General features: G+C 30.6%; 11 protein-coding genes and 2 long non-coding RNA genes across 15 annotated transcripts in view; 7 read left to right on the forward strand and 6 right to left on the reverse strand.

Annotated features, from left to right (window-relative positions):
• Nucleotides 1-36,243, reverse strand: part of LOC123016182 (tight junction protein ZO-1-like) — a 54,861-nt gene extending 18,618 nt beyond the window's left edge. For both annotated transcript variants that reach the window (XM_044416417.1, XM_044416416.1), the window contains exons 1-5: nt 35,936-36,243; nt 8,584-8,747; nt 8,295-8,533; nt 2,012-2,587; nt 1,900-1,963 (exon numbers count right to left, since the gene is read on the reverse strand). In XM_044416417.1, the coding sequence (XP_044272352.1) occupies nt 1,900-1,963; nt 2,012-2,587; nt 8,295-8,533; nt 8,584-8,747; nt 35,936-35,980 (1,088 nt within the window). In that variant the 5' untranslated portion in view covers nt 35,981-36,243. The remainder of the gene's footprint in view (nt 1-1,899; nt 1,964-2,011; nt 2,588-8,294; nt 8,534-8,583; nt 8,748-35,935) is intronic.
• LOC123016183 lies at nt 14,325-16,471 on the forward strand. Its single transcript, XR_006413428.1, has 3 exons — nt 14,325-14,459; nt 14,508-14,623; nt 16,195-16,471. It is a non-coding gene; the product is annotated as an uncharacterized LOC123016183 (long non-coding RNA).
• Nucleotides 36,244-45,735: 9,492 nt separating the features above from the next.
• LOC123004201 (heat shock protein 68-like) lies at nt 45,736-50,612 on the reverse strand. Its single transcript, XM_044397337.1, has 3 exons — nt 49,893-50,612; nt 46,411-47,286; nt 45,736-46,356 (listed from the first exon to the last, which is right to left on the reverse strand). Exons 1-3 carry the CDS (start codon nt 50,386-50,388, stop codon nt 45,836-45,838), a joined length of 1,893 nt encoding a protein of 630 aa, XP_044253272.1. The 5' UTR covers nt 50,389-50,612; the 3' UTR covers nt 45,736-45,835.
• A 6,020-nt stretch (nt 50,613-56,632) lies between these two features.
• Nucleotides 56,633-58,043, reverse strand: LOC123004051. Its single transcript, XM_044397168.1, has 6 exons — nt 58,013-58,043; nt 57,775-57,962; nt 57,118-57,726; nt 56,958-57,065; nt 56,751-56,906; nt 56,633-56,707 (listed from the first exon to the last, which is right to left on the reverse strand). The coding sequence occupies exons 1-6, from the start codon at nt 58,041-58,043 to the stop codon at nt 56,633-56,635; spliced, it is 1,167 nt and encodes a 388-aa protein (XP_044253103.1).
• A 1,705-nt stretch (nt 58,044-59,748) lies between these two features.
• On the reverse strand, nt 59,749-61,183 carry LOC123004052. The gene is made up of 6 exons (XM_044397169.1): nt 61,153-61,183; nt 60,918-61,105; nt 60,261-60,869; nt 60,105-60,212; nt 59,899-60,054; nt 59,749-59,852 (listed from the first exon to the last, which is right to left on the reverse strand). The coding sequence occupies exons 1-6, from the start codon at nt 61,181-61,183 to the stop codon at nt 59,778-59,780; spliced, it is 1,167 nt and encodes a 388-aa protein (XP_044253104.1). The 3' UTR covers nt 59,749-59,777.
• A 4,552-nt stretch (nt 61,184-65,735) lies between these two features.
• Nucleotides 65,736-66,128, reverse strand: LOC123003862 (keratin-associated protein 19-9b-like). Its single transcript, XM_044396892.1, has 2 exons — nt 66,001-66,128; nt 65,736-65,945 (listed from the first exon to the last, which is right to left on the reverse strand). Exons 1-2 carry the CDS (start codon nt 66,010-66,012, stop codon nt 65,790-65,792), a joined length of 168 nt encoding a protein of 55 aa, XP_044252827.1. The 5' UTR covers nt 66,013-66,128; the 3' UTR covers nt 65,736-65,789.
• Nucleotides 66,129-66,244: 116 nt separating this feature from the next.
• LOC123003861 (prismalin-14-like) lies at nt 66,245-66,789 on the forward strand. Its single transcript, XM_044396891.1, has 2 exons — nt 66,245-66,399; nt 66,585-66,789. Exons 1-2 carry the CDS (start codon nt 66,388-66,390, stop codon nt 66,741-66,743), a joined length of 171 nt encoding a protein of 56 aa, XP_044252826.1. The 5' UTR covers nt 66,245-66,387; the 3' UTR covers nt 66,744-66,789.
• Nucleotides 66,790-69,855: 3,066 nt separating this feature from the next.
• On the forward strand, nt 69,856-70,264 carry LOC123003912. The gene is made up of 2 exons (XR_006412656.1): nt 69,856-70,002; nt 70,061-70,264. It is a non-coding gene; the product is annotated as an uncharacterized LOC123003912 (long non-coding RNA).
• A 3,812-nt stretch (nt 70,265-74,076) lies between these two features.
• Nucleotides 74,077-84,403, forward strand: LOC123016242 (inosine-5'-monophosphate dehydrogenase). The gene is made up of 10 exons (XM_044416510.1): nt 74,077-74,631; nt 75,165-75,360; nt 78,319-78,413; nt 78,467-78,515; nt 78,568-78,669; nt 78,722-78,850; nt 78,904-79,059; nt 81,330-81,948; nt 83,601-83,901; nt 83,953-84,403. The coding sequence occupies exons 3-10, from the start codon at nt 78,334-78,336 to the stop codon at nt 84,056-84,058; spliced, it is 1,542 nt and encodes a 513-aa protein (XP_044272445.1). The 5' UTR covers nt 74,077-74,631; nt 75,165-75,360; nt 78,319-78,333; the 3' UTR covers nt 84,059-84,403.
• Nucleotides 84,404-94,173: 9,770 nt separating this feature from the next.
• LOC123004031 lies at nt 94,174-98,113 on the forward strand. Of its 2 annotated transcripts, none has more exons than XM_044397136.1 (4): nt 94,174-94,288; nt 94,353-94,427; nt 97,048-97,096; nt 97,156-98,113. In XM_044397136.1, exons 3-4 carry the CDS (start codon nt 97,055-97,057, stop codon nt 97,966-97,968), a joined length of 855 nt encoding a protein of 284 aa, XP_044253071.1. In that variant the 5' UTR covers nt 94,174-94,288; nt 94,353-94,427; nt 97,048-97,054; the 3' UTR covers nt 97,969-98,113. The 2 variants fall into 2 exon arrangements, with proteins under 2 accessions (XP_044253071.1, XP_044253072.1); XM_044397137.1 differs by having other exon boundaries at nt 94,251-94,299.
• On the forward strand, nt 97,975-102,425 carry LOC123004053 (the record flags this gene model as incomplete). Its single annotated transcript, XM_044397170.1, has 1 exon — nt 97,975-102,425. A coding segment is annotated over one exon (4,260 nt), but the record flags the coding sequence as incomplete, so codon positions are not given.
• Nucleotides 102,426-105,489: 3,064 nt separating this feature from the next.
• On the forward strand, nt 105,490-106,081 carry LOC123003794 (coleoptericin-like). Its single transcript, XM_044396787.1, has one exon. It carries the CDS (start codon nt 105,569-105,571, stop codon nt 106,001-106,003), a length of 435 nt encoding a protein of 144 aa, XP_044252722.1. The 5' UTR covers nt 105,490-105,568; the 3' UTR covers nt 106,004-106,081.
• Nucleotides 106,082-107,645: 1,564 nt separating this feature from the next.
• On the reverse strand, nt 107,646-109,232 carry LOC123004054 (the record flags this gene model as incomplete). Its single annotated transcript, XM_044397171.1, has 3 exons — nt 107,646-108,082; nt 108,134-108,818; nt 108,868-109,232. Coding segments are annotated over 3 exons (1,224 nt in total), but the record flags the coding sequence as incomplete, so codon positions are not given.
• Nucleotides 109,233-129,775: the final 20,543 nt, after the last annotated feature.

The raw sequence follows: 129,775 nt of genomic DNA on the forward strand, positions 1-129,775 counted from the left end.
ATATTTTTTTACTACCGCAAAGAAGAAGGTACAAGCTATAAAGTTGTAACATTTTTTTACTGTGTTGCATTTGCAAAGATAAAAAAATGAAAACATTTGTTAAAAGTTCAATAACTTAAAAAATTTAAATGGAACACAGTAGTTATTGTTTTTGCACTTAAGAGATTATTAAATTGTATATCATTTACTTTTGGGTGTTTATAATCCATAACTAAAAAGATATTTAACTTTAAACATTAAAAAATAATTATTATCTCAATAGCCAAAAAGTGCACAGTTGCACAAAAAATGGAAGAAAAGTCACTTAATAATCACATTTAGGCATTGTTGCTACAATTAATATTAAATGTTAAATATTTTTTTATTTATCAATTCTAGACACTTAAAAGTTTATGTTTTCTGATAGAAAATTTAACGGTCTATTAGATGCAAAAACAATAAGTAAATTATTTAAATTATCTAAGTTATTTAACTTTTAACAAACCTCTTCATTTTTTTAATCTTCACAAATGCAAAACACTAAAAAATTGCTACAGCTTTAAATTCTGTACTTTCTTCTTTGTAGAAGTAAGAAAAAAATTGTTCCAGCTGTCTTAGTTTTTGGTTTTTGTGTAAGAAGTTTTTAAAAAGCGCATGTTTTCGTCAAAAAAACCGTCTTATTTTTAAAACTAGGCAAAATCGACCAATAAAAGTTTAGTTTGAAAGCATTGTCATAAAAATCTACATCCAAAAATGCTGAGAACCATATGATGTTTCATTAAAAAAACACAAGTTTGTATTGTAACTTATTTTTGGGACAAGCTGTATAGTTGAAAATAATTTTAGGCGATGAACTACATTAGTATCTATCAATTTCTTATATACACGTGATAAAATTTTATCGTTTAAAGGTCAATATTGGACTTTACCGACTCGCTGGGACACCCGGTATACGGTTAAAAAGATCGGGTTAATTTCATAGTGTAGGTGACCAACATTTCAAGCTTTTATAGGGTACTAGATATTAAAATATTTAAAACTAAAATTTTGTGTCAATGCTGACTATTCTTAGCCCTCACCCTCCTTAAACTATTTCCCCCTTGATACCACACAAACATTTCAATTTTTTCTTCTTTGATGTACATCGTGTCACAAATGGTATACTCTTTTTCATATTATTGTGCATCAAGTAGGTTGTAGAAGTCTAAATGAATCTTTAATTTAAAGTCCAATTTACACAAAAAGTGTCAAAACAATTCAAAACAAATTTAATCACATCAATAATGACAAAAATCTTTATATTTCCTATCCTATGTTGATTACGTTGTTAATTTTAACAATTTTTTGCTACATGGAGTACACATTTATTTGAAAAAATAATTTTTAGGGAAGATTGAGTTTACGATTGTTTGAATTTTCGCATGGTTGCCACCTTAAAATGATCCCTTTCAACGACTACTTCGATGCACATTAATATGAAAACGAGTATATTAACTTTTTAAAGCTGCGATTTAAGTTTCAAGACTGACAGTTGATAAACTTGACACAAAATTTTAGTTTTATATTTTAATATCTAGAACCCTCTAAAAGCTTGAAATGTTGGTTGCCTATCTTATGAAATTGACCCGGTTTTTTTAACTGTATACATAGGGCTATGTATACTAATTAAAAATGTCCCTGTATACATCTTTTAAAATTTTAAAAGGTCAATATTGGACTTTACTTATTTGCTGGGACACTCTGTAATTTACTATACAAACCTTGATGATCATTGATTCATCGTACCTAGGCTTATTGCCTTGGTAAAGGAAACACCTCCCACCTCGGTATGTAATCTACTATTTATCAAAATTATATTGAATGATAAGAACTAGTGGAATAGTGAAATTACTGTGATTTCCTAAATTAAAATATACTTACATCGGTTGCTTTTTCTGGATAATCGGGTCATCGTCATAGATTTGTCGCCGAGAACTGTAATAATCTAAAAAAACGTGCTGAAAAATAACAATTTTTGCAAATCCCTAGTTACCTTCTGCTCGTGGAGGTGGAGGTCTAGGCGGTTCGTCTCTCCCCTTCGATCTGCCATACCCCCCTAAACTATTCCTATTATCCAACTGGTTCAAATTAGCCTCAGATAAGGGCCCCCTTGACCTTCCTCTGGGTGCCAAATTGCTCTTATCATCAACCAACGAATTTGGCCCACTATTAGGGTCAAGTTTCTCATCAAATCCTCCACTTGTATTGAGATTGGGATTTCTAGTCGGTGGTTGTACGTACAAATTCTGATTCGAGTAACTCTGAGATGTTAAAAAGTCATCACCTTTGTAAAAATTGTTAACAGCGCCTGTCGTGCTTATAGAACTTTGTGTTTGATGAGAAATATTCGATGTGTAGTCACGTGCTATTGTAATTGTTAGTTTATCTTTTGTACCGTCGATGATTTTCTTAGCCTCTTTAAGTGACATTAAGTCGTTACAGTTTGTGTTGTTGATTTTCGTGATAAAGTCGCCTTCGACGAGGACTTGATTAGTGTTGAGTAATTGATCACGGGCTTTTGAAGAGATCTCTTTGACAAAGAGCTTGCAGCCGAGGACTATGCCGAAATCTATACGAAGAATAGTTGAGCGAGATTAAAATCTACATACAGGGAAAACGAATTATGGAAGTAGGGCAAAATACATATCGTATTTTCTTATCATTGCTTTCTTGTTTTTAATCCATTATTTGAACTCATATTTATCAATAATATGATATTCGCGTGCTAATTATCTATAAATCTCGAGAAAGGTAAACGATCGATGGTAGGCTCCTATTATACTTCATTTACCCACATATTAACATAAAGAATCATATTATAACAATGAAGTAAAAATATAAATATTCTTTTGTTTTAAGAGAAAGGTAGCATAGAACAGCTACTAGAAAAGTAAAAAATATTGTAAATACTTGGTAAAACAATTTAGATGCTAGGTAGTAGTGCTACATATTAAGCAAAGATTTGCTAAATGTAAAAAAGTGGAACCAATTTTTATTCTTTAAGGCATTTTCTGGTCAACTCAGCAAAAAAACACATAACCGATTTTTTACTTAAAATTAGCACTAAACCATCCATATGCATACAGGGTGCGCCAGAACTCGCGCCCCAGAGAAAAATTTCAAGTAAGATTAAGATACCAGGAACATGAAAAAAATGTTTAAAAACTTCTCTGTCAAAAAAATTTGACATTTGACATTTTTATGTCTATTTAATGTTACTGATGATCTTGTATATGTTTTTTTTTTTATAATTATTTAGTAAAAGTTGAAAAAATTTCCAATAAAAGCCACAAATACCTAACATTAAACAGAGTTACAATTTAGGAGACAGCTTCCTTGTATCCTTTTCTAATAGCCTGTAGCAAAAAAACTTGGAAAATTATTTTTCCAACAAAAATAAATAAAGTCAAAGTGCAAAATTTAAACTCCCATAACTTTGAAATTTTTATAGATAGAATTTTTTTCACATTTTTTCCATGTTCCTGGTATCTTTCCTTACATGGCATTTTTCTCTGAGGCGCGAGTTCTGGCGCGCACCCTGTATATGACCCCTGCGAAAAAATATTAGGTATTTATTATTGTATTACTGAATATTTATTATTTTACTGAACAATTGCAATTATTTTATGGATGTGCTTTTTATTTTATTAGTAATGAGCATCTATTATTTAACTGTACTTTTACAAAATATTCACAGTTTTTACTGAACAAAAATATTTGACCGTTTAAGTACAATATTGTGCATTTAATGTGTATTTCTTTTTCGTTCTGTTTTGTAACCGTTTTCAATAAAAAAGCTTTATTATTTTCATCTAGTGTTTACTATTTTCAGATAGGGTTTAGTAATTTTAACTTAGCAAATGTACTTAGCATTTAATTTAATAACATAATGTTTAATTTGTTCTCATAACTGAACTGCTGAAAACATTTGATTTCTGTGTAAAGAAAGAATATGTCACAAATCAGCCCTACTGACCAAATTAGAGCCAAGATTATCCATCATTATTGACAACTGAAACTATTACTTAAAGTAAAATATGGAAGAGGAAGAAAATAATGTGAACTGAAGAACTTGACAAAATAAGTTTGAAGCTGCAGATTTTGCTAAATGTGTTATCAAAATTTTTTAAAGATTGTCTTTCTAATCTGCATATGCTTCTTAATAACATAACACATACTAATATGTATGTGTACAGCAAGCACAAAGTAATACATTGTAGCTAAAATTAATTAACGCGGGAGCGGTACACAACAATTTAACAAAATTATTAGTAATAAAACCGTAATTACGGTCGGCTTCTAGTGTAATAAGTATTTTAGCAGTAAAGGTTGTAACCTCTGAGTTGGTTAATAACTTATTTTCTCTTCTTTTCTAATGCTACACTAGTTTATCCTCAAACATACGCTGATAATCTTTTGGAAATGTGAAAATATTTATATCAAAATGCAAAAGGTAGGTATCTGATTCTTTAAACAAAAACTGCATTCTTTTAAACCCTTGACGAAGGTAGTCATTAATTCCATATACTTCGACATTAAAAGAAAAAAAAACTGAAAACTTATTCTTGGTTCATGCTGAATGTAAAGCACAATTGTATACAGTATGGATACAGCTGAAAATTAATTGCCCAAATTTCTCCTAATATTTTCATTGTTTATAAAATTTGGTTTGACGTATTTCTTATCGCCACGCAGTAAATATGAAGAATTTTAAACATAATATTTCAGATATAATTAAAATACTTTTAACCTATCGCCAAATTTCAATATGATTTGATAAACCTTTTTTAAAATACAGAGTGCGCTAGAACTCGCGCCCCAGAGAAAAATTTCAAGTAAAATATGATACCAGGAACATGAAAAAAATGTTAAAAAAAAATCTCTTTCATTTCACATTTTTTTGTGTCAATTGAATGATACTGATGATCTTGTACCTATATGTTTTTCTATAATTATTTAGTAAAGGTACAAAAAATTTGCTAATAAAAACCACAAATAACATTAAACAAAGATACAATTTAGGATACAGCTTCCTTGTTTCCTCTTCTAATAGTTTGTAGCAAAAAAATTTGGAAAAGTATTTTTCCAACAGAAATAAGTAGAGTCAAAGTGCAAAATTTAAACTCTCATAACTTCAACATTTTTATAGATAAAATTTTTTTAACATTTTTTCCATGTTCCTAGTATCTTACCTTACATGGCATTTTTCTCTGGGGCGCGAGTTCTGACGCACCCTGTATTTAAGTACCATAACTTTTGCCAACCCTGTAGAAATTAGTTTCGTTTTGTATTCTCTGGGTTTGTTGAAATGAACCTTTCAGACATTGTATCTCCTTTATTTGGCATTTCTCTAAAGTTTGAAACATTAACTCTTTTAGCAAATTACATACATATATTCAGTTTGTCTAATAGTTGTTTATCTTCTTTGAAATTAGTGTAATAATAGCTATTACACAAAAGACACTAATATCAAATCAATTATCATTAAAATTTAATCAGTAATAGGTCTTAGGAACTCTAGAATAACGTTTGATGTAATTACATGCAACCACTTATTTCTGTTGTTACATACATATGTTGTCTATTTATTATCTCAACTCATAATATACTAGTAGGAATTAAAAAAAAATTGTTATGAATAAAATTTTGTTCAGTTTGTCCAATTGAAAAAAAAACACATTTTTTTAACTCTGATCATTGCTTTTTCAATCCATTGCTGTCATTCAATTATAGTCTCAGTAGTGTCTGCAATTTAAGAGGAACGAAATAAAAAACAATGCTTTATTTTGTACTCAACGTTAAAGAGTACTTTTAACAATTAATTTCCGTAGATAAAGCAGTCTTTTATCGTCTAGTGATATAAAGTAATTTTTATCTCCTGTATATTTTGTTAACGAATTTCAGTAGATAAAGTAATCTTTTATCGTCTAGTAAAATAATAGTTATTTATTATACAAGACGATAAAATTGAATTTTATCTTTGAGAGCAATTTAGAGTCGAGGCGTTAGCCGAGTCGCTAATATGCTTGAAAAGATAATGAAAATTTTATCGTCGTGTACAATATAAAATTTTATTCAATCCTCACTAATTATGTAGTCAATTTGGTCGATATTTATAAATGTCAAAGTAAAATTCAACAATGAAATCTAATGTCAAAGATCGTTAGCAACTAACAACCGCAGATATACAACAATAGATGTATTTTTTACTATCTAGACGATAAAATTTCATTTTAACATGAAGAAAAGAGTAGATAAAATGCAATTTTAAGATAGAGGATTGAATAAAGTGATTTTTGTCTACTGTTTGTATTCAAGAAATTCTGGTAGGTGAGCACAAAGTAAAACGAAATATTTCACTCGACGATAAAGATTGATTATCCACTCGTGAAAAAGTCCACTAGTTATTTCGTCACTCGTAAACTTAACCTTTTCACTCGTAGATGAACAATTTCTTTATCGTCTTGTATAATAAATAAGTATTACTTAAATGATGACAATAAGACAAACAGAAAAATTACAAGCAGCAACCTTAATTTAAAATAATGAACAGAACAGAAATTTTGCTTTTTCATGTTTTTAATTTTCTTGAAAACACTGCACATACGATTGAAGATAGAAACAATGTGTAAAGGACAAAGTTGTAGAGAATTCAATTTGCTTTAAAAAACTCCGCAACACTATAACGATTTCAGCTCTACAACTTTATCTATCACTGAATAGCAGCAATGCATTGATTTTTGTGTTTTTTTTTTTAACAGAATATAGGGGCAATATTCAGAGTTATAAAATATCCCTGAATCTACTAAGTGAACAAGTGCTTAAAAAAAATTCTTTTTTGAAAAAACTAATTGATTCATCAATTCATGATAAAGTGTCACGTTTCTCGAGAATAAAATGTTTCTAAACTTTATTGTTTTTGAGTTCTACAAAATTTTCAGTTTGTTCAAATGTCAACTCACTATAAAAGACTATGATCTAAGGATTACAACTATCTGCATTTTAGTCAATTTTTATTGATGTTGCCATTTTGAAAAAAAAAACAAAATTCAAAAACAAAACAAAATTTCATTTATTAACACGATCACATTTTTATAGCACTTTAATTTTTATTAATTATTATTTTTTAAATGCTGAAAACTCTTGTTTTCATACTATTTATTTACCCTGTATGAAATAAAAGTTGTTGGTTTTAACGTATTCTACTAGAGATAAAGCAGAATTAGGGGAAGGAGAGGTAAGACGGGGTAGCAAGGTATACTACCACTATACCTCAAAAACAAAAACAGTTTTGATAATACTGTTAAGGTTATTTCGTAGAAGTATCTCAAAACTTTTCACTGCGGCAAAAGCGAGAACCTGAGCATAACACATGAGTAAAAAATGATTTTTTAATTATTTGATGTTATTTTTCTATTGTGTTTCGAACGTGACTGTCAGAAATACATAGGTTGTGTTGTAAACAACATCGTTTCATTGCAATCCCTCTACTTTCTTGATTTTAGACTAAATATTTACACGATAACTTGTTCGTTTATAAAATTATTTTTTTTTTACCTACAAGTTTCCGTTGGGGCAAAATGGGGTACGGGGCATATTAATTGGCAGTTGTCAATAATAAGAAACATAAGTTCAGTGAAGTCAAGGCAAAAGCTGGTAAAGATTAGGATAAGAGATTTCTTAAGCGTCATCCAGAAATAAGTCTTCGGAAACCAGAAAATACTTCTGCTGTTGGACTTGCGGGATTTAATAAAGTGTCGGTGGGAAAGTTTTTTCAACTGTTAGGAAAAGCTCTGGATGAATATAAATTTACTCCAGATAAAATTTATAATTGTGATGAAACTGGATTATTTATTGTGCCCAAATCGAGATCCAAGATAATTGCTACAGCAAAGAAGGATGTGTGATGCATCAGCTATGTGGGAAATAGGCACATTACGGCTGCGCTGGCGTCGATGACGACGATGAAGACGCAGTCTTTAAAACTGTAGTACTCCATCTTGCCCAATGGGGGACCCCATGTTACCCCAAGGGTGGAGCAAGATGGGGTAAAAGTATTTTTGTTTCTTTTTATCGTTATTTTAAAAAAATAATTATTTTTGTTATATTTTTTTTATTATAGTCTAATAGAGAGAAGACTGATTAAGTTGATAAATAGAGTTTCGAACTTCTCTGATGTATATTTAGTTTTTTATTCGACTTCAAACGCTAAGGTCCCCGTCTTGCCCCTCCTTTCCCTACTACTTAAAACAGAAAACGCAAAAAACCTTATTCACCTTCTTTCTTTGAATTTTTGGTAAGAGTGACCTTTGTTGCCAAGGGGTTAACTCCTAAGGCTGCAAGCGGTGCTCCAGTGTAGGACGCACTGAGACTATGACTATGTTGATGGTGAGTCGTCCTCCTCTTAATCACTAAGGTCACTGTATCTCCAGAATCCCTCAGCACTTGAACAGCCGTGGCGTAATCAACATTCTGAAGGGAGATTCCATTCACGGAAATAATCCTGTCGTTGACCCTAGCGCAACGACAATAAAACCACAGACCCAACCACAATCCTCAACTTACTGCAAAATTCTTTCAGCTGGACCAGACGCCAGGACATCACTGACGGCGATGCTGGGGTCACCGGAGGCGAAATGCGGATTGTCTCTGCCGCCGGAAACGGCAATGCCAAATCCATAGCCCGGAACCCGGGTTACGCATATTTGTTTGTACTCCCAGCCGCGTTCCTGCAACAAATTTTTGAAGATAAAGACGAAAGCTCTTAGATATGCACGAGGAATTTCTACGCTTGAATTAATGCATAAAATTGTAATTTATGATTCTTTCGAATTGCTTTGAACTACCGGCGGTATTATTTGCCATTCTTGTTCAACTTATTGTTTACAGAGGATGACATTCGCCAAGATTAGAGGTGATGAATAAATGAATAGAAAATTTCAATGTCACTGCTTGTGAGGAAAATGCAGTGGTTTAGATTGAATAAGGAAAGAGCAACGCAATTAATTATAATTTATTTCAAAGCTTAACATTTAAATGAAACATTCAAATTTCTGATATTAACGACGAAAGGTATAACTAAACAATTCAAGATTCTTAAAATCAACCAAAAATATACTCGTAGAATGCATACAACAATTTAAATTATACCTATAATGAACAAAAAAATTAGCTTCCCATCCAGAACATTTAATTTAAATATAATTTTAATTAATATAAAAACCTGAACCACTACCTAATCAACTAGAATCTGAAAACAGCAACTAGTCACAACTTTTAACTATTAAAAATAAAAAAGTCGTGGTCAATTCATAGTATCATAGTGGCCACTTCCCTGTGTAAATTTGTAAAAATTGGGTTGCGTAAATCCGACTTTAAACATCCAATTGTTTTTTTAGGGACATATCTATCAAAAATGACAATTTGGAAAAGTTGGGTTAGAATACTTCACATATAACATGTATTGCGCCTGTCACAATTGTTAACACAATTTAGTTACTTCTGCTGGCAACATTGACACAACCCACACCCTAGAGGTGGCGGGCTAGGGGAGGCCACTATGAATTGACCGCGACTTTACAATATTAATAAATTTTCAACTCTCAAGTAGAAAAGACAATTTCTTTTTGATCTCTTCAGCGACTGATTCAAAAGAACCATAAGGTGCTTTTTAGATCCACATAGTTATTTTCAAAAATACAACATTTTTCAAAGATTAGCTTACCAATCTCTGAGAAGCCGAGAAAATCAATCGGCAATAGCACGTCAAAAATTGATTGTCACTAGGAATATGTGGCAATAAATAAAAAAAGTATCTTTGATTTTAAATTGAGTCTAGGCATACCGGGGACCTAGCTAATCCAGACTTACGGTTAATTCGAACGAAACGAATTGAGCTTTTTCTTTCTTTATTTCTTTCTTCTTTCTTTCTTAATAAAATGTTAAAATTTACAGTTTCTAAATAAAAAAAATCTAAGAAACAATCATCTTTGGAAATGGAAAAGCGATGCGATAGTACTATAAGCGTCAAAAAAATGGAAACACCAAGATTTTAACTTCTGTAATTAAGTCATTCCTGTCAGGTTGACGTAGAGAAACGTCACCAAGTTAGTAGCGTTTCATAGGTTCTGAAACATGCATATTTGAAGACTAGATTGGTAAAATTTAAATTGAAATATGTGAAGTAGGTTCAGAAAATCTTGCAGATTTCTTTAATTACTGAGGAAGAACAGTTGGTCTCTTCTTATTAATTGGGTAATATAGTACTGCACGCCTGTGATACAATGACATAAAAGACCTGTTTACAAAATATAAAAATTAGTATTTCCATTTTTTTGACGTCAATAGTACGATTAAATTTAAGTCACGCTCATTATTTCTAATGACCCAGTGAACAAACCAGGTTCATAATAAGCGTATTTTCTCTCTTCATTATAATAGAATATCATATTATTACATGCAACTTATATAGCGCTGTGAATATCGCCGTTATACCTTATTATGATGAATTTTACAACTAATTCACAACTAGTGAAGTAGAAATCAACCGTTCGCTTAAATTCTAACTAGAATTTTATTTACTGGTTCACTAATAACCAATTTTCTTTTAATATCTAAGTGTGATTTACGTAATGTTTTATTCCTATCACGTTACTATGGGTAATTTCAAATACTTGAGATATTGTGAATGCACGAAGTATTAGTGTTCCTTCAATACCGTTTAAAATGCAGGAAGGAATTTCGAAGTGCACACTCTATTTCTATCCGTTGCTTTCGCCGTATAACATACAATTTTACCGGTTTTTACAGATTGTTATCCGCCTTTCATTTGTAAGCATTTATTAATTGCTGTCTAAAAATTACAGATTCATTTAGTTTTCTGCTTTCTGCTAATTTCACAATTTCATCTTTTTTTATATGTGTGAGTGATTCAGCTTATTAAACCCCTCTTGGCAGACAACCTATAATACACCAAAGCAATTATTCCTTGATTCATATTCGAATTTTGAAAGTTTCATGAGTCGAAAAATATCATTCTCTGATTCTCGGCATTTTGAAAATTTAATTTTGAATAAAGGAATAAGTGCTTAATGTATTATGTGTTGTCTGCCAAGAGGGGTCAGGTAGTCATTTAAGATGAATCACCCTGTATACAATGCGATAAAAAAATCCTTCATCAAGTAGGCGTACCTACTAGTTGAAGACGTATGATGTCTCATGACAGTTCGTATGTTAACTAGATAACAAAAAAATAATTTATAAATCGAAATATTGATCTTACAAGCAAGTTTAATTATTCTATGAAACCCCTTAAAACCTGCTAAAATTCTCTCATGGTATTTATTCATATGTACCACGGTTTCCTGTCATAATTTACATGAAAAATATTAAGACATTTCTTATTTGCTAAAAGACAAGCAAACCATTGCTTGTACAATGTTTTTGAGACTAAATTTTATTTAGTCTGAAAAACATCGGCAGGGTGTGAATCATTTGTACTTTCGTTTTTGACACCTTCTATGTATAAACATTTTATGACAAATACCTATCAAGTAAAGGTATAAATGTAAATACATACATAAATAAAAATTTTATACTAAAAAAGAAAAAATTGAACCTGTGGAATCATGATATAAGTATTGTGAAATAAAAATTGAAACTCAAAAATTATTTTTTTCTACTTTGCGTTCGTACTAAAGCCAGTACGAAACAGTTTTGAGTATCGTACTGAACAAAAACAGTACTATAACAATTATACTTAAAAAAGGGAAATTTAGTCTTATAATGTTGGCGACCTAACCGTTTCTCTCAGTTGTCAATCGGCCTAACGCAAATACGAAATTTTTGCTCTTTTTGGTTTAATTAATCATCGCAAAAATATTCAGAACCAACATTATAACTATATTGGTGCTTACGCATACCTTTAAGTCTTAGGACAAAGTAACTTTTGAGACTTTTGAGGTTAGGTAGGTTTTGCCGTCAACTTACTGAACAATTTTGGCGTGATCTCACAGAGAGTAAATTATTCATTGTATTTGCCCCCAAGGTCCGTATTTCCAGAGGCGTATATTGCAAAACGTCTTCGACACCTTTGGAATTTTACGAATAATGACGTTTCAAATTAATTTATTTCATGGCCACCTAGCCACTGCCGCAAAATCCCTACATTCCGATTTTTAAATTTTTTAATAACATTTTTGTTTAAAAAAGTCCAAAGTAGAAAAAATACTGTATAATATTTTGTTTATAAGGCATTTTTTCGCACTTACTTCTTTATGACACTCCTCGCTACGTCGTCGTGTTCTAAACCCGTGCGTGCGACAAAATGCTTTTTATAAAACTCGTATCATAATATCCTGTTTTCTAAATTGCATCCATTTAGATTCTCTAATAGATATACAGGCTGCGCCAGAAATAACGTCTCAGAGAAAATTTGCAAGTAAGGTAAGATACCAGGAACATGAAAAAAATGTTTAAAAAATTCTATTTGTCAAAAAATTTTGACATTTATTTTTTGACATTTGACATTTTTTTATATCTATTACATCGTGCGTTATAATAATGTATCATAAAGGTGTTTTGCTAATTTTTGAGGCACTTCTAAATACAGCGTGTCCGGATAGTTGCAAGGGAGTAAACTGGGTAGTCCCCCAAAGTACTGAAAAAATGTTTAAAAAATTTTGACATTTATTTTTTGACATTTGAGATTTTTTTTATGTCTATTTAATAATACTGATGATCTTGTATAGGTATGTTTTTTTTATAATTATTTAGTAAAGTTAAAAAAATTGCCAATAAAAGCCACAAATAACATTGAACAGAGTTACAATTTAGGATACAGCTTCCTTGTTTCCTCTTTTAATAGCCTATAGCAAAAAAACTTGGAAAATTATTTTTCCAACAGAAATAAATAGAGTCAAAGTGCAAACTTTAAACCTTCATAACTTCGAAATTTTTATAGATAATTTTTTGTAACATTTTTTCCATGTTCCTGGTATCTTACCTTATATGGCATTTTTCTCTAGGACGCGAGTTCTGGCGCACCCTGTATTAACGAACGCGACGTCTTAATAGTCAAAAGGTGACTAATTAGATTGAACAGTTGCTTTCAATACTGCCAAATATCAACATAAACTTTGAACACATGGCTTTGAAGGCAATATGTTTATTACATAGGTACTAATATATTAAACCATTTAAAAATACAATGACACTATTTGTAATAAAATATTCGTTTTTCTAACAGGGTTGATCCGTTGACATAGTAGTAGGCTACGCAAATAAATTGCGTTTTGAAATTTGATAAGTAAAATAAAACAAAATGTTGTTCGATACAATAACTGATCATTGTTTATCGTGATGTTTGAAAACTAACAGTGCCAATGTAGCATTATACTTCGCCTGAACTTAAAAAAGCGGCCATTGAAGAAGCAGTCTAAAATCACAGATTATGATTTAGCAATTACCGTAACTATACAATTTGAAAGAAATATGTCCGCAATCCTACATAAATCACTTCCCACCCAAGAGATGAAATGACGTACTTCCTAACCTCTAAAATATTATAAATCAGCATATTACTATAGTGATTGTGAATAAATGTTAATTGTAAGTTGTGCAATTTTTATTTACGCCTTGTTTTTCAGCTGTTGTTTATTTAAAGATTAAGAATTTACAATATGTCGTACTATTGACATAAACCGTATCTACACCCACACATATGCATATTTATTGGTCGTTAAAACACTTAGTTTCTAAAACAAATTGAATGAAATTGTTCGCACTACTTTAGCAAAACGATGATTGTAACTTGACAATTTCACACGTTAAATTTATTTCTTTTACTTTGTAATGATGACATAATGATAAACTTTTTTGATTTATATAAACTAGAAACTATCAAAGAATGTTGAAAGTACATAACTCTTTCTTCACCTGATAAGACATAAATATTTTCACGTCTGTGAAAAGCAATTATAGCGAACGCATTTCCTTATTCTGGTAAAGAATTTATCAATATGTTGAAACATAACTCACAGTAACAATTTCATATATCATATTGCCTTAGAGTCAGGCCTAATTATGTTCATTTAGTTGCTGTCAAATGTTCTTCTGGTGCACTGGGAGTTATTCCAACAATGCTTCCATTCCAGGCAATTCCAAAGCAATTACCCGGGACTGCGGTCACGCTTATGTGTTTGTATTCCCAACTCCTCAAGAATGTTCCAAGATAAAACCTCTTACTCATACAAGAACAATGCAATATTGCGTAAATTTACATTACTCATTACACTGGCCACTGTTGGCTTTGTTATTAAACTGTTTTGTGTGAGCAACCGTTCAATTGCTAGTAATTCTCTAAGTGGTTTATTTAAGTTGCAACCGCATCTTACTTCTAAACGGGTTAAAAATAGGATGCTACGTGTACCTACAAAAAACAGGTAAAAATTCCAATTAGATACAGTCGCAGCCAAATCCGATTAAAAAAGACATGACGGTTTCAGGTCTTGGAGATAGATGACCGCTGCGAGATTTATGAGACGAGAATAATGTTTTGGTGGAGTTTCAGTGAATTTTGGCTCTTTGATGAACAAATTTAGATATGGTAACAGAAGCGTGGCGAGGCAAAATGAGACATACATGAGTTTTGATGTGATTTCCTAAAAATGTTCGAAATGTTTTCGAGGAAGATTCCACCTAAACTATTATAGTTCTTGGCACTTTCTAGCTTATTTTTTATGAGAAAGTAGCAGCTGCCCATTGGCTTTTATTATTATTTGAGTTATTGTTTACGAATGCTGCGAGCTGTTGCGAGATAGTCTCCACTGGAATCATTATCTCCTCGAATTATGCAATGTCATTGGAAATTGAGCAACAATAGTGCAATAAGAATGATTTAATTACTGCTTCCATTCTGTACGTTTCATAACCCGATGATGTGGGCAAAAACGTTTGAAAAATTAAAAAGCAACATCTGTAAAATTAGATGCTGTGATAACATTAGCTCAGCTTTATCACAGTGATTGACTATAAGTACCGGATGTTCCAAATTTAACTGCCTTCCCCAAACACAGATCTGGTAACCAAAAAACTTGAAGTAGTTACATTTAATTAATTTCAACACACCTTTAGTTTCTTTATTTTTTTAACAAGACCAAAATGAAACTGAAACAAATTAGTTTTTCGGAGAAATTAAAAGTAACCGTTCTTAAATAAATTGCAGCATATTCACCGTTATTTCCCAATTATTATCTGCGTTTCAACTGCATCAGCTATCGCAAATCTGTTGATAATTAATGACAGAAAAGCGTTAGTGCTGTGTTTGTGATGAAAAAATTAAATTTCCAATCGATAATTTATTAAACTTTAATAAGATTTAACTACAGATAAAATCTAAAACCAACAACCATAAAGACATCAGTGCAGGAAACACTAATAACAGTTTATTTTTGATTTTAAACAGTGTTAAAAAAAAGTTACTACATATTTGGTTTAAAAATATAAAAAAAATAATCTGAAGTACAGAAGGTATTTGATTGTAAGTACAATTTCTATTTCTTTACTGATTTCAAATGATTTTATGATAGATTTTTGAAAACAATGATAAAAACCTGAAAATGTCTTAAATATAGATGATATATTTAAAAGTGTTAAAAAAACAATTTTTTCATGCGAGTGTGTGTTGCGCACGAGGCCGACAGCATGAAGAAAACTTATAACAAAATTACCTTTCTACGATCTTTATGAATTAATTACCATTAACAGCATAGTCACAATCAAAATGAAATTTTAATATGTCAAAACAAGATGCCAACTATCCAACACAATAAAATTTGTTGTTTTTACACAGAAACTTTAATTTTCATTCTAGTTTTGCCTTAACAACAAAAAGAAAAACTTTCTTAGCAAAGATGATTGTTGTAAACTAACTTTTTAAGATATTGGTTGTAGGAAAAAAACTTACTGGCCAAGTTTTTTGATAATCAGTAATTACAAAAAAAAATCAAATCATTTACATCGAATACTAAGCAATGCTAAAGATACATGCGTAGGATGTAGTAAAACATTAGCACAATTTAAATTTCAAAACGACTTTAGCCTACAATTATTTTATTACCGTCGTAAATTAGAGCATATGAATGTTTCCAACTGATCTTATATTTCTCTTATAACCAGATTATTACTGCACACCCAGCATCACCCAGCTTGAACAGCATACTCTTGCTGTACTACTGTACAAGTGTGGTCCAAAAGTATAAATCCAATTTTTTTCTGACACAACTAACACAGAAGCAGAAGATTCTTCAAACTTCATTTCAAAGTCACAGGTCACTTTGATCAGAAGTTTAATTGAACTCAAGGTATAAAAACAATGTAAAAATTGTTTAGATGTTAGAATAAACATTTTTCTTGACTAGAAACCGTTCATATTTTTTACAACAAAGACTTGGATTAGCACAATTAGAAATAATAACATAGTTATACTAGTTTATTGAAATAATCAGCAGAAAAAAAAGTTCATTGTTTTGCTCCCAGTAACTCGTGACCACAGGGTATATTATAAAACATCTACTAAGTTTTGTAGTTCGAGGGTTTGGAAATAGATGGCAAAATAGTGCTAGCCTATTGTAGTAAGAAAAAGGGTTGTAACTAGCCAATAAAAACGAAGTACTCTCTTCGTGCCGTTTTACTGCCATCTACTAGATATTTTATTAAGTTTCAAAAACATATTCACTTTTAGTCGACCACAACGCCACGGAATTTTTAACAAGCTACTTCAAAGCAAATCCTCGCTCTTAATCCGAAATTGCATCTTTCTGAATATTGACAGCTTCATCTTAACAGCTTTGATAAAATTTCATTACGAACTATTATTATTATTATTATTATTATTATTATTACTCAAACGATGAGATAGAAATAATTAAATTTATTATTTAAATCCAACGCAGTACAAATGGTAAATTTAATCAAATTTTTCTGTTGCATGCTGCATAATGTAAAACAGGATGCTGTTGCACACTTTTAGAAAATAAAGAAGACTAAGAAAATGATCTCCACTGGCAAACTAGTAATTACTCGTTAGTGAGTCCCAACTGTAAAAAATTTACTCAACGCTACCAGTTTTACTTAATAATTAAATGCTGTAAGTATTTGCTGAGATTTTAGCACAATAAAGATGTTTCACAACTTGTAATTAAAAAGGTTTATACTCAAAAATGTAATTAAAGCTCTTTACCGCTGGTTAAAAAAGAAACCAATCTAGATCTGTATTTTTTACCCACTAACCGACTTTCTTTAATGCTCAGCTCATACAGTTGGAGTGTTCAACGATTAGTTCAGCACAGTTAACTTTAGTGTTTAATTAATATTAGAAGCAACTTGCGTTTTTCTGATTCACTGGTCTGTAAAATCTTAAAGTATTGTAAAAAAATCGAGCCTGTTATACTTACTTTAATGTAAACAAAATTTTGGTAAAATGCATCAAGAACATTAAAAACAGTATACCAATTTTTAATATGCCAGGTGATTCACTAAGATGTCAACAAAATAAAATGCAACACACAATAACCCTCCACATAAGAATGTATGTATTAATATTTTCAGAAGTCTAGTTCGTTTAGAACAAATTTTGGGTAGTAATAAGGCGTTCAGTAAACAAGTCGATTTTGTTCGGTATAAAATGATAAATGAGCGGTATTGATGAGTATAATATTTTGATTATTTTGCACAGTACAAATAATAAATGATATTACCCGTGCCTTAGCCATCGCCATCCTGGCAACGTTGCAACTGCGTTTTTTGAGGTGAAATAGGTTAGAAACATTTTATTTCTGTGTAAAAGAAGAATCTGTGTTACAACTGAATCTACTGACAAATTTTGAGGCAAGAAGCTCCACTCTTTCATACAGCAATGGCGATAAAATACCAGCAACATATTTTTTTTTTAATTCTACCTACAAAAATTTATGAGAGTTATGAGAGTTTAAATTTTGCACGTTGACTCTTTATTTTTGTTGAAAAAATAATTTTCCAAGTATTTTTGCTACAGGCTATTAGAAGAGGAAACAAGGAAGGTGTAACCTAAATTGTAACTCAGTTTTATGTTATTTGTGGCTTTTCTTAGCAACATTTTTGTATCTTTACCAAATAATTATAAAAAAACTTATATAAGATCATCAGTATTTTTTAAATATTTTTTCCATGTTCCTTACTTGACACCCTGTATTATTTTTTATGAACATCTATTCCTTAACTGAACTTTTCATTACTTCTATTGAACATTCACTGTTTTTACTGAACAAAAATACTTGACATTTAAATAAAATACAGTGCATTTAGTTTGTTCCCATAATTTTTTTGTTTCGATTCACTCTTGAATCAATCATTGGTAGTTTGATTACCACCAAGTTTTCACAGTTCGCATATTCCTGGTGTAAAATGAAGACAATAAGTCCAAACTCCCATAATTATGAACTTCCAGTCTAGAAGAAAATTATCATCTGTCTGTTGTATTATTTTCAATTAAAATTGTGAGAACTTGAACGAACTGAACCTTATTATCGTCCTTTGTGTCTGGTTTGTTTTATTCTACGACCTTGGCAATGAATGTCTCACCATATTTGTCACTTGATCAGACGTGATTGAAGACGACTTTACAACACCAAAGATAATTGAAATTCAACCCGTGGCAAACTTAACGGCATTAAAATATCAACATCTGTTAAATTATAAATCATGTTACGTGGCTGTAATTTGATCTCAGTTACGGTGTAAGAACATGAGAAAACACCTGCGCAACGAGAATTAACATTGTTACAGTACCCATTACAAGAATATAAAAGATGGGTGTTTTATTTGTGAGAAAAGGTCCTTCATTTTTTAATTTAGTAGCACAACCCAAAGTCAAGACGATAACATTTATCAAATTTCGTATAGACATCCGTAAAAACATTTATTACAGGGTGATTCGTATAAAACTGAGAGTCTGATGAACTTTGGATACAACCATTTTGACAGACTGACAAGCATTGCACCCAGCACGTCCAAAACGTTATTAAATAAAAACTAATTTTTGAATCTATTATTTTGTGAATGTACAGGGTGTTTCACACAACTTTACGAGGCCTGTGCCTAATGTACGCACCCAAATATACAAAATTCACAAAACACTAGATACAAAAAATACACATTTAATTATTTAATTGTTGTAGTAGTTATTGTCAAACTAATTACGATTTTATTAATAGTCATAAACTGCAGTTTTTCAGAAACAATTATCATTTGTTCTATCAATAGACGGCATAAATATGATTCTAGTTTATCTATCTTAATCACTAACTAATTAAAAATATTGTAATTTTTGAAAGGGTGAACAAACTAGAGAAGATTATCCAATTTTTCAAAATTTGTAATCGAGTTCGTATCGGAACAAGTATTATTGATTGCATCTTACAGGCGCAGGCCTCGTAAAGTTATGTGAAACACCCTGTACTTACATGTACTGTATTTTAGGTTACGTTTTACAACTTATAGTTTTATTTGAATCTCTTTCTATATTTTGATCAAAATTTGAAGCACTAACTTTCAACAAAATTGCCTACATTGGCTAAATTAACTACATCAAAATTTTATTAATAATTAAAAAAATCATTTTATCTTATAATTTAAATATATGTAGCGTTTGGCTGTCGTCCACCTGATATTCTATAAATACTGTGCGATTTTAGAAGATGGCGATCTGTCCTCATCACAATCTAGCAATTTCCGGTCCAAGACTCCAGTCCTAATATCCAATAAACGGCGAGGGAAATGTGGAGAGGGCGAGGTGACCGGTGGCAAAGGGGCAACTTGACTTTAACATTCAACTGGCGTCGAAGGACGCGATTTGTGCAGAAATAAAACAAGCAGACGGAGAACCAAGGTCAGTGATGACCCGACAACCAGATCGAAAAACTTGATGTGACGACGGCTTTTTCGTCGATGGAGTGAAAGTGGTCGAACATTTTAGGACCAGTTTACCGTTTCATTACCGAATAAATAAAATGAACTGGACCAAAGTGCAATAAGTTTTTAATGACTGTTGAAGTTAACTTGTGAAGGCACAAGTTTGACAAATTATACCAACTTGTACTTGTTGACAGAAGATACAAAATTAAAACGTCCAGTGAATCTGGACGTTATTATAAATGATTATAAGATGGAAAACAAAAGAAAATTTGCCGTTTCCCAATTTATTGAATCCACTTACAACTCAAACAGTTAACTGTGTATTCTTAGGTTTTATTTCAAAATTTAAATTCCATTAAATCTTAAGAATCGCATAAATGATCTTGTCACTTTCAAGTAAGAAAATAGAAATGCAATTTGTATCCAAAATTTGTAAATAAACGGCTACAAACGGACAACTGTCAATTTTTTTATTGGGTCAAAGGTAGTATTGAAAGTACAATAATCAAAAACTTCGAAGGCGACTGGATGTTACAATCATTTATAATAACCCTGTATTTGGAATAATAAAAATTTTTCGAAAAAAATATGGAAGCTCTGTTTGTTTACCATGTCTACACTTTAAACATTATTGCCATAAACACTATAATAACATGTGTCTGGTCTGTTGGAGTCATTGAATGAGTCAAATGTAACCGGAAGTGCACTATACCTACAAACACTTCCCAAAAGCTCTTCAACAAGTTCATGTAATGTTTATTTTCATGTTTCTGGGAGATAACTTTAATTGACAGCAGTAAAATAACAACATGATGACGGATGATATCAACAGTTTAGAAAGTACTCCTATTATTAATTAATACAAAATAGGTACTACTGCGCCTGAACTCGCGCCCCAAAGAAAAATTTCAAGTAAGACTCTTGTCTTTACCAGGAACATAAAAAATGTTTATATTGCGTTTCAAAATAATTGACATCTCGGTAGATCATGGAAATTTAGATTTAAGGTGACATATTTGTACTTTGAGAGTTCTAGGTTGTTCATTTTTGTACGATTGATTGCACCCACTGAGGTTGAAGAAAATTTGTGACAATTGTCGCTTTTAATAGATTTTGTACTTTTTCTCTCCTATTGTCCCTTCTGTTCCACGTTTATTCCTTTTAGAAAACCTGTATTTTTCAAAAGAAATTTTTCTGGATATTTTTTTTTAATAAGCAAAGTTTTGAGATCAAAATGCCAGGACAATCTTTACCTCATCTCACTCAAAGATAACGAGAAGCAGTTTGCCGTTGTTACAACAAATTTTTCAAAAATTCCAATAATTCCAATAAAAAGAAATAATGTTTGAAAATATATTAAAAAAAATAATAAACTTTAAATTCCACTGCTAGTAGTGCTAGTTAATAATTTTTTTTTTGCTTATCCTGCTTTCCTTCATTAGGTATATCACATTCATTCAGTAAATATCCAATTGTCTCACTCTCTTTTCCACACATTTTACACCTCTCTTCGGGTTCCTTTATTACTCTGTGTGCACATCAGAATTTTGCCATTATTCTCTTCTATTTCACATTCTCGTTTTCTCGTGTTTAAATATACCTCAGCACATTGATCTCTTTATAAGCACTTCTACTTCCTTGGACTACCTTACATACTGTTCTTCCTTTCGATCTTTCCTCAAATTTCACCCTTTTTTTCCGATTCAATTCTCAACCTTCCGTTTTGTACTTATGTTATTTTTTCAGACAGAACTCAACGGAAATGTCATTTTATGACGTATCACGATCTAAAGAATGTTCACATTAGTAACTTTTACGGAACTAAAATTAAAGTCTGGTTTACAGTCTCAACGCCTACAGAGATGTCAATCATTTTGAAACGTTCTATACCTCGGAGCTTTTCTGGCAATGTTGCAACTGCGTTTCTTGAAGTGCAATAGATCAAAAACATTTGATTTCGATGTAAAAAAAGAATATGTGTTCCAACTGAACCCTACTGACAAATTTAGAGCCAAGAAGCTACACTCTTTCATACAGAAAAAATAAGTGACAGATTCGTAATAAAAAAGTCCCGAGATATACGAGTACCTACCAATTATTTCCGACGTGTAGATAGTGTTCCGGTATATTACCAGTGTTATCACGTCTTGTGAATATACAATGATATGTATTTATAAGCAATTTTTTGCATATACATTGTTAATACTGATATTTATTACCTATTTATAAGAATCTGTAGTTAACGGCTCTACTCTATTATTAAAGTTACTTCTATTTTCACAATCCATATTTTATATAATATCCTTTTATAAAAATTACAGTTTATTACAACACAGCTAAGGTCAAAATGTTAAAAGCCCGTTTTAATTATTTCTTGGACGATTTATAAGGCCGACATGACAATACATAACACGAACAGATATTAATTGCCAATATCTATCGCATTCTATACGTCAAATTACATCGCCTACTGAGAGGATATGTACAAGATAATACTGTTTTCTGAAAATCAAAAATACCATTGAAATAATTAATTCAGTTATTTATGCGTTTGGAAAACAACAAAGTGGTATTTTATTATAATTCTTATTCTTCAACATGCTGTACTGGTCTTATTAGAAATCATACATTCCCTTTGTTTGAAGCTGCAATAAGTACAAATAAACATAGATACATAGCTATAAAGACTCGAAAATGACAGTTAAATCAAGGTGCAGCCAAGTGGAATGTCAAATCATACACTATGCAGAATTTTTTTTGTTGTTTTGCATGTAAAATTAAAGGTTACTTTATACTGTCATCTTAATGTAATCATAAGTTTGTCGTCCATACACCTCTAACCCCAACAAAGGTATAAATAAAAGCTTTCTCAGACATTACGAGTGCAATGAGGTAAATTTAATGGATGTTAGACGTTTCCAACCTGGTTGTTGGAAATTGTATCATCAGGATTCCAGTCGAGGCTAGGTCAGTTGTAAATTTTCACACTGCGAGGGTCAATGTCAATGTTCGTGTTTAAATTACTAAGGCCGGATTTCAGGTACGATTTAACCTCAGTTAGAATTTAACTGTTCGATAGTTACTAAGGTAGCGATGATCTGATTGCTATGGTTTAACGGAGGTTTAAATTTATCTCTCCGTTAAATATGTTTATTCACAATCATAAAGTAATAATCAAATTACCTTGCATGTGAAAAGTTAGAAAGTATAATATTTCAACTTCATTTAACAATTGATATGAAACATCAGGTTCAGGTTGGAAAGTGGTCACTTCCTTATCACTTGATATGCAATATGATATGAGTAGTTCAGGTTGGGAAATGGCTATTTCCCAATCCGAAAACTGATAAGGAAGTGACCACTTCCCAACATGAAATGTCATATGTCAACCTTTACAAAATTTGATAAAAGTCTTTATTGGCTTTAAGTTTTTTTAAGTATACAAACTTTGGTGGTCGTTGCTTTATCGTACCTCGGCTTGTTTTTTTCACCTCGGTAATGAAACACCTCAAACCTCGGTATGTAATCTATTGCTCCAGAATAGCAAGAATATTGTTAAAACACAAAGTGTTCTTAGTTTAAAACGTTGATAATAACTGAAAAAAAAATGCAAACGTGACGGATTACATTTTCTATCGAGTTTTCAATACACTTATAATAAATAATACCGGTAAATGTATTAATTATTTTAGAAACTCTCGTAATATCCGATCTACTCGTACTTCACAAATTTCTCGCAATTTCTAGATCTAGGACGAAACAAAAATTTCGTTATATCGACCTCAATGCCAGAAACGTATTCGATGCAAAAGGAAAAAATTTACAAATAGTACAAAACGACAAGGACCAAAACGATTTACTCGTTATAGACGTTGTTTCGTTATAAACTATTGTACACTTTACAACAAATTGCTCACTTAAGAAAATGCATTAAGTCCCCCACAATATTCTAAATTTTAAAAATCAACAACTTATTGCAAAAATCTGGTATTATTTGTTATTGTTTGCAAATCAATAGTTTATCTTCAAAATGCATTTTCTATTAATTATTTACTTTAATATCTAAATTTAATTTAATCAACCGATTTTGTAAAATAAAGAGTAATATTGCAGAATCTGTCAACTAAAATATGAAAAATATAACAAAAAATAAATATAACAAAATATCACCAATTTTAAAGTAATGCTAAATCAATAAGTGGTGAATTAACTAACGTCCCTCAACATTCTAAATAGTTTCCTCAATTAAGTGGAATTTCAGATACATGCTACATAACAGTACTCCAAAATATTTATTTTTTAAGGCTAAACAGTGTAGTTTTTTTAATACCAGACATTAAAATGCAATTCCATTTAGCCTATTTCAACGTTCAAAAACAGTTGGAGATATAAATCTCTTGAACATTCTCTTCAAGAAAATTTTAGTCTCTACAACCTCTTGACTGTATATGTTGTAAATCTGACATTTATTTATCTCTTTAATTAAAGAGAATTATTCGCAAATCTTAATCTTGTCTTTAAAGTTTATAATACTCATTTAAAAATAGTTTTCAGATGAAATATCTGTAATATTTTTTCAGGGTTGTAGGGAATTGAATGTCCCGGTATAACTGACAGTCCCTTGGGTCTTTAGCAAGATCAATGCGCATGTTCATAGACTTATTTCAGTACTTACGTGTCATATAGAACTTCTAGTAACTTCAACTAATTTCGACACTAAATTTGCGAGCGCAATTTCAGTACTAAATTCAGTACTGAAATTAGTCTCGTGTCAGACAGCTCTTAGAAGAGAAAACAAAGAAGCTGTATCCAAAATTGTAACTCTGCTTAATGGCAAAATTTTTGTACATTTAATAAATAATTATAAAAAAAAACATATACATACAAGGTCATAAGTATCCTTAAATAGACATAAAAAATGTCAAATGACAAAAAATAAATGTCAAAATTTTATGACAGAATTTTTTAAACATTTTTTCCATGTTCCTGGTATCTTACTTAAATTTTTTCTCTGTGGCGTGAGTTCTGGCACAGCCTGTATATACCTACTGAAAACTGATGACATGCAAACATTGATTTTATTTAAAAAAAGTAACACACAAAGCTTCAGCAAAAACACAAATCAATTACATCGCTCTAATTATAACAAGTAAACAAGAAATTTATAGAAGACAGAGGCTTTTCAACGGATAGACACTAAAGTTAAACATTTCCGTCATGTTACAATTAGACAATTAGATGAACATTAAAACAGGAAACATGATGTTACCTATTTATATCAAAAAACGAGTCTAGTTATTATAGACAAGTCGCTTTATTACAAAAAGGAGAAAAAATCCTGTTGTAGCCTAGTTTGCGCTGATCAAAAATTATAAGGATTGGAAATTAGTAGTTAATAGCACAAGAATTATCTTCAGGCTTGAATTATCTCTTTTCCGAGCAGGTATATCACATGTACAAACAGTGAGAAAAAAATACTACTTCAATATGCGTTAAAGTCGTTGAGAAAATGTAAGCGTTTTCTACATACTTTACAAAGTTGTAATTACAAAGTTGCAACATGCTGATTCAGTTAATGGTTTAGTTATTTAGACTGTAAGAAAAAAGTTTCTTTGCCCGAGCAACACTTACTGAAACACAGAAGTAGTGATTATGCTACTTTAATGGATAATACTTATACTTCATGACGGTTACATCCCGGAAAAAGGGGTATGACGAAGCTTTTATTCACCGGTGTAGAAAAACATGCACATTCCCAAGATTTTTATTTACTTTGCATCACTATAATTAATAAATTATTTGAAGCGGAAAAGTAACCATAAATAATCACCCTGGAAAATATTGAATAAAACGAACTTCAACTGTGTCTTTAATTTTGTCACAGTGATCAGACGATGAGTCAAGCAGACACACAATTTCATAGTCCGCCGTCTCTGAAAACTATGCAATTATTTAGGTATCATAAAGTATTAGCAAGCCAGTTTCATTCATTAGTCCATTTAATATTAATTTTATGAATTATTTATGTAGCCACAAGTTGTGTCGTGGAATAGAATATTGATTTCAAATAAAATAAGACAGGTTGAAACACGTTTTGAACAGTAATGGCAAAGGCACGTATACAACGTGTCTTTTCACTATTTGTCTCTTTGCAAAGGATGTTTTTTTCTGAATAAAATTCTTTTAATTACCTATCAGAACTTGTATCGAAACGTGTGGGTAGTTTATAAAGATGACTAGTGAGAAACCATGCCGTAAAATGACCATTTTTTGCTGCATTCTTTAGCACCTACGAATCTACGATCTGGTTACTACAGACTATCTTGTCTACTTACGATAATTATAAACATATTAACAATGACTTTAAATTACTACGTGACAAACTTAATTGTTGGGTTTTTTTAATTATTCGCGTTTCTAGTTACAATGAATCGTAATTAAATTACGCTAATTAAAAAAAAAAACATAAATTATTGCTGTCTAAACGCTAGACTATTATCAGAGCGCTAGTTTCCAGAGGAAAAGATTTCGAGAATATTTAGCACTGAGATAAAATAGATCAGAAACATTTGACTTCGCAAAATCGACCAATAGAAGTTTAACTTCAAAACATTGTAATAAAAGTTTAAAATTTAAAAAAACAAAATTCGAATTGTAGCTTATTTTTTGGGACACGCTGTATAGTTGAAAATAATTTCAGGCGATCCACTGCTTTAGTATTTACCAATTACCTTTATAATTTTTTTAAAATTTTAACGATTAAAGGTCAATAAAAAAAATCCTCGTACTCGTACAGGTCGATTTTATTTTTGTAAATTATACATTTTCATTATACTATTATTTATAACGTCAATGATTTTTAAGTAACAATGTTATCAATATTTTTTTAAATGGCAACCAACATTTTTGTTTACTTTTTGGTAATATTTTCGTTTAAATTGATAGAAGAATGTACATGTTACCAAAAACAGTCAACAAATTTGTTGGTTGCCAATTAAAAAATTAATGATAACGTCATTATCAAATTCCAATGACGTCATAAACGTTACAATATAGTCTAAATGTAAATAAATCGACCTGTTTGAAGATTTTTCTGAAGAATAACCCATAAAAATATGGATTTTGTGCGTTACTTTTGGTTGACCTGTATGCCACTTTACTGCAAATGTTTTTTTTTTAGACGAAATCTAGCTCATCAAAGGTTAGATCTTTCTAAAAATAAAGACTCTTAAATGACTAAAATTGGTAATAATAGAAAAGGTATTAAACTACAAGAATAAACACTTTTTAGAAAGGAAATTTTGTTCAAGAAAGTTGGTGAAGGCACACGTCTAACGTAAATTAACTCAAAATTCGCAATATACATAAAACGGTGCCTGAAGGCTTTATTAGACACGTTTTCTATTGTCATTACCTTTCCACATACTTTAAACGTGTGCATATAATTTTGCTACACTTATTTACTTTCACTTACATTTTTAGGATCTAAAAATTCATAAAACATATGAAATCGACCAAGTATTTAGAACAAAAATATATTATAATAAATATCCATTAATGACGAGAAAACGAAAAACACTAACACTGGCTATTTTGCAACAACGCAAATGTCAAAGAAATAAATAAATTTCCTTCTGAAAGTAAAAGTTTAAATATCTAGAGCCACCTTTTCCACACACACGTGTAAATGTGTTACCAACCACGTGCCTCATTCTGTTTTCAAATTAGTGTCTCCTCTGATATTTCTTGAAAACTTTACACCAACCAGACTTCATTCATTAATTCATTCATACGAACATGTAGGTATTTTTACTCTTACAACTTTTTCTTATTTTGTTCACATCTGACAATTTTTCGCTGAGAAAGACGCGACATCAAAATTACGAATTCAGTTCATCGCTAACACTAAAACCCAATAACCCGGATTTCATGATTTTCCAATTTTCAGGCAGGGAAACATCCAAGACCAGACAAATCAATCATGGAAGAGGCGCAGTTTACACAAATGGAAGTGACAATTATTAAACAACGCCAAGGTTAGCAACAATTCAAGTTTTCCAATCGGACGAAAATGGCCTGCACCAGTTTCAGACAGCAATCAGTTTCAACGGAAATATTCCAATACACATAAAGAATGGTCAAATGAGAATTAGAAGAGAACGTCTTTTTTACAATAACTCAACAATTTAGAGAGTAGTAATTCTGCTGGACTTACTGAAATCCAGTACATTGAATTTTATGAAAAAAATATGATTTTTTATATTATTTCTGGTAGTTTTATATTATTTCTGGTAGTGGTATGCACATAATATTTATAAATTTTGTTAAATACATGATAAATGTTGCAAATAGTTTATATTCCTCGTTTCAATTCCAGGCACACCCTTGAAGAAATTGGCTAGGACAATTCAAAGTGAACATGTGATTTGACTGAAAAAATCTTCCATAACGAACAACTTCAATTACACAAGGCGACAAAAAAAGTCATATCGTGACAACTTGACAGATTTTATATAATTTTGTTCGTCTCAGTGAGACAAATCAAATGCACTAAAAGAAATTCAAAAAGTCCATACACTTTAAACTAAATAATTTTTTTCTAATTTAAATGAATTTAAAATACTTTAACTTTAAAAAATCATTACTCAATAACTATTAGGCCTATTTCCTTCAAATAAAGACCATTCTAAAGGGATGGACTTGCCCTTTAGAATGATATGCAATTTGAAATTGAATATTGGCAAACTTTTCTTCGAACAGTGTTAGAAGAAGTTCGAAGTAAATCGAAGTAATCTAAGAAAAACCATCGTGTAGAGCATCTTTTTATTAGTAAGAATCCAAATTTTTAAAATAATATACCGTGTAGTTTTTAAGATATGATTTTTTGAAGTTAAAGTTTGCAGTTCAGGTATTGCGCCATATAGGAGAAATGCATGTTAATCTTACTTAAAACTGCATTTTTATAAAGTATTTGTTTTAAGACTCTTCTTTTGCTAAAAAATGGTCAATTGCACCTTCTTTGTTCTAATTAGAATAAATAAAAACTGTTTCTTTACTTAAAACAAATAAATAGTTCCTGCGTACTTAAAAAGCAAATAAAGAGTTTTCTTTTTGTAAAAATGACCAGTGTTCATTGAGCAAAGAGGATCTAGATAATCTAAATAAGTTTAAGGTTTAAATATAAGGGCAAATCTTTTTCAAATCAAATCACTTTCCATTCCGATTTCGTCTTGTTCACTTTGTTCTAGCTTTCTGAATTTTTTTGAAAATGTTCTGAGCAAATGCTTTCTCATCACTTTCGAGTGATGTTAAATGCAATAAGTCACCTGATTTATTTTGTTGGTACGATTAGCTTCAGTTAGCTTGTAGGTAGTAGTTGTTGTGATAACAGTTGCACACGAAGCAAGTGACTTATTGCATTCAACATCACTCGAAAGTGATGAGAAAGCATTTGCTGAGAACATTTTCCAAAAAAAAGTTCAGAAAGCTAGAACAAAGTGAATCTGAATGAAAGTGATTTAATTTGAAAAAGATTTGTTCTTATAATTAAAGCTATTGCTTTAAACTGCTAGATCCATAATCAGTGATCATTTTTAGAACAAAAAAAAACTCTTTATTTGCTTTAATTAGTACGTAAACACTCTTTTTTTTAAGTAAACAAACAGTTTTTGTTTATTCTAATTAGAACAAAGAAGGTGCAATTGACCATTTTTAAGCAAAAGAAGAGTCTTAAAACAAATACTTTTATAAAAGTGCAATTTCAAGTAAGATTAACATGCATTTCTCCTATATGGCGCAATACCTGAATAGCAAACCTTAACTTCAAAAAATTATATCTTAAAAAATACTCGGTATATTATTTTAAAAATTTGGATTCTTACTAATAAAAAAATGCTCTACACGATGGTCATGAAGAAAAAAAAAACATTACTCTTAGGGTTTTTCTTAGATTACTTCGATTTACTTCGAATTTCTTCGAAAAGTTTGCCAATTTCAAATTGCATATCATTCTAAAGGGCAAGTCCATCCCTTTAGAATGGTCGTTATTTGAAGGAAATAGTTATTGAGTAATGATTTTTTAAAGTTAAAGTATTTTAAATTCATTTAAATTAGAAAAAAATTAATTAATTCAAAGTGTGTGGACTTTTTGAAAAAAAATTTTGTGCATTTGATTTGTCTCACTGAGACGAACAAAATGATATAAAATTTGTCAAGTTGTAGTACTCTGGTACTCTTTGTTTGTTTTAAGTAAAGAAACAGTTTTTGTTTATTCTAATTAGAACAAAGAAGGTGCAATTGACCATTTTTAAGCAAAAGAAGAGTCTTAAAACAAATACTTTTATAAAAATGCAATTTTAAGTAAGATTAACATGCATTTCTCCTATATGGTGCAATACCTGAATAGCAAACCTTAACTTCAAAAAATCATATCTAGAAAACTACTCGGTATATTATTTTAAAAATTTGGATTCTTACTAATAAAAAGATGCTCTACACGATGGTGACAAAGAAAAAAAATTACTCGTAGGGTTTTTCTTAGATTACTTCGATTTACTTCGAAGAAAAGTTTGCGAATATTCAATTTCAAATTGCATATCATCCCTTTAGAATGGTCTTTATTTGAAGGAAATCGGCCTAATAGTTATTGAGTAATGATTTTTTAAAGTTAAAGTATTTTAAATTCATTTAAATTAGAAAAAAAATATTTATTATAAAGTGTGTGGACTTTTTGAAATTTTTTTAGTGCATTGATTTGTCTTACTGAGACGAACAAAATGATATAAAATTTGTCAAGTTGTCACGACATGACTTTTTTTTGTCGCCTTGTGTTATTAACTTAATCTACTCTATTTGGTAATAGTTAAACTTCTGTCTTCTGGTAACACGCGACTTTCTCGATTTTGCCATAGTAGCACCCAGACTCGTTATCGTGGCGATAAACGACACCTGCGTGAGCTTGAATTTATTGTCATCGGTTGTTGGGTTCGCGTAGGGATTGCAGAGCTCTAATCTAAACGGCATTCTTTGTTGACAGGCAGGTGGAATAACCTTCAAGGTCGGTCTTGTCGAAGGTACAGGAATGTACCCTCTTCGCCGTTGGGGTCGAATTCTTTCGATCACGTCGACTGTTATTGTTGATTGTGTGTCATGTTTTCATAATGCTTGTAAACTTCAAAAAGACTTTTAACTACAGAGCTTTGAACTGAAGGTAAAATCCAATAAAAGGTCCAATTAGTAGATTATTTCCCTCTTTGTTTATTGCGAGACATGTCAAATAAAAAACGTTACAAACAATATATTGCCTTGTACTAGATGAATATGCCAAGGTGCCCCAACTAGCTTACTAAATAACGAAAAGTTTTTAATTCAATTAAAATTATTCTAATAAATAAAACCAAAAAAAGTCTGTTTAGTACAATAAAATCTATTTTTTAGAGGATCTGAAAACGCTTCAAGTTCCTCAGCTTCCACTATGACTGGAAAAGAACTACTTTTTATTGGAAAAGAACTAAAATGAAAGCACTTGAGTAAAAATGTAAATTATTTCTGAAAATTATTAAAACTTTCCTCAATCTCCAGCAATTTCGTGGTGTGCATGTGTTCCAGGAAGGAAGAAAGTGGCGCCATGAGACAGATCACCAACAAAGAGTAAAATTAATTAGCCATGAAAGCAACACAAAGATGTCAACGGAAGGAAACAGACAATTTATAGAACTGTAATACTAAGACACGTTGATTAAAATTTACAGATTTAGGAAAGTCAGAAGTTATTAGTGGTTCCTCTTTTCTTCTTTGATTCTTTTTGTAGCTTACAGAAAAAGTAATTAGTCTATTAATTCTTGTTTGTAATTTTTTTCAAAAATAAGAAAACGTGTTTTTTATCAGTATTGTCTTCAAACAATTCCACCAGTTATTGATGTTAACCCACCTTTATCTAATAACTGTCTTTGATTTGCTTTAATAGTAAAAAGAAATGTTTTTGGCATGTAGAGGTGAAAACTGAAAAAATAAAACACTTCAAGTTTTATGAAATTGACACTATTCGAGCAAAAACAGGATTTTAACAAATGGTTTGTGTTTTCATTTACAGCTGTCATCTGCAATCGTAAAAAGATAAACATTCAGATTATTAGATTAGTTTGCTTGACCATGTAACCCACAAAAAATTGCTTTATTCGGTGAAAACCTTCTTGTAACAAACGACCCCCTTTTTAAGGATAATCTCGGTGTCTAAACACTAAAAATTTTAACACTTTGTGGTCAACAATTTTTAATTTACGCACTGAAAATAAATTACTTCATAACATCTCAGGTAGCTAGATAATCTTAGTAAACCGAAACCAAGTAAGATAACAACTGTAAAAGAATTTTGTGTGAAAGAATCTTAACTTTTTTTACTTTTGAATTTTTACTCCAAGCGTAGGTAACGTTAGTTTAGACCAGAAAGTGATTTTAGTTTACCAATAAAATAAACATCAATATTTCTTATCTACCTTGAGAACACTTGTTTGTATAGAGACTAGACTGGATGTTGGCAAATGTATCCACTGGTTTTGCTGGTTTTATTAAAAACAGGTAGTTAATAGCATTTAGTAGTTTCACTAGGTTTAGATGGAATGTCATTTACTAACGAAGAGAAGGTTTTTTTCACTGTTGTAATTAATTATTGCATTTAATTAATATACGACGATAAACTTCGTGTGAACTCTTACATAAATCTATTTTTGACATTTCGTATCATCGGTGACATCTTGTGACCCACTTAATACTCTGTTTTATTATACAATGTGGTTTTAAAATACACAACAATATTTAATTAAAGTCGTACAAAAGTATAGACTATAGACACTATTAGCATTTAATGTCAGATTCAAAAAACTAACATTTTTTTTTCCATCCCATTCACCTCATCCATGGATTCTCAACGGTGAGTCAGAGGCGTACTCACTTTTTGAAAGTAATAAATTTTCATAGCGATTTTCTCCCTTTTATGGGCTGTTTTAACAAAAGCATATACATATTTTCATAGCTTATGGTAAGTCTCTTAAAGATTTATGGGTTTAAATAGTGTTGTTTATTTCAAAATCACTCTGTATAACAAACAAAACTTATTATTTAACAATAGTTTTTAATCAAAGAGGTCTGTGACTTTGATATTAAGTTGTCAACACTAAAGGCAGAAGTTGTCCTTTGAGTATAAATTTTATTTTAATAAAAATTATAAAAATAAATAAAAATAAAATAAATAAAATATAAAAATAATTAAAATAAATAAAAATAAAATAATTTTTTTTATTGCAAATTATGCAATCGGATCTTGCAGTAACAGTTGATTACTTCCTTGACTAGTGTAAAATGGTGATCTGCCTGCCCTCAGAAAATAAATGGTTAAATCTTTGTCCTGACATTGCCAACAAATTTCTGGACACTGAATATATTATTTGAGGGACCAGCTCCTTGGATGGCACACTATTTTCTGTGGATAAAGAGACGCAAAACTATTGTCGTATCAACAAGAAATTACTCCCTAAAATTTAAGGATATTCGTGAATAGGTTTCCATAAATTTGGTTAGGTTGGTTTTTGGTGACAGATTAAAAGTGTAAATTAGTCTAGGTTTTCTTAAACTTTTTTCAGAATTTTGATTAACGTTTGTTATGGTAGTCCTTGGTATGCCCAAAAGTATAGAGACACGTCTTTGAGACATACCTTCTTGTACCAGAGAGATAATTTTTATTTTATTAAACGCACTTACTGCTGGCATGTTCGAATTTGATTAAATTTGACAATACGTATTTGAATGTCAGTTATCATGACAATAAAGCACAGATTACAGCGAATTTTTGTGAATTCACAGAAATTAGGTGGACGAAATTCACTGTCCATCACTGTACCTACTGATTTTTTTTGGTCTTTACAAAATTGTTCTTCTATTAATAATAATTGTTAATTATTCTATTAATAATAAACAATGCAAATATTTATAAACGTCTGATATTTATATGAATTATTATAATTATCAATAATTATTATGGTTCCAAATGTAGCAGTAATGAATTTTTCTATATTTATTTATCTCCCGCATAATATATTTGCATACATTTAAGGTATTCAAAAAGCTGCTTATTTTTAGCCAATAACGATCAAATATAGCGAAAATTCTGCACTAGTGCAAATCGTCGACAGTTTGGACTAGTGCAGTATTTTCGTTGCAATTTCCGTATAAAAATTTAAAGAAAAAACAATTTTTGAACATGCAATTTCGCTAAATTGTATCATTTAATTTTTTTTTAGGAAAGAGTCTGCCAAAATACTCCTCGTGCATACCAAATTGTTTTGTGCATTCTGTATATTCGATAAAAATTGTCGACAATTTGACATGTACCTATTGGCGATATTTATTATTCTTATCAAATTGCGTTTTTAGATGGTGTAGTTTTTATTAAAATTTGTTCATTAGCACCATATATAGATTGCAGGAAGATACATTGCATGTTCCGTTTGAAATTGGCTGAGAAATCTTAAATTTAATCTGTAAACTCGAACTTTAATCGCAACAGTATTCAAAATTCGCTCCACGATTGTCAGCGTTCAAGCATCAAAATGGCGTCATCTTCTATCTGCTTTTATTTCCTGCGCATAATCGTGCACAAACGGTCTATAGCTAGTATATGTATCTAGATATATGATCACCACCAATAATTCAGTGTTGACAATCACAAGGTTGTTCTTCTACAGTGTTGCCAGAAAGTCACAGACCACTTTGGGAAAAAATTTAGTATGTAGTTTAAAAATTGAAAAAATGGCAACTTACCATGAAAAAATAAATTTAATACTACAATAACACAAGAATAATAATTTATACAATCATTTTACAAAAGTAGGTATAATCGATCAAGATTTTAATTAATTTTGTCCCTTTTAAATGTACGACCTGTAATGAAATGAAACCAACAGGTCAGCTAAACGATAAATTATTTTCTAATTAATGGTTATGTTGTGTTCCCAATAATAACCAGAACATAGATTTTTTTATTTTGGAAGTGATAAATATTTGTAAAATATGTAAATACATGTTGAAATGTTAACTATTTTTCTAAAAATTAAATCAAATAAGAGAAAGAGGAGAAAGTTGTGCTTCTAATAATGAGTAACAACAGTAAACTGTACGTTTGAAAAGTAAAATAAATTATTATTGAATTAAAAAAAATCAACTAAGTATTTTGAAAACCTTGAAGAGATCATTTAACTACAACCTGTGTAATATACTTTATAATATTTTATTTTGAAACTTCCGGCACTAACCGAAAATTTCGTCACGTCTGATTTATTTGTTTTGGAGTTTTACATTCTGTACATGCGTTAAAGAATTTAAATACAATAACACCTCGAAACAATGTTTTTTCAGGTACAAGGGAATAAAAAGAAAAAAGGTACAAATTTTAAACCAAGTTAAACAAACTCACGTGGTTTGACACCTATTGAAACATTCTTTAAAAATCCCGAGAAAAATAAACAAAAAAAGGTTAAAGTAAATTATGATGATCCTGATACCTCATTTACTAATTTGAATGCGTGCCTAATCATTTAATTCAAATAGAATTACGAAATGGTTAAAATTAATTCGATTATTGAACTCGTCACTAACCTTGAGACTGTCTTACTTAGTAAAAAAATCAAAGAAATTCAAAAATAACAATTTAGAATGACTCAAGCCTTTTCACAAAACAAATATAAGCAAAAATTAAACAACAATGGAATATCAAGTTTCAAATGTAATGCAATCGTGGGAAGTACAGCTTATCTTACTTTACACCAAAGAATGCCTTTTTTCGTTTCACTTTTCTTCCCAGAAGTTTTATAATCAATTTCGATATTTTACTGACGGCATCGCATCTCCGAAATCAAAGAGAAAAATTAAAAATCAACACCTGGCCGCAGCGTTACGAACGAGTTTTTTGACTCACCTCAGGTAAATTCGAAACTAAATTATTGTTAGCTATGTTATCCATGGTTGTACAACAAATTCAGCACCACAACACCGACACCACGACACCAACAACACACTGATGGACATTTAAACTTGACAACACGTTGTGGATTTTCAGTCACCGAATTAACTCAAAGCTCACACGAAATGAATTTAAAATCCTTATTGTGCACGTTTGTAGTTGATACAAGTTATCATATTTCTTACAATTCGAAAAAAAAAGTAAGTACCTAAGTGGACAAGTTAGCGTCGTTTCATAATGCGTCTAGCAACTAAACTGACTTAAGAAAGTCCACCGTCCCTTCTCTTTCTGTTACCGGTTGAAGGCTGTGGACCAACAACGCGACAACTAATCTGTCGCTGCCAGCATTCGAAACCGTCTTAGGCTATTTGACCTTGGTCATCGATTAGGTGAAAACGCAAAATGTGCCAGAACGACCCATTGTTGCCTGCCCACCCTTGTACTCTTATTTTAATTACGATTGATTATTTTTATGTTCATTAAATTTATCGTTTACCTAATTTCAGTTTAATATTTAAAAAAAGTTCGTATCATACATATTTCACTTTCGTTTAATGGTGTTGCTTATTTACAGGTGCATTTTAATAATTCGTTATCTTAATTGATTTACCTTTAAATAGTTGTAATTATAAAGTATATACAGGGTGCGCCAGAACTAGCACCCCAGAGAAAAATGCCATACAAGGTAAGATACCAGGAACATGGAAAAAATGTTAAAAAAATTTTATCAATAAAAATTTCGAAGTTATGAGGGATTAAAGTTTGCACTTTGACTCTATTGATTTCTGTTGGAAAAATAATTTTCCAAGTTTCTTTTGTTGTAGGCTATTAAAAGAGGAAACAAGGAAGCTGTATCCTAAATTGTAACTCTGTTCAATGTTATTTGTGGCTTTTATTGTCAAAATTTGTGTACCTTTACTAAATAATTGTATAAAAACATATACAGGGTGTTCCGTCTAAATCCCACTTTAGAAGTATTGGGAGTTGCAATAATCGTATTTGTTTGAAAATTGGTAAATGAAAATATTTTCAAGATGGCGTCACTTCCGCTTATACCGGAAGTCGGTCTCAACATTCTTATTTTAAATGGAAAGGTATATTTTTTACTGCGTTTTTGGATTAATTGGGTTATTTTAAGGAAATTTTCATCAGCTTTCCCTATACCTAAATTTAGCCGTTTTTGAAATATTTGGAGTTTTTCAAAAATTTTTGGATTTGCACCTTCCACTTTAAAAACCGGTAACTCTGCTATTTTTTAAAATTATGAATTCGTTTTTTAGGCGTTTGAAAGAGAAAGTTTAGATCTTCCTTTCGGCGTTTTCAAATTTTGAAAAAAAAATTAACAAACCATAAAATTTTAAGGTTACTTTTGTAATAATTCAAATACCCATAACTCAATTTTTTCAAATGAAATACCCCAATTTTTATTATACTAAATGGAGGAGAATTTAATTCTGCATCGATCTGTATTAACATTCCCTATACCTAAATTTAATCATTTTTAAGTTATGGTGACTTTTTGTTGAGACTGCCGAAAATCTGTTATTAGCCACATTCGTTTTCGTATAGTTTGCTATGGAAATAAAAAATGTCAAAATTGTTTCTCAATAAATGTCGACAGTGACTTATTATTTGACAAATAGTGCCAAAGTATGGAGAGTCAAAGCTACTCAAACTTAGATTTAATTAATTTATTTTGTATTTATGGAGAGTGTAACAAAATTAAACATGTTCATTAAACAAAAATAAACTTTTCTCACTTGTTAGCTTTAAATAATGATTGCATGGTAGAAGCTATCAATAATTAAGTTTGCATAACTTTGATTCTCCATATTTTGGCACTATTTGGCAAATAATAAGTCACTGTCGACGTTTACTGAGAAACAATTTTGACATTTTTAATTTCCATAGCAAACTATGTGAAAACGGGTATGGCTAGTAATAAATTTTCTGTAGTCTTAAAAAAAAGTCCATAACTTGAAAATTATTAAATTTAGGTATAGGGAATGTTAATACAGATCAATGCACAATTAAATTCTCTTCTATTTAATAAAATAAAAATTGGGGGTATTTTATTTGAAAAAATTGTGTTATGAATATTTGAATTATTACAAAATTTAAAATTTTAAAATTTTGGGATATGTTATTTTTTTTCAAAATTTGAAAACACCAGAAACAGGATCTAAGCTTTCTCTTTCAAACGCCAAAAAAACGAATTTAAAATCTTAAAAAATTGCAGAGTTACCGGTTTTTAAAGTGGAAGGTGCAAATCCAAAAATTTTTGAAAAACTACAAATATTTCAAAAACGGCTAAATTTAGGTATAGGGAAAGCTGATGAAAACTCCCTTAAAATAACCCTATTAATCCAAAAACGCAGTAAAAAATATACCTTTCCATTTAAAATAAGAAAGTTGAAACCGACTTCCGGTATAACCGGAAGTACCGCCATCTTGAAAATATTTTCATTTAGGAGGACTTAATGGTTTATGGCTATGTACGAATTTTCAAATAAATACAATTATTCCAACTCCCAATACTTCTAAAGTGGGGTTTAGACGGAACAGCCTGTATAAGATCATCAGTGTCATTAAATAGACATAAAAAATGTCATATGTCAAAAAATAAATGTCAAAATTTTTTGACAGATAGAATTTTTTAAACATTTTTTCCATGTTCCTGGTATCTTACCTTATTTGAAAATTTTCTCTGGGTCGCGAGTTCTGTATGTGCGCAGGTTTTCTTCTGTGTCAAATGAAAGTTGCTGTTGCTGGTGAAAAATAAACCACTAACAAACGATTTTTGAGACCTTATGTTTAGGCTGTTTGTAATAAATACAGATTTGACAATTTGTCCAATAGTGTCTTATGCAATTTGAATAATAGTAAAAAGGCATTTAAATTTCCACAATTATTTATTATCTGTAATAAAAATTTGGGACCCCATAATAGTAGTTGGCTCGAAGAGGTTGGTGATTAAATTATAATACATGTACAGGGTGATTTTTATAGGGCCTACATTAAAAACTTTTTTTATTTCCAATGTAGCTGCGGCTTTAAAATTTTGTTTGTGACCAAAATCGACAAATCTTAATTTAAATTATTTTGAAAATGGCTAAACTTTCGAAACTACCAAAAATTGACACCAACTTTAAAATTTTAAATGACAAGTATGTACCTATCCATTTTTATTTTAGGTTTGAATTCGCTTTCTCAAACTGAGCAGAACGAACCTAGTTGTTGATATTTATCTGCCATAGTTTTTGATTTTTTTTCAAAATTTTTCAAAAAATCACAATTTTTGAACTCTTTACAATAAGTATTTTTTTGCTTTAAATAATTGATTGTTTGAAGAATCTTCTAAAGTAGCTTAAGATTGTTAACTTTCAAATTTAAAGGCTAATATGACTTTTTGAAATGGTTATCAAAAAACAGCTTAACTCAGTTTTTTCAAATAGCATAATCCTATTGTCACGACAATCGAAAGAGCATCGATTTTTATGAAGACTTTTATCAACATGTTCTATACCTATCGCTTGCATGCAATTTTTGAAATAATCACGAAAAACGGATATCAACTTTTTATTTTCATCGTTAATTAACTAGGCTTTGGAAAATGGTCAGTGGTCTGATTCGTAAAAATTTATTCATCGTTATGCGAAAATATTTCATATTGAAGACAAGACAGGTCCTTTAAATTATTCTATCCTTTTGGTCGTAGATGACAAATAAATGTAATACAACTTGGTTGATAATAAGCTAATAAGCCATAATATTATTGTTTGACTGTTTGTTCGACAATGAGTTAGTTAAAAACTAATTGAAAGGTTTAAATGTGACAATTATTGACCATTTTCCAAAGCCTATTTGATTAACGATGAAAATAAAAAATTAAAACCCGTTTTTCGTGATTACTTAAAAAACTAAAAGAGATAGGTGTAAAACATGCTGATAAAAGTTTACATAAAAATCATCGTTGAAACATCACCTAAATAAAACTAAACAATCTGAAATTATAGGTTTTTAGCATTGTTTTCCGAATTTTTTCAAAAAAAAGTACAAAAAAAATTATCCAGTGTTGTCAACTTAAGTCGCAGACCACTTTGATCAAAAATTTAATTGGATATGAAGTGTTCGCGTGCAAAACAAGAAAATGTTTTGCAGTTTTCAAGCATCATAGGGAAAAGTTGTGTTGTTTGTTGTTTTGACTTGGTTTATTAAGAATCAAAATATACTAAAAATTTAAGATTTCTTTTAGAAATTTTAGAAGTCATCTTATCATATACGGTGTGTCCCAAAATAGGTTAAACGACTCTTGTAAAGAGTAAGAAATTTTTTATTTAAATTTTTATTTTTGTTGTTTAGCCTTGCTTGGTTAAAGATTAATTTTTAACATAATTTTAGTTTTGAAAAATCAAGTATGCCTTGGCAATTAAAAAAAACTATTCTTCTGTAGAGTCAATTGTTTTTTATGTGGTAAATACAACAAAAAGTTACTTAGAATCAACATTTAGGCTCGTATACTAAATTTAAAAATCATCGACCAACCATGGTTTTTCTTTTTTTTAAGGTAATTGCTTGTTATTGGTAGAATCCTCAAAAATTTTTTCGTACTAATAATCTAAATGTATTTTTTTATTCGGAATAAAAGAACTGTTAAAAACAAAATACTTTGATTTGTAAATTAATAAACATAACATACTCTAAACATTTTTTTTTTATTTCTAAGGCATACTTAATGTTTCAAAACTATAATTATGTTAGAAATTAGTCCTTAACCAAGCAGAGCTGAACCCCGAAAAATTAAAATTAAAATCGAGAATATTTTTTTTTTGACAAGAGTGGTTTCACCTAACACTGTTTGTATGCATACCCGTAAACTTAGAGATTGATATATTTATGCCATATAAAAACTAATAGTGAAAACGAATTTTAATTAAAGTTTGTTAGTTACCGAGATATACCTTGTTAAAATAATAATTTCATAAACTAATTAACATAATAAAGGCGACTAATAATCGATACTATTTAAAGCATGAACCAAAAAAAATGACAACAATTTCTTTCTTACGACAGTATGCGCAGTCAATGGTGGCAAAAGTATCGCATTAAATAATTAAATGTTGCCAAAAACAGTGTCAAAAAGATCATTTTGTGTAACTAAAGACAATTTAAATCACTTTTTTTTTGATATTATATATGTTAAGTCAGAACTTTAGTATATACATAGCATATTTTTATTTAACTCGTAATTCAAATTAAGATTATTAAGTTCTTTGTCATTGTACCAAATAATGTTAAATTAACCGCAACTTTAAAATTTGCTTGGAATTAAATATATATTTTGTAAACTGACTAGAAATATCAGACGGATTTGTTTAGTCGCCAAAAGAAATAAAAAAATGTACTTATTTAATCCCACACGTTACTACTTTACAAAATCAGGCTTTCGTCAAAATACCTACTTTGCGATGAAAAAATATTATTTCAAAATTTTTATGCAATTTTTTTTTCTTTTTCATTGTTCTAAGATAAATAGTAAACAATTCAATAGTTTTTAATACTGTCGCGGACACAGAATTTTGGACATCAAATTTATGTCAGCTCAAAAAATGTCAATGTAAGCCACGCTTACATTACGCTCATGTCATTGTGACTGACGTTTAGAACTAAAATTCGAAAGTTTTATTTGAAATTTATTTTTGGCGCCGATTTTTAGAAACAATAATGCCAGCAATACGTGTTTTTATATAAGTTTAACAAATGATTTTAATTTGTTGTCATTTTTTTCTCTAGCTATCAGGATAAAAATTACAAAAACCGAAAGTGAGGTTAGTTGCCTAAGGCCCGTTTATATTTTCATGTCAGTCGAATGACGAATCGTCCAAAATTCCGTGTCCACCAGTATATACATTTTTGTAAATTTTTAGTGCAAAAAAATTAATTAAAATTTTCTCAAATATTCAGTTTATTTCCAAATACTGTGTTTTCAAAAAAGTAACACCGCAGAAATTCAATATTTACTAATTTCGAAACACTTTCACACAATGCAAATTAAAAAACGAATTTCATAAAAATTGCTAATTGACTTCAGAATTTCTACCCTCTTCCTGTGACATGTGTAGTGTAGGTAGCAGCCACCACCACACGAGTGCTTCTTCCGTTCAACAAGTGTTTTTCGTATTAGCACACAGCCAAACAATCTTATATTCCAGTGTATTATCCGTTACGAAACATTCAAATGGGATGTTTTTAGAATGCTACAGGTTCGATTCTTGGCGATTATCCCCGAGATAGGCGAACACTTAAATATTTTTTGCGCCTTACACTTAGGCAACACGCAAATTTATGACGGTTTGTTGGTTTTCCACCGAATCGCGTGTGTTATCGAACCTTATAAATCCGGATTGACCCGTAAAACAAAAACCTTTTTAATGCACACGAAAGCTTGATGCAAATTTTATATCGGACTGTAGTAACCTTGCTTTGTCATTGTCAAAGAGGAATTTTTTCGACCAACCTCTCTTTCGGATCAATAAACCGAAACGAATTATTGCTCAACGTCCGGTTTGAAGAAATGAATAGACTCATCATTGGAGAAGTAATTATAATCTGTCACCAAAATAAGTGTTTGTCATCAGACAAAATCTTCTGATTGTTAAAATCACTCTCAAAAACCAGAAATTATTTTTAATCTCAGATTAAAGTAAGTCGATTAAACAAGTTATAACAGTGTGTAACCAAAATAGACGAATAATTAAGTAAATACCTTAATTATGTTCATGGACAGATTCTGTTTCATATTCGGAATAATAACCATAAGTTCTCAATAAAATAAATACAGGCGCATGCAATATATTTTGGTTGTCAATGTCACTAAAAAAATATTTTTTTATGTTAGAAATTTTACAATTTACTACAAAAAGTTAAAACAGTTAGTTTTTAAACGTCGATTGAGCAATTATTATTACAGACATTATGGCGAAAATTTCAAAAGAATGACATTGACGTCCAAAATATATTGTATGCGACTGTACTTATGTAATAGACTTGTCAAGAAATAAATTGTATCTGAATGTATGTTTTATTGTCATCAACGTTGTAGCAACAATTCGTTTAGTACCTATCAAAGCAACAAAATTTGCCAATAATTTAACAGTTTTCTTTTAAAATTAATGGATCCATTAACAATAATAATCAATAATCCATTAACAAATAATAAAAATAGCCATCCACTTCAAATTATCAAAAGCTGTCAAATGTGCCTATTTGCCTTTACTAAATCAAAACTATAGTTATCTGTTATTATTATTCAGTGAATCTACAGGGCGATTCAGATAAGATAATGAGCCTGACGATCTGGCGATGCAACCCATAGAACAAATTTCATTTACGTCTTTGATCCAATTTAAATTAGGATTTGTAAGTTGAACCCAAGTTATCATCTTATGTCACTCTGACATCAGCGCAAAGAACGATCATTAGTGCCATTCAGTTCTCGCGGAATGATAGAGAAATTAGAAAAGTCTTTTCGGTGTAAACCCAACACAAAATGTATGAAAGAATGAAACATTAAAGCTAGGCAAACAGTTTATTTATAAATCATAAATTGCTTGTCAAAGCACTGTCAGAGCAACATAAGATAACTTGGATTGCAAATGCAAATCGTAATTAAAATTAGATATAGACGTAAATGAAATTTGTTTTTTGGGTTGCATCGCCAGAAGGTCGGGCTCATTATCTTATCTGAATCACCCTGTATTTCTAAACACAATTTTTACATGTTGTCTCACGAGTAATAATAAGATTAATAGACCTGAAATTTTTTTTGAGACACCCAACATTTGGATATGAAAATGTTTTATTTTCATATTTGACAAAATTTGTGCTCGGAGCCCGTCTATTTGGATTTCGAAACGTGCAGCCTGCAAAGTGTTTTTTAAACATTCTGTATAAAGGATATGTAGTTTTGATATTACATTGACTGTACCAATTTTTATAAAAATCGATTAATTCATTTTTGCAACACTAATACCTTATCCTGTTTCGATGGTGCACCTCTTATGTTGCCCTTAATATACGCTTTTCTATAAAGTACGTCGTCAATAGCAACGTGTCTTATGAGTCTATAAAACACGCTGATCGTATTTTTTGTCAATTTTGACATTATAATAATTTCTGAATGTAGTAAAATTTCTGCTTCAATATTAGTGTTGTAAAAAATCATAAGACAACTCAAGTTTTATAGTTTAAAACTCTCAGCCTATTAAATTCTCGCTTCCTCAGGCCGCTCAAATTTAAACTACGATCTCGATTTTTAAATTGTCTATCTTAATAGCTATAAAAAGAAAAACGAAAATAATTTATAAACTTTGGCGCCCTCTAGCTTTTAAAGTTGGGTTACATCGCTTTATTTTGACCTGGAAAAACTCAGGATACTCTTTGTCTCCATGTTTTTGTTACACTCGTATTATTAAGAATGTTATTTCACTTCAAAATATTGAGGATCATTGCATTGTTGCAAGAAATAAGAAAATCGTGAATCTGTATACTTTAGTTTGAAACCTTGATAAATAGTTGTATACAAAAATTTACTTTTGTGTTTTATGGGTTGTATACAGGGTGAGTCATATACAATAAAGACCCTAACCGAATTTCAGACGCAACCCAGAATACATTCTCAGATACCACTATGCGTTAATTGATGTTCTGTTTGAAATTTTCAAAGATATAAACATAGATACCTGTGATAGCTTTGACCATTTTTAGAAATTGGAATCATACGGTGTACCTTTGACGGTACAGATTCAGCCACAGTATTTTGTGGCATTCTCGGTTTTCGTCTTATTGTAAAATATTTTTAAATATTCTCCATTTAGAAAATCACCGGTTACATTCAGTCGTTTTGTAAAAAACTGAAAAATATTATTTTATAAGATGCCAATTTCTATTCTAGTTAGATAGATAAACTATTATAAAAAACAAAGTCAAATGTTAAACTTTTAATTGAATATAAAAAAACAACATATTTCAAGAAAACAAATAAATTTTCTTAACAATTTCATCGTACAGTTGCGGTATTAAAATTTGGGGCAGTATTGTCATTTTCATAATGTAAACTGTAAAACAACCTTTACATTAATAACCTCATTTTTTAGTCTTGTCATGTTTATATGATTTTGATTAATTTACTTTCAAAAATATTGATTTGTGGCATAATAACGGGTAGGCAGCAGATCAAAGCGATGATTTGATTACACTTCGTTCAATTAATAAATTTCGTAAGACAGACAAATTGTTTAATTAACAATTTTAACAACAAAAAAAAAGTTTAATTGTCAAATGTCAGTCATGATGACAGTAAGATGTAGTTTACACTGAATTTTTTAAAGTTAATCTGTGACGCGTTTTATAAAACGACTGAATTTACAATTAGCCTACATTTATACTGGAGCCGCGATTACATTTTATCTGCCCCGCCCATTCGATTTTCTTAGCAACCAATGAAATATGTCTCCAAGGCGGTCAAATTTAAACTAAAACAGTTATGCTGACAGTTTTATAGAAGACAGTAAAAGATTTAATTATACATTTGGGGAAAAGTGATGATAGTGATTTCGGCATTAATTATGAAGATTTGTATTAAGTTTTATTTTCGATTTGTTTTTAATTTTGTTTGATTTACATTTTAAATCAGACTTTAACTGTAATTAGTTATTTTATGTTGGTGGAACAGATCAAATGTGTTACAATAAAACTGTCTGGAATAAAACGCTTTATTTCAAATCTCATTTATCACACAAATCTTCAACTAAATAAGCCAAAAACTCAAGCTATGATGAGGCAAAAGATGTCAAATTAGTCGACTTCTTCAATTGTAGGACCATCATTCCCACCACCAGTTCCACCACCACCACCTCTATGTAATTTAGTCATAATTGGACTGCAGATTTTAGATACTTCCTTCAATTTATACTCAAATTCTTCTTTGTCTGCCATTTGGTTACTATCCAACCATTTAATACAAGCTTCACATTCTTTCAAAGCTTTTTTCTTGTCCTCTGAATTTAACTTACTTCCAGCTTCCTCCACCGCTTGTTTTACGTTAAAAACGTAACTTTCAAGTTGATTCTTGCTACCAATTCGTTCTCTTTGTCGATCATCTTCTTCTTTATAACGTTCTGCGTCTGCTAACATTTTCTCGATTTCTCTTTGAGATAGTCTCCCTTTGTCATTCTTGATAGTAATATTTTTCGATTTGCCGGTACTAACCTCTTTTGCTGAAACATTCAGAATGCCATTTGCATCCAAATCAAACGTAACATCGATTTTTGGGACTCCACGAGGGGCAGGTGGTATTCCAGACAAATCAAAGGTTCCTAAAAATAAACAATATTTTTTAAATTATTTCTCAAAAAAAAACAGAAACTTACCCAACAAATTATTATCTTTTGTCATGGCTCTTTCTCCTTCAAAGACCTGAATGCTTACAGCCGGCTGATTATCCGAGTAAGTGGTGAATGTTTGAGTTTGTTTGCATGGAATTCTCGCATTTCGTTCCACAATTTTCGACATTACACCTCCTGCTGTCTCTATTCCAAGTGATAAAGGAGTAACATCAACAAGCAATACGTCTTGTATTTTAGAACTGCTGTCACCACTCAAGATGGCTGCTTGAACGGCAGCGCCATAAGCCACAGCTTCGTCAGGATTAATACTCAAATTTAGGGTTTTCCCAGAGAAATAATTCTGCAGCAAGCTTTGAATTTTTGGAATTCTGGTAGAACCCCCCACCAAAACTACATCATGTATCATTGATTTATCCATTTTGGCATCATTTAGTGCCTTTTCGACCGGTTCCAACGTGCCTCTAAATAAATCTGAATTGAGTTCCTCAAATCTAGCTCTGGAAATTTTTGTATAAAAATCAATTCCTTCAAAAAGAGCATCGATTTCTAGAGACGCCTCCGTGCTAGAACTGAGAGTTCTTTTTGCCCTTTCTGCTGCCGTTCTAAGACGACGCAAAGCTCGAGGGTTTTTAGTTAAATCTTTCTTGTATTTTCGTTTAAATTCCTCAGCGAAATGATTGACAAGGCGGTTATCAAAGTCTTCACCTCCCAAATGTGTATCACCAGCTGTAGCTTTGACTTCGAAAAGAGAACCTTCGTCTATTGTTAAAATTGAAACGTCAAAAGTGCCACCTCCTAAATCAAAAATAAGAACATTGCGTTCGCCTTTTAGGTTCTTGTCCAAGCCGTAAGCTAGCGCTGCTGCTGTTGGTTCGTTGATTATTCTTAAAACGTTGATACCTGAAAAAACCTTGAACTTAGGCCAATCAATAAAACTCTAAGTACAAACAGTTTACAATTTTATTTGAATGTAAATATGGAAATGTGGAAATGCATCACGAAAGGACACACAGTAGTAAAAAGAGTAAACATGATATAACAGCAATAAAATATTAAAGCTCCCAAAAAGTACATTTATACCAATTATAATTTTTCTGTTAATATCATCAGAGCAAAAATTTCTCGAAAATGAGCTTCGAATTTTAACAAATGTTGTTTGGAATACGTACTTAAATCGTTTTTCAGGACTTATCTGCCACTCGGATTTTCCTCGTTCGGAAACAGCAACGATTTATCCGCAAAAACTGTATTTTGTAACAAAAATAACTATTTTCGGATCTCAAATCCTTGCGTAATTAATAAATACTATAGAAAAATTAGAGAATTTGATCTCAAATGAAGAAAAATATCAAAATTTGATATTTGCCAATTTTTGAATAAAAACTAAGCTAGAGGGCTTAGCTAATTTTCTTCGAAGAAACAATTTTTGAGGGCTTTGAAACTGTGTTTCCACTGGAAACAAGTCCGAGAATGTTGTTATACATAGAAATACAGGTTATCTCCAAAACTTTGGATCAAGTTAATATTCAAAAGTTGAACTTCGACTGAAAGTTCAAGATTAATATTAACCAAAATGTCCATGCAAAATCACATAGAATAACATTTTATTGTTTATTTAAAAATGTTTAAAATGAGAAAATCTAGCAACACTGTTTATAGGTGAATGGTGAATAATTTAAACAAAAAAATGTTGTTTAAAAACCAAAAAAGAATTCGAATCGATTTTCGTAATTTTTTGTAACTAAAAAATAATTGCCTTCTATTTTAAAAACATACAGGAAGAATATAAAAACAGAAGAAGTGTATTGAAAGTAAAGAAATTTACTGTTTTCAAATAAAAAACGGTTTCAACACATTAAAAAATAATTGTTTTATTTAATTATTGATGACAATTTTGAGTAATGTAATGTAATGTCAATTTTGATGGAAGAAATGTGACATTAATTTTCGAATCTTCTGTCTCTATCATTTTATTTAAAGTTTACACAACTTAATTTCAGAACAACAAATTACTTCCTGATACCAGGAAGATGAAAAAGATGTTAAAAAAAATTCTATCTATAAAAATTTTGAAATTATATTGGAATTAATTATTGGAAAAAAACGGAAATTTGTAATTTTTGTTTTTATTGTTTCAAGCGAAAACTAAAAGACCTAGACGTTTTTAACTAGGACGTTCTTAAGACACTTTTTTACAAGGATTCAAAATCGGTCATTGTATCTTCCAAGGCGTTCTTGATGTCAGAGTTACAACACTTTGGATTTTCTTATGGACGCCATAGTCGATTTCTGTATTTTTGAAAAGTTTTTTTGTTCCTGACTACGACTATGTATAATACGATACGATCAAATTTTACAGGCTGATCAAAATTAAGAAAAAGCCTTTTTGCGAAGAGTGCTTTGGAAAAAAACAATTTTAATTAACAAAGTTAATTTTGAAGCTGGTGCATTCGAGCATTTTTTATAACCTTGTGTTGTTTTGTTTTGCAAAGAATAAATTCTAGTTTATCACGTTGTTCCTATTTCAAAACCTTTGTTTTTAAGTATGTAAGCTTGACAGAAATGTGATTTCCAGATCCAAATTCAATTGAACTGTCAAAATTTAGTTTAATAGTTAAAATTGGTAGCGTTTCTTCCAAAGCATTCTTCGCAAAAACGATTTTTCTTAATTTTGATCAGCATGTAAAATTTGATCATATCATGTGATACATTGTTGTAATCAGGCACAAAAAGACTTTTCAAAAATACAAAAATCGAATATGACTTCCATAAGAAAATCCAAAGTTGAGTGTTGTAACTCTGACATCAAACACGTCTTGGAAAATACGAAGACAGATTTAGATTCCTTGTAAAAAAGTGCCTTAAGAACGTCTTAGTTAAAAACGTCTAGGTCTTTTAGTTTTCGCTTGAACGAAATAAAAACGAAAATTGCAAATTTTTGTTTGTTTCCAATAATTTAAAAACTACAAATTTTCTTTTAGATTATTTAACATTAATATTTTGACATTAACATTTGACATTTTTTTATGTCTACTTAAGTGTTACTGATAATTTTGTATATATTTATTTTTTTATAATTACTAAGGAAATGTACAAAAATTTTGCCAATAAAAGCCACAAATAACACTAAACAAAGTTACAATTTAGGATACAGCTTCCTAAATTCTTCTTCTAATAGCCAGCAAAAAAAAAACAAGGAAAACTATTTTTCGAACAGAAATAGAGTCAAAGTGCAAAATTTAAACTTCCATAATTTCGAAATTTTTATAGATAGAATTTTTTAACATTTTTTATATGTTCCTGGTTCTAACCTTACATAACATTTTTCTCTGGGGGCGAGTTCTAAAACATCCTGTATAAATAATATTAATTGTTAAAAGCAGGCAATATTATAGACTTTTTCTATTTTCAGAATTTTCAGTGTACTCGTATTATGTGGCGAACTTGAAAAAATCACAAAAAATCGAATAAAAGAACCAGTTTAAAGTCATGCAATAGGTACCAACCTGCGATCATCCCAGCGTCCTTGGTGGCCTGTCTCTGTGAATCATTAAAATACGCCGGAACCGTAATAACAGCATCCTTGGTTTCTTTCCCCAAAAAAGCATCAGCTGTCTCCTTCATCTTCCTCAACACCATACTACTAATCTCTTCCGGTGCAAACTTCTTGACCTCCCCTTTAAATTCCACTTGGATTTTCGGCTTGCCGCCATCATTCACCACCTTAAAGGGCCAGTGTTTCATGTCCTGCTGAATCTTCGGATCGTCGTACTTTCTTCCGATGAGTCTCTTTGCGTCGAACACCGTGTTGCTGGGATTCATCGCCACTTGGTTCTTGGCGGCATCGCCGATGAGCCGCTCCGTGTCGGTGAAGGCCACATAGCTTGGAGTGGTGCGATTTCCCTGGTCGTTGGCGATGATTTCCACTTTGCCCTGCTGCCAGACACCCACACACGAGTACGTGGTGCCCAAATCGATGCCAATTGCCGGTGTTTTGCCCATTTTTCACTCGCTTGACACGGAAGTGATTTTGAATTGAGTCGCGCCTACTTCGGGCTTTTATTGCGGAGTGATAAGAGACAACTACTTCGGGTATTTTCGACGGCACAAAATCGATACAACGAGACCTTTAAAGTCGTTTTATTTTACACAAATCGATATGTTTTCAACTTAGACTAATTTGTCACTAGGAAACTTCCAGAAATTGACAAAATTATTTGACCGGATCACGAAAGCCGAGCGGTTTCGGAGTGAAGCTTTCGTATGACGATCTAGTACAATCATCAGACAAATTTGGTTTTGTTGTGTAGGCTTGTTTTATTTTTAAACGTACCGTAACTGTTTACCAATTTTTTATTCATCGCTGAAGAAGGCAAGACCGCATAATTGTTAATTGATACAATGAGTAAATAGAACAAACCAGGCAGTCCAACCGAGCATAGACTTTTAGATCATTTAAATTTCCATTGTACATTTATCAGTTTAAAGATTACAAAAATACAGGGTGATTCAAAAATGTCGAACCAACTCTTGAATGGTGATAAAAGACATTCAGCTAAGCATAAAAATGAATTCCGATTTTTGTTACAAACTTTTTTTGAAAAAAAAAACAAAATAAGTGTCAATTTTCATATTATCACGTAGTGATTTTTTTCGTTTTTTCGTTTTTCATGTTGTTAGATTTAATTTATTGTTGAATTTGATAGTTTGTTAAATGTTTTGTACACCATAAGACACAAATTGATGATTTTTTCAACAGGTATTTTTTCAGTCTTACAAAATCTGCCGCTTCCGCTAACTAAATTAACTATATCTTGTGAAAAAAGGCTCAAACAGTTTTTTGTTATGGGAATTTTTAACTCAGTTAGATGTCCTTTATCACCACCCAAGAGATAGTCCGACACTTTTAAATCACCCTGTAGAAACCGAAATTCCCAGGAACAAAAAGAAAACAAAACTTGAGGTCATGAAAATAAGTTGCTACAAATTTTGTCACCAAAATTTGACTTGGTGATTTCCGTTTAAATAAAAAACAGACTAGATATTTTTAACCAACAAAGTGGTCAAATACTATTGGATTCGAAAATGTTTTGGAGAAATACACGTTGGGAGGATTCGCAAATATTTTATTCATTTAAAATTGTATAGGGTGTTCCAAGTTTTAGGGCCGGCGCAAAAATAAATATTTCTAATTGATTATTTGGTTTGAGACTTTTACAGTTAAGAATGATGATTACTCCAAGCTATGCGCTATGATTCCTTATAATATAAATTAGTGAATTTAGTCTCAGCATTTAATTTAATAGCTAAACACTAGAGTATCTCAGAAAGCAATTTTAAAATTTTAATAATAACATCCTTAGAGCTTAGAGACATTGGTCAAAATACATACTTACAGTTTGTCTCGAGTAAGAAAGGCTGCGAGATGCGCAGAAAAACAGCAGACACAATAATAAATTTTTTTTTTCGGCAAGATTCTATTCAACATCATCACGTGGTGAAAATAGTAAACGCTTAGACCTGTTAAAATGTTGACAAATCGAAATTTAAATTAATCGAAGAACGGTTTTTAGCCAAAAAGTTTTGTATACAGGTGCGCCAGAACTCGTGCCCCAGAGAAAGTAAGATACCACGAACATAAAAAAAATGTTAAAAAAATTGTATCTGTCAAAAAAATTTGACATTTATTTTTTGATATTTGACATTTTTTATATCTATTTAATTATACTGATGATATTGTATATGTTTTTTTTACAATTATTTAGTAAAGGTACAAAAATTTTGCCAATAAAAGCCACAAATAACATTGAACAGAGTTACAATTTAGGATACAGCTTCCTTGTTCCCTTTTCTAACAACCTTCTTCAAAAAATTTTCTATATAGGTTTTACTTTTTCGAACGAGAAACCCTCGTTTCCTCTTTTAATAGCCTATAGCAAAAAACTTAGAAAATTATTGTTCCAACAGAAATAAATAAGAGTCAAAGTGCAAACTTTAAACTCTCATAACTTCGAAATTTTTATAGATAAATTTTTTCCATGTTCCTGGTATTATTTGTGCGTTAGGTATTTTACAAGTTTAGTTTTAATAAAACTTCATGCTGTAAAATTACACCGTGAATGTAAGGTAATCTGTAGGTGATATTATAGAAACAAATAAAATGTAAAATGTAGCTTATCTACATAATATAATAAAATTTTATACGGAGTTACAATTTAGGATACAGCTTCCTTGTTTCCTCTTCTAATAGCCTGTAGCAAAAAAACTTGGAAAATTATTTTTCCAACAGAACTTAGAAATTTTCATAGAAATTTTTTTTTACATTTTTTCCATGTTCCTGGTATCTTACCTTATTTGGCATTTTTCGCTGGGGCGCGAGTTCTCGTGCCCCCTGTATAAAATATACACTTGAGTGCAAAAAAACGCAAATTGTCAAAAACAAAATTATCAAATTTTTCAGAGATTTATATAGTGTGAAAAAAGTTGTTCCCAAAAAGGTTAGAAAACTATCAAAAAAAATGTCTTATTTGGTGATCTTGCCAGTGCAGTGTGATAGTCAGTGTTATAAACAAAATGGAAAAACATGGAAAAACTTGATAAAAGTCTGGAAGATGCCTGACAATTATGAAATTGTGAATTGTGACAAAGAGAACGTCAAAAAACTGGCATTTATTAACAGGCCAAATTACATTATAAAAAATCTATTTGCGTTTTTTTGCACTCAAGTGTACATCGCGATTGAGTAATTTTTGTTAGAACAACTACCAATACTTAGTTGTTTTATGTCTCACCTATTCATTAATAATGACTTCCATTTGAGGACTAATATGAAGGAATAATGTCCTAGGAAATTAGGGGTTGCTAAATTTCTTCCTACAATTTACTTGCCAGGAGAATTTACTTGTTTACTGTGTATCTTTAAGTTAGTTCACTTAATAATTTGTCATATTTATTTTGGCATATGTTTAATTTTTTGTTTGTTTCAGGTGAATACGTTGTTCTTTGTACGTAATATGTGTTTATTAAAAAAAGACTCAAAAGTTTTTTGACAAATATTTTACATGTTTTAATTAAGTCATTTATCCACTTTTCAAGATAACAGATAATTGAAACTCATTAGTGAACAATATAACGACATACGTTCGCCTACTGGAAGTTTTTTTTTAGATGAGCACAATATTTTGGGTATTATGACCCTTACATGAATGGGCCCTCGACTTTGTATACATGTCACTTCTGCTTCTGAGGCCATAAACATCCAATAATCTCTTTGATACATAAATAAATATGCATGTACTTACCCTTTTAATTACGAAATTGTGAGGGTTAAACTTTTTAAGGCGTTTTCTTCTGGGTTTGCTGGTATTTCTTTTCTTATGAGTTTTGGTTTTCACTATTTTTTCAAACATTATGCACCGTACTAAAATTCTTTCACTGAGTTCGGTTGGTAATTTAATCGGAATATATGAAGTACGCCTACCGAAAGCAATGGATTGATAACAACCAAAATATTTGTAATCTTTATAGGGTAAAATTGTGAATATTCTAACAGATGATAGTAGGCTCAAAAGAAGTCAAAATAACTCAATTTGCCTTATCCGAATGTTTATAGTTTTTGAGATACATAAGGTTTTGTTCGTCGAATAAATTTAAATTTGGGACTCAGCCTTAAACTTCACCAACTCAAATTTAAACAAATCTGATCTCTGAGGTTAGCTCTTCAAAAATTTTTTCATTGTTTTAAAAAAATTGAGTTATAATTAGTAGTAAACATAGGCCACACAAAAAAGTGTCCGCACCTAAAATAAAATCATATAAACGGTAAAAATTTTAGATCAATTTTTTTTTTGGAATAAATTTTTTTAAAACTTCATAAATTGGCTGAAACTTTTATGAACATAATTATTTTTTTTGTTAGGTATGTATTATCAACCTTATATCACATTTACCTATTTTTGTATTTTTGTTTTTTTACATTGATACTTTGATATAATATGACATTTCATTTTATCCTAAGTGATAATGATTGTCCAAAATTACTTAGTAGAAGTAATAAAGTACTTCCAGTAATATGTCGTAACTGCTTTTATTGTAATGGTAAGCTACTTAATTCATTAATAATCCTTCCAGAGCAGGCCTTGACATTAATTACTGGTATAATTAAAAATCGAAACGAAATGTTCTAGTGCAATAGGTAGAATATCTTGTAAAACATGTAAAACTCCAAGAATATTATGAATATTAATGTTTTTAATATGTATAGTATTTTACGGAGATTAGAACAAATAAATATTTCATTATATCAAAGTCTCAGGTAATCTGACTGAAAAAGTAGTCTCCAGGCTAGTTGGATCTCGAAGGTGTATTAAGAAATTTATATGCCATTTTATTCGCAATTAAATTTTGTTTACATAATAAAATATTTATTTTTCTCCAAAATTGATACACTGACGTCAGAGACGCATGGAGGGGGTAATTGGGTCTTTTCTTAAAAAAAAAATAAGTTATGGGAATTTCAAAAATGCTTTAATATTTCGAAAACGCTTAAGTATAAGGATGACTGATAAAAACTCTCTCAAAATCATTTGATTAAAAAACATAACTTTCTATTTAAAATAACAAAGCTAATATAAATTTCCAGTATAATCGGAAGTGCCGTCATCTTGAAAGTATTTTCATTGAGGAAGGCCTATACCTGATGATGGCTACATGTAAATTTTTAGATAAATATCATTATCAGAACAATACTTCTAATGTGTAATGTGTAATCTAGCTGAAACATTCTGTATAAGTCTTTGTAAGTTTGTGATTTTATTTATTTTAACTTTTGCTTATTTCGTTTTTCTATTAAAATACAGAATGATTCATAAGCCATCTTTTGGGTGGTGATAAAGAACATCTAAATGAGTTTAAAAAAATTAGATTTTTTTTTCTCTAGATAAATTACAGCCTTTCAAAAATCACCAAAAAATTTAGGAACATTTTTTGTTTCTTTAATCATTTGGAGTAGTGCATATGATACATAATATTATAGTATACTCAAAGATAACGTGACTTTTTATTGATAAACTCTTACACCCACATCTTACAGTTTTCAATAAGATGGGACTAGTTAGTGCCCAAAACATGTTTCTATCAATATAAGCTGTAATTTTTGTGCAGGACGACTTTCTCCCTTAACCACAAAAGCTTGTACTTTGAACTAATGATGGATTCCTTTTATTGTAAATTACCGTTTTAAGATTCCAGTAAATAAGGAGTGTTTTTTTTTTTAATTTGGCATCAAAGCTATCCATGAAAGTTTGACTGTAAACAAACCATCGTATTGAAAGTAGTTAGTCTCACATACTCAGATTGCTGCCAACTATGACGACAAAATAAACACTCGTCATTTTACTTACTAGGTGATTCATATAAAACTACGAATCTGATGAACCTGTTATGGAGACCTTTGGAAAAACGCTATGCATAAAGTTTGAGATGGACAGTTGTTATTGCGCTAAGTTTGTTCAAAAATGTAGTATTTGAATATAATATTATGTGGATACTGTATCATGTGTTCATTTAAAAACAAACTCGCAGTAAACAAACGTATGTTGTCGTATGTATTGTCTACTATAGCTATTAATATAACGAGAATAATTAAGAGATTTATAATATCGAGGACGATGCTAGGTGACGAGGCTAGCGATGGTTTAAATTTATCGTATCATCTACTTACCTTGTTAAATGCCGGTGGAAACATTTTAGATTTGCTAGATAATCGAGTGAATAGGAGAGACAATGTGTCAAATTCGGTGTCAAAAACTAAAAGAACAATGGAATGTTTACTATAATTTTGTACCTAATGTATTTTGAGTTGGGTTTTAGGGGATGAATCGTAATTAATGACGAGGCGACGTAGAAGCCGAGTCTTTAATGAAAGGAGTCACCTAAAACCTTTTGCGTCCGTGGTGCGTGGTGCATACAAGATTTTTTTGTTAAAGCTCCCAGAACACGAACTCACACCTTACTAATAAAAAAAAATTGTTAACATAGTAACCAATTTTATTTTTTAGACGGCAAAAACTGTTTTTGGGGATTGAGTACCCAAAGTAACCGTTTTGCGTACTATTTTATTGAGTCCGAAAAAGACTCATTTTGGGGATTCAAATGAGTCGGCAAAATAGCTATTTTTGGGAGCGTATACAAAAAATGAGTTTTTATCACTAAATATTATTGACATTTATTACTTTTCTTTTTTAATTTAACTTTTTTTAGCTATTACAGAATCTTTAATGTACGTCATAAACGACATCATCGAATATACAGCTTTAGATAACTGAAAAAACAAATCAGATATAGAATTGTCATTTTTAACTTACATCGATTCCAAGTTTGTAATTCACAGATACATTTTCCGAAAACTTAATGCTCACTGAAGTAGAAGAGTTAAGTAGAAGAATCTGATAAATTATTTTATTTTCTTTATTCCAGTAATACCATTTTATCCGAGTCAACCTTTCAAAAAGTTCATCGGTCTATAACAACGTACTGTAATTTAGTTAATATTTTCGATAAATTGAAATTACAACGTCTTCTAAGCTTTGTCCCTGTATTATGTATTGTACGCTTGTCAAAATAGCAACGAAAATTAAGGCCCAAAGCCGGAAATAAGTAAACGTTAAACTCTCTTCAATCTGTAAAAGTTTTTCTATCAATTAGTCAGTAAGTAGGTACAAACTCTCTCACCAAAAAGAAAAACAGCATTAAACTAACACCTAGCATAGCTCCTGTTACTGCAAAAAGGAAAACAAATATACTACCATCTCTAATAATTGTTTTGCCTATTGAGATAAAAAGGATGTGGCGTTTAAGACAAAATATTAATCTTCTTTTTATTTCATCGTGAAATTTGTTGTTAAAATCTATTTCGTCTAAGTTTTCAAATCCGTAATGTATGTGTTCTAGTAGATTTTTTATTATACCTAATTGGTATTCAGTATGCTTCAACAAATAGCAAATTTGCAAACAAGGAGCTTGCATTAAAAAGGAGACAAAAAGAAAAGTCAGTCGATGACCTAAAGATAGAATATCAGCCCATTCCAACATATTATCTTCAAACCAAGTCATAATGAAAAAAATTTCGTGGTCTTCTTCTGTCGGTATCACGTAGAGAACAGCAGCGCAAAAGCCTGTGACTACAATAAAAACGACATAAATTTTTGTGTAGAGAGCATCTCGTTTAACTCTTTTTTCATATGTTGTTCCAGCAGTATTAAATTTCCAAAGAGGAATTTTTTGAAATGATTTATACGTGACATTTCTGTAATATAAAATGAAAGACAAACAGACTAACACCTAGAGAAAAATAGAAATAGAAATCTCTTCAATGCTGAAAATACTCACATAAAAACGTCCAAAATAAACAGGAGCATATTTTATAAATTGTATGGTACTAAAGCCGTTTATTGAATAATAAGTTTGCAATATTGTTAATCCTGTGACATTAATGAAAGCAATAACTAAAATTAATTTTGCGAAACGTATTTCAAATAAGTCAATGAAACAAAATCTTATTATTTCCAAACAATCATCTACAAATTATGATAAGAAATAATGGCATGTAGTAAATCTAGCCAAAAACCGTTTTCTTCTTCCGGTTCATCAAACTTCATATTAACACCTTAAAACTTCCTTCACTTTGAGCCCACTATATTTGAAACTGAAATCTAACAATGTGTAATTAATTAACGTTAATAGATTCGTAATGTGCTTAAACATGTAATAAAAGTTACCATTAGAATAATGGGTCTAATGATAATTTTTATTGTTTTCAAACTCAATAAAATATTAAGACGTAAGATCGTATTTTAGGTACTAGTACTATTGTACATACTATCGGCGTCAAAAAAAATGGAACACCAACATACATTATTAATATAGCTGTAAACGTAGTACCGTGCCATCAAAAAAAAATAAAAATTAGAGTAGGCGGTGATTAAAGTCCTTCAGATAGCAATCCTGATTTTTGACATCAAATGTCAGCGGAAACTTTGACAAGTGTGCGTTTTATTCATTTTGAGTGAAATAATGTTCACTTTAGAGTTCACTTTAGAGCAGAAAATTTTTATTGTACAAAAATGCTGTACAAGACGAAAACGGTGAATGGTCATTTTCACTTTCAGTTTGTGTCAAAAATTTCCAGCCCAGATTCTCAGCTAACGTGTTGCAAACTGTAGAATATTAATCGTCGCCTACTCTAATCTATTTTTTTTATCGCACGGTATTAATTAGTTAAAGGTTTTACTTCTGTAATCAAGTTTTTCCTGCCATGTTGACATAACGTCACTAAGTCATGGGTTCTGAACATACAGGGTGTCCCAGGGTGGGTGGAGCTGTGTCACATGTCATTTTAATTCCCCCTAGGTACCACCAAAAGGGTTTTGAGTGATTATTAATAACTTTTTTATTATACCTGCATCATAATCCCAAATTAAAATACCCTGCAGCGTGCGTAATTTGGCCCTTATAGCACGCTGAAATTTTAAAGTTTTCTAGGTAAGAAGAAATAGTGAAATGTCTGGACCAATTACAACGTGAAAAAACGTGCTTAACAACGTAAACTAGTAACCGTCTCTACGAAAACGATTCACAAACAACCTTTGATAATAATTTTATTGTGTAAATTCACATTTTTTCAATGCTCACAAAAGATCGTAAATGGGCAGGTATAATAAAAAATAGCGTATAACACTCGTTTATAAGCGCCTTTAAAACACTTACGACGTTAAAAGCACTCCGCTAACGCGTCGTGCTCTAAACCCGTCGTGCGTGTTTTAAAGGCTTACTTATAAACAAGTGTTATAATATACTATTATTTCCACTTTAAAATTATTATTACATTTATTTTATTATGATAACTTCACTTTTACAATTATTTCAATAAATTCACAATTAATTCAATTTTACAATAATGAATGGATCGAGAGACTAAGACTTAAAACTTGAACTTAACAAAGTCAGAAATGCTTATCCTGAATTTATAATGTAAATTAGTGCAAGGGTTGCAAGGTTTTCGATGCTTGAGAAACGCGTGAGGCGTGATGTTTACGTCTCCTTATGGAAGTTCTATGCTGATCCATAGGCACGTGGATGGAGATAATATAACATGCGAAAAGAGTTTTTATCCGTTTTTCTTTTGCAACCTTAAAAACCCCTTGAAATAGAAAGTGAATATCCAGTGTCGCACACAATTATTTTTCCAACAGAAATAAATAGGGTCAAAGTAAACATCGAAATTTTTATAGATATAATTTTTTTAACTTTTTCCATGTTCCTGGTACCTTTCTTATATGGCATTGGGCACGAGTTCTGGCGCAGCCTGTGTAAACAGTACCATGAAAAACTGTTTAACTTTTTTTAGCTATTACAAAATCTCTAACGTACGTCATAAACGACAGCATCGAATATACAGCTTTAGACAGCTAAAAAAAAATCATCAGAAAAATGTGTGTTGTTTTTTTAACTTACATCGATTCCTAGTTTGTAATTCGCTGCCAAACTTTCCGAGAACTTTACACAAAACGGTGTTGAAGAGTTAATTAAAAAAATCTGATAAATTACTTTGTTTTCTTTGTTCCAGTAATACCATTTAATTCGAGTTAACGTTTCAAAAAATTCAACAGTCTGGAACAACGTACTGTATTTTAGTTACTTAATATCTTGATCTAACTTACAATGTCTTCTATACTTTGTCCTTGTATAATGTATTGGACTCCTGTTAAAATGGCAACGAAAATTAAAGCCCAAATTCGAAAATAAGTTAATGTTAGACTCTCTTCGTTCTGCAAAGTTTCTTCTGTCAAATAGCAAATTAAAATAAATTATTTTACCAAAAACAGAAAGAGCATTAAACTAACACCTAGCATAGCTCCTGTTACAGCAAAAAGAAAAACAAAGATACCTGCTTGTTTAGCAATTGCATTGCATGTTACGAAAAGAGAGATGTGGCGTTTAACACAAAACACTAATCTTTTTCTTATTTCATCATGAAACTTTTCATTAAAATCTATTTCGTCTAAGTTTTCAAACTCAAAATGTATATTTTCGACCAAAACCTTTATGATACCAACTTGATATTGGCCATGTTTCAACAAATAGCAAATTTGCAAACAAGGAGCTTGCATTAAAAAAGAGACAAAAAGAAAAGTCAGTCGATGACCTAAAGATAGAATATCAGCCCATTCCAACATATTATCTTCAAACCAAGTCATAATGAAAAAAATTTCGTGGTCTTCTTCTGTCGGTATCACGTAGAGAACAGCAGCGCAAAAGCCTGTGATTACAATAAAAACGACATAAATTTTTGTGTAGAGAGCATCTCGTTTAACTCTTTTTTCATATGCTGTTCCAGCAGTATTAAATTTCCAAAGAGGAATTTTTTGAAATGACTTATACATGACATTTATGTAATATAAAATGAAAGACAAACAGACTAACACCTAGAAAAAAATAAGAATAGAAATCTCTAAAATGGTAGAAATACTCACATAAAAGCGTCCAAAATATACAGGGGCATATTTTATAAATTGTATGGTACTAAAACCGTTTATTGAGTAGTAAGTTTGCAATATCGTTAATCCTGTGACATTAATGAAAGCAATGACTAAAATTAATTTTGCGAAATATGTTTGAAATAAGTTAATGGAACAAAGTCTTAATATTCCCAAACAATCATCTACAAAGTATAATAACAAACAATAGTATATAAATTTAAACAAAAACCATTTTGTTCTTCCGGGTCGACAAACTTCATCTTGATATCTAAAAATTTTCTTTACTTTGAGACATCTGTAATCGAAGTAAAGTACCTAATAATTAATTAACATTAATAGACCTTAAACATCATGCAGTAAAAAGGAAGGTAGTATTTATTTCTAAATGATTTATCATTAGAATAATGAATCCCATAATATTTTTTTATTAAACAACAAAGACATCATGTTAGGAAATGTTACTCATACATACAGAGTGTTCGGTCCAAATCGCCCCGGCTGATAACACCTAAACTTACTTTTTTTTTTTTTAAGTAAATACAAAGTGATCCACAATGACTGAATATGTTGACAATCCTGACCCTAATTTTTAAAGCTTACGATTAAAGTACGCTTTTGATTAAGAACAATTCAACAATCATGTGGGGTTGTACTTCAAGTATTTGTCATGCAAAACTGTATCCGGTTGCAGTGTTTCAAATTATTAACAAAAATACTTTCAAATCTGTTGCCAACAGACTCAGTCTTTCTGGCTCACTTCGTATTTAAGTAATAATATTCATTCTTGGCTTTCTTAATAAATGTATCAAATTTTTTTAGCACATCCGGTGTTTCCTCGAAATAATAATAATTGACATAAAAAATACTGTAAACCACTATTTATTAAATTTTGCGTAACACAATGCAATCATAAAACATCTTAAATCTTAGAATTCTATAAGGAAATTAGTCGCGTAGCCTGATTTTTAATTTTAAAGAAAAGGTGTGAATAAAAAAAATGCCTGGATCAGTTTAATTGTTGGTTTGACACATCTAATTTGTCAGTTTTTGACAATTAGTAGACAAGCTGAAATATTTTTCAAATGCAATAAAAACGAATGAAAGGCTTAAAGAAAAAACATTAGTCTAGAGAAAAATATCCAAACAGAATTCACCAAAGTCGTTGAAAATTCAGTCGAATTGAAAAGCAACAAACATGACCAATTCTTAAAAGTAAAAAAACCATTGTTTGTTAGTAAAAAACAAGAAAAAAGAATCTTAATGTTTAGTCATCAGTCTCAAAGAATATCCAAGAGTTGCCAGAGAACTTTCTTATCTTCATGCTATTTCTAATGATTAAACCGATTCTAAGAGAAAGAGAACAAACCCTATGTAACATTTAAAAAAAGAAAACGACAATTTACAATAAATCTTCAAACTGAAATCCGTTATTTCAATACATAAATGGCATCGTTGTCGAACACTTGTAATTACCCGCAATAAATAATCTTCATCAATGTTTGCTCAAGAGTTTGTTATTCTGTCTTTTAGCTCTTGAATATTTTCGGAAGTATCAGGTGATCTGGCAGACCATCCACGTGTTCCAATCCACTGCTGCCCAAAAGTATTACATATTTGAAAATTTGTTTCCATCTTGTTGGAAATTCATTTGTACATATTGGATTGGAAGAACGTGTTCTTCTAAATGTTCTAATAAGTCTTGAGTGAGGAATTCATCATATACATCGGCAGTAAGATTACCATCGAAAAAGTAAGGTCCTATTAATCGATTTTCTAAAATACAACACCAAATGTTTACTTTAAATCGATTTTGATGAGTTCGTTCTCTGACGAGATGAGGATTATTTTGGGACCAAAAATATTGAATTGATCTGTTAAACATTTCACTATTAGTGAAAGTCTTTTCATCAGACCACAAAACTTTTCTATGAAACAGAGGATCTTTGTTACATTTTGTAAGGAACCATTCACAAAATTCAATTTTTCTTGGACCATCGTTATCTCGTAAGGTCTGGGTAACTCGGGTCTTTAAGAAAAAGGGAATTAAAGAGACATTTGTCAATAAAAACAAAATCTCACCTTTTAAGGTTTCTTTTTATGTTTTTTTAATATTTTGTGAACCGTTTCATTAGAAACATAATGCGGATGAGCGAGTTCTTGAATTTTCTTCGACTGGTAAGAGAACATTCAGATTTCTATTTTCTTGTTCTTCAGTAAGAACCACAGGTTTTTTAGTTTTAAGAAGCGAACCGGTTCGTCTTAGTTCTTTTTCAATTCGACTAAATATCCAACGATTTGGGTGAACTCTATTTGGGTCATTTTTAGTAGTATTAAATATACTACTCATTGGAAAGCTTGTTTTTATTCAAAAATTAATAAAACGTATTTAAACAAATGAAATGAGCATTAATCAGCTAGAAAATTACAACAAATGCTCGAAGTGTCCGCCAGTTGATGCGATGCATGCACGACTTCGATGGATCAACGAACCTTTAACCCTTTGCAATACTTTATGAATATTTTGAATCTGCAATTATGCGGTTTTGAAGATCCAATACATTTTGCACTGGTGTTCGATAAACTAATCCTTTCATGTGTTCCCAAAGATAAAAATCGCAGCTATTCATATCCGTGACCTAGGAGGCCAAAGGACAGGACCACCTCTATACCAATCCACCTTTGTGGATAATTATCGTCCAAAAAATGCCGCAAAGTCAGGAGGCGCCCCATCGTGCATGAAAAACATTTCTCTACGGGTTGCTATTGGCATATCTTCTAGACAACTAGAATATAAACTCAGGTGCATAACTATAGCACCACATAATTTTTTTGAAGTTTCAGCACTTTTAAAACAGTTATTTAAAAAATATTAATTTCAAAAGATGGAATATCATTCAATATTTATTGAATCAAAATATTAAAAAAATTAATTAGGAAAAAACTCATTTTTCCTTGGTGCATAACAATAGCACCACATAAAATTCAAATTGAAAAAAGGCAATTATACAGTTTATATTCTTAATTTAATAATGAGTGACTCCTCCATTTTGACGAATGACCTCAAAAATTCTTTTAGGCATGCTTTCAACCGGTTTATGAAGAAGCTCTTCGTCCAAATCATTCCACGCTTCTCTCATTGCTGCCTTCAGGTCAGCCACGGTTGCATACTGATGATTTTCTTTGTATACCGAACGAACAAGAACTCCCCAAAGATTCTCGATAGGGTTTAAATCTCGCGAACAAGCCGGCCACTCCATAACACGCACTCCTTGTCCTTCTAGCCATCGTAGTGTTTCCCTACTAACGTGAATTCGGGCGTTATCTTGTTGGGAGAGCCACTCATTTCGATGAATATTTTCAAAAAGTGGCATCACTTCTATCCAATACTTCAATATATTCTCAACTGTTCATTTGAGAAGAAGGAAAAGAAAGAAGGATTTGCGGAACACCATTATAAGAAAATGCTCCCCACACCATAACACTTGCACCACCATAATTTCTTTTTGAGAAATATCGGGGTTCTTTTCTTAGATCTCTCCAATACGAGTTGAAGCCATCAGGTCCATCCATATTGAGTTTTTTTTTCATCCGAGAATATCATCTAAGTAAAATGCTCGTCAGTAATTAAAAAATTGTAAGTTTTTAAGGTAAATCATCATTTTTACTTTTTGCCAATTTTGATGCATAGTGTCTCGTGCAAATTGAAGTCGTACATTTTTGTGCCTTTGAAGTAGTCTCGGGGCAGTTTTTAATTTCTGACGCTTAATGTGGGGACTCTGTTTTAAACTTCTCCAAACGGTCCATCGCGAGACGTTGGCGGCAATTTCACTACAAATGGCACTACAACTTTTTAAGAATTACTCGCTAAATTGACAATCCGACGTGCAGAACGTGGAGAAATTTTCTTTTTGGGACCTCCCTTCTTATTTTGTCCATAGTGCTCCGGATCTCGCAGGAAAGTTATCACGACCTTATGGGACCGATTAATTTTACGAGCAATGGCTCGAATTCCGACATCTTCTTCTCTTAGAGCCAAAATTTTACCTTTTTCAAGTTCAGTAAGGTAATTACCGCGAGGCATTTTGACAATCATGAATTAATACACAATGACAGAAACGTCACGAGGTAATGGAGACTCAAATATTGAATATGAATTTCATAATTGATTTTCTTCGATTTGAGTTTTATGTGGTGCTATAGTTATGCACCACGGAAAAAAAATGTTTTTTTTTGGAATTAATTCAAAATTAAAGGTTTAAATGTCATTATATTCTGGTACAATAAATATTTAATCATATTCCATTTTTTGAAATTAATATTCTTTAGGTAATTATTTTAAAAATAATAAAATTAAAAAAAATTTAGGTGGTGCACCAGAGTTTATAATTCCTCTTAAAAAATTCAAATAAACTTCGGTATTCAAACGTTGTGGCAAAACGTATGGTCCAATTAAACGATCATCGATGATTCCGCCCCATACGTTTACCGCGAATCGATTTTGAAAATTCATTTGACGGATTTGGTGTGAGTTGGCATCTGCCCAGTGATGTCTGTTATGAAAATTAAGTATGCCATTTTTTGTAAGGCAGCAGATACACAGAACGTCGATCGTAGACGATCAAGTAACATCGATTGTGCCTCATCGAGTTTACACTTGATAAATACAAAATTGGAGTCTTTGTTTGATTTACAAAAATTTGCTGTCATCATAAAAAAATTAAAATTAAAATAAAGACCAATTTGAAGCATGACTAAGTTTGGTAGAATCAAATTTTTTGCGCTTTCAAAGGACTGGTTTATATTAGATACTACTTATGATTTTTGTCACATTTTATTAGTAGAAAAAAATCATAAAAAAAAAGTTCATTAGTAATATCCATATCCTCCATAGGCATAAGGGAGAGCGGAATATCCGTAGCCATAGCCTAAACCGGTATATCCACCATAAAGTCCGGAGTAGAAGTATTGTGGTGCAGCTTTAGGAGCAGCGAAAGCAAAAGCAAGAAGAGCGAAAAGTACCAACTGAAATAAAAAAAAATTAAGAACATTTTTTTAAAATATCAATTGCATTACTTACAAGTTTGAACATTTTGCGGCAGTTGTCAGCAACTTCGATATCAGTCGAAATCTGCCAGAGCCAAGAGCAAGAAGGATTTATATACAGTTTTGTAACTACTCGATGACCTACCTTGAACGTTGAACAAACGAGTAGGATGTAAAATTAAAAAACAGCCCAAGTGCATATCCGCATTTTTTTTAAATAACCTGTTTTACATAAAGAAAATTTTATATTAACAAGTTAGACCCAATTAATATTTGGCGTTTTTTTTTTATTGTTTCCTGTTCTGACTTGAAACTAAACTTGAAATTTTGTCTGACACACCTTTACAAAACCAGTATAAATGCTACCAACATAGGATGCAACGGCCAGTGTTTGCTGTTGTAGACTCGCAAAACAAGCAAAATGTTCAAACTTGTAAGTAATTTAGGGTGGTTTGCACCAACACTAGTTAAATTTAATCTCTGATTAAGAACAATTGTAACTATGATAATATCAATGGTTACTATTTATTTAATCTGAGACTAAATTTAACTGGTGTTGGTGCAACCCACCCTTAGTGTTTAATTAAATGAAATAATAACTATTTTTCTTATTTTCAGCTTGTATTCTTGGCTCTTGTAGCTTTTGCTATTGCTGCTCCTAAACCCGAACCTCAATACTTCTATTCTGGTCTCTATGGAGGATATGCTGGATTAGGATACGGCTATGGATATGCTGCTCCTTACGCCTATGGTGGTTATGGAAGCTACTTCTACTGAGCGAAAATTCTGAACTGACTTTACTTAATAAATACTTTTAATATTATTTCAATGCTTTACTTAATACACATACCAGGTGAATAAAAAGTATGGAACCAAGCGTTTTTTTCGTAAACTAAGCACTTTACGAAAAAAATAATTAGTGTAGCGTAAAGTACAATTACAATGTGACCATTTATCAAGAATAACATTTTTCGAAATTTATTTTAGTTTTTGAGTTCTGGAAAAATTATTTTTTTTTAAATGGCAACTCACCATGGTAATTTTTTAATTAAAGATTATGATCTAAAAATGACCTCTAATTAAATAAAATTGTTTTTTAGCCAGTACTTTTTTTTAAATTAATTGTTAAAGTTGCGTTCCGAGCTGATCACGAAGATTTTCCGAATTTAACCGAAGTGGTTGTTTCATGCTTTTCATCATGGGAGAGCCCTGATTTCTATGCAAGTGCTTTGGGGTGGTTTCGAATCGACTAAAAATAGAAGAAAATGATTTGTTATTAGATTTTTTGGTCCATCCGGAACCACCCCAAAGCACCTGCACAAAAAACCCGGCTCTCCAACGACCCAAGTCATGAAACGACCCCCTCGTTCAAGTTCGGAAAATCTTCGTAATGGGCTCGGAACGCAACTTTAACAATTTATTAAAAAAAAGTACTAACTAGAAAACAATACTGTTTAATTAAAGGTCCTTTTAGATCATAATCTTTAATTAAAAAAATTACCATGGTGAGTTGCCATTTAAAAAAAAAAAAAATTCCAGAACTCGAAAACTAAAAGAAATTTCGAAAAATGTTATTCTTGATAAATGGTCACATTTTAATTGGACTTTACGCTACAGTAATTATTTTTTTTTGTAAAGTGCTTAGTTTACGAAAAAAACGCTTGGTTCCATACTTTTTATTCACCTGGTATGCATAGTCTACCACCACCCCACATGACTATTGAGGTTATGTTATATTATATCTTCCTCTAGCACTTAACGGTGTTTAGGCATTGTCCTTTATCACCAACTACCGATTAGAAAATTATACTTAGGGTGAGAGATTTAAAATGATAATGTCCCTTAAACCAAGCAATTTTCTTTCAAAGCCAAAGCATTAGCTAACTCAGAACGGCACTTCACGAGGGTTATGTTATACCAGGTGAATAAAAAGTATGGAACCAAACGTATTTGCTTAAATTATTTATTTGTTGGAAAAATTGACGAATGATAAAGTACTATAAAGATGTGATATTTTATCAAGAATTTTTTTTTTAGAAATATTCTTTTGTTTTTGAGTTGTACAGTTTTTTTTTTTATTTTTTTTAATGGCAACCCACTATAAAACCATTTATATAAAACCAAAAAATTTTTTACATAAATTGCAATTTTGACAAAAAAACGCATAACTCAAAAACAAAACAAAATTTCATTCTCAAGTCTCACATTTTTTATATTACTTTCATTTATATTATTAATTATTATTTTCTCGAGACAAATGATTCAAAAAAACGCTTGGTTCCATACTTTATATTCACCCCGTATGAATCGTCCACCCAAAGATATACCGTCGTATTGTGTGACATGCCACATATTCTAAATGTCATTAAGAAACGCAATACTAACAATCTTTATGTGTGAAATTTACTATATACAACTTCTATCAAGTTAATAACATTTTGACAATTGTTTATTAAAAAAACACTAGTATTACTTAAAATGCATTATATTGGGTACCATTTTATAAAGAACTTGAATGTTATTAAAAACTGTGCTCCCAGTAATAAAATGCTCAAAGTGAGAGAAAAATTAATGAATCAACATGTCTTTCAAAATTTTTCAAAAGTGTTGCGGACAATCGTACGGTTACCAGAATGGAATCTGCACCATTATTTTACTTAATCATTTGTAGCGAAAATTCTACAACACAAAAATACAAAAAATATGCAAAATATCAATGTTGGACCACACAGATTTTGATCACAATAAACATGAAAACTTGAATCTGGCGCGAAGACATGTTGGGTAATAGAAAGTAGAATATTTTACTCGACATACAGGATGCGCCAGAACTTGCGGCCCATGTAAGGTAAAATACCAGGAACATGGAAAAAATGTTAAAAAAATTCTATCTATACAAATTTCGAAATAATGAGAGTTTAAATTTTGCACTTTGACTCTATTTATTTCTGTTGGAAAAATAATTTTCCAAGTTTTTTTGCTACAGGCTATTAGAAGAGGATACAAGGAAGTTGTATCCTAAGTTGTAATTCTGTTTAATGTTATTTGTGGCTTTTATTGGCAAATATTTTTGTACTTTTACTAAATAATTATAAGAAAACATGTACATCATCAGTATCATTAAATAGACATAAAAAATGTCAAATGTCAAAAAAATAAATGTCAAAATTTTTTGACAGATAGAATTTTTTGAACATTTTTTTCATGTTCCTGTTATCTTATCTTACTTGAAAATTTTCTCTGGGGCGCAAGTTCTGGCGCATCCTGAATTTAAAGCTTTATGCTATTCCTTTAAATTTAAATGTTATTGGTCAACTAGTGGAAGTGGTCGACATTGGGCACCTACAAGTTCAGTAAAATATTATGTGACGTGCTTTGCTATTAAAATGATTTAATTTTTTGTCTTGAGGTACTTTTATTAATACTAATTGAATCTCCATCTTCTAAGTTGTCTATATTTTAATGTCGTAAAAATCCGTTGGCAAATAACAGAGATATTAGACCCGAAGTCTTACGTGAAACAGCCCTGTAGACTATATTGTGGTGCAGGTTTATTTAGCTATCAGTAAAAACAACAGCAAGATAAGCAAAAAGTATCAACTATAAAATGTTAAAATTAGAAATCACTACATTTTTTCAAAAATAAACATAAATACAAATTTTGCATTTTCGGTAGTTTCTGTTTAATTCTAAATCTACAAAATTTAAGACAAGGAATTATTTATATAATTCTCTTTTAGTAGTTAGTAAAATATAAAAATAATGGTTCCATCCATAAACGCATTATTTGAGTAAATAACATTTCATCATTTAAATAACCAGTTTTACAAAAATAAAGAAAATTTTATATTCATTAAAAAGTAGACCCGATTAACATTCGGCAGCATGCTTGAAAAATTTCCTGTTTTGATGTGCAATTGAACTTGAAATTTTGTTTGACACACCCCTAAAAGCCAGTATAAATGTTACCAACACAAGTCTCAGTAGCCAGTGCTTGCTGTTGTAGTCTTGCGAAACAAACAACATGTTCAAAATTGTAAGTAATTTATTGATTTTCTGTTTAATTAGATGTAATAATTGTTGTTCTGTTTTAGCTTGTATTCTTGGCTCTTGTAGCTTTTGCTATCGCTGCACCTAAAGCCGAACCTCAATATTTTTACTCTGGTCTCTATGGGGGATATTCTAACGGCTATGGCTATGCTGCTCCTTATACCTATGGTGGTTATGGAAGTTATTTCTTTTAAAGAAAAATATGCGAATTGTATTTTTAAATAAATTTACTTATTCTTAATTAATAATTACGAGTAATTTTTAATTAATTTTGTTTAAAAAATTAGAACTTTAATTATTTGGGACTAGCATAACAATCACGATACTAACAAAAAGCACGACAGTTTCAAATTTATACCTAAACGTGCTCTAATACATACCTAACTCATTTTATTAGAAAAATAATTTTGATCAATTTAGTGGACGTTATAGCCCAATCTCAAAAAATTCCATATTTGCTAATATTACATTGCTCACAATAAATAAATCCTATCACATTGGTGGTTTTATTTATTTGACAGCTATATGTTACTTTCACAATTAATTTGTTGACTAAATAATGATGTTTCTTGTTAAAAATGACTTTGTTTCTTGTCCTAAAGCTGTTTCTTTGAGTTTCCATTTATTAAAATTATGTTTTTCAAAAACATTTTTGTTATTTAACTTGGGTAAACACGTTTGTCAAAGTGACATCATTGTCAAAATAATAAAACCGCCAATGTGATGGGATTTAAAAAGCAGAGAAAAATTATTATACAGGACGATTCTTAAATAGACCGACAAAATTTTATCACAGCTTCCCAAGGATAAATGGAGACGAACTGTAACCTTTTTACGTTTAGGGGCAAAACCCCCTTGATCCGTGCCACTTACGGCGTTTATGAATTGTTGCAATGATCAAGTACATTTTGATCAAATTAATACCATGGTTTCCACTACCTGTGCTAATACTATTTACGACATTGACATCCTACTAATGGACTGCGCTTTGCCAATACTTACGCGTATAAAAGCTGTTGTCAACATGGTTATGCATCCACCAATTCGCAATAGTGGCAGAATGCATTGGAACTTGTATGAAATACAAATTTAATATAGAATATCTACAATAATTCAATTTGTTTACATCAAGTACAATTATGAATTACTTTGACGGTAAGGTAGTATTATAATTAATTCATTATATAAACAAGAATACCGTTTGATAATGATATTATAATAAACTGCGTGCAACAAAAGCTTTTTGTAAGCCCATTCAAATTAGGCGGTTGTAGGATTATTATTGAATCCTCCTCTGGATCGTATTGCGAAAAAAAAGGTTCGATGTAATTCTGACTTTGAATTTGTAGGTAAAAATGTACTTAGTTTAAATATTTGTTGTTTTTAACATCATTAAACAAATTCCCAACACTACACATAGAGATTAACAAAAAAAACATTTTTCTCTCATTAGACCCGTTAGTTGCCACCATTGAGTTTAATATGTTGCCTATCTATGTTGACAACAAAATTTTTAGCTCAAACGCAGTCCATAGTATGATGTCAATGATTTACGAATACCTCAGTGGTATACGCTTTACCTCGAAAATAACTTTAATAAATTTTATTTGGAGAATGGTTAAATAACGAATTTTTAAAAAAAATATTCCAGCATGTTCTCATTGGATAAAATTTTGTCGGTCTATTTAAGAATCACCCTGTATTAGTTCAAAATCAAAAGAAAAATGAACTTTTCTTTTTAATGAATCAGAATAATAAAGATTTCATGCCCGATTTGCTGGTTTCAGATAAAGCAAAAAATGTTTTTTGTTTGCAGTTTTGGCGAAAAATCAAAGATAATTTTTTTTTCCTCTTGTAAAATCAATCCGGGGACATACTGTAGATTACTTTAACTAAAAGCTGCCCTTTTATGTCTACTCACAAAAATAGAACTTTTACTTCTGTCATTTATACACAAAAGTGTCATTTTTTAATGTTAACAGATAAAGTAGTATGTTATTTGTGGTAAAAGTAATTTTATGTGGCTCAGCTGAATTATTTGTTTCACTACGTATGGCAAAATAAACGTTCAGTTTTGCCACATAAATAAGTGGCATTTTTACCCAATATAATCTACTATTTTAAAGCTGTGACAAAAGTTACTCTCCTGGCTCACACAATCCATGACTTTTGAAAGCCATGATCAAATCACTGATGGTGCAGGCAAAGACATATTAAATGTGGTCCTCACATAATTGTATGCTTTTGGCGAATAAAACTGTAACGTCATGGCGAAATTCTTTAATTCATTTGGATATGGTTTTCGGGAATTTTTCCCTCTTTTGAAATTCAAAAGCAACCTTTTCATCAAAATTTGATGGTTGCCAGAAAACGTACTTTCTAACATTGTTGCAGCATCAGAGGGTCAGAGATGTGACAGAAACAGACAGTATAGGGTGTTCCAAAAGTCTGGAAACGATGTTATTCTGGCGAAACTATCAAATTTTTTGGCAAATAAGCGCTATAAAAATGCTATTCAAAAAAATTTTTGAATATTAATTATTTGTTTATACTTACGAGATAAACATAGTAACATGTTTTTTTTAAATGGAAACCTACCACATTTTTTTTTAGACAACGAGCTTGTTACAAGAATTGTTGTCATGCAAAAATTTTTTTTGTAAACCTCACACTTTTTTGTTAAAAAAATGTTTGACTTACAAGAATTAAAGAATATTTTTGAGTAAACTACCAGTTTTTTTGGAAATAAATCAATAAATGTTCAAAGGTTGTAAAGGAGCAATGCCAAAATATTTTTTATTTTAATTAATTGTTTAAACTTTTGACATTACCATACTAATAATTTTTTTCTTAAATAAAAACGGTTTTTTATTGATTTACAAAGATATGTTTATGCATTTTATAAATGTACAAAAATATTTATTGAAAATGTTACAATTTACGTTAAAAAAAAATTGTAAACTTTATCTATTGTCAAGACTTTCTTCCACCGACCATCAGTGGTAAGCACGCCTTCTTTTATATCATTGATATGGCGTCGTCATTTTGCTTTATTTTCCAAATAAAAATTGTTTTTCTCTGGAGAGCTTTCGCTTTTTGAGACAACAGCACACGTTTCTTTAATTTATGTAATAAATATTTGAATATTTCTTTAAAAAAAAACTATTAATTTGTTTTCAAAAAGAAGTAATCACACAATTGAAGGTAATGTTTACGTAGATAATAATTGCAACTATTTGTTTGTTTTTGTAAATACAAAATAATCCTATTACTTTGTGAAAACAAATTATGAGTTTTTTTTTAAGAAATATTAAAATATTTATTACATAAATTAAAAAAAGATGTGCTGTTATCGCAGAAAGCGCTCCAAAGACAAACAACTTTTATTTGGAAAATAAAGCAAAATGACGACGCCATAGCAACGACATAAAAGAAGGCGTAATAAGCTTAATGTGCTTACCACTTCTCGGTCTTAACCGATCAGCCCTTAGCCGGTGGAAGAAAGTTTTGACAACAGATAAAGTTTATAATTTTTTTAACATTAATTGTAACATTTTTAATAACTATTTTTATACATTTATAAAATGCATAAACATATCTTTGTAAAACAATAAATAAAAAACCGTTTTTATTTAAGAAAAAAATTATTACTATCATAATCTCAAAAGTTTAAACAATTAATTAAAATATTTTTTTTTTGGCATCGCTCCTTTACAACCTTTAAACATTTATTAATTTATTTCCAAAAAAAACTGGTAGTTTACTCCAAAAAAATTCTTGAATTTTTGTAAGTCAAACATTTTTTTAACAAAAAAGTGAGGTTTACAAAAAAAATTTTTGCACAGCAACAATTCTTGTAACAAACTCGTTATCTAAAAAAAAATGTCGTAGGTTTCCATTTAAAAAAAAGTTACTATGTTTATCTCGTAAGTATAACCAAATAACTAATATTCAAAATTTTTTTGAATAGCATTTTTATAGCCATTGCTCACCTATAAATTTATTTGCCAAAAAATTTGATAGTTTCGTCAGAATAACATCGTTTCCAGACTTTTGGAACACCCGTACACGACCTTCGGTATTTAAATGCAAACTGGTTGCCTCATATTGCAACCACCGCTGGCTAACTGGATATGCAGGGCTGGTTTCAAAAACATTTACATAAAAAACGTACTATCTAGTTCGAATTAAAAAATAAAAATTAAAAAAAAATGTCCTCTTCAGCTAATAACAATTTAATGTATAAAATACATTTATTAAATTTTTATCACCCAGCAAGAACCACGTGTAGGTATGAGGACGTTTTGCCAAAAATTAAAAAATAACACGCATAAGTGAATGAAAACTTAAGCCAACCCTGATTACAACGGCACGAAACGGGCACGAGTCATAACCGAACCAGACTTCCAGACGCAACTGACCAGTTTAACAAGGTGTTTTTTTTTGCTGCCTCCAAAATAAAATTGGTCGACTCTATCGTGCATTTTTACGACTGAGGACAAAAAAAGGGATTCTAAGCGATCGCCTGAAGCGAGTATTATAAAAATTGAACCAAGTATACTTCACCAGAGGACATTCTGCGCAGCTTGTTTCCTACCGCGGAATTTTATTATTGGTACTATTATAAGTAGTATTGTACAGAGTGGTTATAAATGATTTTCATCTAGCCAGCTGTGAATTTTCCATGTAAAATAAAAAAATGCCGCTTTACGAAAATAGGGGTACCTACTTGTTGTAATTCAAAATTAAAAAATCGCCGTTTACTAAGCGTCCACTTCAAAAATAGACTCAATTATAAACTTGTTTTCTTCCAAAGTATACATTATTATCAATTATTATTGGAAATTAGTTGAAACAATAAAAATTTAATTAACAACAATTTATTATTAATTAATAAGTGACACTAATGACTGAACTAGAGCTTTCAAAAAAGTAGAGCGGCACAAATAAAGTTACACGCAAAAAAATTCCAAAGCTGGCTAGATGAAAATCATTTATAACCACTCTGTACATTTTTAGCACGTTTTGAAAAGCTGGTGATCTTTAAATTGACGATTTTTCTATGTATTTTTTGAGTTAAATTTTAGAGGGAGTGGCTTTTTGGTAGTAATTTGTTTTTGTTTCTCTACTTTTATTCATCATCTATAGGCCATTCCTGCAACTACCACGCTGTGAAAACTCCTCCAAGTTCGAGAAGATGGCGCCAAAACACCTCTAAGTGGGGATATTCACACGAGTTCGATTCCACTCCAGATTCATCGCTCTTTTACGTCGAAAAGCCAGTGTGATTGGACGTTTTCACACACAAGTTCAGAATCCTCCCCACTGTCTGATATTCCACCGGGTAAGTAAAACAAACGCATAATTATCACTTTTAGCCAATTCACTTTTTGCAGAAACTATTCGATTTTTTTTATTTTTGGAGTCATTAATTGTGATTAAACGAGAATCGCTTCCACGTGGTTTTCCGAATTGCAATCACATTTTTTCATTCATAGATTTCGATTTTAATGTGATTTTTTTATTGAAACGTTAGTAAATTACAAATTTGAGAGTGTTGTGTTTGGAATTTGCACGCAATGATTGTTGCATGCCATGTCATTTGACATAACTTTGGTTATGCCGTGGTGTGGTGTTTTCCATAATTTTGTAGCGATAAAAGCATCACTAGATAATATTTTGTTGTTTGTTTTGAAAATGTTGCGAAACTGAAAAAAAAAATCAAAAACTATATTTTTGAAAATATCAAAAACATTATCCCGTCCTCGAAAGCATGTGAATTTTTAAGCATACCTATCTAGTTAATTACACTTTACTTGATAATTGAATGCTTTTTTATTTTTATATAAAGAAAATTGATAACAGTGTTTATAAACAAGTTAAAAGTAAATAATGAATACAGGGCAGTCGAAAAAATATTTTTAAGGCGAACTCTTTTGTAAAATAATTACCATTTTCTAGTATTGGTATAAATTATTTACATTTCAATTAACTATTACTTCACTTTTAGTCTGAATATTTTAAGCCGACATGCAACATCTTCGTCGTGTCATGCTTCTTTCTATTATTTCGTGAAGGGGACATTGAATTGTTAAATGAATTAAATCAAAACGCAATCATTTTTTTTAACTGTACTTAATAATAGAAAACAGATTTTTTTGATTCAATAATTACTAAATATGTAATAGTAGATTACTTCGAGGTGGAAAATGTGTCTGTATCCCGATACAGCCCAAGCCCTTGGGTTAAAGCCAAGGAGTAATGACATTTCCACTGAGGTTTGTATACTATTTTATCCACAATCACATTTTTTTAAATAATAAAATACCCGTTGATATATTAGCATAGTTGCTATGCAAACAAATTGAGTTTTTGATATTTGATGTCGTAATCTTGGTAATCCTTCATAAATTATTTCCTGACCACGAGATGTAATGACAAATTTCTCGACCTCCAGGTAAGCAATCGTCATTTTGCTATAGTGATTTTGAATAATAGTATATTATGATACGAGTTTTATAAGAAGCATTTTGACGCACGCACGGGTTTAGCAGTATGTGCGACAAAGTGCCTTATAAACCAGATATCATACAGTATTTTTTCTACATTTCACTTTTTTAAACAAAACAATTAAAATTTCGGAATGAGGAAATTTTGCGGCAACAGTAAGTAAAGTCCATTTTTTTTTTAAACAATTGTCAATGTCAAAATTCCCTCAAAGACCAGACTGTACTACCCTAAAACCTTTTTTTCGGAACAGCTGTATATTAAAATCTCCCTAGATTAGTAGGTTTGAGGTTATATTAGTAATCTTCAAATGTCAGAAAAGTTTCAAGTGGAAGCAAATTTTTTATTAAAAGACAAGACTGTACTACCCTTAAACCTTTTTTCGGAACAGCTGTATATTAAAATCTCCCTAGATTAGTAGTAGTTTTGAAGTTATGTTAGTAATCTAGACAAGAAATAAAGAAGGTAAGGACACGGAAAAATGCAACTCCTTAATCGGGAAAAAATTATTTAATGGGTAATTTAAATTTTTAGTCATTTTCGGAATCTGATTCAAAATTTTTAGACCACCAATCGTCTTCAGAATCTGATTCTGGAGAAAGTTGAAATTATTGGAGGAATATAATAAAATACTGGATTAGTCATGCAATTTATTGGATGTCGTTCTTTTTTAGGAGTTTTTACACAACCAAAATTGTCAAATTCATGAAGATTTTTAACATGGATTTTTGGTCTGCATATATTCACAAAATCTAATCATAGCTATTTTTCTTGTTATGTTAGGGTCCTGATCCTTACTTTCGGAAACTCATTTTTGTAAACGACTCTTCTTGCGATAAAACACAATTTCACATAATAATTTATTCGAACAATTATTATAATTCAATTAACTCGTACAAGGCTAGACTAAGACTGACTCGTTATCTTATTAATTTCCTCAAAAACGACAACATTCACAAAAAAAACCTTTTGTAATAGTTCCGTTCTTAAAGGTCTCTGTTCGAGGCAGCGTAGGTATTCCTGCTATCCGCAACGTCACAGAAATATTTCTAATACCAACCAATTCCATCTTCACCATTTTCTGTGTCCTTTGCGGCTTTAGTAGCATAACGAAACGGCTGACATTCAATTGACATTTTACGATGCCAACATAATAACATCAAATAACTAATAGCTGATACTAACATATATCACTTTGACAATTGTTTAAAAAAAGGACTTTACCTTTTATTTTACTTTGTCCTATGATCTAAAGGTATGCGTAAACACCACGATAATAATAATGTATTTTTTGCGATGATTAAGTAAACCAAACACAGCAAAAATTTCGTGTTTGAATAATTTGATTTGCGTTAGGCCAATTGACACTGACAGTTTGATGGAAAAACGGTTAGCTTGCCAACATTATAAGACTAAATTTCCCTCTTTTTAGTATAATTTTTATAGCACTGTCAAAACGAAACCCAAAACAGTTTCGTACTGGGCCTTACTACGAACGCAAAGTAGAAAAAAATATTTATTTACATAAAGAGCAAAAGAGTGTTGCATATGTGCGAACATGGGAATACAAAATACCATTTAATGATGGATATTTAGTATTTATTTTGTTATGATCAGATAAAATTTGTAGTTATTTTTGTGCTCTTTACCCATCCTAACGATTTTTTAACACATTGCTTGGTACTCAATAATGTCTTTTAAAGCGGTTATCTTTGCTGAGTATATCGTTTCAGTAAACACAACTTATGCAAATAAAATTTGTTTGCACAATAAAACAATGGTCTATTTTTTTCAGTAATCAATAGCACAAATGGCTGCCGGCAATAGTATATTCGAAGATGGCTTATCACTGCAAGACATGATGAACGATGGCCTTGGACTAACTTACAAGTAAAATTGTAAAACATGCAAAATTTCATTCATTAACTTCTTTGTCTTTTCAGTGACTTTATAATCCTCCCAGGATATATTGATTTTACACCGGACGCGGTTGTATGTATTCTTTTAATTATAATTTTATCAATACTCAATTATAATCTTTTAGGACTTGACGACTCAATTGACAAAGAAAATTACCCTGAAATCGCCTCTTGTATCGTCACCCATGGATACGGTCACAGAATCCTCAATGGCTATTGCAATGGCGGTATTTCACCACAAAATACTCCAATTCTGTTTAATTACATTTGTAATTTCAGCTCTGTGGTGGTATCGGAGTTATACATCACAATTGCTCGCCGGAATATCAGGCAAATGAGGTACTGAAAGTAAAAAAATACAAACACGGCTTTATTCACAATCCGTTTGTGCTGTGCCCGACAAATACGGTATGATTTATGCCAGATTATTTTGAAAATATTTCATAAAATTTTTTTTACAGGTTGCCGATGTTCTAAAAATAAAAAGAGAGCAAGGATTTTCGGGCATCCCTATCACTGAAGATGGGAAAATGGGTGGGAAACTTGTCGGTATTGTTACTTCAAGAGATCTCGATTTTCTTGAAGATCAAAACTACGTAACCTCGAAGCTCGAAACTGTAAGTAACCTCTACAGGGTGTCTTTTTGATGTTTATTTGTTGTGACCTTGTATACAAGCTATAGGCTATTGAAAGAGGAAACAAGAAGCTGTATATTAAATTGTAACCCTGTTCAAATGTTATACAGGCTGCGCCAGAACTTGCGCCCCAGAGAAAAATGCCTTGAAAAAAGTGTTAAAAAAATTCTACCTATAAAAATTTTGAAGTTATGAGAATTTAAATTTTGCACTTTGTATTTCTGTTGGAAAAATAATTTTCCAAGTTTTTTTGCTCCAGGCTATGAGAAAAGGAAACAAGGAAGCTAACAATTAGTTTCTATCAGAAATCAATAGGGTCAAGTCAAGTGTAAAATTTGAACTCCCATAATTTCGAAACTTATAAATAGAATTTTTTTTTTAATTTTTCGGTTCCTGGTAATTTATCTTGCTTGACATTTTTCTCTGGGGCGCGAGTTCTGAATTAGCACTGTACAGGGTGCTGCATTTTGGATGTCCCAATAGGGAATCTCCGAAAATAATATGTTTCGCCAAAAACGAGTGATACATTCTGGGGCTCATTTTTTGAGAAAATAATATTGGTTAAAACCGCATCCCGCTATCGTCTTTTGTTTTCGACAAAAGTTGACATTTTGGCGAAATTAAAAAAAATTCATATCTTGGTTATTATAAAAGATACGGATTTGAAATAAAGACATTATACAGACACTTTTTTACGAGGAATTTAATAATGTAGTTAACAATTTTTTTCAGTTATTAGTTTAGCCGTAATAAGATAAACTTGTATTTTTTTAAATAGAAATCATAGGCGGCTATGGCAGTTTTGAAAAGCTTATTTTTTTCTGATCTAAAAAATATTAATTTGTAACAGAATATTTTTTTTATAATTATACTTAAAAATGAAATACATATTTTGTTTGATAATAGTTGACGATAGAAAAATTATTTCTCTCCAAATTTGTAAATAATAATCAATAAGAGTTTTGTGAAGTGTAAAATAGATGAAAAAATAGATAAAATTATAATAATTTAAAAAATGCGATACGTTAGAAGTATTGAACAAATATGTGAGTGCCTCAGAACAAAATTATGACATATTTTTAAAAAAATCAAAAAATGGGGAAAACAAATGTGTCAACAGTCAACACAATTAAAGAAAACATTTTTTTTGATAATCTAATGGAGGTAGGACAACATTCCACATAGACAGAATTTGGGTATTTGAATAGCCACATCGTCATTTTTGTGTCATATAAAATATATTTTATTGAAGAATTAAAGCGGCTTTTTTACAACACTCAATTTGTCACTAGAAGTTACAATGGTAATGTTAGCTTCTTTAAAAACAAAGAAATGGTATTAGTCGCCAATAAGTTGATTTACGTTTTATTTTGAATTTTTTTCATTACTTAGTACTTAGAAAACTCTTTCATTAGTGACACTGGTTGAATATTATCGTTTAAATTCTTTTAGTTGAAGGTGCAACATTTTTTCATGGCCAACTGCGAACAAAAATCAAATATAATTTTTTGCTAAAAATGTATTATAATAATTTGTTACAAATATATTTTCTAGATAAGAAAAAAACAAGCTTTTTAAAAATGACATAGCCATCTATGATTCCCATTTAAAAAAATACAAGCTTATTTTATTACGGCTAAACAAACAACTGAAAAAAAAAATGTTAACTACATTATTAAATTCTACGTAAAAAAGTGCCTCTATAATGTTTTTATTTCAAATCCGTATCTTCTATACTGACAAAGATATGAATTTGTTTAGATTTCGCTAAAATGTCAATTTTTGTCTATAAGTCAAAAACAAAAGACGATAGCGGGATGCGGTTTTAACCAATATTATTTCCTCAAAAAATGAGCCCCAGAATGTATCACTCGTTTTTGGCTACATATCTTAGTTTCGGAGATTCCCTATTCGGACATCGAAAATGCAGCACCCTGTATAGTCCGAACTATTTGTAGGTAGTGTATAACGACATATAAACCAAAAAATTTCGATAGATCGTTTCAACTGACTCACCCTGTAATAAATATAAATTAATTGCTTTTTAAAAAGGTAAGACGCTCGATATTGATAAAAAAAAAATAAGAATATTAAATAGAACTTCTAATGTAAAGGATGATTTAGATTACTTTTGCTTGTAATTTGACACAAAAAGCTGCAGATTTAAATTGGATTCTTATTTTTACTGAATAACAGGAATAATAGCAGTAATGGATAATAATAATATGTAATAATAATATTTTTATTTTAAGATAATGACAAAACTGGAAGATCTGGTAACTGCACAATCTGGAGTGACCCTCCCCGAAGCCAACTCCATCCTTGCCAAAAGCAAAAAAGGCAAACTCCCAATAGTCAACGCCGAAGGAAATCTCGTCGCTTTAATGGCCCGAACTGATCTGAAAAAAGCCAAAAGTTACCCCACAGCATCCAAAGACGACAACAAACAATTGATAGTTGGGGCAGCCATTGGAACTCGCGACGAAGACAAAGAACGTCTCAAACTTTTAGTCAATGCTGGAGTCGACGTTATTGTTCTCGACTCTTCGCAAGGCAACTCGATTTACCAAATCGAAATGATCAAATACATAAAAAAATCGTACCCAAGTTTGCAAGTGATCGCCGGAAATGTTGTTACTGCCAAACAGGCGAAGAATTTGATCGATGCCGGCGCCGATGCACTACGTGTGGGAATGGGAAGTGGGAGTATTTGCATAACACAGGAAGTGATGGCGGTTGGGAGGGCTCAAGCCACGGCTGTGTATAGGGTTTCGCAATATGCGAAGAAATTCGGGGTGCCTGTTATAGCAGATGGGGGGATTCAGTCCATTGGACACATTATCAAGGCTTTGGCTTTGGGAGCTTCCTCCGGTAAGTGAAATTGAGGAAAATTAAATTAATTCTAAATAACAAAAACTAATTCTGAAGAAGTAGCCCGGCCTAATTAGTCATAAAAATAGTGGTTAAATAACGGAAATTCCGACAGTGTGCTAAAAAGTTATGCGAGGTCAAAGGTCAAAATTTGAGGTTTTTTAATTTTTTTTCGAAAACGGTAAGTTTTATCAAAAAAGTAGCCCAGACAAGAATTATAGATCTTAAAATTATCTACAAAAATGGTTTTCTTAGAATCAACATTCCTGAGATATCGCGATTTTAAAAGTTGAAGGAGTAACGTTCTACATCATATGCACATACAGAGTGCGCCAGAACTCGCGCCCCAAAGACAAATGCCATAGGGTAAGGTACCAGGAACATAGAAACAATTAAAAAAAATTCTATCTATAAAAATTTCAAAGTTATGAGAGTTTCACTTTTGAACTTTGACTCTTATTTATTTCTGTAGGATAAATAATTTTCCACGTTTTTTTGCTACAGGCTATTAGAAGCGGAAACAAGGAAGCTGTATCCTAAGCTGTAACTCTGTTTAATGTTATTTGTAGCTTTTATTGACAAAATTTTTGTACCTTTATCAATTAATTATAAAAAAACATATACAAGGTCATCAGTATTATTAAATAGACATAAAAAAATGTCAAATGTCAAAATTTTTTGACAGACAGAATTTTTTAAACATTTTTTCAGTACTCTGGGAACTATCCAATTACTCCCTTTCAAAAAAATTCGCGATTTTTTAAACACCCTGTATGTATTACCAAATAAGTTCTTTTTAATTCTAATGGAATCGAGATATTTATAAGTTTAATGAAGAAGAAGAAAAATTTCAAGTAAGATAAGATACCAGAAACATGGAAAAAATGTTTTAAGAAATTCTATCTGTCAAAAATTTTTGACATTTATTTTTTGACATTTGACATTTTTTATGTCTATTTAATGATACTGATGATTTTGTATATGTTTTTTACAATTATTTAGTGAAGGTACAAAACTTTTGGCAACAAAAGCCACAAATAACATTAAACAGAGTTATAATTTAGAATACAGCTTCCTTGTTTTCTCTTCTAATAGCCCGTAGCAAAAAAACTTGTAAAATTATTTGTCGTACAGAAATAAATAGAGTTAAAGTGCAAAATTTAAACTCTCATAACTTCGAAATTTTTATAGATAGATTTTTTTTTTAATTTTTTCCATGTTCCTGGTACCTTACCCTACATAGCATTTTTCTTTGGGGCGCGAGTTCTGGCGCACTCTGTATGTGCATATCATGTAGAATGTGACTCCTTCAACTTTTAGAATCGCGTTATCTGAGGAATGGTGATTCTTAGAAAAAAAGTATAGGCACCATTTTTGTAGATAATTTTAAGATCTATAATTTTTGTCTGGGCTACTTTTTTGATAAAACCGTTTTCAAAAAAAAAATCTAAAAAAATTTTGACCTTTGACCCCGAATAACTTTTTTAGCACACATGGGATCGATGGGGACTTTTGACATTTTATTCCTAATGGTGCACCCAAGATCTCCACCAAAATTTAGCTCTATCGGAATTTTAGTTATTTGAAATGTCTATTTTGACCGGACTAAAGGATGTAGAACTCGCTTTTGTTACAATAATTTTTGTTTGTAGTGATGATGGGGTCTATGCTAGCCGGTACTTCTGAAGCACCCGGCGAATACTACTTTTCGGATGGTGTGAGATTAAAGAAATACAGGGGAATGGGTAGTATTGAGGCTATGAATAGGAAGGATGCTATGGGTTCTGCCATGAATAGATACTTCCACAGCGACGCCGACAAACTAAAAGTGGCCCAGGGTGTTAGTGGAAGTATAGTTGACAAGGGATCTGTTTTCCGCTTTGTTCCGTATTTACAATGTGGAATTAGACATGGTTGTCAAGATATAGGGGTTAAGTCTTTGACTAAACTAAAGTAAGAACTTTTTCAATTTTGTATGTTTGATTATTCAATTCATTTTTTTAGACAATTGATCGATTGTGGAGAAGTTCGATTTGAGAAGAGGACACATTCAGCGCAGTTAGAAGGAAATGTTCATGGTTTATTTTCGTATGAGAAAAGATTGTTTTAACATAAGTTGCCGAGTAGCCAAACCAATTTGACCCATTTATGTAAAAACATTGTCGATCTGGTTTGATTACACAAATGACGCGGGAATTGTGTTGTAAATAAATTCTTATGTGATATAGGTACTGTCGGTGTCGCATTTTCTGATATTTGTAAATATTGTGTATTTCCAACAATCTGCGTTTATCACTTTTAAACAATTATTTTTGTTGAAAAAGTATTATAGAAATTTTAATACAATAGAAACATATTTATTTAATGCTGTATTTATAAGTAAGTGTACGTATATAAGTGATGTACCTATATTTTTTATATTAGTTATGTTTTATTAAAAAATTATGGAAATGTTTGTTCTGTTTGATGTCCTTCAATACTATTTATAAGGGGCTTGCAGTAGAGATGCCATAAACAAATTTGCATTTCGTAGGACAGGCACGTTTCAAAGGTTTGTAGGAAGATATGGTCCCTAACAGAAATATGTTTTTGGACTTTCATCAAAAAAAAAATAATTTTAGTATTCAGCTATATTTTGAGATTGTTTCTTTACAAATCTGCATTATCACTTCAATATTAAATTAATATACTGGCTGTTCCGTCTAAACCCCACTTTAGAAGTATTGGGAGTTGGAATAATCGTATTTATTTGAAAATTGGTACATAGCCATAAACCATTAAGTCCTCCTAAATGAAAATATTTTCAAGATGGCGACACTTCCGGTTATACCGGAAGTCGGTCTCAACTTTCTTATTTTAAATGGAAAGGTATATTTTTTACTGCGTTTTTGGACTAATCGGGTTATTTTAAGGGAGTTTTCATCAGCTTTCCCTATACCTAAATTTAGCCGTTTTTGAAATATTTGGAGTTTTTCAAAAATTTTTGGATTTGCACCTTCCACTTTAAAAACCGGTAACTCTGCCATTTTTTAAGATGTTAAATTCGTTTTTTGGCGTTTAAAAGAGAAAGCTTAGATCCTTTTTCTGATGTTTTCAAATTTTGAAAAAAAATAACATATCCTAAAATTTTAAGGTTACTTTTATAATAATTCAAATACTCAACTCAATTTTTTCAAATGAAATACCCCAATTTTTATTTTACTAAATAGAAGAGAATTTAATTGTGCAATGATCTGAATTAACATTTCCTATTCCTAAATTTAATAATTTTCAAGTTATGGACTTTTTTTAATACTACAGAAAATTTATTACTAGCCATACCCGTTTTCACATAGTTTGCTATAGAAATCAAAAATGTCAAAATTATTTCTCAGTAAACGTCGACAGTGACTTATTATTTGCCAAATAGTGCCAAAATATGGAGAATCAAAGTTATGCAAACTTAATTATTGATAGCTTCTACCATGCAATCATTATTTAAAGCTAACAAGTGAGAAAAGTTTATTTTTGTTTAATGAACGATATCATAATTTTGTTACACTCTCCATAAATACAAAATAAATTAATTAAATCTAAGTTTGAGTAGCTTTGACTCTCCATATTTTGGCACTATTTGTCAAATAATAAGTCACTGTTGACATTTATTGAGAAACAATTTTGACATTTTTTATTTCCATAGCAAAATATACGAAAACGAATGTGGCTAATAACAGATTTTCGGCAGTCTGAACAAAAAGTCACCATAACTTAAAAATTATTAAATTTAGGTATTCTAACCTTACAGTTTGTATTCAATGGCGGCATTTCAAAATGCTCTAGAAAAATTCAAATTTGAGCGGGAGAATTGCTCATGACGTGTGATCGGAGTAGTTTTGGACCCTTTTTAAAATAAGATAACCCTACGTTGTGGTTGTTAGTTTGTTCGTAATAATCCTTCGTCGTTTCTTCGAAGCACTGAACAAACGGATGGGAGTAAAATTAAATAATCAAGAAATAAAACACTAATGTTTTATTAATATGAAGTATAATTCAACAATTAAATAAAACAACAATAGGAAATTCGCTGGTAATGAATTTATCAAATAAATTATGTCACAACAAAAAAAAACTCGAACAATTAATAAATACATTCAGAAAAACAAATCAAGGCATTCTTATGAAACAGTTTCTTTTCTTTTTACTGTGAAAACCTCGAATCCAATGTACAAAAATCTACAACACAATTTCCGATACCGCTGTAGCCATCTCCCAATCTCGAAGGAGAAAGGAAGAAAAAAACATATATCAAGGACTCTCAATCAATCAAATAATCGCGTCTCGAAACCCTACAACTCTGTCGAGTCGACAATGGTATTGGACCTATGGTCTCTTTAGTGGGCAAAAACCGTCCTTTTTCGACAAGCTCCTCTTTTGTGCCCTGTGTACGTGGAAGCGTTATTACTTATCAGCTACCGGGACTTTGCTGATATGATTGCCCAATTAAAGGAGAGTAAAGAACAGTAAAAGACAGATCGCAATGCAGCATGCATGAAACCAGGAGAAGCTACAGAAGTTTTACTTTTCATCTCGCGTTACATAAAACAAACCCGAAAACTTAATCTTTTACCAGACGAATTATCCATTTACAAAACTCATGGCAAATTAACAACAATCATGATTATTATGAAGAAAACAACGTTTTAGGCACAATTTTCACGTAATATCGATACAGAATTTATGTTTTTGGTGACGTAATTAGTCATACCCCCTGTCGCGTCCGGTCTCATCTTCCTGAGCCCCACGGTCTCCTCTGCAGCCTCCTCCAAGCGACGACGCTTCCTTCTCTTCCTCGATGGAAGTCCCCCGGTTGTAGTCGACATCACGAAAGTTTCCAAAATTCGATTTTCAAAACCCACCAAATTTCGACTCACTCTTCGCCTGCCCAACGACGACTGCCACACCTTCCTTTGTTTTCCCATTTTTCGAAAAACCAAAAAAAAAACACAAAATCCCCCCTTTCCCACTGTGGCGTGATCCGTCACCGCAGAGTCAAATAAAATTTTCAAAAATGCATAGGCAACACATTTTACCGAATAATTAAATACAAATGGTACGGTTACAGTATAGGGAATGTTAATACAGATCGATGCAGAATTAAATTCTCCTCCATTTAGTATAATAAAAATTGGGGTATTTCATTTGAAAAAATTGAGTTATGGGTATTTGAATTATTACAAAAGTAACCTTAAAATTTTATGGTTTCTTAATTTTTTTTCAAAATTTGAAAACACCGAAAGAAAGATCTAAGCTTTCTCTTTCAAACGCCAAAAAAACGAATTCAAAATTTTAAAAAATAGCAGAGTTACCGGTTTTTAAAGTGGAAGGTGCAAATCCAAAAATTTTTGAAAAACTCCAAATATTTCAAAAACGGCTAAATTTAGGTATAGGGAAAGCTGATGAAAATGCCCTTAAAATAACCCGATTAATCCAAAAACGCAGTAAAAAATATACCTTTCCATTTAAAATAAGAATGTTGAGACCGACTTCCGGTATAAGCGGAAGTGCCGCCATCTTGAAAATATTTTCATTTAGGAGGACTTAATGGTTTATGGCTATGTACCAATTTTCAAATAAATACGATTATTGCAACTCCCAATACTTCTAAAGTGGGATTTAGACGGAACACCCTGTATAAATTGCCAAATTTAATAAATTTTAATAAATTAAAAGCCTATCACGAAAATTCCTGAATACGGCTCTTTTGTAAATCACCAGCAGTGAAAAATTATTAGTGCCGACCGCAAGGCAGCTTAACCCTCAATAAAGCTTTGCATACGTCAATTCCAAATATTCCTGGTTACGACTATAGTAAGCTTTAAATTTATTACAGGCAATTTTGCAATTTATATATTTTATATATTAATTTAATATTCGAGTGATAATGCAGATCAGTTTATTTGTAAAGAAATATTCTCAAAATATAGCTAAATATTAAAATTAATTTTAGCTAATTTTAAATTTAATTTAAAATAAATTTAATTAATTATTTTTTTTGATAGAAGCCCAAAAACAAATTTCTGTTACGGACCATCTCTTCGTTTCGTATAGTCGTAACCAGGAATATTTGGGATTGACGTATGCAAAGCTTTATTGAGGGTTAAGCAGCTTTGCGGTCGACCATAGAATAATTTTTCACTGCTGGTGGTAGAACTGACGCGATTTGAGAAGAACACAGTGAGAATCATCACCATTGCCGTCTCCATAGAAATAATCCTTTTCTCGCCTGGGCATTTTTTGAGTTCAACTGATTTCCGTTGGCGCTTTAATCTGGGGAAAATTTTTGACAAATCCAGTTTTTTAGCTTAAAGGGTTCAATCTCATAATATCAATTCTCCCTGGCGTATCTTGTTTTGTTGTATCCTTCCTCCAATGCATTTTTTATGAAATGCCCAGGCGGGATATTGATACATTTGATTAAGGAGGCGGTGGTCATCACGATCTGACCGTAAGCTTTGAGCCAGTGGCGTAGTGGTTCTGTTCGTGTAACGGGATACCGCGTTAAAATTTGAGAAAAGTAAAAATTGACGTATAACGTATTCAGTAAGGGCAATTTTTACTTTTATTTGTAAAAATTCAATCGGTGAATTAAATAAAGTGAATAAGCAATATCCAAGATTATTTTACATTTATTTATAACAATTTATTTTCATTTTTTTATTTATAGAGGCTGAATGCGTAGTTTCTTCGTCCTCCTCTTTGGTATCAGACCAGCAAAACTCTACTTTTGAATTGCCAGTATTTACTGTGAAACACAATTCTTGGGCAATTTCTCTTTCGCATAAAGTGCTTTGTGGACGTTTCTGGGCAAAATTTTTGGGTGGAGAAGAAAATGAAGATGAAGTCCAGCAGCTATTTGTTTCATTTGTTTTTCAATGGAACGGTCGCTTTTTTCGCCTATTCAAGTAGCTGCTAAAACATAATCTTTATAATTGTTCAAAGGAATTTTTAAGCCATTTTCCGCCTCCTCCTTGACAAATTTCATAACATTGGCAATTAATTCCCGTGTTTGAGTTTAAAAGACCATGTCTTTAACTCCAATGTTTGAGTTATTGGGCATTGTATACAAAAGTATTATCTATAATAATGTTAAAATATTTTTTTTGATTTAAAATAGTTATAAGAAAGTCGAAAGTGTGAACTTACTTACTTTGCACAATACAGAGCAAAACCGAGTTCTGGAATGAACTGATTTTATAAAAAAAAAGAAAAAAGCGGAAAGAACACAAACGACACGAACAGATTAAACAATACTATGAGAGACTGGTAAATTAAAATTGGAAAATTGTAACAGGTATCCCAAAAAGGGATTAACCCAAAGAATTCTGGCAAGAAAACGATAACAAAGCCGGTGTTGTATTTGAAAAATAATTGTTCCATTTTGTTTGTAATCAATTGTCAATTAGCTTTGCCTAGAATTGCACGGCAATGATGTGTCGCGTGTTGAGTGTTCGGAGTTTACCATGAGTTTGAAAATGGGCTACACTGAGAGAACAGTTTTTTACTAGTTAAAGATTTAGCTTAAATGTAAACTAATAGAATACGGCGGAAGAAACTATTGTTATCAGAGAATAAATAATTTGTTTGGAATTTCCAAACATAGCATTTCTTAGTTTTTAAGTGATTCTGATTTTATAAAAACTTAACATCTACTTTAATATTATCATTGCATTGTTAATAGTAAGAAATATTTATTAACAAGAAACAAGGATCATTAAAGATTATAATAATCTCGCATTAGATATTAAAAAATGTGTTCTTGATAGTTAAGAAGTATATCTTAAAGGGAAAAATATTTTTTAGGTAAAAATATACCGGATTGCTAATCAGTATAGCCACCAGCAGATGTATAAACCTAACAAAAAAATAAAACTGTACATATATTATTTAGAACAATTTATTAAGCAAAATAATAAACATTTAAAACATCATTAAGTACAAATTATGTATTTAGTACTGCACGGGGACGGGGATGCCAGGACGTCAATCACTGCATTAACACTCATAAATAAAAAAAATAGACTTTAAAATTGAAAAACTTACCAAAGATGCAGATTTGTACTTTTTAATATTCCGCATCAATTTGAATTGGTCATCAAATTTTGACACCAACTGGGGAAAGAAACTCTGAACAAGATCCAGCAAAATATCATATGTCATTCCTTCATCTGAATAAAAAAAAACAAGAAGTAGATAGTTAGATTCCATCAGTTTAACATTAAATATAATTGCTTAATATTTAACAAAAGTTTTTATCGACAACATACTCTATTATTTACAAAATGAAATTATTGCAGTTGAAATAACATTATGGAGAATGTAGTTTGCAACAGTCCAAATCAGCCACTGCTCGAATCTATTGCTCTTAAAAATATTTTTATCTTAATACGCAGAGCGTGTTGCAATTAAAAATTTCTGGTGGTGGCTGATCCGGCGATTGTAAATATCATTATACTAACCTTCAAATTTTTGCCACTGCTTCAGCAGCTTTTGGCACTTTTCGTCAACCGTTCTCCTGCACTCCTCAAAAAACAAACCCAAATACAACAGAAAAAACAAATGACCATTAAACTATTCGTTCATGTAAAGACTCGTTTGAAGAAAGTTGGAGCACATTCACCACACACAACGTGCAACTGCATGTTGTGGTGAGCATGCGCACTGACATGACGCGTGCAATTTTTCCAAGTAATATTTACTTATTTACATTTGAAGTTCCGTTTGTTATATGTTAAGATCTTTATGCTGGTTAAAAAAGAATAAACTGTTGTTGAATAATCGTTTCCATTGGTTATCATGTAAAGAAAATACATTATTGACTAAACAAAAATTTAAATAGATTTATTAACAATTAAATTATTACTTATTTATTACGATCTATAGTTTACATACTAAATTAAAATACCGTAAAGAATATTTTGTTCAATTATAATAAATCAATAACTTAATGGAAAACCCTACATGTTATTTTCCAATGTTGGTTATTGCTTGAGAGCATCCATGGATTAGTATTAAACTTTTCTTAGTCAAACTAATCTATCATTTAGCTGTTACTATTCATTTTTCTCAGTGTAGGTAGGACCAAAATTCGTCCGTCGCACATCAACAAAGATGTGTTCTTCTCAAACCTTATTAGCTCTATCTACCACCAGCAGTGAAAAATTATTACGGTCGACCGCAAAGCTGCTTAACCCTCAATAAAGCTTTGCATACATCAATCCCAAATATTCCTGGTTAGGACTAAAGTTGTGCTAAAATTCTTGTCAGTTTGGTGAAGTCGTCAAGACGAATCGTTTGTACTGAGTGAAATAGTGAATCGTTGTATACGTATAATATAGTTATATAAAAAGTGGACATGTGGAGGCCGTGGGAAAATGATTTTGTTGGAATCATTGTGGATGCAGCAGAAAATCAGCATCAACCAACAGAAGAGGTAGCGGAGGCGGAAACATATACGAAACGAAAACGCAAATTTTTATCGTATGATGAGAAGACTTTTGTTTCAAATATATATAACAAAGTGAAAAGTGAGGGTGAACAGCAGCCACTAGATAAAACTGCAGAAGTGACTGGAATACCAAGGTCCACAGTGTGGAGAATCATCAATACCGGATCAAAGAAGAGGAAAGTAAGGTGTGACAAAGGAAGTTTTAGAAAACTTGCTCCAATTGACGAAGACTTCATAAGACTAAAAATATACGAACTGTATAAAAATAACATCATTCCGACTATCTCCATGTTGCACAAGGAACTGAGAAACGACGGTACAATAAGTTGTTCCAAAAACACTTTGCTGCAATTTCTAAAATCTATCGGATTTTTATTCAAAAAAGTGGAAAAAAAAGCAGTGTTAGATGGAAAGTGAATAAATAAGAAAAAGGAGATATGAATATTTAAGAACCATAGATAAATATAGGCAAGAAAAGCGGCCAATTATTTTCTTAGATGAAATGTGGTATAAAACGCATGCACGACACCATCAAGAAGGAATGAGTGGATCACGATACAGTGATCAAAAGGTGTTTTCCAAGAAACACAAAATTGACACTCTTGCGTCAGAATTCGAGCACGCACTTTTATGCTTACCCCCATATCACTGCATATTTAATCCTATTGTAAATAATATGGGGGCAATTTAAACAAAGAATACGGATAGAAAACACTAGTACCAAGTTTAGTAACGCAATGCTCCTAAAAATTCGACACGAGGTTGCAGTAATCTTGGAAAACTTCTGTGCGACATGTGGTGGACATTGAAGATTTCTATAGGGCTAATCATGTGAAAGACTTAATAATTAACTTGATGCCGACATTTCTAGTGATGAATAAAATTTAGAACTTTTCTTTTTATTGTAAATAATTTTTGATATCACACAATTTTAAATTTTATTAAACTATCTTTTTTATTTTTTTTTATTTTCTTACTTATTTTTTCTTGGTGTCGTAATTAAAATTACGGGTATTAATTCTCACTTAAATAAAGTTTGGTGCTTAGGTAGATAGGGTGTGTTATTTTACTTAATTTAATTTAAGTCATGTATACATGGTTCGCCAGAACTCGCGCCCCAGAGAAAAAAATTCAAGTAAGATAAGATACCAGAACCATGGAAAAAATGTTTAAAAAATTCTAGGTGTCTGTCAAAAAAATTTGACATTTATTTTTTGACATTTGAATTTTTTGTCTTTTTAATGATACTGATGATCTTGTATATGTTTTTTACAATTATGTAGTAAAGGTACAAAAATTTTGACAATAAAGACCACAAATAACATTAAACAGAGTTACAATTTAGGATCCAGCTTTCTTGTTTCATCTTCTAATAGCCTGTAGCAAAAAAACTTGGAAAATTATTTTTCCAACAGAAATAAGTAGAGTCAAAGTGCAAAATTTAAACTCCCATAACTTCGAAATTTTTATAGATAAATTTTTTTAACATTTACCTGGTATCTTACCATATTTTTTCTCGGGGGCTCCAGTTCTGGCGCAGCCTGTATATATTTTTGTAAATCACTCATAAAACTGCATTAAATGCTGCTGTTAAACTGGCGTAAAAATTATTACATATTTTAATAAAATATGTTTTTCTGAATTCGTGTATGCACAAATATTTGATTTTTTGTGACAAGATTTTTTTTTAATAAATAAACATGCTGTGACTTGTAAAAATAAATAATAAGTAAAATTAATGAATAATGGTACTTTTTTAATGATTAAAAAATGACATTTAAAGTACTGTCATTTGTGAACGAAAGCTTCGTTTTCTTAACGCAATTACATAAAAAAAGCAAATCAAAACGTGTTTATTTTGTGGAATCCCTACTGAAAATATTTGCACAAATCCAGATAGTGGAAAAAAAGAACATCTGAATTACCTCCGTGGATGTCTTATAACACTAGATCTAAGAATATTGGCGAAATATGATTTTTGGAATAAATTTTATCCCATTTCCAACTTTGTGTAAAAACAACTGGAACAAGAACTCTTTAATATAAATTTATTACAAACAAACGATAACCACTTTGTTTGTGTGTTGAAAATGTTTTTACTACATATAATTTGGATGTTTTTAACAATTATTTTTCTAAGCCGACTATAAGAAATAGGTCTTGTTCTGTGTAATATTTGTTAAGAAGAAAATTTTCATAGTATGCAATAAACAGCAGTCATATAGGCCTGTTTTGGTTATAATGTTTTTAGTAGGTGTATTTAAAAAAGTAAAATCAATTGCTGGAAAATCTCTACAAAGAGTAATTCCATGAGAAAACAATCACTTTTTAATCTTATTGTGATTCCAACTCTCTAGGAATTTTTTTCACCGATTTGTCTAATTTGACTGGTCTATAAACCGAAACTAGTCCAATTTGGTTTTTATTTTATCCCGGTTGGGTCGACCCCTAATTTTAGTTTCACTTCATTTCCATAGAAGTTAAATATAAAAATTACGATTTATTCATTTAAAATTTAGCTGTTATGTCGTATAGGGTGAATATATGGAACCAAGCGTTTTTTTAAAATCATTTGTCTCTAGAAAATAATGATTAATATAAATTAAAGTAATATAAAAAATGTGATCGTATTTTTCCAAAAAATAAGTAGTTTAAGTAAAAACCGTTTGGTTCCATACTTTTTATTCACCTGGTATAAAAATTATCTAAAAAGTAAGATTTACATAGACATAATATCTTATCTACGAGTAAGTTATCATTCGCTTATTTGTTACATACAATTCTGACTGGGAAAAATACAGCAAAATATCAGGTGAAGCTAACTTGCAAAGCTATCCAATTCTACTCCTGGAGTCAGTAAGTTTTGTGTATAAATAAGTTAATTGATCTAATAGTAAATTTAATTATAATTGTTTCACAGTGCATAATTACTAAGGATATGGACGTTTGACAATTTCATTGAATAAACCGTTGGAGTACCTACCCAACAGAAAATGTAAGTAGATATAAAGAAATACTTTGAAATCCAGTATAGTTCATAGAGGCATTTAAGCCTTTGTACCAGTGCAAGATAAACAAAAATGACATTGTGGTTTTTAGTTAAAGAATTTAGTTTTAGAAAATATTACACATACAGGGTGATTCAAAAGTGTCGTACCATCTCTTGGGGGGTGATAAAGAACATCCAACTGAGTAAAAAATTCCCATCACAAAAAAATTGTTTTAGTCTTTTCACTAGATATAGTTTTCCAAAGGTTATATTTTGGGTAAAGCGTTTAGCCGATCAGATCATGTATTCTTGAAATTAGTTAGCGAAAACTGCAGATTGTGCAGCATTTAACTGTTAAAAAAATCAACAATTTGTGTCTTAAGGGGTTCAAAAAATTTAACTAGCAAATTTAACAATAAATTAAATCCGAGAACATCGGAAACAAAAGAGCTAAAGTGCTCACATGATACATAATATAGAAATTGACAGTTCTATTTTTTCTTAAAAAAATGCTTGAAAAAAAAACTTATGCTTAGCTGAAAGTCTACATGCCACCATTCGAAAACTGGCCCCACATTTTTGAATCACATTGTATTTGATAAAAAATAAAGTGCTATTATAAATATTAATATGAAAAGTTTGTAAAAACTTTTATTCACAATCATAAAGTAATAATCAAATTACCTACCTTGCATGTGAAATTTGGAAAGTATGACACTTAAGTTCATTTAACATTTAACAATTGATTGAAACATCATGTTCAGGTTGACAAGTGGTCACTTCTTTATCAGTTGATAAATAATTTGACAATTTTCAGGTTAGGAAATAGCCACTTCCTAATCCGAAAACTGATAAGGAAGTGACCACTTCCTGAGGTGTCATGTATTTTATTTCAAAATTTGATTAATCCTTCATTGACTTTCTGTTTGTTAAGGAGGATGATTGTGAATAAAATAGTATACAAATATTGGTGGTCCACCTCCCACCTCGGTATGTAATTTACTAATGCTTGCCTTATTTCTGGTTTTTGCAAATGTTATTCTATGAAAATTTTGTTTACTAAAATTGAATTCTATTTAAACAGTGGAGAGTTGTAATTCTAAAATAATCAAAAAAATGAAAAAATAATAATTATGCTTGAAAACCTATTATATTTTTTTGAACTCACCGCCGTCAAACAGACATTTCGACTGGCTTTTTTGAGCATTCTAAAAATAATTTGATAAAATAAATAATAGTAAATCTGGTTTACAAAATGCAATCTTTCTAATTTAAAAATTTCGAAAGAGTAAAATAAAATCGCTATTACGATTTCCAAGTAATTTAACAATCAATTTTATTAATAAGAAAAAATGTTAATGTTTGTTTCAAAAAATATTGTTTTCGCATATATGAAGCACTGGCTCCTGTGTCGCTCGTGGCAAATACTTAAAATAGGAATCTGCTTGTAGTATATGTACAGTCGATCAAAATGAAAATGACGCCTCAATAAACCAGCCCCTGCTGGGATGCCGACCCTTCTAACCACAAGAAGGCAGAGTCGTAAATTATCGAATTGCAAACTTGACGTAGTTTCAAGATAAATTTCTTTATGAGCCGATTTACAGAAAGAAAAAAAAAATGAAAATTTAATTCAGAATTAGGCTAATTCGAATTAAGTTGCTATTTATTTTGCATTAAAGGTCAAGTTAAATGTAATTTTTTTAATCAAAAATTTAACAAAACATTTCTTGAAGAAAATTATGCATTAATTAAACATTGACAAAAAAACAAATCATTATTTCATATTTTCAAAATAAAATTATTTTATAAATCAATTAAAATACAAAGTGATCCACAATGACTGAATATGTTGGCAATCCTAACAGTTTATCAAAAAAATTAATAATAATATGTTTTTTTGTAAATCGTAAATCATCCTAAATGCATAATTTTATTTTTCTAATTTGCATTTATAATACGTTTATTAACGTCTCCAGTAGGAGTCGTTTATGGCTATCTATAGAAGCACACTGTGCTTTAATGAATTTAGGGTTATTTAGTTTTTGGATGCCGCTTTTGACTTGTCAGGTAGCAGATTTTGCGTTGTTGCTTCGGCAATTTCGCGAATTTCGGGCGGAGTGCAAACTAAATTCTGTTTCTCATATTTTATTTATTATTATTATGTTGTAACACTAATAACTAATAATTTGTAAATTTTATTTTTAATGACAGACGGCAGAAATGATTCAAAAAAACAGGTGGGCGCCGAGTGTTACCAACCGATACCAACTAACACAAAATTCTCTAGGCGACAAAAAATATATTTTTTTAATTAAAATAAGAAAAAAGGGGGTGCAAATTAGAAAAAATAGCATAAAATACTCGTTTTATAATGTCATTGGCGCACTCATCCCATAGAAAACTCGCCTATGGCTCGTTTTCTAACTTGGGATTCGTGCGCCAAATCTACCCTTATAAAACTTGTTCTTTAATATACTATTATGAAATGGTTTTTGTTAAATTGTGTATTTATAAAACTAAACATTTTTATTTAATTTAAAAATATTACAATTATCAAATAATAAATTTTAAACTTTCTTCGCAAATAAACAATGGTTTAATTCATTAATATATCTATTTTCAGATACCTAATGCAGGAAAGCCTTGTTACACAACAAACGAGTATATCACCGGTAAATCCGTTCATAAAATAAACATTCTTATGTTAAGATAAAATTTTCCATTTTTTCAGGATTTTATAAAAAGAACTGGAACAAACAAAGGAAAAGATTACGAAGTCATATTTATAGCAGATAGAATTTTAAAATTACTGAAAGATGCACACATTGAAGATTTTTATATATCTTCAAATGACAGTGAATTTGGATCATTTGATGACATGGTACTCGAAGTAATATACTGCAACACAACTAAAATAGACACGTATGCCCTACAATTGAAGCATAAAGACAACAACGATTTTACAATTAAAGATCTTAGGGCCAAAAAAGGAAATTTTAGTATTCGTGAATACTATCAAGATTGTTCCAACCACTCCAAGTTGTTGGACGGATCAGTTAAAACGATTTTATTTACTAACTGCCCATTACAAAAAAAATCAGACAAATTTCAAGTTTTTTTGACAAATGAAACAGCTAATATTGTACCGGCCGATATTGAAATCGAAGCTTCAAAACCTAATGATTTAATAAACACTTCGTCCAAAGGTGAATGGTATAAATTAAACTCAGATCCAAAGTATAACAACTTTTTTGAAAAATTTTTCTTATACACTGGACAATTAAACTTGGAAAACTTACGAATGAGATGTCTGAACGAATTTCAAAGCATGTTTCATTGTGATGAATCTGTGTTTAACGATTATTTAAACTTTTTGACCCAGTGGAGTATGATTGAAGGAAAAAAAGAAAAATTAACAAAATCGTGGATTAAACGAGTGATAGCTCTTCAAGTGTTGTCACCATTTATTAAACCGCTGTCATTTAAATTTGGATCAAAACTCGAACAGAAACGAAAAATACTACAAAATCGAAATTTCATGTAACAGTAAAAAATCCCGGCAATTAATTTGAGTGAAGGTGGAAGGTTCGTCGTATTAAGTCCAAATATGCAATTTGAAGAAAAAACTCATTTTCAATGCTTGTCCAATTTAAAAATCGAAGAATCAATTTATGAAGACATTTTAAACAATTTCACCATCTCCTTAGAAGGTCAAAGAGAAATACCCTTGAGAGTTTTACTTCATCAAAATAAACATTTGGAAAATATCATTACAACTGATCATCTGGTAGAAATGCTTGAAGGCCCACTCTTGGTTGGTAAAGCAAAAGAGGTTTTACCTCCCCACTACGTCACAAGAACATTTTCCCGAATCATGATCAAGTTGCAATATTTGATCCACTTTCATGAAAATACTGTGATTATAATTTCGCACGTGCAAAATTTAGATATGTTTAAGTTGCGTTTCAAGCAAAATAAAATTGTCGTGTTGAATACCAAAGAAGAATATGGAGAAGGGAAGAAAGTGATTTACGTCTGTCAAGAGGAATGCGCCTCTGAACAATTTCAAGAGTTATGTAGTCAGAATCCCCAAGCGATAAACTGTCATCATTTTAGATATTTCAACGAGAGTTTAGAGTGGATTCGAAGCAAGAACGGTGTCGAAGAATTGCGAGAGTTTCAACTTAACAGTGACGAGAATTTGGAAGAAACGGAATTTTTTGACTATCCAAATAACAACCTTGTTAACGTCATATGTGAAAATCCAGGAATGGGCAAGACAGTTCTGATGAAAAGTTTGAAAATTAACAGACCGTCGAAATGTTGGACAATCTTGATTTATTCAAGAAATCATGCTTCATATTTCCGAAAAAATGGGTCCGATGTTGAAAATTTTCTAAATTATATTGTAAACGACAGTTGCAAACATTACACATGTTTTGAACAAACAGTTTTAAAATCTTTTGTTGACAATGGAAATTTTGAATTAATTTGGGACGGACTGGATGAACTATCCGACGTTATTTTAGGACATATAACGGATGTTATTAACGGCATCATGAAGAAAGGTCACAGACAGTGGATTACGTCTCGAAATAATTTGGTACAAAGGTTGGAAAGAGAATTCAGCGTGTTTTCACGACCAGTACATCAATTCAGCGAGGAAGAACAGAAGAAATATATCAGAAATCGTTTAAGTTGTTCTGAAGATGAGTTATCTACTATTTTTCAAAAAATTCAATCAAATATCCAACTGCTTCCCAAAAACACCATTTTGGGTATACCACTACAAATTTATATGATAACTGAGCTATTTTTTGAAAATATTGATAAATATTTAGCCTTATTGTCAAACATTTTTACAGTCGCAGATCTGTACGAACACTTTGTAGAAAAAATTATTTACGATAACTACAAAGAGAAAAAGGATTACAATTTTGATATTGACGCCAATTGGGAAGAATTTGAAGCAAACAAAATAACAATGTTAGATTATTACCAGAAAATAGCGGTTCAAGTATATTTAAAAGACGAATGCAATTTTGATCCGCTTACTCAAAAATTTTTGACAAAAATTAAAAACACCAAAGACCCCATTGGCTTCATTATAAATGTAACAGAAGATGACAACCCTCAATTTCTACACAACTCTTACGGTGAGTACTTTGCCGCTTTGTGTTTAACAAGTCGCGAAAATTTTGCAAAAATTCCAAACGAGTTTTATGTCAATGAATGGTATCACAATATTCGGTTTTTCCTTGATTTAATATTAGCCAAAAATTGCAAAGCTCACATAGCAGTCTTGTATAAAAACAGTCTACTGTTAGAACAATGCACGGAAAATGACATTTTACAAAAAGATAAAGCTGAACGAAGCAGTTTGGAAGTATCTTGTGCTTGGAGTAAAAAATATCCTCAATTAGAAACGATGAAACGGTCCAACTATTACTTTATAACAAACGCTGCTGTTTATAATCTAAGTAAAGAGATTTTTGAGAATTTTGATAAAAACGAAATTGACAAATTTTCGTCAAAATTTGACAAATGTGACTTGTGGTTAAAAAAAATTTTGCTTCTCTTTCCCTTTATGATACCATTCTGTGAAAGCATATTAGATGACGTTCATGGTCCCACACTTTTGTACTATGCAGTAAAGTTTGATTACGGATTTGTATTTTCATATTTCAACCCAATTCCTTTTATTAAAATATCAAATTCCTCAACAACGCTATTAGATTTTGCAATAGAAACATTAGCTTTCAATTGTATAAAATATTTAATGTCAAATCAATTGTATAAAAATCTCGTGTTTGAAAACGAAAAACTTTCATACAAAATTTGTCTTCAGCAATCAACCGAATTGTTAAGAATCTTTATTGATTACGGGTGGGATTTAAATCAATTACATGCTTCAAATGGAGTAGGAGTTTTGCATTATGTTTGCAACCGGGGAGGTGACTTAACAATTTTTTATTTTTTGCTTAAAAATAGAATTCAAGTTAATAAACCTGATCAAAGGGGAAAATTACCTATTCATTATGCCTGTTTAAACAACGACATGTATGTGGTAGAAATGTTACTTATGAATGGTGCAAGAGGTGATATTCCAGATGAAAATGGTAAAACTGTTATCCATTATGCCTGCCAAAGTGAAGAATACGGTCCTTCCATTATGAAGTTACTATTTCAGAATGGTTTCAAAATTGATCATTATGATCAAAATATTACAACAGCAATATTTAATGTTTTTTCACATAAAGGGATCGAAATTGTAAAGACACTTGTCGAAAATGGTTTAGATATGAATATTTCTGATCAGAATGGAAATCTAGCGATTCATCACGCATGCATGAACGAAAAAAACGGTTACAAAATTATTAAATTTCTATTGGAAAAGGGCGTAAAAATAAACAAAGTAGACGCAAACGGCAAATTATTAATTCATTTTGCCGCTCAGCGGGGTTGGACTGATATTTTACTTACTTTGATTCAAAATGGCGCCGATTTGAATCCCTCTGATTGTGATGGCAAACGGCCCATTCACTATGCCTGTGATTTTGGGCATATTGACAGTGTCGGTTTATTAATTCAAAGTGGTACAAATGTACACCTTGCGGATAGTCAAGGTAGAATGCCTCTCCATTATGCCTGTAGAAGTGAATCAATTGAGACAGTAACATTATTAATTCAAAGCGGAGCAACTGTGAACGTTAAAGATAAGGAAGGCATAATGCCGATTTATTACTCAACTCAGAGCAATATTATCAAGTTGCTTATTCAAAACGGTGCAAGCGTGGATATGCCCTTTCCAGATGGGAGAGTCTTAATTCACTTTGCTGCTGCGAAAGGATGGACAGATATTGCAATGTTTCTCATTCAGAAAGGAACAGATGTAAATGTGTGTGATAAAAATGAACAAATGCCGTTACATTATGCCTGTCGTTACGGTTTTATGGAAGTCGCAAGTTTGCTGATTCAAAATGGCGCCAAGATAAGCTACAACAAAGAAGGACAAACTCCTATTCACCTCGCTTGTAAATCAAGTAGCTTAAATATTATTCAGTTGTTTATACAAGAAGGTGTAAACATGAGTATCCCTGACAAAAATGGAAAAATGCCCATCCACATCGCTTGCGAGTTAGACACAACCAAAATTTTGAAAGAACTAGTAGAAAATGGGTGCGAGATTGAAGTTTCTGACTACAATGGACTATATCCAATCCATTACGCTTGTCGCAATATTTTCAACGGTGACAATCTTGTAAAATTTTTGACTTTAAATCGAGCAAATGTAAATGTAGTTGGTGGTGATGGAAAAATGCCCATTCATGACGCGTGTCAGAATGAGGACTACGGTTACGATATAGTAAGAATAATTTATTCTCGACAAAACACAATCTCGATAGAAGACTATAAAATTCTCTTCGATTATGTCTGCAAAAATCGTTTCAACGGGTTTGAGATTGCAAATTTTTTTTTAAAGACACCTAAACGGCTTGTAGAATGCAGTGCTGATGAGGAAAGAAAACTACAAATGTGTCTTGCGTTTGAAAATAATCGAAGTGATATTTTGAAGTTAATTATTACAAGTGGTGGTGTATCGATAAATGAATCTGATTCTGAGGGGAAGCTGCCGATTCATATTGCGTGTGAAAAAGACTGGCCCGTTGTCACCAGAATACTTATTGAGAGAGGTAGTAAGATCGATGTTGTTGACAATAGAGGAAGAAGACCTGTTGATTGTGTACCTAAAGATTCGTTGCATTATAGGGAATTTTTAAAAGTTTTGCGAATGAACGATCAAGAATAAATCAAAAATTATTTTAGTCTGTTTATTATTCGATTAAACTACGAGTGCTATTACCACCCTAATTTGTTCAGTTTTCTCAAGTTAAAATTATATATTTTTTTTAATAATTATATTTTCCCACGTTTTTATTGTTACAAATTTAAACAGGTGATAGTATATTTAATTTTAAGACAAAAGTTTCCTATGAACATGTATCAAAAAAATGCAAAATTACCCTTTACCCCCCAGTTTAGGACTCCCATGAGTAAAACATTTTATCTTCGATTCTGTTTGTAGGTATAAAGATTATCAGTTGTACCAAATTTTGTAATTTTATCCACAATGGTTGCTGAAATATTGGCAAAAATCCATTAAAAGATGTAACCTTTCAGGGGATGTAGCTCCCTTATTTAATATTTTTCGATACATCTTTATAGGAAACTTTTATCTTAAAATTGAATATTCTATCACCTGCTTAAATTTGTAACAATAAAAACGGAACAGTCTGTATACGAAAACGACATTTTCTATACCCACGAAAAACGAACGAATCGCATTATTTTTCTAACACACGTGTGTGGTAGGTAAATAACGTAAGAGGTTGTGCGATTGGCGGAGAGCTCTAGACGCGACTGACAAATTGTGCGTGATTGACTGTTTGTGGGCTATGTGCATTGTTTTTGACTTTTATTTTCCCCTTCCTTCAAAACTTACACAAAGTTACAAAACTTATTAATCAATTACAAAATTAAAACCACCAACTGTTTAAATCTAAAGCAGCTTAGGTGACAGAAATATTAAATCGTTTCATTGAAAATAATGGTGTTTTTTTTTCTTGGGGTTTTCTTTCCACTGAGTTAGAATAATAAAATTATAAATACAGATTTGCTCGTTTTAGGTGAAGCAAAAATTGTTTTCTCTTTGCAGTTTTGGCGTAAAATCAAAGATAATTTTTTTCTTCTTGTAAACTTAATCCGAGAGACATACTCTATATATAAATGACATATGAGTCCGGAGAAGCACTTCTTTACTGACTGGACTATTTTTTTACTTTACGGACAATATAAATTAAAATATTTTGAACATATCGTGGGCAATGTGACAATATCTGATAACCCGCATTTTTTTTAGTTTTTTTTTTATATTTCAACAATGTAATTTTATCGTCTTTTATTACTAGCAGTAATTTGAATAAAAATACTTAACTAAATGTTTAAAAGAATTACTGTAATATCAATATATTATTATCAACTGAGCATTTGCCAAATTACCAAAAAAATATCATTTGTCACTTACGACGTATTGTCATGCTGTTACAATAAAAATTCAAACAATTTCAAAAAATGGTTCAGATTATAATATGAAGTTGGTATTCAAGAGGATGTATATTTGTTTAGATTTCTTTTAAAGTAGTACATCTCAATAATTTATATTTTCAAAATAAAAATGGTCAGACTGCTATGTTAATTAATGGCTTGTTGATTACTTATACAGGATGCGCCAGGACTCGCGCGACAGTGAAAAATTTCATGTAAGGTAAGATAACAGGAACATGAAAAAAATGTTAAAAATATTCTTCCTATACCTAAAAATTTCGAAATTATGAGAGTTTAACTTTTGAACTTTGACTCTATTTATTTCTGTTGGAAAAATAATTTTCCAAGTTTTTTTGCTACAGGCTATTAGAAGAGCAAACAAGTAAGCTGTATCATAAATTGTAACTCTGTTTAATGTTATTTGTGGCTTTTATTGGCAAAATTTTTGTACCTTTACTAAATAATTGTAAAAAAACATATACAAGATCATCAGTATCAAAAAATGTCAAATGTCAAAAGATCAATGTCAAAATTTTTCTCAGGGGTGCGAGCTTTGACACACTCTGTATGTATCATATTCATATTTTATATCTTGTTTAAGCATTTTGTGTTAATTTTTGTGATTAATAAAATTTTTAACATTTGCTTTAAGCTATTTTTATTGTTTTACTTTTTTATGTCTATTTGATAAAGCAAAAAACTTTCATATTAGAAAAGCCTATGTATAGGTAATACCGTATGTTTATACCGTAATAAAATTTTGGATTTATTATTTGTTTGGTGTTATAAATAGGTACGTGTAGCATATTTTCCAAACAATTAATTAATTAAATGGTGTAAGAATTGTTATGTCTGGTTGATTTTTTTGATGAAAGATCATTAAAAAAACGCACTGTTTTCAGAGTGTTACTTAGCTCCTTTATATAGTATTTTTCGATACATAGTTACAGGAAACTTTTGTCTTAAAATTGAATATTCTATCACCTTTTTTAATTTGGTAACAATAAAAGCGGAACACAGTGTATTATTAATTGGTTGTCGTTGATTTTATCCCTGCGAGTATAAACCACACGAGTCTGTAGGATGTTTTTCTGTTCTATAGAATAAAGTTACTTTTATCTTCGTATTTCAAGAGGTCACTTGTTACTAACAATTGTAATTGTTTATAAATTATGCATTAAGGTAAATATTATTGTAATGTCCCGGAAATTACATGTATACGCAAAATTTCAGCTTGTTCGGAAAAGAGGAACTGTTTTTTTGACTCGCAAAAGCTTTTAAAAACGATTTTCCAATGGACTATTAAATTTTACAGTTAAAGCAGAAAATGTTTTTCCTTTGCAGTTTTGGTGTAAAACCAAAAAAATTCTTCTTGTAAACCCAATCTGGAGACATACAGTATATTTTATTGTTATTTCCAAAAATTCGCTTTTTCTTTTTTGTATATAGCTCTTAAAGATAATAAAAAGTTATTTTTTTTCACGAGTCCCAACAATTTAAACAATTAAAAGATAAACAATAAAAAAAACGAGAAATTACCTAAAATGTGCAAAAGAAACAACAAACAATTTTAACCAATTACATTATCCAATATTTATTGGAACTATTGAAACTGAAGATTTCATTAAAATACGAATGTCAATGACATTTTCAAAAAATGGAATCACCGATCCCAATATTTCTACTGAATCATATTTTCAGTCAATAAAATTTTGAAACAACTAGTAGGAAATGGTATATCCCTTTCTGTTTGCATTATTTGTAGTCATTTGTTACACTTATAAAAATAATTATTTCATGTTTATGTTTGCAACACGACAAGATAACATTATTTACGAGTATACATTTAGAAAAATAATAAAAACGTTTTTGGGATTCACACAGTAGGCAAGTCCATTCACACTGGACTTTCCCCAATACCCAAGCTGTATTCTTTAATCTACCGATCCTATTTTCATATAAAAAGACTGCAGCTCGTAAATTCAAAAACAGTTTACAACTGACTTCTTTTCAAGCAAAATCGACAAAAACAATTCAAAATGGTTAATAAAACTAGTTACTACTTCCTGGTTTTTGCACTTGTTGCATCAACGCTGGCCTTGCCAATCGAAGAGTACAATTATGACTTTGAACAAGCTTACGAACCTGATGATTACCAACTTTATCGAGCAGGACGCTTAATAGAACCAGTTGAAGAATACCAATACACTCCAGAGGAAAKTTCGTATGAAGAACACAGAGCAAGACGTTCATTACAACCTGGTGCTCCAAATTTCCCTGGTCSTTCACAACAAGAYGGAGGATGGTCGGTTAACCCCAGCGTTTCGAGAGACGACCGTGGAAATACCCAGACCAATGTTGAAGTTGGCCATAAGGGAAAAAATCACGATCTTAATGCTGGATGGGGAAAAGTTGTTAGAGGACCTGGGAAAGCAAAACCTACTTGGCACGTGGGTGGAACTTACAGATGGTAAAGAAGAAAAAAACAAACAGCCAGAGTTATGTCTTGTTCTATTACCACTATTTATAAAATAAAATGTATATACAAAGTGTTCCGTTTTTATTGTTACAAATTTAAACATGTGATAATAATATTCAGTTTTAAGATAAAAGTTTCCTATGAACATGTATCAAAAAATGCTACGCAAGAGCACCTCCTCAAACGGGTGCATCTTTTAATGGATTTTTTTCAATATTTCAGAAACCATTGTAGATAAAATTACAAAATTTGGTACAACTAATAACCTTTATACACCCAAACGAATTCAAAGATAAAATGTCGAAATTTGTACTTAGGAGCGTCCTAAACTGGGGGGGTTTATAGTAAAAAGTACCCTAACTATTTTGGCTGTTGGTACTTGCCACTTTCAGCCACACAATTCTAAATTTCATAGTTTTTCACAAAAATAGATCTCTTGCGTTTTTTCGATACAACTTACCGTTTTTGAGTAAAATCAGTTTACAATATGTGTTACAGATCAAAAAGAGAATAAAAATCAAAAATTAAATTCGTTTAATACGCTTGTGATTAAAATTTTCGACAACTGGTGTTTAAAAGTTATCAGCTGTACCAACTTTTGTAATTTTATATATTCTGCAATAGTGAAAAAACTCCATTAAAAAACATCTCTATTAGGGGGTGTAGCTCGCTTACATAACATTTTTTGTCACATATTCATACTAAACTTTTATCTTAAAATTGAATATTCTATCAGTTTTTTTAAATTTGTAACAATAAAAACGGAACACCTTGTATAACAAGGTTGATAATAGTTATTTGTATTACAAGGGAGAAAAGTATATATTTTTCTTCCACAGGTGGAAGTGGTAGAGCCACCCAGGGAGGAAAAGACACATTCCTCCAATATAATACATATTTTTTCTACTCCCACATCTAAAACACGGATTACGTATATCTTTCCATGACGCTAAGTGACTTTTTATATATATCTTGACAAGCCGTGACTAATATGCGTATCAGTTACGTTGCTAATAGCAACTGTCATATTAGTCACGATCTGAAGTGTATAGACTTCTCTAGACATTCGTTTACACCTGATGAATGTTTGCATCCAGTTATATTAGTTTCAAGTGTATACACTTCAAGTTCTTTCACATTAACATGATTTCCTCTTATTTCACTGTAAGTATAACTTTTTGTTAATTCATCAATTACCGACATTTCATCAGTAGATATGACCTAGATATTCCATAAATTGTTTATAACTTTTTCTATTTATTTGAATAAAAAGGTAGAAGAATCAGACAAATGAATATCTCTAATAATATGCTGTGGATTGTTCATTTGAATACCATCACTATGAAATAACTTTAGTCAACTGTGTTTTTTATATAAGTAGTTAATTAATTTTTTTAATATACCTTAAAAATTACACAGTTCAGTTCTTAAAATTTGGACTACATAATTTTAATGCACCTTAAAAATCTAAAAATTTTAATAATGAATTATGGCACTATCGATTGCTTTTACACCCAAAAACAATTTTGTGGTGAACAGGTCTATATATGTACGTTAGAGACATGAAGCTGAAAAATCAATGAATCTTCTCATAAGTTTTAAGAAGCTTCCCAGAGAAATAAATAAAACACACCAAATTTAAGCTTTCAATCTATTCTACTAGCAATAGCAGTGTACAGTGATAACCAATACAAGCATTTATAATGTCCTTAAAATACAAGTCGATAACATTAGAGTGACTTATTGAATATATTTTGAAAACCTTGAATACATAACTCCACTATGAAAAACTAAAATCTAACCTAAACTAAATCAAATAAGTGAAAATAAGTAAAACCAAACCAACAACCGCAATAAAAAAGAACAAATAACCAAACCGAAAATCTGTATTTGCTATATGCTAGTTGTTAGCTGACATGATGTTAATACTCTGATTAACGTCCAAAAGCTGTCGCAAATACGATTTATCCCTCATCAAATCTCCTACTTGTAGCAAAATATCCAAAAGGGAACCTTCCGGTAGATTTAATTGCTCGTTGCAAATGGTGATAATGTTAAGTGCCTTCTCTTTCACCTACAACGAAACACATTTATCTTAAAACTTATCACAAGTCGTAAAACCTACCTGAAACGGTTCATTAAGGGTGGAAAATTTCATTTTCATCCTTTGTTTGCCCATATCTTGATAAAAGATGGTGAATTCGTCACAGTTTTCTTTAACTTTAAAATAGACACCGGCTATCAAATGCCCCTTTTGATCCCTTGACAATAAACTTCTGAAATTGTACACTAAATTCCTGCGTTCTGTTACATCAACTGCGGTCAAATAAGGATGTGCGACGTAAATTAAACCAGTAAAAGTTTCCTGGATTCCGTTTCGTGTTGTCCGTTCGTTCCATTCTACGAATTTATCGTTCAAGGGGGAGAATTGGTAGTTGTATTCCTTGCAGATGTTATTTTCTTCAGATTGGATAAACCAACCGGTGTTGGGATATGCTCGATCTTGCATGATGGTGACAACTCTACTAACATGATAGCCAGGATCACACAATAGCAATCCTTGTCGTTCATTGATTTTAAATTTGAGACATAAGAGGACGTGTTCTTTTTCTAAATCGTAAGCGGCAGTGTCTAATCTTTCACTCAAGGCGGTATATTCGCTCAAAGCTTCAATATTTTCCTCACATGATACTAAACACAGGTGCTGACTAATCCCCGGAAAGCTCAATTCTAGGTGATGAAGACGATTCCATAACTCTAAAGCCAAGCCGACGCAAGTGTGATGAGCTGGAGTGATTGGAGGCGCATAACTAAAACCCCAACCTTACAACCACCATTTAGTTCACAATCTAAACTTACCTTTGAAAGTACTTGAAGAAGTTACAACATCCACTCTTCTTAAAATTCTGATACAGATCGATGAAATTCCCCACAGTGTTATAATTGTGCTCCTCCAACAACTTCTGCACGTGTAGTTCGATTTTGGCGGCCAAATTCTCGAAATGGGTTAGTGATTCGAGCTGGTAGCAGTTTTTGGACTTGCACGACCATCTGGGCAATGGCAGTGGATGATCAATGGGCCATGATCCTTCGATTTGTGTTCTTTCGATGAGTTCGTACAAGTCGGCATTGTTGTTGGTGAAAATGTCATAGGCCCCTACAAAGGGGGGCACGGCTGGCCCCCCTAGGAGGGCGCAATCTGGACCCCAGCTTCCAGCTTGTACGAGTCAACTCGGCCATTCGCAGCCCCAGCGGCCGACGGTGGGTACGTAGGCACGCTCGGCGCTCGTCTCCCCCACTGGCAGCAAGGAGCCCCCATTTGGGGTGTCCCGGGATGGTTGGACAGCTGCATCGTGAACAGCTGAACTAGGTAATGAAGAACTTAACGGTTGTTTCTCACGCTCTGTGTACAAGAAAAATTGTTGATTTCGGTTTAGTATGCACAAATAATGTTGTTTTTATTCCAAGTGATTTTGGCTGACCTTAAGATAAAAATTTAGTACGGCAAACAGTTAAAACAAAACTATTAATTATGAACACGTAACGTAATCTGTATGTTTTTCTGAAAAGTTATAAAAACTTTACTGTTTGTATATGTTTGTTTTTAAATGAATGCTAAGCTCGATGAAAAGTAAGGCCAATATCCCATTTTTAGAAGCGATAACTTTTATTTTCTTAATTAGAAACTTAAACTTACTGGCTTGCTCTCCTTTAAAATTTTGAAAAGTTGGAATGCAGAGAACTGAAATCAAAATTTTTTACAACAGTATAAATAAGTGATTTTTCGACAATTCATATAACAAATCGAACCGTTTGATGATAGATAACATCCTTAATATGAAATATGAATATGAAAGATACTCAAACACAGGAATATTTCGTAGAAATTTCAATAGTAGATTACATACCCAAGTGGTGCTTCATTACCAAGACAAAATTTGATCAACAAAGCACAAGCACCGCGATCAGCAATAAGCCTTGATACGATGAAGCAACGACCACCAAGGTTTGTATACTATTTTATTCACAATCATCCTCCTTGAAAAACAGAAAGCCAATAAAGAATTTATCAAATTTTGAAATTGCATTTCAAATTTTTATTAAGTAGGCTATAACAAAATATTCTTTTTTTTTCAAAAGACATATGTTAAGTCGTTAGTTAATGTCCGTGGAGAGACATTAATGTCTTATGTTAATAGGGAAGTTGCTGAACTCCCCAACTTGAATTGTCATATTTCATATTAATAGTTGAAATGTCATTCTCCTACTTTCTAACTTTTCACATGCAATGTTATTTGATTATTAGTATTATTACTTTATAATTGTGAATATAAATATGCATTTATTTCGTTGAAATTAGATATAAGATGTGAAAAATCGTTAAATTATAGTAGCACTGTTATAACATTTGATCTTAACCAATCGCACTTAAAGTAAGATTTAATACGTAGAACAAACAAAATTAAACACAAATCGAGAATAAAACTTAATCCAAATGTTTAAAATTAATGACAAATCTCTGTCATCATCACTTTCCCCCTTTATAATTAAATCTTCCACAACATTTTATAAAACTGTCAGCACAACTGTCAGAATAAAAAAATCAAATTCTTATAAAATTTTTCAATTTTAAATCTGACCTCATTGGTTGCGAAGAAAGCCAAATGGACGAGGCAGATAAAAAATAACCTGTCACAGTTTTGACTTAAGAAGAGTCGATTTGATAATTTTTTGCACGTCGGACAGTAAAAATCAACTTTTCTTACGTCTGTGACTGTGAATTTTGACGGAAGTCAAAATTCCCTCGTAAGGGAGATAAATGAGTTTAGCTCAAGTCGTGCAAAAAATAGTATTTACACCACTTGATTGAAATGCTATTAATTATTCCTTTGGTGCGGCACCTCAGGAATGATCATGCATTTCTCTCCATTTCCGTATAATATACAATTATTTTAGATTTTATTAGCTACATTTGCAAACAAAAATAGTAAACGATTTTAAACAGTTTTACTTAGTGAAGCACATAATATCTAGTTTTAAGAATTTGGCCTCGAATTTTTAAACTTTGGCATGAGATACTGCTACGTGATAACTGTTAATAGGTATAATAAACTATTAACCTTTAACCTTTAGGGTTATTAGAAAAATTGCATTTGCAAAACCACTTTCCGGACTTTCATTTTCCCACTTTCTCTATTTAGCTGATTTGATTATATCTTGAATCTGAGCCAAAATCACCAGGGAATTAAATATAAACATAAAATCATAGCTTAGCAACTGTGTTTGCCAAAATATTGTTGAAAAAAAAAATTCCAGCATTTTATTAAATTTTCTAAAACTGGTGATTAACAAAACTGGATCATAAAATGCGTCATCGCATATGCGTTGTTATTCCGCGAAAATTGCGACACGTGATGTTCGCAGCGAAATCACTTCCTTGAACAATGGCTCATCAAATTATTTCTGTAGCAGAGTGTACATTTACACACCCCTTATTTAGGATTTACAACAGTTCAAGGACGTTCAGCCTTCGAACCACTTCGTTGTGACGCAAATTGATAAATAAATAGCAGTTTAATTACTAAGAAATTAAAATTAGCAAGAAAAAAAAAGATACTCACCCATACAACGGTCAAAATAAAAGTAAGGAAACCAAGAAACAACGAGGTTGTAGCGAGCTACTACTCTCTTCTTGCTTTACTTTGAAGTAAACTGAATTATCTGTGAAAGGTAGTTGGGGGATATTTAAATGGCCGTGGGTCCCCCCACTCGTGTGACGCAAAGTCGCTAAACAATAGAGCCCCCGCTATTATCGGAGCTGTCTATCAAATGACGTTTTAGCACTTAATCACTATAGCACACAGTCCGCAAAAGGTATTGATAAACAAAGTGTTTATGGGAATTGCACAAGTTATTATTAATCACTACGATGACTTCGGGACTTGGAAATATCATTATTGTGCCGAATTTTATCATATCTGAAACAAAAAATATATATGTATTACTTGCTTATCGCCTAATTGCAGTTACATCGATTTGTACAATAGAATCATCGATTTTGAAATTATGTGATAAAATAGAGAATATTGGAAAAGGTCAATAATCTCTAAATACACCTAAATATACCTACCGTGTGCGGCAAATAATTTCTGATCAAAGTAGCCTATGACAATGACAATCGTCTGATGAACGTTTTATACAGGGTGTTCCGTCTAAACCCCACATTAGAAGTATTGGGAGTTCGAAAAATCATATTCAAGATGGCGGCACTCGGTCTTAACTTTCTTATTTTAAATGGAAAGCTATATTTTTTACTCCGTTTTTGGCTTAATCAGGTCATTTTAAGGGAGTTTTCATCAGCTTTCCATATACCTAAATTTAGCCGTTTTTGAAAAAAAAATTTTGGATCTGCACCTTCCATTTTAAAAATCGGTAACTCTGCCATTTTTTAAAATTTTGAATTCGTTTTTTTGGCGTTTGAAAGAGAAGGTTTAGGTCTTTCTTCCGGTGTTTTCAAATTTTGAAAAAAAAATTAACAAACCTTAAAATTTTAAAGTTACTTTTGTAATAATTCAAATACCCATAACTCAAATTTTCTAAATAAAATACCCCAATTTTTATTTTACTAAATGGAAGAGAATTTAATTCTGCATCGATCTGTATTAACATTCCCTATACCTAAATTTAATAATTTTTAAGTTATGGTGACTTTTTGTTAAGACTACCGAAAATCTATTACTAGCCAATTAAATGCAATGCACAATTAAATTCTCTTCTATTTAGTAAAATAAAAATTGGGGTATTTCATTTGAAAAAATTGAGTTATGAGTATTTGAATTATTACAAAAGTAACCTTAAAATTTTAGGATATGTTATTTTTTTTCAAAATTTGAAAACATCAGAAAAAGGATCTAAGCTTTCTCTTTTAAACGCCAAAAAACGAATTTAACATCTTAAAAAATGGCAGAGTTACCGGTTTTTAAAGTGGAAGGTGCAAATCCAAAAATTTTTGAAAAACTCCAAATATTTCAAAAACGGCTAAATTTAGGTATAGGGAAAGCTGATGAAAACTCCCTTAAAATAACCCGGTTAATTCAAAAACGCAGTAAAAAATATACCTTTTCATTTAAAATAAGAAAGTTGAGACCGACTTCCGGTATAACCGGAAGTGCCGCCATCTTGAAAATATTTTCATTTAGGAGAACTTAATGGTTTATGGCTATGTACCAATTTTCAAATAAATACGATTATTCCAACTCCCAATACTTCTAATATGGGGTTTAGACGGAACACCCTGTATACCTACCGTGTGCTGCAAATAATTTCTGATCAAAGTAGCCTATGACAATGACCAATGACAATCGTCTGATGAACGTTTTATGTATTTAACGTGCCCCTCATAGGAGTACAAAACTTTTTTGTATAGAACCTTTGTTCAGTTGAAATAAGAATAGTATATCTTGTAACAAGTTTAGAATATGGCATGTTCTACAGAAAAAGAAAAGTTCGTCTCACGAGCCGAAGACAAATGCGACGGTTCACGAGTTCGGGATTTGCCATTCTAAACGAGTTCCAGACTATACTTTTTCTACGACTATAAATACAAACTAAAATTTAAAAATTTTAGCAACTGTAAAAATGGCGCTACCTGTGACCATCTAACACTAGTGTGAGAAAATTCTTGCACAGCGTTAAAGAATATGATTATTCTGTTATTGAAAAACAACCAAAAAGATTGTTATTCTACACTGCCCGCCAAAATTAACCGGACACCTAAAATTTTACGATTTTTCACATTGCAATATTTTTATTATTCTTTGTCGGATTTCGACGAAGGTTCGGCTTAAAGAACGAACGTTGCAGATTATTGTAATTTAATTCAACAACATTTCCAGTTTTGTCATGTAAATGTTATACTTAAAAGACGAAAGCACTGTTTTTTTACTATTTTTCATACTGAACTGTGGTGTGCGGCAGAGACAAACTTAAGTTTTTTTCAGATTATTATCCGTTCTTTTCTGAATGAGGACCAATTTGTTTCAAAATTTTATCTTCTGGTGTCCCAGAAATACAAAGCATTGAAAAAGACGTTGCTTTTCTAATGTTACTAAATATTCGTACAGAAAGTAGGCTACATAAAAAGGTAGTTAAACCAAAGAAGCACAATTACGTTTTTGAACACAAAAATCTAAAAAACTTCGTACTTCAAAGGATTACAGCAAGAAAACGGTTGATTTTTGGAAACTTCCATGCGTCTATTTTAACGTTTTGGCACATTCGGCCTACTTAATACGAACAATTCATTGAAATTCGAAATGTAATGGTTTTTTTGGAGGTTTAAATTTCTCGTCTCAAGAATTAAAATTATGGGAAATGTGGTACATAACTCAGACAAGAATGGGTAATAATCTGAAATCAGAAAAAACTTAGGTTTGTCTCTGCCGCACACCACAGCTCAATATAAAAAACAGTAAAAAAACAGTGCTTTCGTCTTTTTGGTATAACATTTACAAGACAAAACTGGAAAATGTTATTGAATTAAATTACAAAGTTCTGCAAACTTCATTCTTTAATCCAAACAAAAATTCGTTGAAATCCGACAAAGAATACCAAAAATATTGCAATGTAAAAAATCGCAAAATTTTAGGTGTCCGGTTAATTTTGGCGGGCAGTGTATTATAAAAGTTGTAAAAAAATATTTAGTTTCTGTTTTTTTTCCCAAATTTTCCAAAAAATCGGCCAGTCCATTGAATACAAGAAATAAATGATTGTCGATCTTGAAGTGGTATAGCCTTGTTGGTATTTGCCAAATTTGTTTACCAACGTTAACCAACATCTGGTTAAAAAGAAAATATCAATAGAAATAGTGAGGTGGTAAAAATAAATTACACTTCTATTCAAAAAAAGCGTACAAGTAGTGAACCCAATTTTGGCTGGATTGTAACATTGTAAACTTATCTTTTAATCGTTGTTTCTTAGAAACCATAATTAAAACGTTACTGATAGCTGGATTTCATCGATGTATTTCTCAGAGATTTGCTTCAGCAGTTTTTTTTTTTTGTACCTAGACCACCCATCTTCCAACTTATTAGTAATGACTACGCTCTTGTCAATGGTATTGTTTGTCGTGGCATAATTCAATTATAAAAAGCAAGCGAAAGCAATTTTCACACATTTGACATACAAAATGTCAGTAATATACGTTTTCTTGGAAACGATTAATTAATATATCCCATTTACAATAGTCCTCAATACGTGTACGCTTTTTTTTTGAATAGAAGTGTACATATTTCTATTATATTTCATACCTAGACAGTTTGAAAAAAAAAGCGAAATGCAAAATACCTAAGTTTCTAGGGATTGTTTAAGTATATCTTCTTAATTTGATCTCTTCTGATAAATATTTGCTTGATTCATCAACTTATAAATCTAAAATTCACCATTTGTTGCAGGACAAAATGCCCTACAACAAATAAGTAAATAAATAAGCAAATATGTATACATTTTCTTTTGTCAAGTTTACAAAAACATTAAAGTTTAAAAGTAATTGTTTTCCCCTAAAATTATTCAAAAGTACTTATTCATTTTAGTAGATAGTGACTGATGACGTTCGTCGAATAAACATTTCACTAAGTTAAACATAATGGTACATAATGCCTAATTATTATGTAATAATTTTCTTGAAATATGTTTAATTGTGGTCACAACAGTGTCATGATGTGACAATTAGTTGGTTTAGATCGCCTTTCAATCGAGAAATTAATTTCGAGTAGTCTGAGCCGGATTTCAAAATAACAGTCACCAACAGTCAATATTTACAAAAACAATTTGGTTTCAAATGAATTTGTTTATCAACCCCGTGACTTTGTTAGACAAACTAAGCTAAAAAGAAAAAATACAACAGTACGATAAACGAAAAAATATAAAATTTACGATAAAAACATAATATTAAATTAAAAATTAGAAGTTGGCTAATACTAAAATAACAATCTGATGCTACATCATCAAAAATTTATGTTATCTAACATAAAAGATTTAAGTTAAAGGCTACACACGCATTCAGATCATGTATCCTAATAAGAGTGTCTAAAAAATATAAAACTGCTCACGTGTATTTTATCAGTTATAGTTATAATCTCCTATTTCCGCAATGTCAGTTCTTAATTATTCTAAATAATAATTTTGGAACGATGAAAGAGGTAACTATATTTGAAAAGGCTTTAAAACATAAATAACAAAATCTTGAGTATTGTTCAAGCAGTGTTGTATAGTAAAATAGGGTCGTTGCATCCATCGGAGTTTTTGTGTTTTTTTACTTTTATATGTTAGAGAACACCTTACAAAGAAGCAATCTATCAATAAAATTAACTTGGAAATACCATAATTTTGATTATTAAGTTATTATTATTATTAGTATTAAACGCGCGCCTTTTGAATTTATTTCATTTTACGAGTTTTTGACAATTTTTTTTGTACTAAAATTAAGATTTCAAAAAAAACCCGAAAACATGGGTCAATTATTTTATAATAAAGATTCAGAATATGGAATAAATGTGCAACGACCCAATTTAAGAAACTTAAATCTCGTCTGTTACCTAAAATTATCACGTTAAAATATTAAAAGAATTATATCGTATTGACCCCTTGAATTGATGATGCAAACGTTAACCCAAATTCAATCTAATTATAATTATAAGTACATAGTAGCAAACTTTGAAAAAAAAACTCTAAATGACCCAAAGTATACTAAAATATTTAATTTGTCAACAAATTATAAACCTTACTTTCATTAAAAAATAATTTATAAATCATTAAAATTTTGTAANATATTTCCTTAAATTTCATTAAAAGCAAACATTTTATTTTCTAATAATACCAAAGTTACATTTCTTTGTTAGAATTGATTCCATAAAGAAATTACTACCAGAACAGCAATGGAAGTTTAAAAAAAGTTCGAAAATATGGAGAAATAAAATTATAAGTAAATGTAAACATGTTTCTACTTAGATAAAAATAGAGTGCACCTTAAAAACCATAAAATGTAAACAACATATTATTTTTTCACAGCATTTTAATAAAACTAGTTGTTTATGGTAGAAGTGTGTTTATTACAAATAAGTCACGCAAGAAAACAAGAGCCTGTAGGGCGAGTGGGGTACTTTTTTAAAGTTAGATAGTTAATTGTAATAACACACGTGTGCCATACAAAACCTTATCCAACCCTCGTGTAATTGCTATTTAAAATGGTAATTACGGCTTTATTTTTATCATTTAATGTTTATATTTTCGTAATTTTTAGGTAAAAAAAAAGCATCACATGGCACTGTAAAAAATTCCTACATAAAAATAAAAAATATGAAATAAACAGTTTTTAAATAAATATTTTACAATAATAAAAGAAGTGTGTCCACAAGTGTGAAATATTTTCGTACTTTTAATAAAAATTGTTATAACTACTGGTTTGTTGATTTAATTTAATTACACCTTTTATAAAATTTTCAAAAAAAAATCATCTAAAACGTTTAAAAAATAATTACTAAAAGGATTGCTTTAATAAGTACCGCACTTCCAATTAAATTTCTGATCTAAGTAAGTTGTGATACTGAAATTAAGTTGGCTTACAATGAATAACAGAGCGGCGGGAGATATAAATTGACACGTTTCAGACCTTATATTTTCTATCTACATTCAATGTTGTCAATTTAATTTTAGAACCACAAAGGCGACTTTGATTAGAAATTTAATTGCAGGCACGTTGTGATATTTTGTCACTTTATGTATATTATTGTTTTTGCGTACATAAATTAAATAATTATTGCATACTATCGATAATTAAGAAAATATTTTACTTGCAAATCGTGACATTGTAATCAGAACAGTGACATTTTATTTATTAGATTATATTAGAAAAATTACGTTCTTAGCTTTGTTTATACCACGCGTTCAATAAAGTGACCTGTAATTTTGAAATTAAGTTGGCAACGTTGAAGACAAAAGGTGTGAAAAGTGTCAAACTTCATATTTTCTGTCTCTAATCTATTCATTGTTGCAAACTTAATTTAAAAATCATTGCCTTTCTGGATCAGAAATTTAATTGAAGGCATGGACAAGATTTTTATACAAAAAATTGTTCGATAAAACACACAAGTGCAAAGAGTATGCTTCGAATATTACATATAACAACATAATTATGTAAAGTTTAAAAGATTAAAGATTATAAAAGATTAAAAAAAAGTTAAAAACAACAACATCCCGTCAAAATTAATCTACAATCATTTTCGGAATGGTACAATACCTTTTATAAATGGGCGTGTATTTTAGGCGACATTTCCATCCACTGTCTTTCTCCAGTAACGTCGCGACGCCAACTACATGGTGTGGTGGCGGCGACGGCCAAGTTATTGCCCTGAAAATCGATATGCTGACGTCTGCGTTGCATGTAAAGCACGCATGTGACGCCAATCTAATCCATAAAAAATAACTGTTTTCGTAGGTATTGGAAAAACTGTTATTTGCAACGATAACAATAAATTTAATGAAAAAAAATGTCAAGTTGAAAATTAGAGGATTTGTCTTTTATGGGCATTCTAAAGTTGAATTTTTTATAGAACTGAGAATGTAGAATAACACAAAAAGGTTGAAAGTCTGTTATTAGTAAAAATATATCATTGTTAAAAGAAAATCAAGAGCTTAGTTTGATGTTTAAAGGCTGTAATTTATAGAGAACTTGAGAAAAGAAAACTACGGCTTCATCAAGAATTTAGTGAAACAAGAATATAACATGCAAGAGAAAATAAATGTACCTACGTTGATTTGAACCGTTAGTAAAACTTAAAAACTTTAATTTGTATCTAATATCTATTAAAAGTTTTCATGTAACTCATGTAAGTGAATTTATACTTTCACTTAATTCATAGATTTCTGCAAAGAAAGAACCAAAAAAGTAAAGTTCAAACATTTAATGTTGCACAACATTTGATAACAATTATTATCTGCTCGACGCTTCCACCTATGTCAATTATTATCAGGAAATGCTATTTTAACAGTCTAGCGTACAATTGTGCTAAGTGTAAGTTTTTTCAACAAAAATTAAGAATTGTTACCCCAGGAATATAAGAGAATTTAACACAACTTTTTATGTATTTAGACCTATGAAAAGTTAGAAGGATGCAAGTTATCTTAGTACGAGTATTAGGTATCAAAAAACTAATTCTAATACATCACTAATCCATTTTACCAATTATTTTGTACATTTATTACAGGTCGTTCTTCTTTAACATTATTTTGGTTTTTATACAATTTTTTTTATTTTTTGTTACATGTACAGTTGCGAAATTAAAATTTCGGGCAGTATTTTTCTGTCACTTCAAAAAGTTCACTGTAAACTACATGTTACTGTCATCATTACTGACATTTGACAATTAAACTTTTCTGTCAGTGACGCTATTTTTTAAAGTAAATAAGTAAGTCAAAATGACATAAACATGACAAGAAAAAAAAAATGAGGTGATTATTGTAAAGTTGTTTTTGAGTATACAATATGAAAATGACAATACTGCCCGAAAATGAAATGAAAAAACTTAAAAAAGTTTTATACAAAGAGCTTTATGTTCTTGTTTATTTTATAAGGGGCGATTATTTTTTGATTTTATTTTTTGTGTTTAGGTTTCATATTAAGTTATTAAAATTATGTATTAAAATAATATTTAAAAAAAGTAAAGTTGGGCAGCCTTTTTTTTTGTTATTTTGCGTTAGTTCTAATGCAATTTTAAAGAAAATTACAAAAATTTTTGACAAATTAAGTTTGACAAAAAAATCTGTCTATATTTCAAAAATTCATCATTTTTTACAAGAATTTATGCGGTTTTTAAGAAAACTGGAAAAGTTTTGCACAAATTGGATTTGATAAAAAAAATAAAAAAATTATTCTATCTTAAAAATTGATCAATTTTACCAAATCTGTCTACAAATTCGCAAATCTCGTATTATTTCACGTTAAAAACACTTTTTTTCCTTTTATTTGCAATTTTTACGAAAACTGGAAAAATGATTTTATAAATTAAGTTTAAGTTGGAAAAGACCGATCAAAAATCTCAAAAACCAATCCCTGCATATAAGTTTTAAGCACACAGATTTGCTATTTTTGTAACATTTTACATCACAAAACACTTATGTTTCTTTGTTTTTCTTATGTAATTTTTGAAGAAATTTAAAATAATTTTACACAAATTAGGCTTGACAAAAATCGGTACATTTTTTTCATGTTCCTGGTATCTTATCTTACTTGAAATTTTGTTCTGAGGCGCGAGTTCTGGCGCACCCTGTATTTGTTATTATTGTCACATATTTATTATTATTGTTACAAATTTATTATTATTGCTATTCGTTATTTAGCGTTAGGATTTATTATCTGGCAGTTACTGATTATTACGTTTTACCATTTTCTAGAACATTTCCTGACTCATTGGTTTTTGTTAATTCGTTAACCAACTTTTGTAAATCTCTTTGTCTGTACCTTGGCAGCAATTAATCATCTAAGCCGATATATTTTTTTTGTCAATGATGATTCGTACAACTTCTTACACAACTGATGTGTCGAGAGGCCAGTTCGGTATTTGATCTTGTACTCATCGGATGAACGAACAATAAAATTTGTACACAAGATATTGTTTTATTTATCAAATCCGCAACATTACATTGTGCCTAAGATCTAATGTAAGACTGTCTCATTTCGTTACATCTTCGTTATTAATGAAGAAAAGTCTGTAACGTTTTAGGTTTTTTTTCTTTTATACCTACATAAATTGCATAACAATTAAATGCGAAACAAATTTATTAGGTACTCCTACTATTTAAGATGTTTTCATAGAAAAAAGATGCTCAAATCGGAACATTTAATTTTTTAATGATGTACAATTTCTAGTTTTTTCAGTTTTTAAATACTTTCCCTTATCCAGTTCTAAAATGTTTTGATTTTGTTATTTTTGATGGAATACTTCTAGATTGAAACGTTAAAAAGGAAGCAAAACTATCCGGCAGAGATCAACAGTTTCGAAGAAAATTTTCAGTTCCGTATCCTCGTCACTAATTTATGTTGTGTTTGCAAGATGGATAAACATTAACAATTCCATTTTTGAGGTTTATTTAAGGTTTTATTTTCCAGTTAAGTACTACAACAAAACTTAATTAGGCGGAAATTCTTTGTCAACGGTCACGAAATCAACAATAAAACAAAAAGCGCATTCATAACATTTTCATAAAATTATACTCCTATTAATGAATGAATGCAAATCTGAATTAACCAATTTCGCAACATTTTTGAATTAAACTATTAAAGTCAAAAGTGATTGGTTTTTCCATGGCTACTCACATTATAATAATAACCCATTTCAAACAAACCAATCACATTAATGCATTAAATTTATTAATGAATGAAAAATCTAAAGTAACTAGTTTTTACATTATTATAATGGCTGATCTTAAACTTCCCAATCACAATGTTTACAACTTTTACAAAAATCCTTATATACAGGGCTGTTTCTGAACTGACAAATCAAGTAAGATAAGATACCAGGAACATGGGAATAATGTTTTAAAAAATTCAATCTGTCAAAAAATTTTGACATTTGATATTTTTTATGTCTATTTAATAATACTGATAATCTTCTATGTTTTTTTTACAATTATTTAGTAAAAGCACAAAAATTTTGCAAATAAAAGCCACAAATAACATTAAACAGAGTTACAATTTAGGATACAGCTTCCTTGTTTCCTCTTCTAATAGCCTGTAGCAACAAAACTTGAAAAATTATTTTTCTAACAGAAATAAACAGAGTCAAAGTGCAAACTTTAAACTCTCATAACCTCGAGATTTTTATAGATCAAATTTTTTTAACATTTTTTCCATGTTCCTGGTATCTTACCCTATATGGCATTTTTCTCTGGGGCGCGAGTTCTGGCACACCCTGTATAACCTACAAATGCTATAAAATAGGGCTATCTAAAAATTTCAAAATTAAATAATTGAAATGCGACTTTGTTGCACAATTCTTTTAATACTCCTTTGTGAAACACAATTATCTGTATCATAAAAAGTAGAGGATATTAAAAAAATTATTTAAAAAAAATGATGAGTCTAATTCGAAGAATAAAATGTTGTATTCAACTCGTTTGAGTGTAAATCGGACGCTTTATTCCATCTCATGGATAATAATAATCCACTCGGTGAAATAAAGCGTCGGATTTACACTCAAACTCGTCGAATAAATAAATATTTTTAAGGAAATTTTGTTTTTTGTTATGAAGCAGGTGGGCCTGTAGTTATGTGCCTATGTTTTTAAAAAAGTCGCGAGTTTAAACACTTTAAACAGTATTTAAATATATAATAATAGTCTTCAAAATAATAAAACAAGCTAATGAATGCCAAATAATATTATTTCTTTTAGCATCAGACTTGCATACGATACTAAGACTAATTCTATTGCAAAAATTAGTTAATATTACCAAACTATCATTACTTAACGGATTTGAGCCTACAACCAGAAGCTTTATTCCATAATCTTCTTTGAAAACATCTTCTGAAATATTGACTATTTGATTAGACGCCACATTTATTTTTTTAATCATGTGATTCTTCAAAAATTCAGATGAAAATTCATTTAGTTTGTTTCCAAAAAAATTTATATCCTCTATATAAAAAGCGGCTCCATTTAAGGCTTCTTTATCAATACTAACAATGTTGTTGTTTCCAATATCTACATAAGAATCGTTTTTTTCAAGAAAAGATAAACTCTTTTTTTCTAGTTTTGAAATATTATTCTGATTAATCACAAAATGAAATAAAGTTGGTAAGCGAACAAATGAATGAGGATTTAACTGAGTTATGTAATTGTTATACAAATTAAGCGTTTTTAAATTTATTAAGTCCACAAAAGCTTCATTTTCTATTGTTGTTATCAAATCGTAGTTTAAGAAGATATTCGCCACTGGAAGATTCTGAAAGGTATGTTTCCTAATGGTATTTATTTTGTTATTTGTTATGTAGATGTAGCCGGTAATATTGACATTTTCAAGAAATTTGGTWTCAATCTGTGTAATATTCCCCATAAGAACGAATAATATTTCAATATTACTCGCAATGTTAAACATTTTGTTACACAAAACAGTATTTGAATTTGGTTTTATTGTAATAGTATACGTATCATTTAGTGTTGTAATAACAGTATCTTCCCGAATTGAAGAATATGTTTCTTCATTTTCATAGTACGTTATAGGTGTTATGTTAACTTTGTCACACACTAAATCTGCTTTACTTTTAGCAAGAAGAGAAAACACAACAACTTGAAAGAACAGCATTGTGATTGATGATGAATTTTAACACAGTTGTGCCTACGCTTTCGTAATTGGACATGTTATAAAGTATTAATTTTTTTTTTATTATGAAAGATTACATAACAAACTATTTATTTCAAAATATTCAGGTTGTAAATGTACTAAAATTTCAAAATATGGAAAAGTACTTAAAATTGAATTACACAAAACTTTGTTTTACAAAATATAACTAGTAGTTATGAGTTTTGTGTAATTTTCGGTTTTTATTAAAATTAAAAGAAAAAAGATACCTATAAATATCTACATAAAATAAAATAAATCTTATACAGGGTGTGTCAGAACTCGCGCCCCAGAGAAAAATTTCAAGTAAGATAAAATACCAGGACATGGAAAAAATGTTTTAAAAAATCTAGCTGAACCTTTCCGCTGTGAGAACGATAAGAGTGTTGCGACCCATCAACAGAATACCAAGTGAGTAAAAATATTCCTGCTTTTTCGCACTAATTAATAGTCCAAAGTTTTTTTTTGCTACCTGTTATCTCCCAAAGCCACGATGACCCAAACTTCATACTTGCCCATCGTTTCTACCTGTGTTGGTAGTATGTGCTGACAAATTTTCAGCTTTTAAAAAATGACGAAGGTCTGGCGCCGCAGGCTCTTGCTCTATAAGTTTAACTTCTCAAACTTCTAAAAAAAAATCTCAAAAACCAATCACTGCATATAAGTTTTAAGCACACAGATTTGTTACAAGATTTTACATCACAAAACACTTATTTTTATTTGTTTTTTTTACAAAATTTTCTTATGCAATTTTTAAGAAAACTGGAAAGGTTTTGTTTAAATAAGGTTTGACAAAAAAACAAAAATTCGTCTATTTCTCAAAAATTCAAAAAAAAAGGAAAATAATACAGGTCTCTCAAGAGTAATAATGAGCCTGAAAATGTTTTTTAAGCAACCAACATTACATTATGAATTGCAGAATACAGAATAAAAGAAAAACTTGTTAGTTAAAGTAACAAACTCCTAAAACGTAATAAAAATAACTTTTGGTTTAAACAAACAAACAAAAATTAACGATGTTTTCAAATAAAAATGTTTTTTTCTATTTTTTTTGTAATGCTTTTAAGATTAATGCTTTTAAGATGAATGCTTCTTCGCCCATCAACAGCAGACCTATTGTATCAGAGTAAAAATTACACTAAACATTTTATTTCAAATTTAGCTAAACATTAACAATTCCATTTTTGAGGTTTATTTAAGGTTTTATTTTGCGGTCAAGTACTACAACAAAACTTAATTTGGCGGAAATTCTTTGTCAACGGTCACGAAATCAACAATAAAGCAGAAAGCGCATTCATAACATTTTCATAAACTTATACTCCAATTAATAAATGAATGCAAATGTTAATTATCTAATTTCGCAACATTTTTTAATTAAACTATTAAAGTCAAAAGTGATTGTTTTTTCCAAAGTTACTCACATTAGATTTCAAACAAACCAACCACATTAATGCATTAAATTTATTAATGAATTTAAAAATGTAAAATGACTAGTTTTTACATTATTATAATGGCCGATCTTAAACTTCTCAATCACAATGCTTACAACTTTTACAAAAATCCTCATATACAGGGCTGTTTCAGAACTGACATAGGAAAATTTCAAGTAAGGAACATCGAAAAAAATCTGTCAAAAAATTTTGACATTTCACATTTTTTTATGCCTATTTAATGTTACTAATAATCTTGTATGTTTTTTAAAATTATTTAGTAAAAGTACAAAAATAGCGTTAAACATAGTTACAATTAAGGATACAGCTTCCTTGTTTCCTCTTCTAATAGCCTATAGTAAAAAAACTTAGAAAATTATTTTTCCAATAGAAATAAAAAGTCAAAGTGCAAAAATTAAACTACCATAATTTCAAAGTTTTTACAGATAGAATTTTTTTCCGGTATCTTACCTTACATTTTTGTCTGGGGCGTGAGTTCTGAATCATTCTGTATTACGGATAAATTCTGTTTGCACTTTTTTACTAATTTGATACATTTTTATCAAAAATTTATTATGGTAATTCAAAATTTCTAATATACAGGGTGTCAATTTTAAATTTGCAATCGGCAATATCTCTAGAACTAAAAACATTATTGAGAATCACTCAAAACAGTTTCAATGGTTTTTAGGGGGAATCAAAATGGCATGGTAAGTGACGCTATTCCACCCACCCTTCAAGCCACCGCCACCTTAAGTTGAAAATTTAAAATGGCACGACCCTACTTGCGATACATCGTTGGAAAGCCCATAACAAGCGCTTTTCAAAAATGTCAAACAACAGTCTATTTGGTAAAGCCATTTTTCTAATTATTCAAAAACGGAGACGTTAAATTTTCATTTTTTTTATTATATTCAAGGGGGTGTGTCACTTATCATGTTATTTTAATTCCCCCTAGGAACCACCAAAACGGTTTATTAATAACTTTTCCAGTTGAGAGAAATTGCCGATTGCAAGTTTTAAAACTCACACAGTGTATAACCTACAAATGCTATAAAACAGGACTCTCTAAAAATTTCAAAATTAAATAATTGAAATGCGACTTTGTTGCATAATTCTTTTAATACTCCTTTGTGAAACACAATTAGCTGTATCATAAAAAGTAGAGGATGTTAAAAAAATTATTAAAAAAAAATGTCCAATTCGAAGAATAAAATAAAATAAATAAAATCGGACGCTTTATTCCACCTCGTGGATGATAATACACTCGGTGAAATAAAGCGTCAGATTTACACTTAAACTCGTCGAATAAATAAATAACTATTTTTTAGAAAATTTTGGTTTTTTGTTATGAAGCAGGTAGGCAAAGGGTGGCCCCCCTTGTAGTTACGTGCCTGTGTTTACATAAAATAGTCGCGAGTTTATGACACTTCAAACAGTATTTTAGTACATAACAATAGTCTTCAAAATAATAAAACAAGCTAATGAATGCCAAATAATATTATTTCTTTTAGCACCAGACTTGCATATCATACTAAGACTAATTCTATCACAAAAATTAGTTAATATTACCAAACTGTCATTACTTAACAGATTTGAGTCTAGAACTAGAAACTTTACTCCATAATCTTCTTTGAAAACATCTTCTGAAATATTGACTATTTGATTAGACGCCACATTTATATTTTTAATTATGTGATTCTTCAAAAATTCAGATGAAAATTCATTTAGTTTGTTTCCAAAAAGATTTATATTCTGTATATAAAAAGCGGCTCCATTTAAGGCTTCCTTATCAATACTAACAATGTTGTTGTTTCCAATATCTATATAAGAATCGTTTTGTTCAAGAAAAGATAAACAAACAGTTTTTTTCTAGTTTTGAAATATTATTATGATTAATCATAAAATAAGATAAATTTGGTAAGCGAACAAATGAATGAGGATTTAACTGAGTTATGTAATTGTTGTACAAATTAAGCGTTTTTAGATTTATTAAGTCCACAAAAGCTTCATTTTCTATTGTTGTGATCAAATCGTAGTATAACAAGATATTCGCCACTGGAAGATTCTGAAAGGTATGTTTCCTAATTGTACTTATTTTGTTATTTTTTATGTAGATGTATTCGGTAATGTTGACATTTTCAAGAAATTTGGTTTCAATCTGTGTAATATTCCCCATAACAACGAATAATACTTCAATATTACTCGCAAAGTTAAACATTTTGTTACACAAAACAGTATTTGAATTTGGTTTTATTGTAATAGTATACGTATCATTTAGTGTTGTAATAACAGTATCTTCCCGAATCGAAGAATCTTTTTCTTCATTTTCATAGTACGTTATAGGTGTTATGTTAACTTTGTCACACACTAAATCTGCTTTATTTTTAGCAAGAAGAGAAAACACAACAACTTGAAAGAACAGCATTGTGATTGATGATGAATTTTAACACAGTTGTGCCTACGCTTTCGTAATTGAACATGTTATAAAGTATTAAATTTTTCATTTATTATGAAAGATTGCCTAAAAAACTATTTATTTCAAAATATTCAGGTTGTAAATGTACTAAAATTTCAAAATATGGAAAAGTACTTAAAATTGAATCACGCAAAACTTTGTGTTATAAGAAGAAAAAAAAAAAATAAAAAATAAAATTAAAACAAAAAAAATCAATTAAAAAAAATTGACAATTAAACACAAAAGACTTTATCTTCTTATTCTTGTCTTATTTTATGAGGGACAATTGTTTTTTGTACATATTTTTAAATAATTAGCATGAAAATACTTAATATGAAACCTGAACACAAAAAAAACAAAAACAAAAAACAATCATCCCTTCTAAAATAAAGCAAGAACAACAAGAAAAGCTTTTTGTATAAAACTTTCTACAGCTGTTTTAATAATCATAATAATAATAATAATAATACTACTAAGAAAGCGGCTTTATTGAATTGTAAGTACAAGTAAATACAATGAGGCGAGGTTTAGCAACTACTATTCGTACTTAACCCCCTTAACAAAAAAAATAAGAAATAATAACAAGAAACAGAAAAGTAAATAAATACAAAATGAAAAAATAAGCAAAAAAAGTAAAATAAAAAATTTTAACAAAAAAAATTAAAAATTTGAACAAAAAAAAATAAAAAAAAGTTTAACTAAAATTAAGAAAAGAAGAAACTTAAGAAGAAATACAGGAAATAAAACAATAAGAAAATAACAAAAAGCAAAAGTAAAAAACTATTATTTTCTTTTCTTCTCTTTTGTCATTTTTTTTGCTTTATTTTTTTGAAATCTATCCAAACAGTACTAAAAATACAGTAATAAAAAATGTCGATTGACATTAAAAAAATATAAAAATGACCTCATTACTCGAAAACGAATAACGTCATAAATGTCATTAGAGTGTCAAAATGTTGCATTTAAAAAAATAAAATCGACCTGTTTGAGGATGTTTTTGAAAAATGTCTCATAACAATGATATGAGTTGATATGATGTGACAGTTGACAAGTTTTTTTTAATTACAATTAACTGGGATAACGAGTCTTCTCTAATAACAAAATATAAGAAATAGATTTGCATAATGAATAGAATACATAAGTGATACGTGCAGAAATTGTATACCTACATCATAGATGTAATTGCAATAATAGCAATTACAGTTTTTACCAAAGAATGTTTAAACATGTTGCTTGTTTTGAGTTTAACAATGGATAAAACTCTGCACTGCGAAACTTTCTTGGTGACACTTTTACAGTTTATAAGGATTGGAAAACAGAGCAGTTACTTCGAAATTATACATACAGGCTGCGCCAGAACTCGCGCCCCAGAAAATAAAAGCATATAAGGTAAGATACCAGCAGTGGCGTAACTAGAAAATTTGGGCCACCCCCGCGAAAGACGTCTGTTGGGCCCCTCTCTTCTTTGGTTTCGGAGAAGAGAGTAATATAAAGTATAAGAAGAAACTAAAAAATGCAATCTTTGTAGATTATACATACAGGGTGTCAATTTTAAAACTTGTAATCGGCAAAATCTGTACAACTAAAAAAATTATTGAGAATCAATAGAAAACCGTTTCGGTGGTTTTCAGGGGGAATCAAAATAGCATGCATATTATATAATATAGCATATTTGGTAAAACCATTTTTCTAATTATTCAAAAACGGAGACGTTAAATTTTCATTTTTTTTTTATTATATTCAAGGGTGGGTGGAGGTGTGTCACTTATGTCATTTTAATTCCCCCCAGGAACCACCAAAACGGTTTTGAGTGATTATTAATAGCTTTTTCAGTTGAGAGAAATTGCCGATTGCAAGTTTTAAAATTGACACAGTGTATAACCTACAAACAGGACTATCTAAAAATTTTAAAATTAAATAATTGAAATGCGACTTTGTTGCACAATTCTTTTAATACTCCTTTGTGAAACACAATTAGTTGTATCATAAAAAGTAGAGGATGTTAAAAAATTATTTAAAAAAATGTTGAGACTAATTCGAAGAATAAAATGTTGTATTCAAAACGTTTGAGTGTAAATCGGACGCTTTATTCCATCTCATGGATGATAATAATCCACTCGGTGAAATAAAGCATCGGATTTACATTCAAACCGTCGAATAAATAACTATCTTTTAGAAAATTTCGTTTTTTTGTTATGAAGTAGGTGGGAAAAAGGGTGCCCCCCCTGTAGTTACGTGCCTATGTTTACATAAAATAGTCGCGAGTTTAAACACTAAACAGTATTTAAATACATAATAATAGTCTTCAAAATAATAAAACAAGCTAATGAATGCCAAATAATATTATTTCTTTTAGCACCAGACTTGCATATGATACTAAGACTAATTCTATCGCAAAAATTAGTTAATATTACCAAACTATCATTACTTAACGGATTTGAGCCTACAACCAGAAGCTTTATTCCATAATCTTCTTTGAAAACATCTT

The sequence above is a fragment of the Tribolium madens genome, unplaced genomic scaffold (assembly GCF_015345945.1).
Source record: "Tribolium madens isolate multiple individuals breed KSU strain unplaced genomic scaffold, Tmad_KSU_1.1 Scaffold_1;HRSCAF=32;Tcas5.2_LG8, whole genome shotgun sequence".
Classification (NCBI taxonomy): Eukaryota; Metazoa; Arthropoda; class Insecta; order Coleoptera; family Tenebrionidae; genus Tribolium; species Tribolium madens.

Excerpts from the sequence above, each read along its gene's own strand:
- LOC123016242 (XM_044416510.1), top strand. The coding sequence starts at position 78,334 with ATGGCTGCCGGCAATAGTATATTCGAAGATGGCTTATCACTGCAAGAC. Across the intron at positions 79,060-81,329 it reads TAACCTCGAAGCTCGAAACT|ATAATGACAAAACTGGAAGA; the intron begins GTAAGTAACCTC and ends TTTTATTTTAAG. Across the intron at positions 81,949-83,600 it reads GGCTTTGGGAGCTTCCTCCG|TGATGATGGGGTCTATGCTA; the intron begins GTAAGTGAAATT and ends TTTTGTTTGTAG.
- LOC123004031 (XM_044397136.1), top strand. The coding sequence starts at position 97,055 with ATGCAGGAAAGCCTTGTTACACAACAAACGAGTATATCACCG. Across the intron at positions 97,097-97,155 it reads AACAAACGAGTATATCACCG|GATTTTATAAAAAGAACTGG; the intron begins GTAAATCCGTTC and ends CCATTTTTTCAG.
- LOC123004201 (XM_044397337.1), bottom strand. The coding sequence starts at position 50,388 with ATGGGCAAAACACCGGCAATTGGCATCGATTTGGGCACCACGTACTCG. Across the intron at positions 47,287-49,892 it reads GGACGCTGGGATGATCGCAG|GTATCAACGTTTTAAGAATA; the intron begins GTTGGTACCTAT and ends AGGTTTTTTCAG. Across the intron at positions 46,357-46,410 it reads AAAAGATAATAATTTGTTGG|GAACCTTTGATTTGTCTGGA; the intron begins GTAAGTTTCTGT and ends GTTTATTTTTAG.
- LOC123004052 (XM_044397169.1), bottom strand. The coding sequence starts at position 61,183 with ATGAAGTTTGTCGACCCGGAAGAACAAAATG. Across the intron at positions 60,870-60,917 it reads TATATTTTGGACGCTTTTAT|GTGTTAGTCTGTTTGTCTTT; the intron begins GTGAGTATTTCT and ends ATTTTTTTCTAG. Across the intron at positions 60,213-60,260 it reads TAATGCTCTTTCTGTTTTTG|AACGAAGAGAGTCTAACATT; the intron begins GTAAAATAATTT and ends GAAACTTTGCAG.
- LOC123004051 (XM_044397168.1), bottom strand. The coding sequence starts at position 58,043 with ATGAAGTTTGATGAACCGGAAGAAGAAAACG. Across the intron at positions 57,727-57,774 it reads TTTATTTTGGACGTTTTTAT|GTGTTAGTCTGTTTGTCTTT; the intron begins GTGAGTATTTTC and ends ATTTTTCTCTAG. Across the intron at positions 57,066-57,117 it reads TAATGCTGTTTTTCTTTTTG|ATTGAAGAGAGTTTAACGTT; the intron begins GTGAGAGAGTTT and ends AAACTTTTACAG.